The 106190-nt window shown below is 36.4% G+C and overlaps 6 protein-coding genes across 10 annotated transcripts; 2 read left to right on the forward strand and 4 right to left on the reverse strand.

The window, feature by feature from the left end:
- Window positions 1-9088: 9088 nt before the first annotated feature.
- Window positions 9089-10726, reverse strand: LOC127791016 (GRAS family protein RAD1-like). The gene is made up of 2 exons (XM_052320749.1): window positions 9833-10726; window positions 9089-9733 (listed from the first exon to the last, which is right to left on the reverse strand). Exons 1-2 carry the CDS (start codon window positions 10724-10726, stop codon window positions 9089-9091), a joined length of 1539 nt encoding a protein of 512 aa, XP_052176709.1.
- Window positions 10727-24957: 14231 nt separating this feature from the next.
- On the forward strand, window positions 24958-28164 carry LOC127791059 (nucleoside diphosphate kinase 2, chloroplastic). 2 transcript variants are annotated; one of them, XM_052320800.1, is made up of 8 exons: window positions 24958-25299; window positions 25385-25441; window positions 25549-25635; window positions 26298-26378; window positions 26486-26598; window positions 26743-26792; window positions 27751-27834; window positions 28050-28164. In XM_052320800.1, the coding sequence occupies exons 1-7, from the start codon at window positions 25024-25026 to the stop codon at window positions 27816-27818; spliced, it is 732 nt and encodes a 243-aa protein (XP_052176760.1). In that variant the 5' UTR covers window positions 24958-25023; the 3' UTR covers window positions 27819-27834; window positions 28050-28164. The 2 variants fall into 2 exon arrangements, with proteins under 2 accessions (XP_052176760.1, XP_052176759.1); XM_052320799.1 differs by having other exon boundaries at window positions 27751-28164.
- Window positions 28165-28269: 105 nt separating this feature from the next.
- LOC127791060 (uncharacterized) lies at window positions 28270-31121 on the reverse strand. Of its 2 annotated transcripts, none has more exons than XM_052320802.1 (2): window positions 30800-31121; window positions 28270-28880 (listed from the first exon to the last, which is right to left on the reverse strand). In XM_052320802.1, exons 1-2 carry the CDS (start codon window positions 30897-30899, stop codon window positions 28525-28527), a joined length of 456 nt encoding a protein of 151 aa, XP_052176762.1. In that variant the 5' UTR covers window positions 30900-31121; the 3' UTR covers window positions 28270-28524. The 2 variants fall into 2 exon arrangements, with proteins under 2 accessions (XP_052176762.1, XP_052176761.1); XM_052320801.1 differs by having other exon boundaries at window positions 28283-28937.
- Window positions 31122-34781: 3660 nt separating this feature from the next.
- On the reverse strand, window positions 34782-61303 carry LOC127790179 (protein ACTIVITY OF BC1 COMPLEX KINASE 8, chloroplastic-like). Of its 3 annotated transcripts, none has more exons than XM_052319478.1 (12): window positions 60775-61303; window positions 60554-60673; window positions 60127-60321; window positions 59120-59167; window positions 58919-59047; window positions 38271-38395; window positions 37784-37894; window positions 36913-37021; window positions 36544-36662; window positions 35987-36140; window positions 35529-35673; window positions 34782-35248 (listed from the first exon to the last, which is right to left on the reverse strand). In XM_052319478.1, the coding sequence occupies exons 1-12, from the start codon at window positions 60886-60888 to the stop codon at window positions 35175-35177; spliced, it is 1443 nt and encodes a 480-aa protein (XP_052175438.1). In that variant the 5' UTR covers window positions 60889-61303; the 3' UTR covers window positions 34782-35174. The 3 variants fall into 3 exon arrangements, with proteins under 3 accessions (XP_052175438.1, XP_052175437.1, XP_052175439.1); XM_052319477.1 differs by having other exon boundaries at window positions 60554-60682; window positions 60775-61302; XM_052319479.1 differs by having other exon boundaries at window positions 60554-60693; window positions 60775-61302.
- A 3488-nt stretch (window positions 61304-64791) lies between these two features.
- Window positions 64792-80294, reverse strand: LOC127790765 (26S proteasome non-ATPase regulatory subunit 6). The gene is made up of 8 exons (XM_052320428.1): window positions 80055-80294; window positions 79858-79972; window positions 67311-67401; window positions 67094-67239; window positions 66791-67010; window positions 66452-66560; window positions 65682-65850; window positions 64792-65555 (listed from the first exon to the last, which is right to left on the reverse strand). The coding sequence occupies exons 1-8, from the start codon at window positions 80188-80190 to the stop codon at window positions 65381-65383; spliced, it is 1161 nt and encodes a 386-aa protein (XP_052176388.1). The 5' UTR covers window positions 80191-80294; the 3' UTR covers window positions 64792-65380.
- Window positions 80295-81518: 1224 nt separating this feature from the next.
- On the forward strand, window positions 81519-84246 carry LOC127790364 (probable ubiquitin-like-specific protease 2B). Its single transcript, XM_052319840.1, has 7 exons — window positions 81519-81741; window positions 82750-82981; window positions 83080-83247; window positions 83338-83469; window positions 83578-83659; window positions 83749-83862; window positions 84003-84246. Exons 1-7 carry the CDS (start codon window positions 81678-81680, stop codon window positions 84078-84080), a joined length of 870 nt encoding a protein of 289 aa, XP_052175800.1. The 5' UTR covers window positions 81519-81677; the 3' UTR covers window positions 84081-84246.
- The last annotated feature ends 21944 nt before the right edge of the window (window positions 84247-106190 follow it).

Raw genomic sequence — 106190 nt, forward strand, 5'->3', positions numbered from 1 at the left:
CTTTATTTGGACGCATGTTTCGAGGTGAAGTAGCAATTTCAAAGTGAGGATATTTTTGTTTTTTAATGCCTTTAGTCATCCTGTACGTCAATTAATTCGGGCAAAATAGCATTTTTTTATAAGTTATGGGATTTTAGTTTTAATGTTCAGTTCATCGCTTTATTTTAAAAAGGAGTTAAATTAATTAAGTCACGATAATTTTAAAAGTTGAGGCTAAATTGACTGTTGTATTTTGAAAAGGCACAAATTGTAACTGTGCGAGTCATGTTTGCGATTATGTGAGGTTATTTTCATCGGGGATTGAGTTGATGCTATTAATAGAATTAAAATATCATTAGATGACCTTAAGAAGGCATTATGGTTAATTGTGTACAGTTATGTTGCACAGAAACACCTTATATGTGATGTTTCCTCGTTTTCGAAACGTTTCTTATTCCCGTTTCAGACTCTATTTATGCCTATTTTTTTAGAAAAATGTTCGTTTCCACGTTTCCGTTTCTTATCAAAAACGTTTCCCGTTTCCGTTTCCGTGCAACATAGGTGTACGACGCCTTATTTGACTCTCTTTAAAAGTGTAATGGCCAAATTGACCTAAGTCTAAAAATATAACAAATTATTAATTTAGGGTCAATATAGCAACCAAAAAAAAAAAAAAAAAAACTTAAACCTTTTTGTGAATTTGTAAATTTATCTAAACGTTTTAATTTTGGTAATTTTATCCTAATTGACTCAATTAAGTGTAATTTTATCCAAAACTTGAAATCACTTTGGGAGATATGTGTCATTGTTGATGTGGTACGTTACCTGTCATAAAAAAAATATATGAGTGGGATCCACATGTACACATGAAAAAAAAAAAATTATATATATGAGTCCTATTAATATATGTACATGTAAATCTTACTCTTATATATATATATATATATTTTTATCATAGGTGGCTTGCCACATTAATAATGACATGCATCTCTCAAATTGTTTTCAGGTGTCGGATAAAATTGAGTTAATTGAGATACAATTGTCAAAATTGAAACATTTGAATAAATTTATAAATTTGTGAAAAGGCTTGAATGTTTTTGCTATTTGTCCAATTATTTAACCATTTTTAAAGTATAGTAATCAAATTAGGTTTGAGACTAAAATACAATAGCTTATTTAACACTTTGCCCAAAAATAAAAAAATAGAGGTATTTAAATTAAATAATAATAAGATATAACTAAAGATAAGATAAATTTTATTTAATTCCCTAAAGTTATTATTATTTGCCACAACTTTATGTATGAAACTAATCATTATACAAGTTAATGTCAAGAGGGATTACTTACTGTTATATGCTAAATCACCAAATCGCCCTCCTTGACATAACATAGGATCCTTTTGAGATTCGACTAGTGCAATGCAATGAAGAGTGCCAAATAGTAATATTTCATAATTTATTAAATTTATTTATTTTTGATAAAAAAAATATTCTTCTAGGTTATTTTTTTTAATCTTTAAAACGATAGTTAATTATATAGACACAAATTGATGAAGGAATATCCTAATTAGTCTAGATAAAATTACATAAATATCCCTTATTGAAATTATTTAGAAACGACATTAGTTTCGGGATACTAAAATCTAGGTTAAGGCAAAGGAGTACTCAAGATTCTAAATTTAAATTCAGATTTAACTTGAGAGCAAACTGGAGTCGAGTAGAAGACTCGATCCAAATGATCGAATCTATATCCCAATTCAAATCTAGATCTCCATTATCTTTTATCAAAACTAGTTCATGAGTTAAGATCTGATCATCCGCGTAACATGATCATGATTTTCAAATATATATATATAATATATATAAGTAAATTGGATATGAAACTATGTTAATAAAGTCAATTTCTTAAATAACCCTTGCATATTCTACTTAAAAAATGAAAATTACACGAATAAGATTTGAATTTATAACTTTTAAATTAAGTTTCGATACCCAAACTCTTTTTAATATAAGTTTTGTTTAAAACACCTAAAGAATCGAACTTCAACTATCAAGTGCAATTATTTCACTAGCATGTGCATGAGATGGATTAGATCCCTTGAGTGTGTGTCACTTTGAAATGAAGGAAAGACATCTAAACCAGGGTTTAAGTTGAGGGGATGAATGAATAATGATCCCAGGAATAGAGAAAGGAGACAAAAGAGATGCAGTCCCAAAGCTCAAACAGCATGTGTTTGGGGTGCCCTACAAAACTGTGTAAGTTAGGTCAATGGAGCTATCCATCAACTTCAAGATTAATTCAATTAATAAGGGTCCTCTGACCACCAAAATGGCATGTTTCCAAACCGGCTAACACCCCCATTTTCTAAGACAATGGGCTCATGCCTGGCCATCCCTATTTCTTTTGTCTTCTTCAATCCCAACAATTCAACGGTGGCTATGCCATTTGGCCCCTTTCATGTTTTGTGGATAAGCTCCACAGCCTCCATCAGCCATCAAAGTCTCAAATTTTTTCATGCCAAAAGTTTTCTGGGCATCGGGTTTTATCGAAACTTTACCGACTATCAAAATTAACATCAAATACTTTGCTCTTTTTATCCTTTTTTTGAGGGTCAACTTTATTAGGGTTTTGTTTAAATGTCTAACTAAATGACAAAAAGTATATTTTTTGCATGCTTTGTTCCTTCTACCTAAGTTTATAGAATGTCGAATTTTTTTTTATTCAATTGTTAAAATAAACACTTGTTGACATTTAATCTCAGCTGACCGTGATTCGTTTGGGCCGCGGTGAGTGAATCCGAAATGCCAAGAAGAAGAAAACAAAGATCCCAGATATGAGTGAACACAAGCAATTTTCACGTGATTTGGTTAGAACGATGCCTACTCCACTACCGTACTCTGATTATTCTTCCAGAGTAGTGGTATCTGATTATTCCCTTTTCTTTTTTTCTTATGATATCTCTGACCCCTATTTATAATGAAAGACCTTTACAATTTGGATAAGATATAAAAATATAAAAATGATATAATGGGGGACAAACAGTCTTTATCATCTGTACAAAACTGGGAGTGAGATCCTCATTACGAGGAGTATGATCTATTTCAGATAAAGTAAATGGGCCCTGCTTTTGATTGTTCAGCAGGTTTGTTATTTATGCGAGTTGGAGGTTTTAGGCCAACAATCTAGACGGTTCAACGAATTGGGGGTTTTATTGGGGGCTCGTTAGTCAATTGTTGAAAGCTCGCTAGGAGCTTCGTCAGAAGCTCGCAAAGAGCTCGTTTTATGAGATTCGAATTTTGGGGGTGTATGAGTTTTCTTTGATGAGGTCGCCTAGACTTTCTGGGCTCCAGACGATTAGACCGGCCTACCAGACTGAGTTTAGCCCATAAAGAGTGATGCGAAAAATACATATAACAACACCAAAAAATATATTCTCGATATTTCTTGCCCTCTTGCCCTTTTTACCTAAGTTTAAAGAATATCTAGAAAATAATATTTTCTTAATATATAAGTCGAACCTATACATATATTGGTCACGTCAAAATTAGGTCTTATTGTTAATATATACCACATATTGTAGGCCGAGAAAGATTCTATGTGGAGCCTATATACTTAATCCATCACACCAAATTAATTAGGCCTTATTATTGGGGGGAAAATGACAAAAAGTTTGGCAATGAAACAACAGAGTAGGACCAATAATGGATGAAATGGTCTGCTAAGGAATAGGGATATATGGATCATTGGCACATGATCACATGGCTTTGCACATGAATTCTCTGCTCTTGCTCAATAAGGGCTTGTCCTAATGCTATATACTGTTGCCCCGGGGGGGGCCTTGTTTATAGACACACATTTTCTCTTCCTTGTTATACAAATCCAATCTCCCAATCATTGCCTTTGCCACATATATATATGCTGCAATATTGCAAGTACCATATATATCATTTGAAGCTATATACATACATATATATAATATATATATATATATATTCATGCTGTGGGTTCTTGACCTGTTGTATTACATATCATAGTTCTTAATTTGGAACAGCTAAGAATGCTAATGATTGGGCGTTCAAGGATTATTTGAGTTTGAAAGAACAAGACCATGGAATCCAGTCATGAAATTAGCTAGCTAGCTAGCCTCTTAACTTATTGATGATGGTTAGAGTTTATTCATCACTAGCTCTATTTAAAGTTGAGTAAGTTTCGATAACTGTCATTAATCCCGAACTCATTCAAAATTTACTTAATCTACCAAGGGCATGGCTAGCTCAACCCCCGTATATTCTCTTAAGATCAAGTTATGATAAAGTCAATCTCGATAATAGAAATAAAAAAAAGTAGTAGTATGTAATAAATGACGCACTTATATCTTAAAATTTGTATCTTTACATAGACATATTGTGAGTTAAAAGAAATATAATAATTGTACTGTGTGAATAATCAGATTTAGATCCATGAGTCAGTCTGGACAAGTAGGGATTTGGGCTAAATCAAAGCAAATTTAATTATTTGGATTAAATCTTTTATCGAAATTTAGCATGTTTGAGTGAGAACCTGTCTTAGATCTAAAATCCCGAATACCCATTTAGCTTAGTCCAAATCTGAGTATAACTATAAGAAAGGGTATTTACGTATCTTACAAAGCAAAAATATGATAACGTACAAAATAACAAAGTTGTAGACACTTTTTTTTCTTCTTCTTAAACGGTCATCATTAGTACTTAACTTTCCTAGTTTTGGTGTGAATTGGAGGTGGAGGGAGAAGTTTTCAAATGTTGGATCGGACCATCTGGTTAAAGTGCTTATCTTGTTATAATAAAAATATTATTTCAAACATTCATTTATGATATTTCATAGGACAAATGACTCTGAAAATAACATTTCAGAGACTCAAAATTTTGAATTGTGAGTGTTCCTTTAAGGCTAACTTTTGAGGGACACAGACACGATGGTGGAGTGTACAGTCGCTTGTGGTCACCCATTGGCCTAAAATCCATAAATTTTAGGGCACATGTGGGCCCCACCTTCCCAACAGTCAAATAATTGAAATGGGGCAATCATGCTGTTTCTCAAATAAGAATTTAACTTAAAACCGTTGCCCCCCTGATCTTGCTTACTATCATGTATAGATTTTTGTAAAATATAGAGTATATTATTATACATATATGTAATTAAAAACTTTTCCCTTTGAGCTAGCACCCACATGGCCTATAAATAAAGCTCCATATATGCATTATATTTTCCATGCACAATCTCTCTCTCTCTCTCTCTCTCTGTGTGTGTGTGTGTGTGTGTGCTGGTTCTGGTGTGTTGATTAGAAGATGGTGTCAAAGACAGGAGAAGGCATGAAGAAGAGGCAGCAGCAAGAACAGCAGCAACAACAGATGATGCAGAAGCAGATGACGACGATGATGCAGTGCAACAAAGGGAAAGCAAGCAAGTTCAAGAGGAGCATCTCCAATCTTGAAGATGGTGCTTCTTCTGCCATTCTTCTCCTTGCTTGCATCGCCTTTTCTAATTCCCATCTCTAGCTCTCTCTCTCTCTCTCTCTCTCTCTCTCTCTATCTAGAACCATAGCTAGCTACTTATAACATGTCAGTGAGTGATCTTCCTGGTCACCTCCTCCTCTTCTTCTTCTTCTTGTATTCATCAGCTTTCATACAGTCTATTAAGTAGTTATTTCTACATTCGTTTCTATCTATCTGTTGTCAATAATCAAGAAAGCATATGCTCACAAGCAAATGAACCCATAAAACTCGGCACATGCATCACCCCCCCCCCCCCCCCCCCCCCCCACAAGAGTTGTGTAATTTGTACCCAATATTCTCCTTAATTATTTTTTTTTTTGTTTGTTTTATAAAAGATAAACTATATCTATACAGACAAACATGTGGGAAGAAACAGTGTTATTAGAATTTGATGGTATGAGATTTATCAACTTGATGAAGTCGATCGGGTTTTTGGGCCAAACATATGTAAAAAGAGGCAAGGTTGAATTTTTCAATTTAGCCTTCGATACTTGAATTAGTCAACCAAAAAGATGGGTAGCTAAAATGCTTAATTAAATGAGTTAAATACCTTTTATTTGTGAGAGACTAAGGCTTTTATATAGGTTAGATTGAGGCTTGGTCTAGCAAGATATTTAGAATTAGTCACCTGAGTTCAGCCCCTTACAAATAAGGACAAATCTTCTTAAGTTAGTAGTGGATCCTCCAAAATCTAGATCTATCAATCTTCTTCGATACAAGTCAAATATGGGACACATGTCCTTTCTGTCCTAACTGTTAGCAATGACACATGTTGAGCAAAAAAAAAGTTAATCTCTTGGTCCAAAGATGTTTTCAATTAGTCCAAAACCACATCCAGAAGTGGGTTTTACATAAGAATTACGTACGTTTATGTTTAAAGTAAAAGATTGATATATAAGGTAACATTTTTTTTTATTTTAAATAAAATAATAATTAATAATTTAATATGATATAAAAATAAATAAACAAAAATAAAATGCCAACTTCAAATCTCATGGTTGCTAGTACCCATTTTGGAAAACTAATGAATTTGAATGGGTGGATTGCATCTAAATATTATACATACAGCTAGACAAGACAAAAGCATTAAATATTTCTAACCTGATGTCCATTTCAGAGGACACGTGAACGGCAAATGGGATCAAAACAAAGAAAGGTACATGGACCAAAGAAGCTGTCTGAGTCTGTTCATACATACCCTTTTGCCATTTGAACAAGAATTTGTTTGATTTTGTGTGTGGCATTTAATTTTGATAAGAATAATTTACAAGGATAATTTTGATAAGAATAATTTACATAAAATTTGATGTGTCACGGGTTGTGCCCCTCTAACAAGAAGGTTCGGGTCCAAAAAAAATAGTCAAAAGCCTAAGGAAGACGATAGTCAAAATATTTGAGGAGACTTTCTCGTCGGAAGATCAAGTTTGTTGGACATACTCTAGGCCTCTTCGTAAATAGGTAAACTTTTGTTCTAAAAAAGGTATATTTCATATATTAATCGAAATTCTACGTATCTAACTTAAATATTAAAGTATTTGCACATAAATATTTTGCACTCTCTAATTGTTCTTTTTCTTATAAATCTCGAGTGGTTTGATAATAAATATCTAGATAAATAAATTTATTTTTGTGTTCAACTACCAACAAAATTATTATTGGGTGTTACAAATATATAATAATTGTATTTAAATAATATTTTCAATATATATATATATATATATGGGGTGGGCTGGCCCTTAATTGCCTGCCTTGAATAGAACATGCTTTGGCCTGACACTTGGGTTTTTGCAATGGATGGTGACCAAACCAAAACGTCGCACTTATACCAAATGAAACGACTAGCGACAGTGATATTATTATTATTATTTATTTAACTTGACACATGATGTGTTCCTACTTTTCCAACGGCTATCCAATAAATGGTGCCTATAGGCTTGGTTTGAGGCAATATTCATGACATCAACCAACCAACTTTAACCCTCTTTTCTAAGTGTGATATATGCATGAACCTTTAAATATTTTTTTTTTTTAAATTTTATTTTTATTTTTATTTTTACACATGTCGCTTCAATTAATGGGTGTGACATGATACACTCTTTACCATATCCTTTGTACTCATCTACTTAATTTGAGAATCTCGAGATAGTGGTCGTTGGAGATCTCGCTCGACAATTATACTAGATAATTTCATCGAGAATTTTGCCCATTAGTTGAGGATCAAATTATGTATAGAGCTGGCTCAATGAAGTTAGAGATCTTAGGCAAGAAGATTTGTCAAGCCTTATATTAATTTTTTTTTTATAAAAAAAATAAATAATACACCTTTTTATACAATTATTTTATTATTTTATTAAATAAAAAATTAAAATTCAATAACTACAAAATATAATTTAACAACAATAAATTTTTAATTAAAATATAATATCTCAGAGATAAAAAAAAAAAGTCAAACAATTTGCTATAATAAGTAAAGAAAAATAAAACTATTTTTTCTTGAAATTTTAAGAAGGTTAGTGCGAGTAAAAAACTATATATTCTTAATTTTTTTATAAAAGAAAATAAAATGAAACATTAAAATGATAGTATTAAAAAGATAAAATTCATCAATAATGAGTAACTTTTTCATTTTATAAATATGTGTTGAACTTTCACCTTTATGTAAAATTAATTTTTCTTGTCTTTTGAGATGCAAAATTATTGATTAAATCTCCATAATCAAGTTTATCTAATAAATCATGTTCAATAAATAATGTTTTATTGGAAGAGGGAAAAATTAGAAAGAGAAAGTGAGTTTTATGGAATATTGGGATTATGGGATTTGAGAATAACAAGCAGCAACGGTAAAAAATTGAAAAATGGAGAAAGGAAATTAAAAAGATTTATAATATTTTGTATTTAATTTTTTTTAATAAAATATTTATTATTAAAAAATAATATATATATATATTACAATTTTTTAAAATTATGAACATATATGACTTCACTGTTGGACTGACCTAATTATGTAAGCAGTATAATTTTAAAAAGATAAACACTGAGTTTACTTATTATTCTGATGCTCACTCACTCAATACAAAATACTAAGTTAATTGTTAAAGTACACTCTAAAGAGACGAAAACCCTAGTTTGTAACTAAAAGAATGAATGAATTGAAGCCGAGTACTAGACCAAAGCAATTATATGCACACCGTCAATAATAGGCTAAATACATACTTTAGTTTAAATATTCGAATTTTTTGTTATTTCAATTACACATATAAATTATGCAATTAACTCGAAATTACATAATTCAAGAGTATAATTAAAATAAGAAAGAGATCGGAGTCTCTATTATTTTAATAATACATAATTTATTCATCCCTGGAAATCCAGAACAGCGGATGAACAAGCTGAACAGCAATTCAAGCAAAGCAAGCAAGCTCTCAAATTCTCTCTCCGGGATTTGACGAGCATTATTACTACATCACAGAGATGGAGGAAGTGATCGATCATGGAACGAACCGTCTTCCCCAGTTTGTCTTATTTGCATGGATCCAAGCGCAGAACATAAACCGAGCAGCCAGCTGAGCTAGGGCTCAGCATTTCCAGCAGGAAGCCGCGACGATGGGCTTCGATTTCCAGCCCAGAACCAGGCAGCCTTTCTCTTCAACAATGGTGAAGCCCTCGCAGGAGCTCATCATCATCATCTTCCCCAGCCACAGCTTGGCCTGGGCTGCCATCTTGATGGGCGCCGGCTGGAACCCCGCCCGGCTCATCCTCCTGCGCCACTGGTCCACCCGCTCGTGCCGCTCCACCCTCGCCGGCCCCTCGCAGCTCACGATGTTCTTGATCTCCTCCGCGAAGAAGAACTGCTCCATCTTCGCGCGCCTCGTGTCGAACCTGGGCAGCATCGCGTCCAGCGAGTCGAAGATGGCAGAGTAGTAATGCAGAGCTTCCATGAATCGGCCGAGGAAGAATGGCCCGTTGTGGCTGGAATCCTGCTCCACCAGAACCAAAACCCTGGGAGACAGCTCGTGGATGATCTGCAGCACGGAGTTCAAAGCTCCCCGGCTCTCCTTCACCACGCAGTGGAGCTCCAGAATGCTGTTCACCACCACCACTTCGTCTTCGAAAGTTTCAATTTCTTCTTTCTTCAGGCTGTCTAGGCTACTTTCCACCACTGAGAACTCCAGGTTTATCCCGACGCTCTCGGCATAGGCTTCCAGCTCATTGCCGATGAGCTGGGATAGAGAAGGAACACGAGACTCAAGAACAATATACAATATATAGAAAAAAAATATTAAATTTAGTTAGTCAATTCGGGTCTCGTCTTTAAGAACCTGGAATCTCTTGGCGTAGGAGCCGACGGCGGTAATTCTGAGGCGGCCCGGTGGCGACCCGGAACGGGCAGCCAGGCTCTGGATCAGGTTCCGCCATTGATGGCCGTGGGGCAGCCCCCGGGTCATCCCCAGGTCCACGACGTGGACGAAATTCTCTCCCTCAAAGGCTTCCAATATTGCGTTGTTGGCCACGAAGTGCCCGAACTGAATGTGCGGGCAGATGTCGTAAACGAGCCGAAGCGCCTCTTGCTGCTTCTCCCAGTCAATGTCCCTTTCGTTCATGGCCGGGGCAAGCGAGCCGACCGTTCCCAGCGGCTGCACCATCGCCAGCCGGTCGGCGAGGCCCTGCACGAAGCAAGACGCCACGCGCTGGAACGCCGAGCCGAAGACGAGCGCGCTGGCTCGCAGCTCCGAGAGCAAAGCAGAGGCGTGGGCCTTGTCGCGGCAAGCCACGGCCTCGGCGCACGAAATCAGGAGGAGTACCAGCCTCGTCCCGTCTCCGCCGGCGACGCCGTCTTCCTCAGCCTTTGCGTCCTCTTCGGCCGCCTCGGGCACGGAGAATCTTTGAATGCAAGTCAATACCTGGTTGCGGAACTGCACCGTCGTCAGGCTGGGGGCGCTGTTATTCCGTCTGAATCCGCTGCCGCCGCCAGAAACCCAGACAGAGTTGCCACTTCCGTTGGATTCAGGAACGCTCTCCGTCCTTCTCAGCCGCTTGCTATGGCCTCCTTCCTCGGCTGGCGGAGGCCCGGTGGGGATCCAAATGGCCGCCGCCGAACTCTGCAACAATGGCAGATCGTAGCAAGCCATTACAGATAGAGCATTAAGATTCAACCCACTATTATTACCATTATTCATCTGATCGCCGTCACAGCACAAGTAACTCGGAACCATATATACTTCTTCTTCTTCTTCTTCTTCAGGTTAGGCTCTGAAAGAACCATACGTCGAGCAAGGCCGGCTTATATAATCGCCATCGTTACAATCGAAGAAACTTCATAGATGACGATGATGATGACGATCGATTTGATTACAAGTTTATATATAGTTGTCTTGTCTCCTCCAAGCACCACAAAGAATTAACTATATAGCATAGTGAAATCGAAGCCGCACCCATATAGCCCGGAATTTATTATTAACATCCTCGGATTCTGGAGGATTGTTCTTCATTAATCTACATTATATTAGTACTTAACGTTGCTTTCTGATCAGCACTGAGGTCGACAAATACGATGTTTCTTGCACCCTTTTTTGCTCCTTGCTTTTCTTAATGCAAGTTTTGTCGACTTGCATTTGGACCAGTTTGGTTTCACCATGGGTAACCGGTGCAAATTTTATATTTCAATCCTAAAAGGGGTTATTATTAATTAATTAATTAATTGTGTTAAGTTTGAACAATCAAATATTGGTTACCCTATTTGGTAATCATTCAAGATTGAATGACTTTTATAATACCTATGGAAATACAAGTAGTACAATTTATAGAACGCGAAGCAAAATATGATGAGATAGAGCGAGGCAAGAAACTCGATTTGCAAGCCAAGAGGCAAGTGAGAGGTTGTTCTTCGGGGGAGAGATTGGTCCGTTGCCCCGGAGAAAACTCATGTCTCTATCTAGGGGAGAGATAAGTGGTTTTGGGTCTCTCGAATAAGTAGCTTTTGGACTTGAAGAAGCAATGTAAGGACTGAAGCGAGAGAGTGATGTGGTTGCCCGAGAGAGTCTTTCGTTGTCTAGTAGAGTAGCTCTGCAAGAGGGCACGACATAGTTAGAAAATATATATGTGAGAATTTTTCACACGCAATCCCTCCAATATTTAAGTCACATGTAGCATTCATAGTGCAACGAATAAATAGGTGAATGCTATGAAGAAGTAGGTCAATGTTGTCTAGGAAGGGTAGTAAGCCGTCCATCCGGATAAACGAGTAGGTGAACTACACGTGTATGAAAATGAGAGATCTAAGAGTACTAGATCGACTTTGTGAAAAGATCTCTAAAAATACAGGGTTGGGGGGTATTTATACCCCCCTCGATGTCAATGAGCGAGACATGTGTCACACATGCACGAGATTATGGGGTTAATTACTTAAAATGGCCTAAACATTAGATTATGGGGTTAATTAATTAATAAGTTATTAATAATTAATCATGTGAATCTCAAGGCCGCCTGATCGTCCATCAACTTATATTAATAAGGCAGTGGCCGGCCGGCAAACACGCCAACATTAAGATATTGCAGAGAAGAAATGGACGAGAATAGGAAGGGTGTTGATCTGTTCCAAGTCGGTCCTAGTCTAGATTGAATTAAAATTAGATTTTATAAAGATTAAAAGTTAAAAATTAAATCGAATTGATTTAGAGTTTATGATTTAGGGTTTAATCCGTCCAACTAATTGGTACTTTTTTCCCCCCTTTTTTAAGATAGGATTTTTAAAAATATCATATGTATTTTGTATTATTTTTTACTTTAAATGTTATTAATATTTAATGTTATAAATTGTAATTAAAATATATTATTATTAATATTTAATAATCATAATCGATTTTTAATCTTGGATCGAGTGCAAATTAAAATTAGTTATGATTAATATTAGGATTGAGATCACTAAGTTCTAGACTTGGGGATGAGCAAGAGTTCAAGTAAATCGAACTAATCGAATCGAATCGATAAGTTCGATTGGTTTGGTTCAATTTTTTACTAGTAGCAGTTCGGTTCGGTTGTTTTTTTCAAAATTTTCGATTATTTAATTCGATTAGTTTATTTCTTCCAAGAATTTTGATTATTTGATTAGTTTTTTTTGGTATTATTAACTGAAAAATCTACCAAAAAATTGAATCGAACCGACAACTCAATTCTCTTTTATTAGGTTTGATTTTTTTGGAAAGAATTGTGATTCGATTTTCGGTTTGGTTAAAACGGCTCAAAATTCAATTTGTTTGGTTTCGATTATTTTAATTAGTTTAGATGACTTAGTCAATTCGATTCGATTATATGTCTCGATTTGATTAATGATTTTCGGTCAATTCAATTCAGTTATAATCGATTGCACACCCTTCCCTAAACCAGACCAATCGATTCAAACTGAAATTTGATCACCCCTAAATAGCATATAATTAACTAGGAATACGGCTTGTGTTATGCATGTATAAGTTAAAAAATACATTTAACAGTTAAAATTTAATTTTCAATTATTTTGAAACACTTCTAAGTAGACCAAAAATTCATGGGAATTGAATAATCATATATTAGGTTAGTTATAGTGAGATTTAAACTCGAATTACGTAATAGATATTTATAAATTTTCTATCGACGAACTTGATATTTAGATTAAATGGTGATGGGATTAACTTAAATTTAAAATAAAATAAAATAATTCTATCATTTGTTTGATTTATGAAATCTTAAATGAGATATAATTAGATATTAATTATAAAATGACTATTTTATCCCTAATATTAGGTAAAACAGCACAAATGAGAGAAAGAGCGAGGGGCAATTTTGTCCTTTTGATTCAGAACTTTTGGTGATGTGGGCTGGGAAAATCAGATGGTGCTGATGGCAGTGATCCATTGGCCGGCAAGAGAGGGTGTAGCGGCCGTTGAAATGGTCCACTCCACACTGGATCAACCTCATCTGGGTGCCATCTTGAATTTAAGCTAACATAGTTATTGACACAATAATAATAATAATAATAATAATATGCTAACCACAAATGAATTATCACTAATATAGTTTACAAATTGAGCTAATTCTAACTAATGTATAGATTTTGATTTTGAACCAATTTTATTCGATACACATAATAAGTTTATACTTTTTATATTTTTACGAATTTAAGCTCATCAAAATTCACATATTAAGGAACGGGAACGAAATTTTTGCCTATTACCGTGAGTTATAAAGATGAGTGTCGACAAGGTCAAATTAAGAGGGTGAAATTGTGCCTTCACGAAATGCGTTTTGACTTACAACAATCGACAAAATTATCAGAACAATTCATAATCGAATGCGTTTAAGTTTTCTTTCTCTCTCTCTCTCTCTCTTGTTTGTTCCTTTCAAAAGCCCAACAAATATAATTGTTAAAAAGAACAACCATCTTTCTCATAAATATTATATTTATTAAATCCTTTCTTCGCGTATTTGGTGACGCATGATTTACAAAATATATATATATAAAAATACTATAAAAATCATATGACATTAACATTTTCAATTATAAATTACTACAATGTACTAGTTGCCATTATTAATGTTAGAATTACTATAAATAAAATAAATTGAGATTAGCTATGAAAGCAAATACATTTTGGAAGGTGTGGTTGACTCCTAATTAAAGACAAAGTAGACACAATGAGTTGATTCCTTTCTTTGGATCTTGGCATCCTCCCAACAATGCCATCAAGTAATAACAAATTTAATTTGGCCTTTGGCATAGCCAGGTATTTCTATTATTTTTCCCCCTTCCTTGTTGCTTATGTCAAAATATAAAAAACAAAAAATAATAATAGCAAAATAATATTTTAGAATAACTTCATACAGATTTATATGTAATTACTTTGTGTTTGTCAAGAGTGTTCATTCAATTTGGACTAGGATTAGGGTCAGAATAAGACTGGTTCAATCTGATTTGATCCTAAATATTTTTTATTTCAATATAAAACTTTAAAAAATGTATATTTAAATTTGTAAATATGTATATAATATATATTTAAATTTAATATGTTATATATTATAAGTATATTATTAATAAATAATATTATTATATTAAGTGCAACCGATTTTCAATTTTGGATCGATCTCAGAGTAGAAACTAGTTGAACCCTATAAGTGGACCGATGTCGAATTTGAACACCCCTAGTGTTTGTAGTTTTGAGTTATTATATGAGTTTGACAAATTTATGCCACAATCGGAGTAGGGCCCACTCATGACTAGTGTCTAACTCTTATATAATGAACCAAAGTCTCGTTAAGATCAAACAAGTCTATGTATATATCATATTATGACAATAATAATCATAGACAATATATAACTAATGCCACAATTATTTTGGAAGTACAAGAGTATGAATGAAAGACCTTTAGTATTTGGAGGTGAGAAGTACTTTGAAAGATCTTGATCTTTGGCAATGGTGCAAGGGTTTCTCGTAGAACTATTCTTTGACACTTGGTCGTAAGGTCTCAATTTTGAGCTTGTGAGCGTCTCCCATTGGACCTTGATCTTGTATGTGTGGTTTGAGGTCTTATGCAGAACCTTTTTAAGCCTAGGTCTTCCCTTAGATCCTGAACTTGTATGTTGGGGTGAGATTTTTTTGGGATCTTTTCAGGGGGTTTCTCGAAAAATCTTCGTCTTCAATTTTTGGGTTGAGGTCTCTTGTAAGACCTTTTTAGACTTAAGTCTTCTTGATCTTATGTGTTTGGTCTAAGCTCTCTCATAAGACCTTTCAACCTAGGTCTCTTGTAAGATCCTAATCTTACATATATGGGCCTAGGTCTCTAATAACACCACTTCGAGCTTAGGTCTCCCATTGAATCTTAACCTTGTACATTTGGATCAAGGTCTATCATATGACTTTTTTGGACTTGGGTCTCTTGTAGAATCTTGATCTTATGTGTTTGGATTGGGGTCTCTTGTAAGATGTCTTCAAACCTTAATTTTCTTGATCTTGTGTGTTTGGAATAAGGTATCCAATAGGACCTCTTTCTGCCTAGTTTTTCTTAGTGTGAGTTTCTTTGAGACTAGGTTTTCCTAGTCTTGTGTGTTTGGGCTGAGGTCACTCGTAGGACCTGTTCGAGCCTAGGTCTTCCTAATTTTGCATGTTTGGGTTGAGGTCTCTTGCAAGATCTCTTTGGGTACGAGTTTTCTTAATCTTGCATACTTGTGCCAAGGTCTCTCATCAAACCTATTTTGGCATGTGTTTTCTTGATCTTAGGTATTCAAGCCTAGATCTCCCTTAGGACCTCTTTGGGCTTGCACTATTTTTATCTTGTGTGTTTGGGCTAATGCCTCTTATAGGACTTCTTTAGCCTAAGGTCTTCTCAAGGTTGCATGTTTGGACTAATTTCACCAATTGGATCTCTTCACCCCTCAATTGATCTTGGATTTCTAAATCGAAGTCTCTCGCACAACACCTCCTCGAACGTGGTTCTTCATTATCTTGTGCATTTGACTAATTTCACCTATTGGATCTCTTCACCCCTCAATTGATCTTAGATTTCCAAATCGAAATCTCTCACACAACACCTCATCGAACGTGGTTCTTCATTATCTTGTGCATTTGCACTAAGGTTTCCCATAGAACCCCTAGCTCGCAGCTTGCAACTCTAACAACAAGGTTGAGGCACAAGATTGGTTGCAATGAGCCACAAGCCACAACCTTGGGACAAGATATGAGAGCGTACATAGACGATCATATTTTATCGTTGTCGCTATTGCCATCGCCTCCCAAAGGTTTTCTATCAAAGCACAAAAACTCAAAAACTATATCCAAACAAATTCTCTGCCCTCAAATTCTTTCCTTCCCTCTACCAAGAGATCTTCAGCAAGGCCAGGAAAGGGCCCTCTATTGAGCAAGGCATGCTTTATATAATCCCCTCCTCGATACAATCTACATTAAATGTTGCTTTCCCAAGCATATATACTAACTAAGGTTGTCAAATCCCAAGTCCTAAATTTGTCCTCTTTTCCACTTTCTTTTATTCAAATTTATGGACATGCATTTGAATCATTAGTTTGCTTTGCCCATGCTAAGTTATTTTTGTAAGTACTTTATTTAATTTATTATTTTTTAACAAGCCATTTAATTTATTGTTAGTATTTCGAATCCTCGTTATTAACATTTTGCAAGATAAACATATTTTTAACTTAACAAAATGGGGACCTAAAGGACAAAAAATAAATATAGAGCATTTGTAAAAGTATCTCAAATTACAAAAAAAAAAAAAAAAATCAAAGTATAAAGTTTACCCATAAAAATACCATCAAAATCATATGACGTGACAATTTTAATTATAGATCACTACTATGGGCATTTAAACTTAATTGTAGTTAATTATTATTGCTTATGTTTTTGTTTTTATTATAAAAAATAAATTAAAATTTGCCATGAAAGCAACTACCAATTGGTTCCCTGCGAGGATGATGATGATTCCTAGAGACAAAGTTGTCACCATGAGTTGATTCCTTTCCTTGGATCTTTCACACCCACAACAATGCCATCAAGTAACAAGAAATTTAGCCTTCTTGTTGCTTATGTCAAAATATTAAAAAAGAAAAAAGAAAACTAATATGAATAATAAAAAAATGACATATATATTAGACTGAACTACACATAAATTTTTGTATAATTATTTAATACGAGTAATTTTTAAGCTCTTACCTATGTTTAATGAGTTATATACTCTGTATATACTTGAAGCATAACTTTCAGGCTCTTCAAACCTATATATGTAGGAATGGGAAATTCAATTAGGTTACTATCTATAAATAGATAATTGTGTCGTATACTTAGCACACAAAGAGTTTTCAAGAGAGTAAGTTGGTGTTAGCGATCAAAATGGCTTCGAGTTTGAAAATACAATTATTTATTTGAGTCTTCTTAAATATAGTGGCTAAATTGGTTTTGACACAAAATATAATGTCTTATTTGACATTTTTTTAATTAAAAAACTATAATTCTGCTAATTAGGTAACGTTCGTTAAAATAAGTAAGATAAAGTTGTATTAAGATTGAAATATTTTTCAAATCAAAATATGGAATAATCAAAATAAGTTTGGGAAGTATTTCAAGATTTTTATCAAATTGTTTGTTAAATTTTTTGGAATGCACTGGAAGATACATGCGTCATTTTTTTCTTATTTGTAAGGATCAAGATAAATTTATCCAAAAGAAAGAGATAAATTTATTTGAAAAAATCCAAATAAGAAGTTACTTAACTTCTATTTCGAAGGTCACTAAATAAATTTAACAAATTTATATTTTTTTTCCCCTTAATTAGGTAGGTATAATTTTAGAATTTTTAAGTATTATTGGGTAAACCCAAGTACACACAATAGCCCTCAAATCATGTGCACTAGATAGGTTACTAAAAAATGGCTGAACTCATGATCTCAAAAACATTCAATCTGTTGTTGCCAAAATACAATAATTAAAATTTTGTGATGTGGAGTCCACTCGAGCTCGGTGTCGGGTGAAGTTGCTGTAAGAGATGTTGCTTCAAGGGAGGTTGCCGTTAGGATGCTCGCCACTAGCTTTCGCCACTAGCTCTTATCACTAGCTTTCGCCACGAGGTCTCGCCACTAGCTTCGCCACAAGGTTCGCCACAAGGCTTCGCCACAAACTTTGCCTCTAGCTTCGCCACGAGGTTTCGCCACAAGCTTCGTCGCTAGCTTCGCCACAAGCTTTGCCGCTAGCTTCGCCACGAGGTTCGCCACAAGTTTCGCCACGAGCTTTGCCACAAGCTTCGTCACAAGTTTCGCCACAAGGTCTTGCGGCTAGCTTTGCCACTAGCTTTGCCACAAGGTCTTGCCACTAGCTTTGCCACAAGGTCTTGCCGCTAGCTTTGCCACTAGCTTCGCCATAAGGTCTTGCCACTAGGTTTGCCACAAGGTCTTGCCACTAGCTTTGCCACTAACTTCGCCACAAGGTCTTGCCACTAGGCTTCGCCACAAGGCTTCGCCGCTAGCTTCGCCACAAGCTTTGCCGTAAGCTTCGCCGCTAGCTTCGCTACAAGCTTTGCCGCTAGCTTCGCCACAAGCTTTGCCGCAAGCTTCGCCGCTAGCTTCGCTACAAGCTTTGCCGCTAGCTTCGCCACAAGGTTCGACACAAGGTCTTGCCACTAGCTTTGCCACTAGGTCTTGCCACTAGCTTCGCCACAAGGTCTTGCCACTAGCTTTGCCACTAGGCTTCGCCACAAGGCTTTGCCGCTAGCTTCGCCACAAGGCTTCGCCGCTAGCTTCGCCACAAGCTTTGTCGCAAGCTTCGTCGCTAGGTTCGCCACAAGCTTTGCCGCTAGGTTCGCCACAAGGATTCGGCCCTGTTAATGCTGAGAAAATAGGTTAGAAGGCTCGCGGGAATCTTCCCCGCGAAGGCCCTCCAATGCCAAAGTCAGTCCCGAATCCCGATGAATATTCACGAAAAAATAGTTAAAGTATATTCAAAGTGATAAGATTTACCGAAGTTCGAGGTCCTCATTAATGTCCTGTAGTTGGGTATTTATAGGGCACGATTTTCAAGGGTGGTTGGTGTTGACACGTGGCGTTTGCTCAATGGGGACAACTTCAACGAAGAAGGGGGATCACCACGAATCCGCCGCGAGGCAACTTGCGGTAGGGTGCCGCGAGGTTGGCCCTCACAGCCAGCCAATCAAGTGGCCGCAAGGCTCAGCCTTGCGGCCAATGATTTTGGGGCCGCAAGGCTTTGAGCCTTGCGGCCAATCACTACGGGGGCCGTAGCCCTCGCGGCATGCAGCCGCGAGGCTGCCGCTCGTGAGCAGCCGCAAGGCTAGCCCATGCCGCAAGGCCCATCCTTACGGCAGGCTGCCGTAAGGCTGGCGGCAATTTGCCACCCGCTTTTTTCTTTTATTTTTCTTTTTATTTTTTCTATGGCACAACACGATCCCTAATAGCTAGTATAAGAAGCATATCCACCTAACTATCAAGTCAGGATTTAAAGACAAAATATGTTTTATAATAAGGAGCAAATATGTTTTATTTGCTTCAACATTAAAAAAAGATGTTATTTACTTGAATTTATATCTAAAACTTTTCACCAAACAATGTGATAATCCTATTCTTCTTTAACACAATGAATTTTCCAATTTTTAAGATACAAAAGTATTTTCTATATCCGAGACTCTTTATTTTATAAGAAAACGTCATATTTTCATTATTGAAAAAATATATATTTGCATAAAACAATTTTTTAATATTTTTCATAGACATTTTTTCGACATCTTGATTTGGACCTTGTGTTCTTAACTTAAATAATTTTTTTCTTCTGTAAATGAGAAATTTATTGAATAGAAAGAAGGAATACAAGCTACAGCTGAAACCGGGGCATACCTCGAGTAGAAAACACAAGAACAAGAAAAACTATTCCAACAAAAACAACAACAAAAGCCGACTCAAGATATACAAAACATACAAACCAAACTAAGACTATCGCTTATGACAAACAAGAGGAGAGGAGATGCCAAACTCGAACTAGAGCCAAATAAGTTTACCATTAAATTTAACAAAATATTTTGAGTTATATTTGTCCAAAATGGAGAGAAAGCAATATTTATTATAAAGGTAATACCATAATATTTTAGTGATATGAAAATATCACCAACTAATTGCACTATAACTTGTATCGAACACAATAATTTGACAAGCATAGTCATATATAGTTAATTTTTAATTAAATTATTATATTTATATAATATAATTCCAACCTTGTTAGGATTGTCTAAACAAAATATAATAATTACACATTATTTTAAAAAATCAGGCATTTCTTAAGAATTGCCATATAATGTTATTGTTATAAATTACAATGAAATATTTTTAGAACACGTCACATGCAATGAATATATTATTGAGGGATAATTTTGTCTTTTTAAGTACTTACCTACTCTTTGCAACAACAAGAAATTGGGGCTAATTTGGAGACATGATTGAAAACAACAATTAAAATTTGGGGTTTTCCAGATTCAACCATTTTAGACATTTTGAGCACAAATTGAAGTTCTTGAAGGTATAAAACAAGCATGGCTATGGTTAAGGCTACTAACGGGGAGAAGGTCAAAGGTTTTGTGTTGAATTTGATACCGACATAACAGGCTGAGAGGGTTTGAGTGTTGAAAGGCTACGTAAAGGGTCTTACGTTAGAGTTTACTTGAAAGCATTCTCACTCGTCACTTGTGATCTTGATTTCCCCCCCCGAGTTTATTAAATGGGTGATAGAGTGTCTCCACCCCATCCTATTTGATAATGTTAAATGGTAGCTTGCTTGGTTTTTTCAAAGGCAAGAAGGGGCTTCGTCAAGGTGATCCCCTATCTCATTTTCTCTTTGTTTTGTGCCTTGATTATTTGTCAAGGTCCCTCAAATCAGTTACTGTGGATTCGGAGTTTAATTTTCATCTCAAATGCGCCAAGTTCAAGATTTCTCACTTGGCATTCTGTGATGATCTACTCTTAATGGCCCGAGGCGATGTTATCTCCATTAGAATATTATTGGACTGTTTTACTAGCTTTGAAAAATGTTCTAGGCTAAGTGCAAATGCAAGAAAATCTAACATCTTTACAGCTGATATTTTTGGCTAAGAGCTGGATGATATCTTAAGGTTTATCTGGATTTTCCAAAGGCTCTATGCCTTTCAGGTATTATTTGGGTATTTCTCTTGCAGTGGAGAAGCTCAAGGTCATCCATTATGCTCCGTTTGTGGACAAAATTGTTGCGTATATCAACGCTTGGATTGCAACTTCTCTCTCTTATGCGGGTTGTGCAAAGCTTATTCGATCAATCATTCAAGGGGTCGAATGTTTTTGGTTGTCTATTCTGCCTATTCCTACTGCTGTCATTGAGAGTGTTTATCGGATTTGCAATATGTTTTTGTGGAACTCTAAGAGTTCTTTTGTTGCCTAGCATGATGTCTGCCTCCATAAGGAGGAGGGAGGGCTAGGTTTTAAAGACATTAAAATCTGGAATGATGCTTTATTATGAAAAACCCTATGGAATATCCATAGGAAAAAGGATTCAATGTGGGTCAAATAGGCCAGCCATGAATATCTTAAGGATACATCCATTTGGGAGATGAGGGTTAGAAAGGATGACTCTCCTCTATTCAAGAAAATCCTTCTTATAAGAGATCGTATTAATCAAGCAGTTGAGTCTGTCTCAGAAGCCATTCAGCTAATTTCATCTTGGGACAGTTTAGGAGGATTTTGTATCCAGGAGACATACAATTTCTTCAGAGTTAAAGGGGCCCAAGAGACAATGTGTTGTGGTTGTATGAAGCAGTTGTATCACACCAAAACATGTCTTCATTCTCTGGGTATGCGCTAAGTCCAAGCTTCAAACTAAGGACAAGCTACATTTTCTGGATATTGACAGCACGTGCCCTCTCTGTAGGGTGGGGGAGGAATCTGTTCAGCATTTGTTCTTTTAATGCACTTTTAGTGCTACGGTTTGAGGCCACATTAGAGTCTGGAGTCTGGTTAGGCATTTTTAGGGCCATGTCTACAATTGCTAGTGCTTTAAAGTGGATCAAGAAGGAAGGCTGAGAGATATCTTGGCGTAGTAAAATGTAGAGAATTGCTCTCACCTACTCTGTTTATCAGATCTAGAATGCGCGAAATATGAAGATTTTTTAGGACTCTAAGCCTCATGTGGATTGCTTTATTCGTCGGATTAAAACATATGTATACAGAATTATTTTTTCTTTGTATCCTCATGTTTTAGTCCAGCATGAACATCATGTTTCTGGACATTAGATTGACTTTTTTATTTTTTCTTGGGTATGCCTAGTATATCCTATACAGTTTTATCTTTATATATATATATATATGTATCTTTCGATAAAAAAAAACGAAGTAAAAGGATAATGAAATTGTCAAAAGAATTTAATTGATTTCTTAGACAACCTCTATAAGCATGTGAGTTAGTGTCAAAAGTGATTCATCCATCGTATTGAAGCTACCTCATATGCTTATCGACAAGATTCCTCAATGCCAGACTCACACAAAATAGTGACATGCTTTCTTTAGCTTATATGTTATTGTTGAAAGAGAAAACAAATATATTTCTATAATGAACTACCATAGGAATATACAAACAAATATATTCCTATAGTGAACCACCATAGGAATATACAAATAAATGTTTAGCATAGTCTACCTTGCCCCTTTGAACTTGCTTGGCTAGCTAGCATAAATATCATAGAAAGGAATGTACAAATAAATGTTTGTTAGGAATTTGATTTTTATCCTCTCAATTTAAATAGGTTTTAGTTCAATAAAAATAAGTTTTTTTTTAAAGATAATCTAGTAATTTGGAAAGCGTATCATACAAAATATTTAATTTAAATATAGTTTTCTTCCATCATAACATTTTTGTTTTCAATGTAAAAGTTTTTGAAAGTATTTTTGTTTTAGGATATGGTCATAGATAGAGATGTATGGATGTCTCAAGTTCATTTTGTCTACTTTACTTAATAAGATTAAAGTTTGGGATTATTGTTGTTATTATCACTATTTCTATAGCGTTTGTATGGCGTTTTTATTTTGAATAAAATAAAAAAGATTGTGTTTCTACAAAAAAAAATAATTTGAAAAAAATCTTAAAAGCCCATCGATAACAAATAAATTGATTGTAGGTCCTATTTCGCTAATAATAATAGTGAAATTTGAGAATAAAATTATTCAAATAAAAAATACTTGAACTAAATTTAACAAAAACTTGGAACACAATGACTTTAGGGTTTATGGTTTACGGATTTTATTATATTTTTTTTCTCAATTTATGTCGACGTCCAAATTTGGTTGACTGTGATTTGTTTTGCCCGTTCTGAAAAATGAATGCAAAAGGGGGAAAGAGAAGACACATCAGAGAGATTTGGAATGTTCGATTAGCGCTCCGGAGGCTGGCACCTGCAAGCACTCTGATGCCCCAATAAATAAGGGAATAAGCTATATATTAGCAAGTCAGAGAGTGAGCATGTACCTCGGCTCTGAAGAGAACTACTTAAATATAGAATGAGGGAATGCCCTTTCCACATGTATTATGCTTTTGCAAGTGATGAGACTGAATATTGGCGCTAGTGAGGTTTCCCAGGTGGCAGCATGACGTTGATTGGTTCCTCATTAATGTGGATAGGATCTGAGGCGGGCACACGAATGCCCAGTAGAGGTTGTAATGATATTGCTGCAAACTGGCATAGGGTCAGGATGGGACCGTCATGAGCTAAGAGATGAACCGAGAGAGAAACCAGATTGGGCTCGGACAATCCAACCAGAATTATGTCTAGCCCATCATTACTTCGCAGTCTTCTCGCTCATGCGAGCTAAATGATCAAGCGATCCGCAAGATGAATGATCCCGTGGTCTGCAAATTGAAAGCGTCGCTGGGAGCTTGCTTGGTCCGCGGTCTACAAGCTTAACGTGTTGATGGGAGCTCGCCTGGTCCGCGGCCTGAGCTCGGAATAGGTAAAGTGCGAGTTGGTTCTGACGACCTTGGCCTTAGGCCTATGTGGGCTTCAAAAGACTTGGGTCGGCCTGCAAGGTCGAGTTCAACCCACTTAGCTCTTTCCAAGAAATACCCATAACAATTTCAATGCAACAAAGACATTTAGTTAAGATTTTATTTTGGTTATATAACATTATCCCTAATATAAATAACCTAGTAATTTGGAATTTTTTTTTCTAACATCAACATAAAATAGTTTTCTACATGAATTTTCAAATAAAATTTTTTAGAAAAAAGATATACAAATTGCAATTAAACTATCATTCTATCTCACTTACCTTCTTAATTTACAAAATATTATGCTTACCTCTCTTAACTCTACATAAATGCCTTTTTGGTCCATTTGAATTCACAAATTTTTAAGATAAGTAATGAAAATGACCAAATTATCCTTCAAGATGCATCTAAATTTTCTTTAAAGTGTATATAATTTGTATTTTTTAATGAAAATTATGTCTTAAACTATGTTATAGCCTATGTTTCTTTTTTAATAGAATGATAATTAGAGGATAACTTAAGAAAATAAAAAAAAATGATTAGTGGATAAAATAGGTATTTTGATAAATATTGATATTATAAAATTTCATATATGAATGGATGAGTAACAAAATGGGTTTCAAAATTTGGAAATGTTATTTGAATATTCTATTTGATATTTTTAATGAAATTTATATATTAATGTATTATATATTTATATTGATGTGACAAAATATAATATATAAAAAATTACTGAAAATATCAGAACTAATTGTCCAAATACCATTTCCGATCAAAATTTTACCCAGAAGGGGTGATAAATGTTGATGGAGGTAAGTGTAATAATTCATAGCTAAAGGGATAAACTGAAGCAGAATGAAAATTTAAGGGGGGTTTATGTAATTACTCCTATTTTGCATCCGTCAGGCAGAGAGACAGCCTCCTTCACCATTGGCATCTCAATCTCTTTCAGTTGAGAGAGAGAGAGAGAGATGGAGGGTCTGGCAGTGTTAGCAGGATGCCCATGTCCATGTCCTTCTTCTTCGTCTTCCCTGTTCTGTAAAGCACCCAGAAGAAGCAGAAGCAACAACTTATCCTTGGCTGCAGCAGCTCCATCCAACTCCAAGACTAAGAAACTTGACAAACGGCAACACCTGGCCGCATTCCAGCCTCCTTCTCGTCTTTTCTCTTTTTCGCTTTTCCAATCTCATCTCCGCCATAACCATACCAAATCCCACATCTTCCTCCCCCACTTGATTGCCTCCATGGTCTCTCTCTCTCTCTCTCTCTCTCAAATTAGATAAATGGGTTCAAAACCAGTAGGCTCACTGTTTATTTCTTCTGATTTTTCAGGAACAAACGGAGGAGACTTATATTATGGTCAAGCCCGACGGTGTTCAGCGCGGTCTTGTGAGCTTAAATACGAGTGAAGTTTCAGGGTTTTTAGCTGAATCAGCATTGCATTTGGAGTTACTGGTGGGTTTGTGTTTTTCTTTTGTGGGTTTGGGTTTTTGCAGGTTGGAGAGGTAATTTCTAGGTTTGAGAAGAAGGGGTTTAAGTTGACTGCTTTGAAGCTCTTCCAGTGCCCTAAAGAATTGGCCGAGGTCTGCTGTCTGAACCCTAACTTCTATTCTTGTTTTTGTTGTCGATGATGAAGAAAACCCGTCTAAGAATTTTCCATCTTTAGGTTAAATGACGTCAATTCTGCTGTTTGTTAATGGTAATGTTCATCTGGAGTTGACAGGGAATGATGTGTTCTTTGGAAACTTGAACTATGTAGCTGTCTAATTGGTGATCTTATTTTTGTTCATGTCAGAAGTTTCCATCCTCGGGTTAAATTACATTGATTCTGTGCTGTGTGAATCCTAATGCTTATTTGTGTTGGATAGAAAATTATGTATTTTCTGGAAACTAGAACTATATAATCATCTAATTGGTGGTACTTCGGTAATTAGAGATAGAATTCAGACAACTGTTTTCTCGTTAAGTGGATATACCTCAATTGTTGGTCAAGTTGCTTACATAAATTATGATTATTCTCTCTGTTTAATCATCTTCATGCCATAAGGATTTCTGTTCATATTGCTGAGTGCAGTATAAAACTAGAAAATGTGAAGAAGGAAATAAAACTGGTTCCACCAATGCACTCCAAATATATGAAAAGGATTATCATGTTAATACACATAATTGGTAACTAAAAGAGTATGGTTATTTTATCCTCTCTGAGTTAATTAGCATTCTTTTGATTATCTTTTGATGGTTGTAGGAGCACTACAAGGATCTCAAGTCGAAGTCATTCTTCCCTAAGCTGATTGAGTATATCACCTCTGGGCCTGTTGTGTGTATGGTATGGTTCTCCCTGATGTTTTCATGCGAATAGCTTAAACCATAATACTTGAGTACATTTATAACTTTCCAAATAAGATAACCATATCTTAATTGTGTTTTTGCAAGGCTTGGGAGGGTGTTGGTGTTGTTGCATCGGCTCGTAAGCTCATAGGGGCAACAAATCCTCTTCAAGCTGAGCCGGGCACAATCAGGGGTGATCTTGCAGTTCAAACAGGAAGGTGGGACATCCAAAATATATTTTTAGATAGCGTTATAATTTTTTGTGTTTTCCCTACATTAACGTGAACCTTGAATTATCAAATTTGTTTTCTGGGGGCAAGAAAACTACATATACATGACATCTCATGAAGCTCATTTTGCAGGAATGTGGTTCATGGAAGTGACAGCCCTGAGAACGGCAAGCGCGAAATAGGTAAAGTCTTTGATGCTCCAAGAGAATGTAGGGGAAACATTTTGCTCTTAAAATAGTCGTGATGTTACCTCTTAGGTTTGATGTTAAATTTTATTTCAAGTGTTTGTATGTCCACACGGCTTTATGACGAATTCCTCCCTCCCTAACTTGTGGGTTTTATTCTTAGGAGAAGTGAAAGCATTTCCCTGTGCTTTTATACAGTGTGATAACAGGATTAGTGGTCCTACAACTCTGTTGCTCCTTGTCTTACAAGGTAAAAGAACAGAGGCGAAAGAAATCTCAGTAGAGCCATAACTTTTACATTCTTCTACCTTAGTCTCTCCCGTCAGGAGGGTGGAGCCAATCTCTTGATCCATGAATTGGCTGGCTATATAGACAGACGCATGTATGTTACTAACATGGGGGATTTATGAAGGGATAGTTGGTGCCATGGCCTGGAATCAATATGCGATGGCATAACAAAGTTCCAGTTCAAGTTTTAGGAATAACTATGTTAGAAACAGATATTGAGAATTAGAACAGTCACTTTGTTCAAATACTGCCAGAGATTAGGCGTTTTTTCATCTTCTCTCACACAATACCCTCAATTGAGAATGGCAACACCGGATAATGTCCAATTTGACCAAGTGGGGAAAATTAATTGTTCATTGAAACACCAAGTATATTCCCTTTTTCTTGAACTGCCTCGATCATTATTTCTTCGGTTCAATCTCTCCACATGTGTTCATTCATCGTTTTAATTTGATCTGGTTTGCTTCCTTCTATTATTTGGAATGCTATACTAGCCTTGTATTGTAACCAATCATCACTTGTACCATTTCCACAAACATTGCCACATTTTGTACCATGCCACTGATACTCCCAATGGAGCCCCAAAACTAAAACCTTTACAATGCCACCATTAAGATCATATTTTTGTATTGCATTGCTTAAATTAGTTTATTTTGCTTTACTGCAGCTCTCTGGTTCAAGGAAGGCGAGTTATGCGAATGGACACCGGCTCAAGTGCCATGGCTGAGGGAGTGATCAGTTACACCCTTTTGTAAGTTGATTCAGCTCTGGAGAGTACTCTGTTCCATAAGCGGAAAGATCAATTCATTCTTTGTGATTTCAAGCAATATGATGGAAGCCATGGTGATCATAAACCCCAGCTGAACTTCATTGGAGAAGTTGCAAACCTTCATTGTTTCAAATCTCTTTTTGTTTCAGTTGTATTTGGCTTTAGACCCATCTGATTTCAATCTGAAATTGTTGCAGAGATGGATGTTATTCGGTGAAGAGCATCATCCTTTAAGAATCTGTAATCCTTCTCAAACTCCACTTTGTTGTAAAAGGCTGAAACCTAATCAAAATAAAGCTTCTGAGCAACAAATGTGCCCTTCAAACTTTGTTTAAACATAACCCTGATATGCTCAATTTAAGTTCATTTGAGTGTGGCATCGATGATAACATGCAATTTTGAAACAGTAAATCCTGTTAAGCTTTCAACCCAGAGGATGAATGATCCATTAATCGGCTCAACTCAGCTTGTTTACAGCCCCACATGAGTACAAGTTCTTGTTACTCTAAAACAAGCAATAATCACACAGCAGAATAAATTGTACAATCCAAACAGTATCTCATTCTACAATCAGGGATGCAACACATTGATGCTCAAAATTCTGGCTGTGCCACTCATCAATATGCAATCCTAGAACCCAGGGAGGACTTACAATGACAATAACAACATATACTATGTGGGATTGGTTATATGCATTTTAACTTGCCAATTATTTTTATTTATAACCTTTTTTTTAACAAAACCCTTATGACTCGAGTAACTCGGAGAGCCACTTGCAGAAGTAAAACTATTCTGAGTTACCAGCGCCTCATCTGGTGAGCTTAGAACACTTTGAGAACTCATATATCTGGCAAATAGATAAGGAATCGTTCTTCTTTGCGGCTCTTCTGAGATGCTCGTAGCCTGACAATTACTTGCACTTGATGAGATGCCGGTGGAAGTACAGTCTAAGTCTACTGCCATTGTTGCTTCCTCGGACAGTGAATGACTTGCAGAACTGAAATTGGCATCTACCATAATCGCCTGCTCTGAGAATGAGGATAAACAATGGTGTGAACCTTGTCTAAGCTTCTCATGTGTAGCCTCTACATGAAAGCAAAAGAGAAACTTGCTATAATACTCCCAAAGAATCATCTGTTAGCACCCACTGTTGCATAATGTATAGTATCATCTATCCTCGTACACTTTGTGGAAAAGCAAATATCAGGATGTCATTGTAGAAAAACAAACACTATTACTCAAATTCCTTAAAGGGCTTCTTCTCACAATTGATCATACAAAACAACTTATCAAACTTTAATTCTACTAGGTGAGATTAGCTACATGAATTCTAGTTCTATAGTTATTTCTATCTAGTCATATCATATGTAAGGCTCTTTTAACTCATCATATCCAATAATTTCTTACCAAGGTATTCTTGATCTTTCTCTACCTCATTTACTAAAGATTTGTTTCATTTCATCCACTCTCCTCAAAAGTGTTATTGATCTTCTTTTCACATAACCTTGTTATCTTAATCGTGTTTCACACGTCTCATTTTCTATAGATATCACTTCAACCTTTTACTAAAAATCAAATATTATATAATTACATGAATGTAGTGGATTGCTACACTAGAACCACTGGGGGGCAGGGGGGAGAGAGAGACACGCATTACACATGAATAGTAGTAAGGATAAAATTCAGTTCAAACAAGAATTTTCACAACAAACATCCATAAGTGTATAGGAGCCAATATTAACATAGATAACATCCTATCTTCATTTTTCTCAACCAACAAAACATCGACAAATAACAAGGTATGTTTTAAAGGAGGGAAGCACAAGTAAAGAAGACAATGAGGAGATTGAAGCCAAATTGTTCATCCTTTTGGTTGAGTTAGAAGAAAAGGAGGAAATAGATAACTATTTGTTAAGAAAATTAATTATTTAGTTCCCTCATCCATTAAAAAAGGTATGCATACTGAAATTTAATTTCCATTTCTTTCAAAAACCCTTGCTTCAAAATAGCACTAAACCCTCCGTGACAGAGCACTTGTTTCCATTACAGAAAATGACAGCAAAAAGTTTAATTGAGTGACATGATAAAGTAGTTATACTAAATGTTAGGCAATCGTTTTGACATTATTTATTAGATAATTACACTGACACCACTGATGCAGAATCAACATGGAAATAGATTTTCTCATGGCCATATAGAATCATAATAGGAACCCACAAATTTAACATGATTTGGCAAGTTGTCTACGTTCACAGGCTATACGAATAACAGGTTACAAAAAAGATAAACTATCTCACACTCAACCCAATAACCCCAACAAACCCAAACTTACAATCTCATTGAGAACTTTCATTCTCTATGCTACATTCTAATTATTGTACCCTATTGCAATCTGATAATCAGACACGCAGCTTTGTTTATAGAGAGAACAAGATAGGTGAGAAATCTTAATTAAACTCATTGAGTTTTGGATTGATTATTATACAAATCATATCTTTATCATATTTTTAGGTTAGGTTATCTAAATATGAATTCAAGACAATCTCAACCCTAAAAATATTCAAGAACAACTAAAAACCAAACTTCGGCAGTGAAATGGATACATTTCATGTTCGTGGGTACAAAGACAGGATCCATATGCAGTCATTAGCCAAGGAAATATACTATACATATATACTACTACAGTACAATACAGCAAAATGGCCAAATGAAAGAGAATTCAGGCGGCCCAGTTGCAAACTCCACAAATCGAACTAAGCATAGCCCTAGAATCAAGAATTTCTTCATTTTCGCACGCCACTATCAGAAGGGAAGCTATTTGCAGAACTGACAGGGGAACAACAATCCAGCAAATCAATTTTCAATTTGCCAAACTAGTGAAGAAAGAAGAGAAAGATGATTAACCAATTCGAGAGAGAAGCAGGGAGAGACAAAAGGGGTTGTGTACCGTAGACTGAGAGAGAATCATGCTTGATGATCTTGGAAGGCGACCTTTCCAGTTCCAAAAATTCAAGCGAATTCGACGGAGGCCTCTGCCCTCCCAGCATCACCCTTTCTCTCTCTTCCCACAGATTTTTAGAACTGCTCTTTGATTTGACCACCAAAAATGAAGCGGGAAGCAAAGCGGCAATGTCTTCTTGAACACTTAAGAGAGACTGTGTTCTGAATAGTTAGGCCAACTGTTATATATTAATAGTATATGTGGGATCCACATCTACACATAAAAGGGCAAAAAAGAAGTGAACAGTAGACAACAACGATGGCGGAAGTAGGGGCCGTCGTCGGCTCCGGAGCCAAGTCCCAGCGCCGTGGATTCGTGAGCATGGCCCAAATCGAACGGCGATCTTTTGTATAATCTTCGTGTTCATGTGTTTGCTGGCTATTGTTTCAATCGCTTCGGTTGTTCTGCGTTCTAAACGGAGGCCTTCGCCGGCGGAGGAAGACCCGGCGGCGCTTTATCTCCGGCGCCAAGGGTCCGCCAACCTCCTGCCGCCGGTGCTCACCTATGAGGAGCTCGGTGGAAGCCATCCAAGAGGGCTTCTCTTGGTCTACGACTACGTCCCGAACTGAACCCAGCCGAGCACCTCCATGGAAGCAAGAATTTACAGAAAAGGGTCTTCGTCCCTCTGAGCTCGATACCCAGTTGCAGAAACTTGTCGAGGAATCCGAGAATATCGCCGTGGCATCCCTGTTCGAAACCAAACTTCAGCCCCGCCCCTGCAATCGATCCGCCATCGCCGACGATTCCTCCGTTTTCCGCTTCTTCTCCGGTCGTCTGCACCAGTCGACTTCCACCATCATCGCTTTCCACCCTCGCCATCGACTGCCATCTGGTTTTTCTGATTGTCGCATCCTGTCGTCCGATTGCCTCTTCGACTTCCGCCACCGCCGACTACGGCCCGTACTCCTTCCGCCATCGTCGCCGTCGACTGTTCACCTTCTTTAAAATATTACAGTTTATTATGTTATATTAAAATATAAATTTCAAAATATTTTTGGTACCCCCACTTATAATTATTTAGTATGAAGTATGTTAAAAATTAATTTGTCGACGTTCAGAATTAGTCGATCATAATTCGTAGGCTCACAATGAGAAGCTTAGCACAAATGCAAAGACGAATTGATAGAAACAAAGATAAATGGTATATAGAAAAATTTTACATGAGCTAGAACGATACCTATTTCACGACTGTTCTCTGAATATTCCGATAGAATAACATTATATTATTCTTGTTTTTTCTCTTTTTTTTATAATAGTATTTTTTATCCCTATTTATAATAAAGGAAATTTACAATTGCATAAAATCTAAAAATGGAAAAATGACCTCATGGGGACAAAATGTCATTTATCAACTCCATAAAATCGAGAATAAACTCCGTATTACTAGGGATTTAATTTACCTCAGATAAAGTATGTGAGTTCCTGTATTCGGTCATTTAGTAACAATGTTGTTATGCGAACTGAATGGTTAGACCAACGAGTTGGAATCATCATTGAGAGTTCGCTTAGTTGGCCCTGGGAGCTCGTTGGAGTTCACTTGGTTTTATAGTCTGAGCTCGAGTTTCAATGAGATATGATTTTGTTCTGACGAGCTTGGCCTTGGATCTATTGGACTTTAGGCGATTAGATCAGCCTATTGGGTCAAGCCCAGTCTATATGAAGTAGTGCGAAAAATACACTAATTACATTTTTAAATATTAATTAAGTTAAAAATCAATTATAAATAACACAATTCAATTATAACTTTTATAAAAAATAGTTTTTGGCCTCAACTGACCAAGTCTTTGGGTCATATTTTATACACTAATTACATTTTTAAATATTAATTAAGTTAAAAAATCAATTTAAACTAAAATTAATCATATATAAATTATTTTTTTTGATAAATAAGATATATTAACAAAAAAAAAAAAGCATAAAAACTACAAAACAAAAGTAAAGACATACCCCGCAAATAACAAAGATACAACCAACATCTAAGCCGACACTCAAAAGAACCAATTCCTCAAAACTTGAGGAAGAATACATCAACTCTGATATTACAAAGAATCTAAGATAACCCGCTACATTCGTCTTTTTCTTGACTTTCTGCATATCGAGTTTCTTCTTTCTCTCTTGTTTTTACTGGATCTTAAACTTCACCAAGACATACTCAGAACTTGAGCTCCTAGACTAATCACCAAATGAAGTCGCTTCCTTCTCTACCCGATCTCTCTTGCCCTTGATCATTGTCTCTATAGCCTCCTTCATTGTCACCTCCAAACTCCTTGTCTCTCCTAGGAGAATGAAATTTCCTGACTTGAGAATATTCTTATTTTCTCCTTTACCAAAGAACGAAAACAATTCGCCATCGACATTCCTACGTCAATTAGCAGAATAGAATAGGATTTAGAGGCTCGTTGTGCAGTTTGAACCAACCAAATAGATGTTTAAATTGAACAAACAAACAAACGAATTTTCTTTTAAAAAATTAAACCAATAAAAAAATTGAAAAAACAAAAAAAAATAATATCATTTTTTGATATTTCGATCAGTTTGATTATTTCAATTTTTTTTTAATATGGAGACCAAACTGAATTGAAATAATTAAAATTGTCAAACTTAGAAATCAAACCAAATTGACCTACAACTTAAACGGAATCAAACTGACAATTTTAACCAATTCAATTATTTCGATTTAACTAAATCGTTGTTCACCCATACCTTTCCATTCTAAATCATTTAAAATTAATTTCAATAATACTTAACTAATAACCCCAAATATTTTGTTATCATAACTTATCATATTTTTTTATTTATTTCATTTATTAACACATTAAAATTAGAAAAAATAAAAACAATCAAGTATAGTATTGATGAATAGAACAAGAAATAATATACGAACATTAATTCCATTATATGAGTTTAATTGTATTGATTTTTAATTTACCAATCATTTATATTAAATTGTACTTAATTTTTTTTATAATTTGAATCATTTGCACAGAAATTCTTGTAATTTAAAAATTATTATGAATATTTTTATGATTTAAATTTTTCATATTGGCACTTCTTTTGTCACAAATAGCATCAATTAAACATTAGTTAAATTAGATAAAACTAATTAAATATAAATTAAGCTAATTGAACTAAAATAAGCCAATGAACAAACAAACAAACAAACAAAAACAACAAGTGCTCCGAAAGGAACCATCGACTAAAAACAATCCATTAAAAGGAAGTCACTAAAAAAATTTATTGGTCTGTGGGTTCTTTTTAATTATGAAAACCCATCGATAATAGTTAATGAGTTTTTCAGATACAAATATTATCAGACAACCATTATCTTCAACCTTGTTATCTCGTCATTATATTACCATCGTTCTTAGGTCTAAAGTATATTATATTAGTGAGCTCATCAAGTCTTTGTTGTCTCTAAATCTAAATTTAGTCGTTTGCCCTCTTGACTTTTTTTTTTTCTATCCCCAATCTTCACTAGAACTCATTTGCCGTCAACTCCATTTTTTTTTATTTTAATTAAAATTAATTTAAATTATATATTAATTAATTTAATTAATATCTAATTAACACAATTGGTGACAAAAGGGATGTCCGTGCAAAAAAAATAAACTACATAAACCTTCAAAATCATTTTTGAACTACAAAAGATAACAAAAATCACCAATAAAAAAATAATAATAATTTACCCTTTATATCATAATTTTATTTTTAAAAACTTTGTAACTCATATCATATGTCTATTATTGTCAAAGTCTTTCCCATCTTTCACTATTTATTTTGCTAAAAACTTGTTTCATTCTATCGACTCTACTCACCTAATCACATAATCAAATCATCTAAATCAATAAATAAAATGGTATATATGAGCAAAATCAGTGTAACTTACCTAGAAATAACCCAAAAAGACATGTATGAATCAGCTGTCCCATAATAGAAAATGAAGCAGAAAATACTACTTCAATTCATTCATTCTATCATATACTAAAACAACAAAAATTCATGTTTGATCCAACAAATTGTATGCGTATACTGGCTGAATAGAAACCAGAAAGCTGCAAACTTGCATGTATGATGCTAAGTAAATACAAAATTCTGTTGAATACCAGTCCTAGAATCTTGCAGAAAGCTGGAAAGTTGGAGAAAGAATGAATAAGTAGGAATGGTTGTGCTGGTTCCAAATGGAGGAAGAAAATGGCTTGATTACTAGCAAATATTTCAGTTAAACAGACAGGAACAAGGCCAATAGCGATCGGTACTGACAGAGAACTACCCAATCCGAATGCTGGACTTGCAGGTCGATTCGAGCCACAACCGTCATTCTTCAAAAGCCCGATGCTCGTCCAAATATCCTTCTGACGAGACCTCGTCTGCGTCTTTCAGTCTTGACATCTTTGCCTGAAACAGTGCAGAGTTTTTCGAAACAATATGAACATGTCGAAAGATGAAAGATTTAAAGAAGATGGGGGCAATTGAATCTCCGATAGAGATGAAGTTGATTTCTTTCTTCTTTCTTCTTTCTTCTTTTTAGGGTAAAATTTGAAGGTACTGATGCTCCAGAAACAACAGCAAATTGGACGAATTTTGTTCATTGCAGCAGAAATACAATTAAGTTCATTCATTTTCACACAACAAATTGGGATCTCATGATTCAAAAGCAGAAGCTAAGAAGTGGCACCTTTTAGTCTGCCAGCAAAATGCAGCGCCTCTTCGGCAATTGGTCTCCACTGTTCTGCACACGAGTAGTTGATTCCAAGACCGACGCTGAGTCCCCTTAAAAGGTGCACCGTGCGAAGAACAGAAAATAGTTCCTCTGGAAAAGCCTACCATTGCCCAACAAGGACATTTAGTGTCATTAGATGAGGAGCATGGAGGGAATTTAGGGTGACATTAGCAAACCACCATAAAGACAAAAAGGAAAAAACTTTCTGTTTCCTTTAAAACACATATTCATGTATTGTTCGAGTAATTTGAAAAAAATAATGGGTTCCCTTAGTGTTTTCGATTTAGGGGCTAGCAATGTTGGTTCATATTGTTTACTGGCAAAATATGATAGAAGAATTATGATACTTTATGTGCTTCTAGTGGGCAGTCCAAGTAGAGGCGTGTTGGTGAATCCAAGAAATTAATGCATACCCGAACAGCAATTTTTTTTATTGAAGATTCTTCGGAGAAAGGTTGTAGCATTGTTACACCAGGTGGTAGCTTTGTGTCGAACATAGTCTCTGCCAACTTAAACAATTCGGTCTGCTCATCATCACACATGCTTAAGGTATCAATGCCCAATTCCCTAATAAATCAAATATGAGATAAATCCGATCATGACTAATGAAGCCAACAGACATGTAAATGAATTAAAAAAAAGAAATAACCCAATCTATTTGAGTTAACTGAAAAGCTACATCACAACCATACATACAATAGTTTAGGCATGTGTGCAATCACATGAAACTCACAATTAATACCAACTCGCTTCCCACTTCTTCCCATGTTTTTTCTTTCTTTCTGATTTTGTTTCTTAGTTCTATAAGCATGCTACCTAAGAGTCATAGTAGTAGCTTTATCATCATATGATTTCTCTGGCTTTAGATTTCATTTTCTAGCAAATAGTAACAATCTTTTTGGTACATGAACAAGGATAGTAACAATCTTTTTGGTACATGAACAAGGAAATTGTGGATGAATTTTAGTACCTGTAACTCCATGATGCCCTTGTGGGATCATTGTCAGCAATAGCAAGAACCAGACTGGCATAACCAAGCCTTAAATTCTCTGGAAGGTCTTTCACTTGTCCATAGTCAAGCAAGGCAACCTGATCGGGGGGAAGACAGAAGTTAAGAAAACCGCAATATGAAAATGCCAATAAAATAATATTGGACTGAAGCAACATATATCCAATCCACTTCCCCAGTTAAATCTTCTAAACCTTGGTAACATTGCTAAGTTGGAGCAAAACTGATACATTACTTATTTGTTTGAGAGATCAGAGAACTAAATGTAGAGGAAAGAAGGTTGGAATATGGTGGCAATATTTAAGGGGTAAAGTTTGGTTTCCTACTTGCCTCAGAACCTTTACAGATTAAAATATTTCCGGGATGAGGATCTGCATGGAAGAAACCACTCTTCAGTATCATTTGTCCATATGCAAGTGTCAAACTTTTAAGGATGTTCCTGCATTTTTGACATATTTTAGTATGATTGTAATGCATTTGACATATTTGGCATTCTCAAAGGAAGTCATTAAAGAACAAGAAGAAGCCATGAGATGCCCCTGTGAGAGGAAAGACTGAAGGAACATTAAATTCCACACTCAACAAGAAAAACTTTCCCTTGGTCTAGGATTTTTTTTTTCTTTTTTCTTATAATTTGGTTCACAATTTTAATTGTACCATTAAATTTGCCTAGCAGTTGGAAAAGACGAAAGATAAAAGCTAACACATCTACTCACAAAAATGAAGTTTTACAATGACAACCAAGTTCACAAAAGAAATCCTGAATGATGAGGCCTTTCACCTGTTTGAAAACCCATTGCAATTCTAGCCATTACATATTAGAGTGATTCATATTAATGAAAATAATCCCACATTTTTGGCTTAACTACCATTGAATGTGATTTGGTTTTGATGGTTGGTCGAAGGAAAATGTAAACAAGCCATTAGAAATCATCCCTAACGGCCTCAGTAAGTTTCTTTGCTGACTTTTACAAGGCTATTATAGGATGGTCAGTACATGGTATACCAAGGAAATAGAGGGGGAAAATTAAGACATAAGTTCAATGATGAAGTTATGGGATTTAGAGAAGATATGAACCTTTTGCATTAAAAGAAGACCAACTAGAATGCCAAGAGGTTGAACAACAGAGAATATGGCTCTACAAGAAAAAAAATGGGCAGAAAAGAAATTCATACTCTCTGAGGTAATCAAGGGGCTTACTGCTTTGCCGCTGCTGCAAGCTTACCACCAGGATTTATGCCTCTTTTAGCCATTTCATCTCCAAGCTTTAGAATTGGAATTCCATCAATATATTCCATTACCAAAACCCTCCTAAATAGGACAATAAACAATTAATTAATTACTGAAAGGTGAAGTAAGAAAACTTACAACATCAACAATAAGGCAGTATAGAATTGCGAAGACACATCAACTAATCAGTCGATCAGCATCAGTAACTAAATTAACTGAAGTAAATTCACCCTAGGAATACATAAAACTGTATCATAGTTAAAGGAGTAAAAAACACAGAACACTAAATAAAATCATCAAAAAAGTAAGTAAACACGAACACTAAGAAACATTACCTACAGGTACTGGACTTCTATTTGACAATTGCCAATTGAGTTTTTCTTGCTAGAAGTATCAAAAACTGTTTAAACCGTAATAATATAAACTTAAGAGGCAGATTAATTGCATCATAACATACCTGGTGACCTTATCAGGAATCACCCTTGGCACCAAAACAGGAGGTCTTTTATTGTTCTCACACAGAAAACGTTTGATTCTTTCCATAGCATCAGCTTCCCTCTTGAAGTCAAATTCATATCCAATCTTGAGCAATGGAAACAAAAACCAGATTATCTTCAGAAAAAAAAAAAAAACATGACGCAAGATAGTTTCACAATTAGTGAAAATATATAGCAATTATACTGGAAAACAACTTGGTTAATGAAATGGAATCCTACTAACAATTGGGTGTGGATATTAGCTGATTTAGGATTGCAACAACTTTGAGTTGGATGTATGAAGTGAAAGACACTTAAAAGAATGATGGAAATCAATAAACCGTTACTTTCATTTTCTGTCAGTGATAAATAAAAAGAGAGGAGAGTTAAATGCCCAATCCTTACAACCATACACACCCTTAAACCCAAATAAACAGTCTCAAGGTTTGTGTGGGTCCATTCTTACCAATTGGCACAAATCCTCAAACAATTAGGTGACAACTTGTAAGTGGTGATTTAGCTGAGTCTCCACATTCTAGTGAGTCTATTCATAGTGCAATTAACACCCTGAAATAAACATTGCTTGCCATGGTATTGGTCCATCCCACACTTGACAACTCAACTTAGGCAACCATGTGCACAAGACAAACCTTATTCTAGTGACCTTTACCCATATTTGTTGGGGCAGATAGATCAGCACCTAGACCTAGGTATGATCATAGGTGCTCCACCATTAATGAACCTGTATATGTCAACCCTAGATTGGCTGTAAACCATGTCAAAATAGACTACAAGCATTCATCTGTCTACTGAGTATAGGTGTGGAGACTATAGATGTCAGGACCCAAAATCCAGATTTCAGATCTGGGGACTTATATGCAAATACTGACATAAATTTCTGTTTTATTATCTATCACATACATATTTTTTTATTTACCTAATTCTTTTTCAAGAAAAATAAACAATGCTTTAAAGGGAACAAATAAATAAATAAAATAAAGCAAAGAAAATTAAACTTGCAGGTATAATACATATATAAACATCTATGTAGATCCGAACTTAATTAAAGTGATAACAAATAAAAAAACATATCGAACCAGCCATCCAATTAGTTTCTCTCCCAACGAAAAAAAAAAAAAGTTCCTCAATTCTAGCACCTGTAGCAGTTTTCCCTTTTAAATTTTTCTGTATAAGGAAATTTAATTATCACCCAGTCCAAACAACAAGATAAAGGAAAGTTTGAACTGTAAAATTTGGATTCAACCAGGCAATCACGAGAAGAGAGACTTTTGGCTTAATTTGTGGGTCCCATTTTCTCATCTAATAAGATTTTATGAATCTTGATAGGGACAAATCCATAACTATTGCACTTGTAACAGGACAAATTTTATCAACCTTATTTGAAGAAGGCTGTCTCAAAGATTGTCTCACAGTGTCGCACTTGCCAACCCTAAGAAGAGTAAGGCTAGCATGTACACTCTATTCCCTATTCCACACACCCTGGAGAGATGTGAGTATCAACTTTGTCCTTGGGTTGCCCAAGAGTGTTTATGACTCTATTTCTGTTTTCATGAATAGGTTCTCTATGATGGCACATTTTATTCTTTGTAGTGAAATAATATATGCTTCATATGTTTTTAGGCTAATCTTTAGAGATGATCTTAAATTGTATGATTTACCTCCTTCCCTTTGAAAACTATTTGACACTTGGCTTAAATTTATTTCTTTTTCCAACCCACAATCTGATGGATAGATCGAGGTTGTTAATTTGAGTTTGGGTGATTTAACTTAAACATCTTTTAAAGGAAAAGCCTGGTACTTATGATTTGATTTTTCCAATTTCTAAATTTGCCTATAACAATCTAAATTATCTAATAACCTTTGAGATTATTATGGTTATTCTCCTCCTCTCAACCCATTGGCCTAGTGTTATTACCCAATTTTCCAAACCTTTCAGGCCTGCTGACAACTTTGCCTAGCACATCCATGATTCATATACTGATTGTGTAAAATCAAAATGAGCAATGTTGTTTATAAACTTGTTGATAGGTGTGACGCCCCGGCCCCACTACCGGGTGCCACCATAACTCACATTACAACTCTGGCCTGCTACAAAGGACGGTTATGTCCTTACCAATATAAAGCATTAAAATAATGTGGGCGCCTTGGGTGGGGTCCAGGCTTCGCCGCCTTCGACCGGCCAAGAACTCAGGAGTAAAATGCGTAGGCAGCGAAAACTCACTCGATTCCCGTACCTGATTAGGCCCTTGGAGTATAATTCCAATTTCAAATAACAAATATCAACATACACAATAAATTATCCCAACCACCAAAAATATTTAAACATATCTCAGATTCCGGCCGTAGCCAACCGGTACAAGTTCCCTACACCTACTGGATTTACTCATAGTGGGAACCTTAACTTGATTCCAATTTACTTCTGGTTAAACCATAACCGTCACTCATAATTAACACACAGTAGATATATTATATTATTAATATTTGGGGTTAACCCACACCCTCACTATTAACGGTCACTGCCAACTGACGGCTCATCTATCAACACCGTCTTTCCCTTCTTGGATCTCGCGCCACCTGCTGGGTTAGTGGGAAAAATATAGGGGTGAGTCTGAGGACTCAGTAAGGGCAATATAAGTTGCAGTAAATTAAAATGCATGACAATTATAGAATAATGTGAAGTGTATCATGCATGCCGGCCTGTCCACCTCACCCTGATTCGGATTTTGGTGGCCCCACTGATTTCATTTAAGACCCCATCTCGAGACTCACACGGCCCAAATCTACAGCCCCATGTCTAGACACTTCTCCCACAGTCTAATACAAGCCATGCTAAAATAAATTTACTCGCAAGTCATAATAAACCTTATCGCGCGTTAATCACTTGATTCGCGTCGGTTTCACGTCCCAATTTCCTATACAATTGTAAAATAAAAATAATTTAATTAAACATGCAGTTAATTTTAATTATCGCCGTTACATTGCTAATTAATTTAGTTAAACATGTCATTAATTTATAATTAGCACTATTAAATAAATTTAAAAATATTTTATACCTCGCGTATACACACGAGCAGAATTTCTGTACTTCCCAAAATTCACCGCGTTACAGCAATGAAATCACTGCTATTTATAGGCGAGAGAGGGAGGAGAAATCGGCTGAGAGGGTGAAGAAATTGGGTTGCATGGCCCCCCCAAATGCTGCCACGTGGCAGCAAGAGAGTGGGCAAGGGTGGCTGGCCAAGAGAAGGCCACGATCGCGCCACGTGGCGCGGCCTAAGTGCACCTGGGGTGCGCTTGGCTGCGCGGCACGGCCACGCGCCCGCGTGCATGGGAGCCAGCTGGTGCCTCCAAACGGTGCCGTTTGGCGGCCCAACTGGTTGGAAAATTCCAACCAGTTGCTCTCCCCTCCTGTGCACTCCCTCTCACACTCGATCCCTGGCCACCCAGCTGGTCCTTCATGCGCGCGACCAGCTGGGCTGGCTTCCCCCTTTAACAATTAACACGCCCAAATTAAATTTAAGCTGATCTTGGGCCATTTTTGATAATCTCACCATAACCTCCCAATCTTCAAAAATTCCACACACCCCCCCCCCCCCCAAATTATTAATTTCACCTATACTCGAATTTACCAAAAACTCATTAACTTAATTTATTCAATTTTTCCATTATTTCCATAAATATCTCCATAGCCACAATTCTTTAATAAATCACAAATAACTCACCCCAACCTCACAATTAGCCGATAATCATACACAAATCGTCACAAACTTAATGATTAATTATTTTTTTTTAAAGTCTAGGGTGTTACAGTCTCCCCACCTTATGAAATTTCATCCTCGAAATTCAGGTTGCACCTCAAATGTCATATCAGGTTAAAGTTCAACATCCTCAGCGAGCACTTCCATGTCCGGATTATATATATGCTTCTGTAACTGGAAAACATGAAATACATCATGCAGTCCGGTTAATGCCTCTGACAACTCCAAACGGTAGGCAAGTGGTCCAACTCGACCTTTGATTCTATATGGTCCCAAATACCGAGGTCCCAATTTTCCTTTTCGTTGATGTCTAAATGCTGGGCATATTGGGATAGCTCGAAGGTACACCAGATCTCCTTCCGCAAACTCCAAAGGTCGGGTCCGGTGATCTGCGTACTTTTTCTGTCGGTCTTGGGCCACTTTCATGTTCTTACAAACTATCTCTATCTGCTGTGTTGCTTTCTCCACAAGATCGGTCCGGGTAAGTTGTTTCTCCCCTACTTCAAGTCAGCACACCGGTGATCGACACTGTCGTCCATACAATGCTTCATATGGGGCCATCCCTATGTTTGCTTGATAGCTGTTATTATAAGCAAATTCTGCCAAACTTAGATATTCGTCCCAATTGCCTCCAAAATCTTGCACACAAGCCTGAAGCATGTCTTCCAAAATTTGATTGACCCGTTCAGTTTGATCGTCTGTTTGAGGATGATAGGCAGTGTAACGCCCCATTTTTCCAAATACGCAATAACTTAAAATATAATTAAGACATCACCTACGGGCGTTATGGAAACCCTTACCAACGGAAGTATTGGATCAAACCTACAAGCTTAACCAAAGCTAAATAAAGGGATTTCCACTAGATTTCCTTTGCAAGCTCAATAAATGCATATGACCTTCAATACTCCATAAAACACAACACATCACAGCAAGTACAACTGTAGGACACTTACACAACTCTTACAATCTTGAGTACCTTAACTGCTATTCACAATATATTACTTAGGTTACAAGGGTACATAATGAAACCAAAATCCCAAAGGCTAGCGAAGCTCCACCTCCTTGCCCAAGCTTTAATCTGGAACCTGAAACACTTGATACTTCTGACAAAGCTGGGACGATGAATGTCCCAGGGGTATGAAACACCCGAGTTAGATTATTACATCTAAGTGAGTGGTACAAGGAAAGAAACTATGCATGCAAGAGCAATATGCAGCTTTTCCAGGAGACATGCAGAAACAAGAACAAAATCTTCCAAGATCACAGTTCACCGCAAGAACACAGATCCCCTGAGATGTCCCAACAACAAGCCACAAATACAAATATCGAGATGCATATAAAATAGGCAAAGTTTGCTCAAAAGCAATAAAACATGAGATGTAACCTCTCGGCCCTCTTACACAGACACGAGATATCGTCCTTACTTGCCATGTATGAACCCCTCGGCCCCCTTACACAAGCTCGAGATAGCCCCCTTACACAGGCCCCCGTAGTAGTTCACACATGATAAGTCACCAACTAGCCACAACCTCCAAATGACAAGATGTATGACAAAGCAGATGGAATATGATCACAAGCCACACACGAAAGCTATCATGGTCAAACTCGATGCAACAAAGCAGAAAGGACATGCTCGAAACAAAGGGAACATAAGATGTAAGCAACAAACCATCCACAAGTGAAACAAAGAGTGATCAAGAGGAAGCAAGAAGCATGCACAACAACCACTCACAAATGAAACCAAGAATGATCAAGAGGAAGCATGCACAAGAACCACTCACCTTGATCGTTTTCCCTTCGATAGCACTGTTTACAGCCCGGTTTCGAGCACTAAGGGTTGTTCTGCAGAAATCACACATTTCGGTGAACCAAACCTTAAATATTTCTACATGGGGATTGTAGATAATTAAATTAGGAGAATAATGGTGAAAATTTCAGGCCAAACAAAGGCCGGACGCACCCTCACGTGCCCCCGGAAGAGTGGCCACGCGCCTCCTCCTTCCTTGTTACAGATTTTACAATCTAAGATTAAAAATGCTATAACTTGCTCATTTTTGCTCCGATTCACTCTCCGTTTGAACCTACGGACTCCTCTTTTCATGCTCTACGACCCTATGAAAAGAAAATTGGCTTACCTTTTCGGTTTCCTTTCTGTTTTTGCAGTTTTCCGATCAGCTCTCTCTATCCTTTCTTCTTTGCTTTTTCTTTGATTTTTCTTGCACTTGCTTGCTTTCTTTCTTCTTAGCTTCACGTGGCCTTACCTCCTTCCCTTTATATAGCTTTCAAATTCCCAAACCCTCAAGATTTCACTTGGCCTCCAAGTTACTCATTTTCCACCCTAGTAATCATCACAACTTTGAAATTTTTCCAATCTTCTCAAGCAAGCTTCCACTTCTTCTAATCCTAGGCTTCCAACTACACTTCCAACATAAGTTTTATCATCTTCTTCCCTTGCAAGCAAATCCTAGTCAATCCTAATCTTTCAAGTTTAGACTTTTAGGATAAAAATCAATCATTACAATCATAACACTTTAAGACTTTAGGGAAAATTCTCAAACCAATCATATCTTTCCAACACATGGCTTCTAGGATAAGGATTCATTATTGCATTCATTCCTTTTGTTGGAAACAAGCTATCCCTTTTACAAGTTGTGATATTTGCACTCGGGTTCGGTTTAATGCCCTAAAACCGTTCATGTTTACACTTTAATTCTAAATTTTCATTTGAAACACTTTATTGCAACATCCAACCTTTACATTAAATTCTGAGGTATTACACCCCAAAAATTGTGAGCAATTGGCTCTGATTTGTTTATCTTGAACTCTACCCTTGTTGATGTGGATATTGATGCGGTAGTGAGCATGCTATGGCAGTGTTATGTGAAAAGCTTGAGGTCTTCATGATTGCTTGAGAGGTCTGTTCTTTCAGAGGGATTCGAATGCAGGGTAACGACGGTGGATAGAGTTTTTAAAGGGTTGTGGTTGTGTGATCCAGTACCATCTCGGGAAGATGAACGTGGTGGCTAACGAGCCTGTTCTAGGTGAACGTGGTGGCTAATGCGGGAATAAGCCTGTTCTATTGACCCGAGAGTGGGGACTGGTGGAGGCTTTTTAGCCTGTGGCATTGGATGTGATTCCTGATGGAACATCTACTTACGTTCCTAACCTGGCGATTCACTCTCATCTGATGAACAGACCTGGCAAGCTATTCTAGAAGACTTGAAGGTATGGTCATGAGTTGACAATTGGGAAAGAGTCGAAAACCTTGATACCGATTTTTGGACGAAACATTTTGATTTCTAAGTTAAAAATATGTGCCTTAGACCAAGAGTTAAGGCAAACCATATTAATCGAGGTAGCCAAGTCAAATAAATCATTGACCTCGAAGTGGGTTTTGAGGAGTAAAATAATATTTCTTAGAGAGGGTACTCTGGAGACACCATGATTTTGAGGAATTTGTTTGGGAAAATAGATTCTGAGTAAGCTATGAAGAGAAATTTTAAAGAAGAAATTCTTTTAAGGAGGGGAGGATGTAATACCCCAGAATTTAATGTAAAGGTTGGATGTTGCAATAAAGTGTTTCAAATGGAAGTTTAGAATTAAAGTGTAAACATTGAACGGTTTTAGGGCATTAAACCGAACCCGAGTGCAAATATCACAACTTGTAAAAGGGATAGCTTGTTTCTAACAAAAGGAATGAATGCAATAATGAATCCTTATCCTAGAAGCCATGTGTTGGAAAGATAGGATTGGTTTGAGAATTTTCCCTAAAGTCTTAAAGTGTTATGATTGTAATGATTGATTTTTATCCTAAAAGTCTAAACCTGGAAGATTAGGATTGGCTAGGATTTGCTTGCAAGGGAAGAAGATGATAATGCTTATCTTGGAAATGTAGTTGAAAGCCTAGGATTGGAAGAAGTGGAAGCTTGCTTGAGAAGATTGGAAAAATTTCAAAGTTGTGATGATTACTAGGGTGGAAAATGAGTAACTTGGAGGTCAAGTGAAATATTGAGGGTTTGGGAATTTGAAAGCTATATAAAGGGAAGGAAGCAAGGCCACGTGAAGCTAAGAAGAAACAAAGCAAGCAAGTGCAAGAAAAAGCAAAGAAGAAAGGATAGGGAGAGCTGATCGAAAAACTGCAAAAACAGAAAGAAAACCGAAAAGGTAAGCCAATTTTCTTTCCATAGGATCGTAGAGCATGAAAAGAGGAGTCTATAGGTTCAAACGGAGAGCGAATCGGAGCAAAAATATGCAAGTTATAGCATTTTTAATCTTAGATTGCAAAATCCGTAACAAGGAAGGAGGAGGCGCGTGGCCACTCTTCCGGGGGCGCGTGAGGGCGCGTCCGCCTCCGTTTGGCATGAAAATTTCACCATGGCAAGTAAGGACAATATCTCGTGCCTATGTAAGGGGGCCGAGAGGTTACATCTCATGTTTTATTACTTTTGAGCAAATCTTGCCTATTTTATATGCATCTCGGTATTTGTATTTGTGGCTAGTTGTTGGGACATCTCAGGGGATCTGTGCTCTTGCGGTGAGCCTAGACCTCGTGCTCTTGCGGTGAGCCGTGATCTTCGGAGATTTCGTTCTTGTTTTTGCATGTCTCCTGAAAAAGTTGCATATTGCTCTTGCATGCATAGTTTCTTTCCTTGTACCATTCACTTAGATGTAATAATCTAACTCGGGTGTTTCATACCCCTGAGACATTCATCGTTCCAGCTTTGTTAGAAGTATCAAGTGTTTCAAGTTCCAAATCAAAGCGTGGGCAAGGAGGTGGAGCTTCGCTAGCCTTTGGGATTTTGGTTTCATTATGTACCCTTGTAACCTAAGTAATATATTGTGAATAATAGCTAAGGTACTCAAGGTTATAAGAAGTGTGTGTGTAAGTGTCCTACAATTGTACTTGCTGTGATATGTTGTGTTTTATGGAGTATTAAAGGTCGTATGCATTTATTGAACTTGCAAAGGAAATCTTGTGGAAACCCCTTTATTTAGCTTTGGTTAAGCTTGCAGGTACGATCCAATGTTTTTGTTGGTAAGGGTTTCCATAACGCCTGTAGGTGATGTCTTAATTATATTTCAAGTTATTGGGTATTAGGAAAAATGGGGCGTTACAAGCAGTGCTAAAATTCAACTGGGTCCCAAGTTCTTCTTACACAACTTTCCAAAAGCTCGACATGAATCGACTATCTCTATCTGATACAATGCTCACAAGAACTTCGTGCAAGCGAACAATTTCCTGGATATAAAGTTGGGCAAGTTGCTCAGCACCCATAGTGCTTCTTATAGATAAGAAATGTGCTGACTTTGTTAGTCGGTCCACAACAACCCATATAGCATCAGCCTTTCTCAGGGTCTGGGGTAAACCCATGATGAAATCAGTTGTTACATGTTCCCATTTCCATTCTGGGATTTCTAAAGGTTGCAAACTCCCCGATGGTTTTTGATGTTCGGCTTTTACCCGTTGACAGGTGTCGCATTTTCTTACGAACTCTGCCACATCTCTCTTCATTCCTGGCTATCAGTACACTTCCCGAAGATCACGATACATCTTAGTAGCTCCAGGGTGTACTGTATAGGGTGTTCGATGTACCTCATTTAGAATCTCCTGTTGTAGCTTCCCCAAAGCTGGCACGTACACCCGCCCATTCATTCGGAGTATTCTATTACGATACTCAAATTCTGGTTGCTTAAGTAGCCCATTCTCATCTATCCACTGTTCCAAATTCTCCTCCTGAGCTGTAGCCAGCTTAATCTCATCCCACAAATTAACTTGTAACCGCATCTGCACTACAATTGCTGTGTTGCCTTGTGGTTCTGCCTTGAGGGTTAAGTTTGCAAATTCTTCCGTTAGAGCGTGTAAATGGACAGCCAGATACACCCTCGACACAACGCCTTTTCGGCTCAATGCATCTGCTACCACATTTGCTCGTCCCGGACGATACTGGATGGTACAGTCATAATCTTTTAGGAGCTCCATCCACCAACGTTGTCGGAGATTCAAATCTCGTTGAGTGAAGATATACTTTAGACTCTGATGATCCACATATATAACGAACTTTTCTCCGTACAAGTAATGTCGCCACAATTTTAAGGCATGTACCACAGCTGCCAATTCCATATCATGTACCGGGTAATTCTTCTCATGGGGGCGCAGTTGTCTAGATCCATATGCAATCACCTTACCATGCTGCATCAACACGCACCCCAGCCCTATTCCCGAGGCATCGATGTACACCTCATATCCTTCAGACCCTTCAAGTATAGCCAATATTGGTGCTTCGGTCAACCTACACTTGAGCTCTTGGAAAGCTTTTTCACAAGATTCGTCCCAGACAAACTTGGTTCCTTTCCAGGTCAATTAAGTTAACAGGGCAGCAATACTCGAAAACTTCTCGACAAATTTACGGTAATACCCTGCTAGACCAAGAAAACTTCTAATTTCAGAGACAGTGGTAGGTTGTGGCCATTCCTTTACCGCTTCCACCTTGGCAGGGTCCACAGATATGCCCTGTCCCGATATTACGTGTCCCAAGAAAGCAACTTCATTCAACCAGAAATCACATTTGCTAAATTTAGCGTAGAGCTTATGCTCCCTCAGTGTTGACAAAGTAATTTTCAAATGTTCCCGGTGAGCCTCCTCATCGGACGATTATACCAATATATCATCAATAAATACAATAATAAATTTATCCAAATAAGGTTGAAACGTCCGATTCGTAAGATCCATAAAAGTTGCCGGAGCATTAGTTAAACCGAAAGGCATTACCAAATATTCGTAATGACTATACCGCGATCGAAACGTTGTTTTGAGAATATCCTCATCTTTTATCCTCAATTGATAATACCCTGATTGTAAATCAATTTTAGAGAAAATTCGAGACCCCTGTAACTGATCAAATAGGTCATCAATCCGAGGCTGTAACTGATCAAATAGGTCATCAATCCGAGGCAAGGGGTACTTATTCTTTATTGTGACTTTGTTTAGAGCACGATAGTCAATGCACATTCTCAGACTACCGTCTTTCTTCCGTACAAACAATACAGGTGCACCCCAGGGCGATATACTGGGGCGAATGAAACCCTTGTCCAATAAATCTTACAATTGAACCTTAAGCTCTCGCAACTCTGCTGGGGCCAATCTATATGGAGGGATAGATATCGATCGAGATCGAGCTTCAGGAGATAAGTCAATAGCGAACTCAATTTCTCTGTTAAGTGGTAAACTCGACAAATCCTCTGGGAATACATCCAGATACTCCCTTACAATTTCAACATCCTCACATTTTCTCTGTGCTTTTCCATTAGTCACCACCTGCACCGTGTACCCCAGGGCCCCTTTTTCTAGACATTTTTGAACTTTTAATGCAAATACAATTTTCAAGGGTTTCCCTACTTGGGTACCGACAAATCTTACGATCTGTTTATCAGGTCCAATTAGTCTGACTACTCATTTCCCGCAGTCCAGCTGGGCTTGGTTTTGGGATAGAAAATCCATCCCTAGTATAATATCGAAATCTTGGATCTCCAACAAGTTTAGGTCCACTAGAAATATGGTTTCTCCTATCGTAATTGGACACTCCGGCACCATCCGTTGCGAACAAAACCAAGTTCCCATTGGAGTTTGCACACTCATAGGTACAGTGGACTCTTTAGTGCTTAGTTCTGCACATTCTACTGCGGCATATGATATGAATGAGTGGGTCGCTCCTGAATCTATCAATGCATGCATACATATATCTTAAACAAGGAGCGTACCTTCAATCACCTGTGGGTTTGTTGCCGCGTCCACTTTGGTTAGATTGAACACCCTCCCAGTTGCCGCTCGTGCTCCTTCCCCGGTTGATCTCGTCAGTCCAGTCTTTCCACGTTGGGAACACCAGAAGCTATGTGCCCTGGTGTATTGCAATTAAAACATACTATCGGTTTCCTCTGGACCCCTGCAGCTGGCGGGTCTGTCTTAACAATGTTCATCTCCAACCATTTCGGACAATTTTTGACTATATGCCCCATCTTTCCATAGTTATAGCACTCCTTGGCGCCTCTAGGAATTCCACAGGGAAGATTCCACCGATGAGGTTTATGATATTTGGGACATGCTTTTAACTCCTCCTTAGATTTACCTGCCCCCGGGCGAGTAAACTGATATCCCTGCTTTGGCACAACCTTCTTTAGCCCCTCATTGGACGGTTGCTTTGCTCAAGTGATCTCCCCATAATTCATTAGTCTCTTTTCAATATTCATGGCCTTAGCCACAGCTTCACGAAAAGTATGAGCCTCAACATAGCTCATCCCTCGACGTACCTCCGGGCGTAACCCTTGGATAAACCGCTCCATCTTATCAACCTCTGACAACATATAAGTTGGGATATATTTCAACAACTTCACAAATTCATCTTCATACTGTGACACCGTTAGGTGAGACTGTTGCTTGAGTTCCATGAAATCTTATTTCTTCTGAATCTGCAAATCGTGTGGATAATACTTCTCGTTAAATGCTTCCCTAAACTATTCCCAACTTATCAGTTGTACTTGCTCCTCGGTCGTCACCAACTAAGCATTCTGCTCTCTTAGCGTCTCAACTGTCGATCGCCACCACACCCTGGCCTGTTCGGTGAATACAAAAGTGGCGCATCTCACCCATTGGTCCTTAGGATAATCCATGTATTCTAACAATTGATAAACATCTTCTACCCAATACTTCGCTATGCTCGGATCAGCCTCCAGCTGTCCTTTGAATGTTGGAGGGTGCAAATCCACAAATGCTTTCAGCCAGTTAGCCGCTTCGGTATCCACTTGGCGACCACCAGTTGGTCCTTGCCCCATTAAATGACTTTGGACCTCTTCAGAACACTCAGGCCCCCTCCCTATGGCCTCTTAGCCAGCATTTCCTGACTGGGAATTACGGACAGTTGCTCGTGTCACTGGTGCCATCTACACACCACAACTATTTCCCATTAAACACATGTCATCAAAACATAACAACAAATGTTTATTAACCATAAAGAAATTACAGTCCATTTCTTACAAGCAGACTTATTTACAATTTATTAACACACTCTTAACTCGACCGACACGTTACCAACCAAACTAACTGTCCGTATTTTACATTAACACACCATCTACATTTCTAGTATCACACACAAAGTTAGTAGTTCCCCAACCATCCAACCCGCAACACTGGTTTGACGTTCCCGGCTATGTAGCACTCGCGGTGTCTCTCACAGCTCGGGAGGTCGTTTCGTCAGCCAGCTGTGATAGATCTCCATTGCTCGATACGTTGGAAAGAGGATTCAGAGGCAACGCCTCCACGGTCTCCGTGGCTCCCCACATCTCAGCCTCTATCGGGAGTGCGGTGGGAAATACCCCGATTGCCGCCGGATCGTCAGGCTCTACGTACAGTTCTCATCCATAGCTTGGCGCTCGATCGCACGAATGAAATTACCATAATTGAATCGTAAAGTCATATCCCACATCAAGGCATCCGTACGCTTTCTCCAAATGTCGTTCATATGTTTTCTTGCGAATAACACCTGCTTCTCTGGCAGACCCCACAACTCCGCACATATGGTGTTTCGGAACACCTGGTTTACCCTGCACATGAAGCTTAAAATTCCCTCATTGAAATGTTGACTACCTCCCATCAAAATAGACAATTCCTGCTCCCACTGCCACCATAACAGATCCACAAGTGGAAGGTTCGGGTCTGGACCCAGCACGTTAGGGCCTGCCTCACCAAAATTCATGATATCTATTATTTGCACATAAAATCGAGGGTCATGGGAACTTGTACCGGTCGGCTACGGCCGAAATCTGAGATATGTTTAAATATGTTTAGTGGTTGGGATAATTTATTGTGTATGTTGATATTTGTTATTTGAAATTAGAATTATACTCCAAGGGCCTAATCAGGTACGGGACTCGTGTGAGTTTTCGCTACCTACGCATTACTCCTGAGTTCTCGGCTGGTCGAAGGCGGCGAAGCCTGGACCCCACCCAGGGCGCCCACATTATTTTAATGCTTTATATTGGTAGGGGCATAACCGCCCTTCATAGCAGGCCAGGGTTGTAATGTGAGTTATGGTGGCACCCGGTAGTGGGGTCAGGGCGTCACAAGGTGGTATCAGAGCGGGGTTTGTGATCGGCATGATGTGTTGATTAGGGCCAAATATATAAAAAAAAAAAACTGGAGAGACAAAAATGTGGATGATGGGATTGGGAATGCATAGTTGGGACGGGGTAGGTCGTAACTGGAATTGAAATACTCTCTTGGGTAGGCATGGTTTGTATTGTGGGCTTGCTTAGGAATTGTGTTTCCCAGGATAGCGAGCAGAGGGATGTGTGAATCCCTGAATCTAGGCCTCATGGGGGGGAAGAAATTTATGCTGGTTATCGATTTGACCCTCGATTTTATGTGCAGATAATAGAATACCATCATGAATTTTGGTGAGGCAGGCCCTAGCGTGCCGAGTCCAGACCCGAACCTTCCACTTGTGGATCTGTTATGGTGGCAGTGGGAGCAGGAATTGTCTGTTCTGATGGGAGGTAGTCAACATTTCAATGAGGGAATTTTAAGCTTCCTGTGCAGGGTAAACTAGGTGTTCCAAAACACCATATGTGCGGAGTTGTGGGGTCTGCCAGAGAAGCAGGTGTTATTCGCAAGAAAACATATGAACGACATCTGGAGAGAGCGTACGGATGCCTTGATGTGGGATATGACTTTACGATTCAATTATGGTAATTTCATTCGTGCAATCGAGCGCCAAGCTATGGATGGAAACTGTGCGTGGAGCCTGACGATTCGGTGGGAATTGGGGTATTTCCCACTGCACTCCCGATAGAGGCTGAGATGTGGGGAGCCATGGAGACCGTGGAAGCGTTGCCTCTGAATCCCAGCGTATCGAGCAATGGAGATCTATCACAGCTAGCTGACGAAGCGACCTCCCGAGCTGTGGGAGACACCGCGAGTGCTACATAGCCAGGAACGTCAAACCAGTGTTGCGGGTTGGATAGTTGGGGAACTACTAACTTTGTGTGTGATACTAGAAATGTAGATGGTGTTAATGTAAAATACGGGCAGTTAGTTTGGTTGGTAACGTGTTGATCGAGTTAAAAGTGTGTTAATAAATTGTAAATTAGTCTGCTTGTAAGAAATGGACTGTAATTTCTTTATGGTTAATAAACATTCGTTGTTATATTTTGATGACATGTGTTTAATGGGAAATGGTTGTGGTGTGCAGATGGCACCAGTGACACGAGCAATTGTCCGTGATTCCCAATCAGGAAATGCTGACTAAGAGGCCATAGGGAGGGGGCCTGAGTGTTCTGAAGAGGTCCAAAGTCATTTAATGGGGCAAGGACCAGCTGGTGGTCGCCAAGTGGATATCAAAGTGGCCAACTGGCTGAAAGCATTTGTGGATTTGCACCCTCCAACATTCAAAGGACAGCTGGAGGCTGATCCGAGCATAGCGGAGTATTGGGTAGAAGATGTTTATCAGTTGTTAGAATACATGGATTGTCCTAAGGACCAATGGGTGAGATGCGCCACTTTTGTATTCACCGAACAGGCCAGGGTGTGGTGGCGATCGACAGTTGAGATGCTAAGAGAGCAGAATGCTCAGTTGGAGACGACCGAGGAGCAAGTACAACCGATAAGTTGGGAATAGTTTAGGGAAGCGTTTAACGAGAAGTATTATCCACACGATTGGCAGATTAGGAAGAAACAGGATTTCATAGAACTCAAGCAACCGTCTCACCTAACGGTGTCACAGTATGAAGATGAATTTGTGAAGTTGTTGAAATATATCCCAACTTATATGTTGTCAGAGATTGATAAGATGGAGCGGTTTATCCAAGGGTTACGCCCGGAGGTACGTCGAGGGATGAGCTATGTTGAGGCTCATACTTTTCGTAAAGCTGTGGCTAAGGCCGTGAATATTGAAAAGAGACTAATGAATTATGGGGAGATCACTCGAGCAAAGGAACCGTCCAGTGAGGGGCTAAAGAAGGTTGTGCCAAAGCAGGGATATCAGTTTACTCGCCCGGACCCCACTACCCCGTGCCACCATAACTCACATTACAACCCTGGCCTGCTACGAAGGACGGTTATGCCCCTACCAATATAAAGCATTAAAATAATGTGGGCGCCCTGGGTGGGGTCCAGGCTTCGCCGCCTTCGACCGACTGAGAACTCGGGAGTAAAATGCGTAGGCAACGAAAACTCACTCGAGTCCCGTACCTGATTAGGCCCTTGGAGTATAATTCCAATTTCAAATAACAAATATCAACATACACAATAAATTATCCCAACCACCAAATATATTTAAACATATCTCAGATTCCGACCGTAGCCAACCGATACAAATTCCCTACACCTACTAGGTTTACTCATAGTGGGAACCTTAACTTGATTCCAATTTACTTCTGGTTAAACCAAAACCGTCACTCATAATTAACACACAGTAGATATATTACATTATTAACATTTGGGTTAACCCACACCCTCACTATTAACGGTCACTGCCAACTGGCGGCTCATCTATCAACACCGCCTTTCCCTTCTCGAATCCCGAGCCACCTACTGGGTTAGTGGGAAAAATATAAGGGTGAGTCTGAGGACTCAGTAAAGGCAATATAAGTTGCAGTAAATTAAAATGCATGACAATTATAGAATAATGTGAAGTGCATCATGCATGCCGGCCTGTCCACCTCACCCTGATTCGGATTTTGGTGGCCCCACTGATTTCATTTAAGACCCCATCTCAAGACTCACACGGCCCAAATCTACAGCCCCATGCCTAGACACTTCTCCCACAATCTAATACAAGCCATGCTAAAATAAATTTACTCACAAGTCATAATAAATCTTACCGCACGTTAATCACTTGCTTCGCGTCGGTTTCACGTCCCAATTTCCTATACAATTGTAAAATAAAAATAATTTAATTAAACACGCAGTTAATTTTAATTATCGCCGTTACATTGCTAATTAATTTAGCTAAACGTGTCATTAATTTATAATTAGCACTATTAAATAAATTTAAAAATATTTTATACCTCGCGTATACACACAGGCAGAGTTTCTGTACTTCCCAAAATTCACCGCGTTACAGCAGCGAAATCACTGCTATTTATAGGCGAGAGAGGGAGGAGAAATCGGCCGAGAGGGTGAAGAAATTGGGTTGCATGGCTTCCCCAAATGCTGCCACGTGGCAACAAGAGAGTGGGCAAGGGTGGCTGGCCGAGAGAAGGCCACAGCGGCGCGGCCTAAGCGCACCTGGGGTGCGCTTGGCCGCGCGCCCGCGTGCATGGGTGCTAGCTGGTGCCTCCAAACGGTGCCGTTTGGCGCCCCAGCTGGTTGGAAAAATTCCAACCAGCTGCTCTCCCCTCCCGTGTGCTCCCTCTCACACTCGATCCCTAGCCACCCAGCTGGTCCTTCATGCGCGCGACCAGCTGGGCTGGCTTCCCCCTTTGACAATTAACACGCCCAAATTAAATTTAAGCTGATCTTGGGCCATTTCTGATAATCTCACCATAACCTCCCAATCTTCCAAAATTCCACACACCCCCCAGATTATTAATTTCACCTATACCCAAATTTACCAAAAACTCATTAACTTAATTTATTCAATTTTTCCATTATTTCCATAAATATCTCCATTGCCACAATTCTTTAATAAATCACAAATAACTCACCCCAACCTCACAATTAGCCGATAACCATACACAAATCGTCACAAACTCAATGATTAATTTTTTTTTTAAAGTCTAGGGTGTTACAATAGGTATCCAATGTTTTCAAAAGCACTAAGTGCACTTGAGCACAAAAGGCCTATGTGTTGAGCGAAGTTGCTCCAATCAACCTATTGTGTATTTTAATGTTTAACAAAACATAATTTTAGTAAAACTATTTTTAGTATGTTTAAAACCCCTAATGGATTTTTGATACTTGTTAAGTATTATAGTATTTTGTGTATCAAAACGAACCAAGAAATGCTATTTGATTCTAAGTAGAATATTAGCACACTATAAGGGAACATATAAAAAAATGTTTTCCTTTTGAAAAACTAACTCCCGGTATTTTCATAGCTAGTATTCATTATTGTGAAAATGATTTTTAGTGAATTTTTCAAGTAATGGAAAGTATGTATTTTGGAAGTGCTAAAATCGTCAAAACCGGATTTTGTTCTAAAACCCAAAATCTACTTTCTTATCTATTTGGATTTTGATTTTTTAGATATTTTTATTGAATCCAAATAGGGGGTACTTTGTTATTTACATTTATGTATTAAAGTAAATGGAAGGTAAAATATAAATAAAAGAAAATGTGGACATTTACTTATTTTTAAAAGATATGAATGTAAATATCTTCTAATGAATTTATGTTATGTATTGTATTATCAAAACAAATCTTATTTTTTCTGAAATCTGGACTGAGAGCCGACTCCCGGTGTGGGACAGTCGACTGTAAGTCAATGGCAGTCGACTGTGGATGTGCATCAGTCGATATAGCCGAGCCTTGTTTATGCAGAGTCGAGGTAGCCAAGAGTGGGTTTTGGCCAATCGACTGTAGGCCAATGAGAGTCGACTGTCTGTGAGAAAGTCGATTGTGGGTTGAGCGAGAGTCGACTGTCGGCAGCGAGAGTCGACTGTGGGTGTCGAAGAGTCGACTGTCAGTTTGAGCAGTCGACTGCCAAACTCCAACGGTCGGATTTTTGGAGCCGTTGCAGGTCGTTTTGGGAGCCCCATTATAAATATCAAGAAGAGAAATCTGGAGGAGGCTAATGCTCTACCACTTCCTATCTTCCTAAAGCACACCCAAGCTCTCAAGCACTCAATCAAAGCAATCCAAGGCCCAAGGAACTTCAAAGATCTATCCATTGGAGCCTCAAGGCAAAGAAGAAGTTTTCTTCTTATTGGTAACTTGTATAATTTCATTTTGCCTTGTATATTGTTCTTGTATTGATATCCATTGTAGTCCAAGTGTGTTGAACATAGGATTGATTTATTTGTATTAGATTGTGGATTGTGAGTGGCATCCTAGAGCCCAAGTAATCTAGGTGTATTATTGTATTGTATTAGTTTCCGGGGTGAGCTAAGGGGAAACCTCGGGGTGTACAAGTTTGCTAGGTGTTCTTGTGTGGAAACCTAGTGGTGAGTTTCCGGGGTGAGCTAAGGGGAAACCTCGGGGTGTACAAGTTTGCTAGGTGTTCTTGTGTGGAAACCTAGTGGTGGTTTAGTGGAACCTCAAGTGTCGGTTTAACCTTGAGAGAGTGGAGTAGGTGTTGGATACACCGAACTACTATATATCTTATGTTTATATTGTGGTTGTTTGTGTATTTATATTGCTATCATTTCCAAACAACATATATATTTATAAGAAGTGTATTTTGTGTATAAGAAAATCTCAAGAGTTTTAAAAAGGAAAGAATCTATTCAATAAGTTTTTAATCACTCAATTCACCCCCCCCCCCCCCCCCCCCCTCGAGTGGCCATTGTGTGTGTCAAGGGACCAACACTATGGAGCTTAAGTGCAAAGCACAAGCACAAGCATAAGTAAATGAAGCGCACATAAATAAAGGGTATAACCTTTTATAAGCATAAAAAATATAAACTGCTAAAAAGGAAACTAAATAAGAATGAGAGCATTTCTGGGAATTTGGAGCCAGTTTAAGCTGCACTCTTCATTGGAAAGATGAAAGGCCTAAACTCTTCATCTACCATCAGAAGTCTGGGCATTTCTAGGAATTTGGAGTGCTGAACTCTTCATTGAATGTGAGAACATTTCTATGTCCATTGAACATGCAGAACTCTTCATTAATGCTGAAATCTTCATTGAAAAGAGTCTGAACTCTTCATCTTCAACCAGAAGTTTGGGCAACACTTATGGGAATCTGGAGTCTTCTTTTTAATATATATATATATATATAACTGATTTTATTTAGATATTATTAAGATCTGATGACAGCTATTTTCGGGTAAGGATTCCATAGAAGCAGCCATACCATAACTTCAACTTTAAACAAATACAACAGTCCACTGTCCATATTAAAAGCACGCCTCATAGCTCAGATAAAAGTGCAATCGAAGTGTGCTTTGACCATGGTCAATTGAAGTCACTGAGCTTCGTCCACAAAAAGCTCTAAAGGAGTTGTGCTTTGTGCTTAAAGCACGCTTTTAAAGGAATGTGTATCACACGGTTGGAGAATTTAACAAGGGTAATTGCCATGTTCTATATTCATCCTAAATGATACCCCCAACATTCTATTAAGAAGTTGCATGCTTGAGCTAATGGTCCATCCCTAATCATTCAAAAACTTTGAACAGATGCAAATTTACTTGAGTTACTTGATAGCATGAATATATTCATGTTGTCAATGTACAGGATTTGTCGCCTTGTAGAGGCATATTTGAGCCTCCTACTTTCCTTGTCAAGTTCCTAGAATTGTGGAAGATCCAAGTCTAAAGGTTTAGCCTATTAGCAACTTTATTTTGTTTTTTAATTAGTCTTTTTAAGTATTTTTTGTTAATTTATTAATAATTATTTTCTGCTTCTGAAAAGAGTTTGTTCCACGTCAGGAAGAAAGTGTAGTTATAAAAATATAAAAAGATTATGACAAAAGAAGAATTAACATGTGATCGTGTATATGATACTTGTTGAGGACTGAAGAATGCTGTGATGATATGCCTTCATGAGGTAACACTTATCTGAATTTATTTTTTCCTAGATAAAAATTCAGGTTTCATGGGTTTTATATGGAAGAAATGAAAAGCTGTTGTACACAAAGTCATTTAGAAAATAAAGGTATCTTATATGTGCTAGAAATCCCAACAGAGAGATTACTGCTCACCTGTTTCTCCATTTCCTTAGTTATAGAGTAGAGATCAAATTTGATATCTGTCTTTTGCATGTATAATGCAAAAGCTTGCAGGTTATGGAGATCTGTCATCATCAAATTCTGAACGCCTGGATGTTGCACCTACATTACCAATGCAATCAGAAAAAGTAAAAAATATTACGGGATACAAGGTTACAGTTGAAGTATCTTCACCTTGATAACTACATCACTTTTGTCACCTTTTAACCTCGCTCGGTGCACCTAAATTGAACATCAAAAATTGCCTTAAATCCATTCACCATGGAAAGGAACCCTAAAGGAAACATAAAGGTCAAGTGCAACAAGATAGCATTGAAGATATTCCAGTGGGCATTTATCAAAAAAGAATGTACCCATGGGAAATACCACAGTTGGGGCCAGATGACGTGAGCTAAATAGACAATTATGCTAATGTTTTCCTGTCACATGCCCATGAGGGAAAAAAAAAATCTAATAATGTCTCTTTCCAAAACACAGATTCTACAATTTAGCAAGGGATGAAAAACTAGAAAAACAAAGAAGAAGAAAAATAAAATTTTGCTAGGTCAAGTTCAGTCAAATCATAGGTTGGGTATGAATCAAGCTGTATCCAGTTTTACAAGCTTTCTAGCCAACTGCAGTAAGGAGACCAAAAGCTTACCACAAGATGAACCTTTTCAAACAAAAAGGAGAATTTATACGTGGGACTGGAACATTTGATTTGAACTCAAAGCCGTGGATCAATTTGTGTTGGTTACAGTAGCAGAGTCATTCCATAATCAAATCTAAGTTTTGGTTCGATTGACATAATGGATCAGGTAATATTTTAACTTACAGCCAGAGTTCAGAACGCTGTTTCCTAAACATGTCACAATAAGTTATTTGTCATCAATCATGAACTGGTATACTATTAAGTCCTAATTGCCATAGTGTAACATTTACATAGAAATAAATGCGTCCTTGATTTTGACAGAAAAAGTTTGTGTCTCTTTAACCGTCATTTGTTCTTAACATTTATCATTAAGCAAGACTATGAAAATCTAATATTACTTTGATCGCATTACCTTAATAGCAACTTAAATGTGGTCATAATAATGGCTTGTTTAGTTATCCTCCAGCAGTAAATTTCTGAAAATGCTAAAATCACATAATAGAACCAGGCATCATGTTATAGATCTTGGGCAAGCATAGACCTCAATTACCTGTGCAATAGAAGCCGAACCCAGAGGAACCACTTCAAATCTTTCAAACAATTGATCAATACTCTGACCCAACTCCTTCTCTATTACCCCCCGGACGACATCATATGGGGTTGCTGGGGCTTGATCACACAGGGTAACAAGCCTCCTGACCCATGCAGCCGGTGCCAAGTCGGGCTTTCCAATGATCTGGGCAACCTAATCCAAACCCCAACCCAATAATTAAATCAATCTCCAACACAAATATAATCAATTTTAAGCACCCAAATCAATTGAATTGCAAAACAAAGGAACCTAAACTAAATCATAAAACCCAAATGGAGAATTCAGAAAAAGTTCACAGAATCCAAAACACTTACTAAACATTTACAGCATTCAGAAACCAGAAAAAAACAGAACCGATTTGAGCAAAACAATCCGTTGGCCTAACCTTGAGAAAAAACCCACCAAGGTCGGCGCACATGCTGTATATCTTCTCAGCAGCAAACTCATGCTGCCTTTCCCACATTGCCTCTTGCTTCTGGACATCCTTCTCAAAACTCACCCGCAGCTGAAACACCTACTAGCGCGCTACAAGATAAATTAATAACCCCATAAAAACAACACAAACAAGTCACTGGAATTGCGAGTCAGAAAGAGAGAGAAGCGCGCCTTATAGCCGGTGTAGATATCAGCAGCACGGACCCAGAACTGGAAGGAGCGTTGCCAAGGGCGGAAATGGTGGGCTACCTTCTCTTGAAATTCTTTCAAATCAAGAGCCGGCATTTCCACTGCTTGCGATATTTATACCATAGAAAAGTTTCTGAGAGTGGTAGTGCGTGTGACTTCTTTGCTTGGTTAATCTCAAAATCCCTCTCCCTCCCCTCCCTCTCTCTTCAGAATTAGTGGTTAAAAATGGAGTCACAAAGGGTGTTGTGGGGCTACATCTCTATCTCCATATCTGCTACTTCGAAGCAGGTGTGGCTGAAAAGGGTAGCATAAACAACACCAACTGGGTGGATTAACCAAGGCCTGGCCTTCCCCAAGCCAAGCTCTCTACAGAACTATAAAAAGAGAACCAAATAACCGGTCTCCCTCCTCCCTCCGGAGGTCGGTAACTTTCTCTCTTTGTGGATGGGAATTTAGGGAAAGGGAATACCAAAAATAGTAAACCCCATCCTCGTCTTTTAGATTGGGTTTGGAGGTATCCAACGAAAGTTCATGCTTCCTATAGAAGTTTTTCCTTCCCGGACACATTGCTTATGTCACACTCAATGTATTGATAAGTATGTATTAATATAGTATATTATATGTCAGGTAAATGAAAAATATTATCGATATATCATTGTGTATATTTTGGACTATACAATGGTGCTAAAATATCTAAAATGCTCCTCATCCAAAACGGTAAGACAGCGTGAGACGATGAAACGCATAAATAAAATATCCTTCACTCAAGGCAAAGAGACGCAGTAAGATGAGGCGATGAGACGTGAGGGGTATTTTTGTTATTTGTGATACATTATGTAACTCAAGATGTACACAATAATGTACCTATAGCTAGTCCTTAATCATAATTTTCGAATCAATTTAACTCTTATAATTTATCATTTTTCTTACATGGTAACTTAAATTTTTCGTTATTTCAATTACATCCATAAATCTATATTTTTTAGTCAATTTATAAAAAATAAGTAAAGTGAAATAACATAATATAGGTCACATTTCATTTATATTAAAGTATAAGAGTTAAATTGATTCGAAAATGTAGGTTTAGGAGTATAATCAAAATAATATAATATTTAGGATATCGTATGAAAAAAAATAAAGTTAAAGTATAAAGTTAAATTGACTAAAAAATACAAGTTCAAGAGTGTAAGTGAAACAACGAAAAGTCTAAGTGATCACATAAGAAAATATAAAAATATGAAAATAAAAAATATAAGTTTAACATATAAATAAATATAAATGTGTGATACATGAATGTATAGTATCAACTCAAATATCAAAATTAAATGCACAGTAGTTGGGTCGTGTGTATTACTTGTTAGATTTTTGTATTAAAATATTTTATTTAAAAGGTTGAAATTTATCTTAATATTCAAATTTAAACATTTATATATTTTTTTAAAATATTTATATTATTGTAAATTTAAATATTTAAATATATTCAGTATTTGATATATATTTGAAATTCAAAAATTTCAAATGTTGCTCCCTAAAATTTCAATATGAAAAATAAAATTTAAATTTAATTGAGGTGAAGGAAAGATTCATTTGATTGAGTCCCTTAGTTGGTGGAGAAAATTAAGTGAGACTAACAGTTCGATTTATTGGAACTAATAGAATTGAATTAATTGAATTTGTCAATTCAATTTAATTTTTTTCTTGTTTTGATTCAGTTCAATTAATTTTTTTCAAAAATTCAATTTTTAGATTTTTGATTAAAAAATCTAATTAACTGAACTGATTAAACTTTAAAATGATGTTGTGTTAATGTTTATAAAATAACATTATTTTTTTTTTGATTTTATGTGTTTTTTAGTAGTTATTTCAATTTTTTCATTTTTTGTTTTGCGTTTCTTTGATTTAATTGCTTCAGTTCGATTTATATGATTTAAGTTCAATTTTGTCGATTATCGATTAGTTTGATTTTTCGAGTTAATCAATTAGTTCAGCTCGATTTTACTCCTCAATACGATTTAATTGGTTAGTGAATGAATTTTAGTCGATTCGATAACAAGTAACTAACTATTAGCCAATTTAGTGGTTGTCTGATTTGATTAAATAAAATTTAATTTACACGTAATGCTTATTTTAAAATATCGGGTTTATAAAATTTTTAAAATGTTTATAAAAATAAAAAATTAAATTTAAAAGATTACATTTTGAACTCCCAAACCCTCCCTTGAACAAAGTGTTTGACATCCCTAAGCTTAAATACCAACTTGGAAAGAAATTATTTTGTGCCTTTTAAGGCGCCACAATACTAAATAAAATTGAATAATGTTAAGAGTCATGATTGATGACAATATCATTAATTATGTTACGATTTTTCATTGAATGAAATTAAAGAGATCATGTATCATTATCTATTCTACCTAATACTTCTTTCAATAAAGATACAACACATAACTAATGACGTTATCATCAATCACGACTGAGTTCTTCTACAGGACCAGACAGATTGACAGACAGACTTATAAAATAAGGATTAAAAGACTAAAATGCCCTCATCCATATTATATTGAAAAAAATACAATATAATGTGGGGAGGGCATTTTAGTATTTTAGCTCTTATTCTATATGGCTGTCTGTCAACCTATCTGGCTATCAAAAATTTTTAATCATGACTACTAATATTACTCAATAAAAGTAATATCTAATCAATCACATCCCACATATGTTACAATTACACTCAAAAACACCTTATAAGTTAAAGACTTTTTTAACACACACAAACTCAATACAATTTAAAAATATATCTACGAGTGGCTGTAATTTGCTTTCCTCCCTGAGTTAGTTGTCAATTTAAAAATGTTTATAGGTGAGGCGGGTCCAAAAAAAAGTAAGTGAGATGAACCTTTAGAGATATTTTTAAACATAAAGACTTAAAAATGTTTTTGGATGTGGTATTAGAAGAAAAGAAATAAATTACGAAAATCTCTATAAATATTTTTAAATCTTTTGAGAGCCATTTAGAATCTAGATATAATGATGATTTATTATGATAGTATTTGTTAATCAAAATATAAATTAAAAAAATAAAATATTAAAATATTTATCATTTTTAATATATTTTTTAAACTCATCTAACCACTTTTAAAAAAAAATTTATAACTTCTTATTTAATATTTTTCAGATATATTTACTTCGCTCTACCCTCAAGATAAATATATCTTAAACTTTACAGATAAAAATAAATTATATATATATTCTCTAATATATTTTAAGAAATTTAACATAATTTGATAAAAATTTTCAAATAACTTCTCAATTAATTATTCTATATTTTAATTCAAAAAATATTACAACCTTAATTACTTATTTTAAAAATGCTACCTATATAAACACAACATTATTGACAACTTTAAGAAAGTATGGTACGACAAGAAGTAAATGATTTAGAATACTAAATTTTCGTACAAAACAACTTAATGTTTGGGGGGGTCCAATTGAAGCATGGATGGTGAATGGTGGTCGGTCCAACTTCTCCGCGTGCTAGTCACAAATCAAAGCCTAGCTTTCAGCCCCTCCTTTAGTATTATTATTACATGATCCATTCCATTCAATCAATCATTCTGCTTTGCTTCCCCTATACTACACTCCATCCCACAGGCTGAAATTACAAGATTGCCCTTTCGTCCAAAAACTATTCTTCCGATAAAATACAAAAATATATATATATATATATAGTTTTCAATGAAAACTCACTCCTTCAAAAGACATTAAAAAAATATATATATTTTTTGAGTGATAACAAGAGCTAAAGTAAGATTATTTTTGAATTTTTCAAAGTTTTTTATAAACAAAGAAAAGTAAAACAGCTTAATTAACCCCTCGTAACCCTAATAAGTTTGATGGGAAATAGGGACCAAGTTTGAGAAACCTAATAAGTTTCTAACCCTAGTAAGCTGGTAAATCGTTAGTCTTTTGTTGGTTAGTTTTATCATTCAACATTTAACCCAATTAAAATTTGACACCTCACCAACGCGGCAAGTACATATAATAGTCCGTGTACAGGAAGAAGAGGAACCAACACAAGAAAGATAACAAATCAAAGTTGAGTGAATTGTCCAACAAAGGTACCATCTACGAAAGCAACCAAACCAAGTTTCCTTTGGTTTCTTCCCATATGAAGTTTCCTTTTGGTTTCTTTCTCTCTTTCTTCCTCTGTCTGTCTCGTGGCTCAGTCACAATCATTGATCTCCTCCAAGGATACTGCTAAGTCTAGGCAGATCAATTCGTCACCACTTGATAGCAGCATGTTGGTGCATCTAGAGAGGTTTCTCTTCTAGTTCTAGATACCCCACCCACTGCTACACAGCAAGCCAAGCGAAGGCAAGGCAAGGCCTCAAATATACTCACTCAAATAAACTAATCAAATAACTTAACAACAACTCATTTTGCCATTTAATCAGAGCAATCTTCAATATTTTATCGGTAAGATACCAGAAAGGAATTCAAGAACACAGGGAACCAAAAGTATGTCTGCTCGCTGCTCGACTTTGGGCTGGGCATCATCATGTCCCGAAAGAAAAAATATTCTGACCTACCTTTAAAGATCAATGACACGAGAAAGCTTCTGAATCCGGTTCAACAGGAAGTCGCCTTGCTTGATGGTTGCTTGATAAAGAGCATTCTTTGCATCTGGGCGGTTAGTTTCCAAGACACCCGCAACTTTATCAATCTTGCAATGAAGCTTACCTGCCGCAATAAAACGTGACAGCTCCCTGGAGCCGCAGCACCAAGGAAAAACTTGATTAAACAAACAATAAAACCAACTGCCACTGATAATTACAGCAAACAATAAGAGCTACCACTTGGGAAGACAATCGAGCACAAATTAAACCACATACAAATCAATGAACTCCACTGTCACTCCAAATGCCCTTGCCATAGCCTCCATTGTGACACTCTTGTAGGATTCCAAGAACTGAGAATAAACCACGGTCCTGACCTCCCTCATGTAATATCGAAAGTGCGGATGCAAATAACGGTCCAGTTTTATCTGTTCTGTCAGGCCAGCTGAAAGCAAATAGGACAAAATTTAAGATCTGAACAAACTATAAAATAATATTTCAAAGCTATAGTACGATTAGCACAACCAATACACATAGGGATCAGCTACTAATCATCCTGCATCACGGAGCATCCATACGTGTGACTTGACATGTTAACATTAGGGAGGCCTGATCCTCCTTAGATGTAGCAAGACTATGACTATTTCAACCATCCAATTTCAAGTTTATTCAATGGCCAAAGTGTTAGGTACAAATATTTCAAAGACCAAATTCAAGCAGCGCATTGCTACTCAATCAAGCAATAAGCCAAGCTACAAGAGAAAAGCGACAGTCCTTCCAATCAAGCAAATGACCAACCAATTCCAACAATTGTGGCAACCAACAAAGCAAAAAAAAAGTAAAGGCTTGCAGGATATGAATGGCTTAGCAGAATTTGTCCAGTCTTGCAGCCACTAAGCTAACAGGCAGCTTTCAAAAATGCTCACACATATGGCCTTGCTAAAATTTGGTGCAGAACTGAAGCCGAAGAAAGCTTAATGCAAGCAACATACAAATACAGGGGGAGATTCAACTAAAAAATAGTTTGGAGGCGGCAACATACTTACCAAATGCTGAGAAAAATGACTTGTATTGACAATCATATAAAGAGTTTAAAAACCCTGACAGATGAGGGATTTTGCCAATAACCGTCAATATCTCAGGAGCATCAACTACCTGCAACATGCAGGAACACAAGCGTAGAAATATTATTATAAGAGAGCCACTTAAACACCAATCTATCATCAGTTAAAATAAAAAAAGGAAAAGGCAAAGGAAAAACGATCAGAGAACATTGAACCAAGGTAAAGCTGGACGAGCCGTTCTGTAAGAAACTCAACCCACTAAAAAGACATTAAAGGGGAAGGAGTGCCATGCCAAGACCCTGAATTGCAAAATGCATATACCTTTTGTTTCAAGGAAACTCTATCCAATGATATGATACTGGTGAGGACTGTGTAAAATATGAAGGTGTCGTATGGGAAAAGTTCATAAGTTGTGAAAGTCGAGATGGAATCAAGAAATAGATTGGCAGCTTTCTTGAAGTTGCGTGTAGACATGCAGTATAAGCCTTCATAAACTTTCAGGCGATTCTTCCTTTCCCAGTCACCTCCCTCCTCAAATAAGCTGTCATCGGTGTGTTGTACGTTAGGAGAACAGGACCAAAACATAGGTAACTAAAATAAACAGTAAAATTTATAGATTTTTACTTCTTAGCTTTATCAATGCTCTTGGAAATAAGGTCAAAATCCATGTAGAAAAAAGCAATCTGCAGTGTATGGAAAACCAGGTCCATCTTTTGCCCAACAGCAACAGTCTTGCTTTCTGTTAACTTGAGCTGTTCCAGAGCCTTCTCCTGGATTCATATCGGGATAAGTTAGAAATGAAAAAGCCCACTACAGATTGAAAGATGTAGCAATTATTTACCTTGTCACCAAGTCGTATGAAAAACAATGACTTGGCTAAATGAGCTTCTCTAACTTCACTTTCACCTAAGTTTTCTTCTGCATCAGCAATCCTAATAGAAAAGTGCAGCCAGTTAGACAAGTTAAGTATCAAAGAGAACAACCAATGGTACACCTTAGACACAGAAGAAAAATTCCCAAGGAACTGATGCTTAAAGTTGGGATTAAGAGCAACCAACTGATTCAGAAGAGCATCATTATTAATGTATAGAGCTCTATCATTAGCTCAACAAAGCAGTAACCAACCCACACTTGTCAATCGCATAACTCCACAACCAACAACTTGGATCCTCTATATTTTTTAGAAAGTTGATAATAAAGTATCCATTCATAGGTTGTTGTATTGCAATGAGGTTCAGGAGACTTGTATTTAAAAAAAAAAAAAAAAACACCAGTATGGTACCTCCCATCACATTATCAATTGGCAAGGACATTCCAAAAAGTTGTGCAATTTGATACCACAACAGTTAAGTGATCACAATATCTTTTTGTACGAATTCTTTTACGTTGTTTATTTAGAAGGAAATAATCAAATATAACAAACATAAAAGCTATGACAGACTCTTCCAAAATTGTGATGTAAGCAAATTTAGTACATGACACCTGGGATAAGATAGATAATGTGATTGAGATGATTAGTTAGAGATGTACTTTATAAACAAAAATAAAACAGAATTTTTTTTTTCTTTTTTCTAATTATGCATAAAACTCTTGTCCTATGCATTAAAAACTATTAGTTTGTATACACCATTGTACCATATCATAGTTACCAATTTCGTACCATACTGACTGGTAGGTAGCATACTGGGAAAAAAAAAAAGTATACTATAATGTAAACACCGTTCTGTTCATAATTGCAAACCAACACCAGTCAATACTGACTAGTATTGGCTAAAATCAATGGTACCGGTGGTACCATCTAAGGCTAATGTCATTATAGAGACCGGTGAGAGAGAGAGAGAGAAGAGGGGGGGCTTGTTCTTCTTCTAGCAGCTGGGAAGAATGGTCTGTCACTGTGTTGGTGGAGGTTCAAAAGCTCCTTCTTCTTCCACATCTGCTGCAGCATTTGAGTCCATAGCCTTCTTTAATCTCTATTGACTCTTTTTCAAAGACAGGAATTGATCGAAGAGATAGGAAGGGGAATCGATTCTTGAAATTATCAATAAAATGAGTATTTGGGTATAAATTACTCTCTCCATTCATCTCTCTGGAATATGACTCAGGGGTAAAGCCACTCTTTGTTTGGCTTGGGTATATTTTGTCACATTCGAAGGGTAGCCATTGTAATTTGTCTTTTCTTTTCTATTAGGGATATTTGTCCATTAGCTATACAGGCGTTTATGTTTCTGTTTGTACTGCACATGGGTGCATGTGGGTGGCTGTGAGGCTATATAATGTGCCACAGCTTGAGGATGGGCATTCATGAATGGAATGACTTGAATCTTTTCCCTCTGAATTTCTCTCTATTTCTCTTTTTCTTACTGTTCTCTTTCCTTCTCTTTCTCTCCCATCAATTTCTGTTGATGTCTAGAAATTCACCCAAATACCCTCTGTCAGATCTGGTGATCTGACAAGTGGTATCAGAGCCCAACAATTCCTGGCCATTTAGTTCGAATACCATTAGTGAGAAGCAGATTCTAGGCGATCAGAATTCAGTTCAATCACGGTCAGAATTATCCACTAATTAGGATTGATGAGTTGGAAGCCAACTGAGCGAAGACAACCAGTTAACTCCATCGATCGTCCCCTGCAAGTTGGGTAGTAGGTGAACCCTATGATGGCAGAAAGAACACGGATGAAACAATTGGAGACGCAATTGGATGCAATGGAGATGGGCATTTGACAAAATTAGGAGCAGATAGAGGAGAGGTTGGAGATGATGGAACTCGGCCTCTGTCAAACTCAAGAGGAAGTGAGTCAAGGCCGAGCTAAGACAATGGCTGTGGAAGGGAACCTGAGGGAAGATTTTTCTAATCTCCAGGAGGAATTTTCTAGATTCAAACAGCAACTCAGCATCGTCTTGACCCTGTTCTCCAGAATTCCTAATACGAGCCTATGGGCAGTTTTCCTGCTGAGGACCAATCTGGCTTCGATACTTGTCGGGGGCCAAGCTAGGCAACGCACTTTGGATTGTGTGAAAATAGAGGAGCAGTCGAAATTGGTGCTAGAACCAGTGATGAGAGGCGTTGATACTAATCCTAACCTGATTCCAATGCCAAGATTAGACATCCTAGTATTCAAAGGGGACAAGCCGAGATAGTGGGTACGAAGGTGCAAACGTTTTTTTTACCGATATCAAGTGGCAGAAGAGTAAAAGGTGAACTTAGCAATTGCCTATCTCAATGACACCGCAAATGTGTGGTCCCAAGGATGGAGTAGGAGGAGGACAGTACTAAGCTGGTCAAAGTTTGTAAAAGACTTGTGTATGTGGTTTGGGGAAAGAAATATGGCGGATGTTATTGAAGAATTTAACAAAATGAAGCAAGAGGGAATGGTGGATGAGTATTTACTTAAATTCGAGGAGCTCAAGTCGTTGATAGATGTTCGCCCATCCCATCTTGGATGAAGCCTATTTTGTGTCCAACTTCATAAGTGGGTTAAACGAGGAGCTAAGACCAATAGTCAAGATGATGCAACCCACCACCATTAAACAAAATGCAAAGAAGGCCAGACTGCAGGAATTAGCCCTAGAGGGACTTTCAGGAAGCATCGGGTAGTGTCAAGGGGCCTAAACACAAGCAGCCCGTTGGTAGGGAGTGGAGAGTTCAAAGCTGCCAATTCGGTTCCACAAAAAGGAAATATGCTAACCAAGACTACCCCAAATCCAGCTCCAGTGAAGTCCCCATCCATGGAGCAGAAAAGGCAACTTGGGTTATGTTTCCATTGTGGGGAAAAGTATGGCCCAGGTCACCAATGCTGGAGACAATTGCGACACATGGAAGGGCTAGAAGAAGAAGAAGGGGAAGTAGAAGTTGCTGGGGAGATGGAGGCTACCGGAGAGGAGGCTGGTGAGATTTCCTTGCATACACTACAAGGGAGTCCATCGGGAAAGATAATCAAGGCAAAGGGATCAGTGGGGAGGAAGAGACTGATGATTCTCATTGATAGCGGAAGTACGCACAGCTTCCTAGATGAGGCTACAGCTGAGGACTTACAATGTCCAACACAAGAAACAGTTCCTTTGTCAATTACAGTAGCAAATGGCAGCAAGATGATGAGTAAACTGAGGTGTCAAGGGCTTAAGTGGCTGATGCAAGGTGAGGAGTTCATAGCGGATTTGTGAATTCTGAAGTTGGGAGGCTGAGTATTGTCCTTGGGGTTGACTGGATGAGGACGGGAAGCCCTCTAATCTTTGACTTTAATAAGTTAGAGGTTACTTTTGAAATGGAAGGGAAGAGGCTGACATTAACAGGAAGCTGGGAGGCTGGAGAATGCAAACTATTGGCAGGTCAGAAGATGCAGAAGTTAATCCAACAAGGGGAAGCTTCAATAGCCCAATTTTACTCTATTTATTTATGCAGTTGAGGTGGAGGGAAAAGGTGATGAAAGCAGGAAGGCAGCAACAGACTTGGAGGACCCCCCATGGCCTACATTGACTTCCACTCTGCATTCACTCACTGAGGTACACTCTTGTGATCTCTTACACTCACTGTTGAAGGAATTTGAGGGTTTATTTGCAGAGCCCTCAACAGTCAACCCTTCCCCCAACCCGCTTCCTTGATCATGCCATACACTTGAAACCAATGCGGAACCTGTCAACATTCGATCCCATAGATACCACCCAAACAGAAAGCTGAGACAGAAAAATAGGTGAAAGAAATGTTGTTTAAGTCTATCATTCAGTCAAACCAAAGCCCATTTGCCTCCCCTATTCTATTAGTCAAAAATAAGGATGGTACTTGGCGGTTTTTTGTCGACTACCACCAGCTGAGTTCCATCACTGTAAAAAATAAATTTCCTATCCCAATCATCGAAGATCTACTTGATGAACTAGCCAGGAGCGTTGACTACAGCCAGCTTAATTCCATCACTGTAAAAAATAAATTTCCTATCCATGAACAGCTAGCTGGAGCCACCATTTTTTCAAAGCTTGACCTAAGATCCAAATACCATCAAATCCGAATGAGTCCTACAGATGTTCACAATGAACAGCCTTTAGAACCCATCAAGGGCTCTATGAATTTCTAGTTATGCTCTTCAGCCTAACTAATACCCCTGCTACATTCCAAGTCTTGATGAACCACATCTTTAGTCCTTACCTGAGGAAATTCATCCATGTGTTTTTTGATGATATCCTCATACACAGCTCATCTTTGGACCAGCACTTAATCCACTTGAGGGCAACTTTTGAAATTCTCAGACCCAATCAACTGTTTGTGAAGGGGTCCAAATGCACCTTTGCTGAAGAAAAAGTGGAATATCTAGGCCATATAATCACTGGAGAAGGGGTAAGTACAGACCCTAAAAAGATTACAGCCATGTTGGAGTGGCCAAAACCACAATCTGTCAAAGAATTAAGGGGTTCTTAGGCCTGACCGGGTATTACAGAAGGTTCATCCGGAACTATGGGATTATCAGTAGGTCATTGACTGATTTACTTAAGAAGAATAATTTTTGCTGGAACAGTGATGCGGAGGAAGCATTTCAGACTTTGAAAAAGGCTATAACCCAGGTTTCAATATTGGCCTTGCCTGACTTTTCAAAGCCCTTCATCTTGGAGACACATGCCTGTGATTCAGGAGCTGTTTTGGTGCAAAAGGGTAAGCCTCTGGCTTTATTAAGTCAAGGTTTAGCCCCAAAACACTTGGGCCTAAGCATATATTACAACGAATTGCTAGCAGTCCTAATAGCAGTAGAAAAATGGAGGTATTATTTGGAGGGCAATCAATTCATAATCAGAACTGATCATGAAAACCTCAAATTTCTGATACAACAGAGGCTACATACACAGCTGCAAAAGAAGGGGGTGACTTAAGTTGCTAGGGGTTAGACTATACAATACAATATGGGAGGGGTAAGGAAAATACAGTGGCAGATGCACTGTCCAGGAGGGAAGGAGCAGTTTGCCAAGCAATATCAGCAGTGATTCCTGACTGGGTTAAGGAAATTACAGCAAGTTATGAGCAGTCCACTTGGGCAAAAGATATCATCTCTTGATTAGCAGTTCACCCTTCAGATCAGTCTGGTTATGCCTTGACAGCAGGGTTACTAAGATATAAAGAGAGGTTGATGATTGGGGATTGTTGTGTTTGCCTCGACTTTGTCCAATAGAAGATCAGTAAATATTGGAGATGCGTCGGCTGGAAGATTAGATCATTAGGCTTAAAATACCAAGTGTAATATACTTAGTATTTTGGGGTCTAATTGTAATATCCCAATGATAGTTAGTTACATTGGGGTGTCTGCCCTTTCTATAAATAAGAGGGCATGGGAGGCAGTCGAGAGGCATTCCAAGGAAAGAGTTTTTATTTCATCGATGATGAGTATTGATTTCATTCTTAAGAAAAAAAGACTGAGTGATTAGAATTTAGTCTTGTGCATTCTTGAGAGAAGAAAGGTTTTGTACTTGGGGATATAAATGAGGGTTAGAAGCTGATGTACTGATCGGTTTAATTTGAATAAAGATTGCTCTGTGTGAGTGTTGGACTGTTGGATGCAGGTTTGCTTAAGGGCACTCCGAACCAGGATAAATCTCGTCTCTTGCTAGATTCAAGTGGGAGTTCTCTTCAGTTTGGTCCTAGTTTGAAAGTCCTAATATAAACGGGGATGACAGTCAACTTAAGGAGAAGATCCTTCAATTCCTGCACAATTCACCTATAGGGGGACATTCGGCCTTGAATGTTACATACAACAGGGTGGGACAGTTGTTCTATTAGCTGGGGCTCAAGCGAGATGTGACCACTTATGTCTTTGGATGCCCTATTTGCCAGTGCTGCAAGCATGAGTAGGTTCCTTACCTGGGTCTGCTGCAGCCACTGAATGTATAAGATATTCACTAGTAACTTTTGGCAAGAATTATTCAAAAGTTTGGGGGTGAAACTGCATATGTCCACAACATATCACCCGGAAACGGATGGACAGATGAAGAGAGTAAATCAGTGCTTGGAATCTTACCTAAGGTGTATTTGTTTTGCTAAACCTAAGAGTTGGAACAAATGGCTACCCTTAGCCCAATGGTAGTATAACACTAGCTTCCACTGTTCATTGAAGAGGACCCCGTTTGAAGCTCTATTTGGTTATAAACCCCCTATACTACCTGCCGTTATGTGGTACTTGAATGTGGAGATGGCAGTGGATCAGTACTTACAGCAAAGGCAAGAAGCTTTGCAGGTGATAAAAAAGGGAATTAACCATAGCACAAAACATGATGAAACAAATGGCAAACAAGAGGAGTGAGAGATCATTTGAGTTGGGGGATATGGTGGACTTAAAGGTCAAAAGGTTCCAGCAGCATCTTTTCTCTACCAATCCTACATCAAAGCTAAACCCCAAGTACTATGGTCCTTTCCCATAGTAGCAAAAGTGGGGGAGGTGGCCTACAGATTACAATAGCCAGATGGAGTGTTAATCCGCCTTGTTTTTCATGTCTCTCTGCCAAAGAAATCCATTGGACCTACAGACAACACCAGTGTGGATATTCCCTTTTCGTCGGAGGACATAGTAGTTAATAGGGAGCCCTTAACAGTGTTGGAAAAGAGGGTGATCTACCGAAACTCCCTGCCTTTGACTCAAGTTTTGGTGCAATGAACTCACCTACATCCCGATCATACAACATGAGAGTATCTATCAGACCACCTCAAGCAGTTTCCTAAAGTGGCACAGATGTTATGATTTCTTAGGGGGACAAGAACTGTTTCATTGGGGGGGGGGGGGCATTTGTCACATTCTAAGGGTAGCCATTGTAATTTGTCTTTTATTTGCTGTTATGGATATTTGTCCATTAACTACAAAGGCAGTTATGTTTCTGTTTGTACTGCACATGGGTGCATGTGGGTGATTGTGAGGATATAATGAGCCACATCTTGAGGATCGGCATTCATGAATGGAATGACTTGAATCTTTTCCCTCTGAATTTCTCTCCCGAATCTTCTCTTTCTCTTATTGTTCTCTCTTTCTCTTTTAATTTCTCTCCCATCAATTTCCGTTGATTTTTGGAAATTCACCCAAATACCCTTTGTCAGATCCGATGATCTGGCATATTTCTGTTAGTGTTTTTTTTTAGCTATGTTCGTTTTAGGTTTGTACTTACCTTTCCAGGCTATAGCCTAAAAGGGTTGGGTAATGAGTAATATTGTCAGCTAGAGAAAAGCTCTACGTGACAAGACTAATTTTATTTATATATTTTAATTAAAATAACATTATTTTATCATCAAAATAATTAATATTAACATTGTTAGAACCAGACCAAACTAGCCGGTCTGACCGATTGGACAGGCAACCAACTGGCAATCCAGTCAGGTCAACATATAAAACCCAGCAGGCCTTAGAATTGGGTAAGTTTGGTTGAATCAGGTGATTCAGCCATGCATTGGCTGAATGCCATCCCTGCTGCAGCTCCTTTTTGTGAGAATCTCACATCACCTCAGCAAGGGAGACATGGGCTATATACAAGGAGGAGGATCCCTCCACCTGTTAAGTTGTCTTTTCAGGTTAGAGTTCTACCTCTGACTTCTCACATGGTATCAGAGCCAACCTTTGGCTGGAGGACTACTCTCAATCGTGGTCATGGACTAGTACCCTGCCTGATCACCTGGGCATGTATCAGTTACTGGAGAAACTTCGACGTGAGGGGGAGTGTGAAAATCCCACATCGCCTCAGCAAGGGAGATCTGGGCTATATATAAGGAGGAGGATCCGTCCACCTGTTAAGTTGGCTTTTCAAGTTGGAGTTCTACCTCTGACTTCTCACACTTTTGATTAATCTCCATGTTTTAGATCTTTTAGTTTTCTCTTTCCCACTAACCCTCCTCCCCTCTTATCTATTTTTCTCCCTTTGGATCTCTCTTTTGCACTTTTTGATAGCATGAAGAAAGGTTTTCGTGTGAGGGAGGAGACAATTGAACTGGACTAGTTGATTTGGCGACAAGTTCTTAGGCCTGCTGGGTTTTATATCTCTGCACGAAGACATATAATAATATGAATTATTATAGAATTGGCTTTGAGGTTGGATGAGCTTACTTGATAAACAATCCCGGCCAAAACTAATCTTGATTAGTGCTCAAGTTCAATCATTCAACCAACAATCAATATATGAACAGAAGAAACCTTTTCTTGCTTGGCAAAACCTAGGCAAAATTAAATGTAAAGCACCAAAAAGTACTAACCAATCAAAGTCAAGCATGTACTTTAGGATTACTACTTGCAGCCAAATATTATAGTTAACCATTATCTCAAACAGCTGCTTGTCACTGACTGAATTACAAAGGTTAAGATCCAAGTGGGCACCATGCAAGCATGACATGGACACAGTTGGGAGAGTTGCATGGCATACTACATGGAAGGAATGTTTCAGATGTCTCTAGACTATTCAAGTATGTTCTAGATTGATCCTATCTAGGACATGATAAGCTATACAGCCCTTATCTGCCTCATTTGTAACCATCCTCTCAATCATCCAAGTCCTCTCTAATAGAGGTACCTTCAGAATCTTGTCAAGCCCTTGAATTAGGGCTTGCAATTCGGCAATATGAGAACGCGAGAATTGATAGAAAGAAAGAAAAGGGAAGAGAGAATCAATAGAGAGAGACTTTGATTATTCATTTCCAAGATATCCCTCAAAGTGTCGTAGGTCTATCTTTTATAGGACCTCTAGCTACATCAACTACCTTCTAACTATCCAACGGCTTCAATAACCCGCTTACAACATTTCTACTACTTTATTTCCTCATTTAGACCCTAACATTTTACAATATTACACACTACTCCCTAGGGTCGTGACAATCCCCACCTTTTCAAACAATTCTTGTCCCCAAGAATTGACAACGAAGGCTATGGTTCAACCAATCCCTACTTTCAATACTTGTTGCCTCCATCTCTTCTCCTTACTGTTTTGTTTTTCCCCTTTGAGTAGTAGAGTGTAGCAACGTCCATTGCTGCTTCAACCTGTCCTTCAAACACTTCAGCTTGTATAGAATGCTGTTGTGATTCCTCTCTGATGATCACCCTGCACTCCCCTATTTCCGCCTGGGAAATATCTTTTTTTTTCTTTGCCTTTTCCCTATCATAAACTTCCATATTCATCAGCTGTCTTTTGCACTGATGACCAAGACTATATTTGTCTCCACACTTGAAACATACCCCCAATTGCCTTCTCTATTCCATCCAACCTCCTTTACTGCCAATATTATTTGCTCCTGTCTTTCCTGCTGGTTGATCAGGCCTTGTAAGCAAGGCCCCCAAACTCCCTCCCCCATATTGTCTAGCCAACAGACTTGGCTCGTAGGGCACATTATGCTTCTTAAAAATGGCCTCTAAGGTCATTTCTTACAGCCTCACTTTTTCAACAACTTGCCTTACCGTCGTGGGAGTCATCATCATGACCATGGGCCATAACTCCTCCTTCAACCTGCTAACAAAACTTGATACTAGGTATTGTTCAGTGAGCCTTGGTTGTATGGTACATACCATGGATCTTAGCTCCTTGAATCTGGGTTGGTACTCCATTATAGTACCTTCTTGCTTCAACTTGCTGAATTCTTCAATAACACCTGTCATTTTCTTCCCCCTGAAATGCTCACGGAGCCCTTCCGAAAAAACTCTCCAACCCCCTTGCAACCCTTCATTTTGGACGCACCCTTGGTACCAAGAATCTATCACTTCATTCAGATAGGCCGCTACTAGAGTCACATTTTGATCCTCGGAAATCCAGTAGAATTGAAAGAACCTTTTGCACCTCCTTAGCCACGACCTTGGGTTCTTTCCCTCGAACATGGGTATCTCCAGTTTTGGCATGGGTGTATGGCCGTGCGCCAACTGTTGCAAGTTTCTTCTCGGATTTTCTTAAACTATATGTTGTTCCACTTCTTCCAAAACTCCGACCGTTCCCGATTGATTGCCCTGATGCGGCAAGATCAGCTTCGACACCTGCCTTGGCAGAAATTCCAACGACAACCGTAATTGGGGCAAAGAGGCCAACATATTTAACATACTGTTGATCCTTTGCCCTTGTTCCTCTACCATTTCTTAACACCTTCGAACCAATTCTTGGCATCTTCTGACTGCTTCTTGTTGCTTTTCTGATGTCGCTTGCATGGCTTCCTTCCACTCGACTAGTTCTGCCCGCATTTGGCGCATGGCATCTTGGGTATGGGTCATACCGAATTCCAGGGCTTCCAAACCTAACCTCTAGTTGCTTCAATCTTGTACCTTCTACCATCTGCCTAGACTTCAATTCACTGCTTTACGCCACATCAAGATTTGACCCACGCCATGCCTTCACTCTCACCTACCCCAACTGTGGCCCACTTGATGCGTTGGTGCATAGAACGCAGGAATCTCCGCCAAGAATTGCACCACTTCAAGATTTAATCGAGAACTGTTGTCCGTGCTCGCCTACCCAAGCCCAAGCTCCTCGCTTCCGAATTTCAGTCCAAACAGCTTGCGTCCGTAAACCCAATATGTCTTGCTTTCGTCCTTCAGTTCTGTCTCGTTTGGGTCGTCTTCGCATCCGTCAGTTCTGCCTCCTCTTGGGTTGCATCTTGCCGAGGGTTGTGAGTCTGACTACCCCTTTGATCGCTTGCGACTACCACTTCACCTTCAACTACTGTGAATGCGTTGGAGTTGCTACTGCTAGCAAATTTCGATGTCGACCCTCACCTTGATGGCTTCTGCCGATTACCCCGCAGCTAGTTCGTTAGGTTCTAATACCACTTTGTCAAGCCCTTGAATTAGGGCTTGCAATTTGACAATATGAGAACGCGAGAATTGATAGAAAGAAAGAGAATAAAAAGAAATAAGAGGGAAGAGAGAATCAATAGAGAGAGACTTTGATTATTCATTTCCAAGATATCCCTCAAAGTGTCGTAGGTCTATCTTTTATAGGACCTCTAGCTACATCAACTACCTTCTAACTACCCAACGACTTCAATTAGCCACTTACAACATTTCTACTACTTTATTTCCTCATTTAGACCCTAACATTTTACAATATTACACACTACTCCCCAGGGTTGTGACAAATCTCTATCTCTAGAGCCTACCTTGCTTTTCAAGGCCAATCTAAAGGCACACAAGTGTTGGTTGTTCTTGTAGGTGCACATGCGATTCAAAGGTAAAAGCTTGACTTAGCACAAGGATAAGGCCCTGGTTCAAGCTAGGTACCATGCAACCTACTTAGGGAATTGGTCTTATCATAACGTTGGGTAACAAAAAGGATCAAGGTTATGACACGTTGCTCTCATTTTTTTTAATCCCACTATTTTAGCAATTACAATTCCAAATAAATGAAATGGACCACAAAAAGGTAGTGAGGGAGATTCAAACATGCATGTTGAGTAAATTTTTGCTCCAATTGAAACTACCAAAGCACTAAAGAGATAGGAATTTCACTTGCTATCATTTTGAACATGAAAACTCTAATCCTTTGCTGAATCATTTCATCAGTGTCAACAAAGAGACACAAACTGGTGGCACCTAAGCACACGCAAATGTGCAGATATAGAACAGTAAATCTAAACAATTATTGAGATCATAAAACTATTTTAGTTAATTCCTGTACTGACTAAGAACGTACTCGCACTGACTACAGAGAGCCAACTAGAATTCCTGCACTGGAAACATATTCTAAGTCTGCACCTGTCAAGTTATAAGCCTTTTTGAAACACTCTTCTGATCAGTATTTGGAATCAAAAGCTTCATCTTAAACTTCATTGGTCAACTATCTCCTAAAGAGATATTGCATTCAATATCTCAGTCATATGCACTCTTAAACAAGAACACTTGAGGTCTTAAAACCAAATGCCTTATTGGACCTCTTGAACAAGAGAAGAAAGTAACGCAAAATTTCCACCAAGCAGCATATGTAAAACTTCCTACATTCATAGGATCTTATCAAAGCTGTAGATTATTAACACAAAACTAAATTTTCATTCTGACAATAATGATATGGCAATTGTAACGCAAAATATCATCTACCTTTCTCAAAGACTCGGTAAGCCAGTCAAAGTTGCCAAAAGATAAAGCCCCCTCCCTCACATTTCCATTTCAAGTTATATTTCACTTATATACAGATTTTCCATCGAGTTTAAGAACTAAAACAGTAAGAAAAAAAAAAACGATTTCTCCATACCTAAAAAAGAACAAGGATATTCAACTGAACTTAGCAAACACTTTCCCCAACCACAGAATCAAATTCCATTCTCAGACATGACCACAATATCGTCATCCACTCACCATGTTTAAAGAACTCCTTCCCAAATGATACAAACTCAAAGTTAATTCGAAGGACTTAGTCCAGCGTTTATAGGCACACACATACACGAACGCTAGAGAAAGAGAAAACGCGAGCTCACTTTTCATCCAGCTTCTTAAGCTGTTCGTCGATATTGGCACGCATCGAGGCAAGGACAGATTGGTCCAGATCGAGCACCGAGTTAGAGGCTAGGGTTTCGTACAGCGCGGCCATATCTGCGACAAATGCAACCATAAAACCTAAATCAACTAGCGAAACAAGCAAAATTATCAGAGAGAGAATTGAGGCGGTGGCTACCGTCCGCCACGACGGACTCGAGGACCTCCGGGCGGAGGCGCACTTTCTCGATGTCGGGAACGTCGGAATGGGTGAGTAGGAAGAGCTTGTGAGCCAGCACCAGCTGAGGCTGCTGCGAACCTTCTTGACCTTCCATGGCGTCTCTCTCTCTCTCTCTCTCTGATTCAGATTTCGGAGGCGATTCGCAGTTTGCTTGCAGAAGGAGAAACCGAGAGCTTAAGCTTTGTGTTCGTTTGTAACTTTGTAGAGAGAATTATGTTTTTGGTTAATTTCAATAACGGCTCAAACTATAATATAATATCCTTTTAACCCCTTGATTTAAATGTTATATCACGTATCCTCACTTGAGATTGCCAAAATAACACTATTGTCCATATCTTCCAATTTCCATCAATTAAATGCCAACCATATTAATCTAACGTCATAAGAATATAGGATATGGTCAAACCATATATAATTCCATTAAATAAATAAATAATTTATAATAAAAAATTAATTAAACGTACGTTATATGGTTTATGCTATCATTTTTTTAAATTTAAAATTTTAAAATATTACCATTCTAAAATTTGATTTGTACTACTAAGCTCAATTTTTTATCGTATCAAAAATAATACTCGAATTAAGTAATGGTCTAAAATAAATGTACATTTTGAATTCTATAACCATATATAAAGAATTGTCGCCTTGAGAAAATTTATACATTAATTAAGACAAAATTATAATAATTTCAAAACTTAAATAAATAGCTTACCAATAAGTAATAATAAAAATTATTCAAAACTAATTGACTGTAATTAATTATAACATAAGTAATAGATTTTAAATAATAGTTGGTTATGGGCTCGTGTGTCTCTTAACACAATTTATTTTAACGAGATCATAAGTCAAATATTTTATATTAATGGACATCTCCCCCTTTATTTATTAAATTTAGATTCAAATTGTGAATCAATTTATTTACTTGCTAATTGATAATCTAATTGAATCATAAGATTCAATATTTACCCACACATATATATATTTTATAAACTAATTAATATAAAATTTAATTTATCTTGGTTCGTTTTAAAGAGAATGGTATTCTGATCCGATTTTTTGTAAAGTTAGCTCGAGAAAATTTCTTGAACTTTCTAGAATCATTTATTGGAGTCGATTTTTTTTTATACGTGACCCAAGTATGATTGGTTAATGGGCCTTGACCTAGTGATTCACCGAGTCAGAACTTGACACATCAATAGCAATAATATGATATATAATATTTTAAAATATATATATAAAAAATTAAAAAAAATATTTTATGAATATCCAGAGAGTTTAAGAGTAGTTAATATTAATTTTGCATCATCAGACATTAAGAAAATTAAAATATTAATTTAAGAATAAGGAAATTTTGTAATCACAAGAACAGCCGGCGTGATCGAACGGCGGGTCCGAAAGGGTTTAGCATAAACCGTAGCGCACCAGATCAGATCCCCAGCAATTGCTTTGGAACATGTTCTGGTTAGCAACGTCACAGTTTTCCCCCTCCCGCTGCTGCATTCTCAAAACGCGAAACGGCTTCTCAGCAATCGCTTTCGCCTCGCCCAGAGAAAAAGAGTGAAAGATATTGATCGAACGACAATGGCCAAGAGGAAGCTTGAACGCAATTCATCCGTAGTATGTCTCTCTTCGATTCCGATCGCAGGTTAAATCTCTCTCCCCCTCGATCAGATGTTATCTGTGTATATGTTGCAGAAAAGGTGGAAAGAGTGTAAAAGACGAGTGTCAGGAGAGCTAAATGAGTGAATTATAGCAGTAGATGGCTGTAGGATGAGGTTTTTGTGAAGATTTGAACTTGTCTTTGAGTAGGCTCAAACTAGACAGCGGAGGTGGAAGGAGAATGAAATTCCGAGACGTGTTGTTGGAATTTGTTTGTGTATCTGCGGATTGTACTCCTTTTTGGGGTTTCCAGGACTTATGGGGTTAATGATTTGATTGATTTTGCAATTGGGGCTGAAATTGTGGAAGATTTATTGTAGTTGATAGAGAGGAATTAGGTTTGATTTTGGCTGAAATTAGGTAGTAGTGCACCATTTGTCCGCGTATGTGCTGTGTGTGCACGGTATTTGCTCTGATCACTCGTAGTGTTTGCCCATATAACTCCTTCAAAGGAACAAGAAGAAATGAAATGAGAGATATTGATAAATGTCACTTGGAAGGAAGATACACGCTTTGCAAGATGGTAATGTACACAAGGGGATAGGTAAAATTTTGAAGCATTCCTGAATTTATCTACTTATTATGTGCACTCCTGCACATCTCATATTGAGGTGCAAATTGTGACCACAGCACGGCTATTATTAAAGTATTCATGATACATCAAACATGAGTATCTAGCCATGGAAACATGGAAACTATCGGACTCATTAGCTTGGTTCCTCTATAATTTCCAATGAGCCATATTACAAAACTCTGGGAGGGACTAGGGAGTGATTGAACAAAGATTAACGAAGTAAACCGGGGCATCTAAAAAGCTATTTGGTTTCATGTATGGATTATCTGATGCTTTTTGTTAGCTCCCACCCTGCCAATAAAAGAGAAACATCATATTTGACTATTTATCTTTTATTTCTTTGATGCTTCTCTTTTTGATCAATTATATTGAATTCATATTGCCAATTAACATTCTTGATGGTTTTTTGAATTCTGGTAGAGGGTTATGGAGATGACATTACAAAACATCGCTCCTGTTGGCTGCATATTGCAGCAAGCCTGCATGCATGTGGAAAGAGAGTGACTAGACAAGAATTTGAAGATGTAAAAAGATTTGAAAGAACCTCCCCATGTTTCTTAAGCAACATCTCTTGTCGTAAAAGGTCAATAAGGAGAGTTAACTGCAAGAAAACTGAGAAGTTAAACAGTCACACGTTTGAGTGCTACCTAGAGTAAGTTGCATCACCACCAATCTAGCCTACATGAGGAGCTTCATTGGTTTTCTGATGTTATTTTTTCCTATTCTGAATTTTGTTTCTTAAATATGCAGCCATATTTGGAGGAAAGTCTCAAAAGATAGAGCTGCTTCCTTTATGCACATTGAATCTTTATGGTTTTCTTTGTACTTGAAACAATCTTTTAAAGCGAAGGTATTGACATGGATTAAGAAGCAGAAAATTTTCTCAACGAAATATGTATTCATTCCTATTGTCATTTGGTACGTATCTCCACTACCTTAACTACTGAATTGATCTCCCATAATTTGTTGGTCCATTGAATTTCATATTTCAAAATATTTACTCTTTAGGCACCACTGGAGCCTCTTGATCCTTTGTCACTTTGATGAGGGTTTGCAATCAGAAACTAGAACTCCATGTATGTTGTTGTTAGATTCACTGCAAAGCGTAGGTCCATTGCGGCTTGAGCCCAGTATAAGAAAGTAAGTTAGTTTTCCTTTTACCAGGAAAAGGAAATTCAGGACCTGAATAATCCACTTTGTTTCCTTATAATCTTTTGATTGACCATTCTTTTTCTTCTTTCTGGTTAGGTTAGTTCTGGACATTTTTAGAGCGGAGGACCGGCCAGAAAGTAAAAAGTTGATTTCTCGAATTCCTCTTTTGGTGCCTAAGGTGACTGGTCTGAATGTTAATAGCTTTCTCTATCCATCTGTCTGGATTTAACTTTGTTTGACATAAAATAAATAAACAAATCGTTTCAGGTGCCACAACAGACAGATGACAAGGAGTGTGGCTATTTTGTTCTATACTTCATAAATCTATTTCTGAAGGAAGCTCCTGAAAATTTCAGCACCCGTGAAGGCTATCCTTATTTTGTAGGTCATTCTTAATCCTCATTATGCATTCCTACTTATATATGTGTACACACACACACACACACACATATAAATCATTAGCTATTCTTATTTGTATATGTTTTGGTGACAATAGATTGTTTTTCTTTTATACACTGCAGATGAAGCCAGACTGGTTTACTCATGAAAGCCTGGATCGATTCTGCAGGCAATTTCATTCTAGAATACTGAATCCATAAGTTTGACATAAATAGCTTATTTTTCTTCTTCTTCTTCTCCTTCCTCCATCAGTTTGAGATGTTCTTGATAGAATTAATATGCATCTCTGTGAATATTGTACCCTCTAATGTGGATTGCTAGCACCTTCTGCAGTTTGGAATATGTGATTTTGTTTCATTGGCATCATTTTCTGATTTGCTACGTGGGTAGAATAATATGCATCTTTTTCATGTTACCCACAAGTCTAATGCTGGTTCTGCACTTGGCCCTTCCCTTAAATTCCAAGAAAGGTGTATGGCATGTAGGCTGAAGCATCCTTTTTAAATGGTATTGGTCGGTCACAGTGGAATGTTGCCACTTATTATTTTTTGATTAACCTGGGTATCCTTGAGTTTCACTTGATTAGTCCCCAAAAGAGGTGGGCTTTACCCCAACTCACACTCCAAGTAAATCATGGTATAATTTTCATGTAGTGCCTCTAAGGAGATTTCGAAGTTAAGATCTCTGTCATGTCCATCCTCTATTCTTAGCACTAAAGCCACTCATGGGGGTGTGCCACCTTTTATTTTTGACCATATGGAATGTCACTGGCACTGCACAAAGCTTCATGTCTTTGTTTGTAGCCTTATCATTACTTTATAAAAAAGTTATTTAGCAACTTATAACCTTCCTATTACAATGCTTAGATGAGTATAAAACGGTCAAAATCAATCAAAATTTGTCTTAGTTTTACTAGGTCATTTGATTTAACAAATTAAAAAAGAAAAAAAATAGATAAACAATCCAACTGAATCCTTAATTTTTTCAATCCCTAATCTTTGCTAAGCACAAATTCTTTAATTCTAATCCCTAAATCTTTTTTTTATTAGGGTAAATGATACCGATGAACTCAGAAATGATGGTCAAATTTATATTTTTATTCTTGTACTTTTATGTTTTTTTTGTGATTATTCAAAATTTTTATTATTTCAATTACACATATGTTCTTGCATTTTCAAATCAATTTAATTCTTATATTTTGACATTTCAAATCAATTTGATTTTTATATTTTGATATTTTTTTATGTAGTAACTTAAACCTTTCGTTGTTTTTATTACACATTTATATTTGTATTTTCAAATCAATTTAATTCTTATATTTTGATGTGTAAAAACAAAAAAATGGATTAAATTGATTCATCTTATTTTACCTTTATTTTTGATACATTACACAAAAAAGTTAAATTAATTCAAAAATACAAATACAAAGGTATAACGAAAAATTTAAATTGTCACATAATAAAAAATCAAAATAAAATAATTAAATTGACTTAAATGATTTATAGCCAAAAACAAATTGACTTGAAATGTAGATTTATGAGTGTAAATGAAATAATAAAAAGTTTGAATAATCATATGAGAAAAATACAAAAATATAGGGATAAAAAATATTAACATACAAAGAGTTTTAAAAGGACAAAAATACCCCTAAACATTGTAATCCTCCTCTGCACTGGCCCCCACCGGCGACGGGGGGTCTTCAACTCCTCACGGCACCCAGAGCCGGCCCAACCAGTTTGGGGGCTCTAGGCAAAAAAAAAAATTGAGGCTTTTTTAAAAGTATTATTTTTTTATAAAAAAATAAATAATACATATTTTTTTTAAAAAAAACTCATCAATTCATTAAATTAAAAAAAAGAAGTTAAAGTTCAATCCACTACAAAATTTGTTAATTTTTTATTTCAATCAATTACACAATTGATGTCATTTTTTATTTTTATTTATTAATTTTTTTAAAAAAATTGCAAACATTGCTTAATTTTACTAAATTTGTATTCAACATCAAATTCATACTATGCGTAAAAAAATATTATTATTAGACTTACATTAATTTAATTATTACAATTATTAATTATAAATTAGATGACGAGGGAAGAGAATGAGAAGTGAAAAGTGAGTTTAATGGGTGAGTTTAAGAATTGAGAATTGTGAATACACTATAAAATTAGATAGACAACAGTACAAAATTGAACAGAGAGTACGGGAAAGAAATATAAAATTAATATTTTATATTTAATTTTTTAATAAAATATTTATTATTAAAAAATATAAAATTTTAAAAATGGCCTTTCACAATTTGGGGCCTTAGGTAGCTTGCCTACTTGGCCTTACACTAGGGCCGGCACTGACGGCACCACCACCATGTCGGCCACCACAGCCCCACCATCCTTTGATTTGCTGATATTTGCCATTGCCACCGTCCATCTCTCTCCCTAGTTCTCATCTACCTTTAATTTAATTAAAAAATATTTTTATTAAAAATTTTATTTAATTAAATTTTAATGTATAACATAAACATTGAATCGATGTGATTGGTTTGATTTATTTAGTAGATTGATCCGGCAATGAGTCAAATTTTAATAGAAATTAGTTTTGAGTTCATTCCTTTGAATTTATCATGGACCTGATTCAAGCCGATTGATATATAGAAATAAATTAAAAATATATAACATAAATATTTAATATTATTTGGCATATTCTTTGTGGATTTATTAGTTGATTGTTGTGAGTTACTTTGTAGTTGTCACTGTTTAAAGCAAATTATTAAACTATTTTGTAGTCTATTTATGTGCAAATTGTTTGTTTAGCATTGAAATTATTATTTTTTTTCTAAAGTTTATATAACACAAATTTGAAATCAATAGATTATTAGTAGTAATTTCTATCTAGATCTGAACCAAACTAACCCGATTTTATTGGGCTGGGTCAGTTTGGTTTGGTTTGATTCTTAATAAGGATTGATTTTGTTATGTTATAGACAAAAATTTATTAAAAGATTAAAAAAAATTCAAAATATCAAAATAACTTTTTCAGTAAAAAGATATTTTTTTTTTTCAGACGTGAAGGATCCCACGCAATATGCAAACTAGATAATTTTAACATTTAAAAATTTCTTCGAGAAAATAAACTTTATCTATAAGAGATAGACATTATCCGAAAGAATCATAATTCTAATAGGGTTAAGAAGAGTCAAAATAGACGTAATTTATACAAATTCTAGCCCTAGCAGGATTAGAAAAAAGTTAAGATAGATATTATCTACAAGAATTGTAATCCTAACAAAGTTATGAAAAGTTAAAATAGACGTTATCTGTAAAAATCATAATCTTAAACTACCTAAATGATTATTTCATACTTCTCTATAAATAAGTAGACATTCACTCTTGAAAAGGTACATCCCTAATATTAATTTCAATACAGGTTTCATTATCTTTAGTGTCTGATTTAAGTATCAAAGTGTTTGTGCGGGAATCTCCCTGCGCCTTTTGATTATTTTTTTTCTTGCAGGCTCAAATGACTTGACGACGATACTAATTGATGTTTTGTATTTGATATGGTTTTGCTGATGAAAAATAATTTTATTTTAATGATGAAATTATTTTGTTAATAATTATTATCTTGACACTCTAAATTACTTTTCTATGTTCTATTAAGCACTAAAATGAAAATCAATTTCATCATACAATTCAATACCAAAAAACTTGTAATAAAATTTTATGGCATTTGGAATATTATATTTTATTTGATTAAAATGTACAAAAATTTATTTAAAAGATTTTTTACCATCGCTATAGTAAATAGTGAATAGTGAACAGTACCTGTGAATAGTAAATTTGACCGTTGTGAACAATGAATTCAACCATTATGAATAATGAATTCAACCATTATGAACAATACGCTACAATATTTTTTGAATGCCCATAAATAGTTCCAAACTCATTTTTGAAGATTGTTGAATTTTGGATCCAAAGCATCACAAGTTCTTAAATACTCTCAAGTTAATTATCAAATATTCTAAACTCTTGAAGCTTCATCATGTAAAGATTTAGAAAATAATAATAATAATAATAATAGCATTAAAATTTAATTCTAAAAAAGAAAATAATAATAATAAATAAAATAAAATTAATATATATAATAATAAAAAAGGAAAATATTTAAAGAAAAGGGGAAGGCGCTCAGGCAGCCCCCCCGAAATAATCTCTCTCTCTCTCGTGCGCGTTTTCTCTCGGATTTTGCTAGTTTTTGTGATCCAACCGTTCGATCGCCCATCTGATCTCATTTTCACTGTTAAAGCACCTCTGATCTACAAAAAGGTAAGCGTTTTGGTTTTATCTTGTTGGTTTTTCTTTGCTGTTTTGAGCGGGGTGTATGTTGAGGCGCGATGTGGGTTTTGACCGGTTGTTTAAGGTCAGATCTACGAAAATTCGACCGTTGGATTTTGATGGTTTTGGGATATGTTCATCGAATTGCTTGAGGGAGTTTGATGGCGGTCTCGGATCGCCGGCCACAGTGGCTGGCGATGTTGGCAGCGGTTTTGTTTTCTTTTTGGCCAAGAGTTCGACCCTAGATCTACGAAAATCTAACCGTCTGATCTTTGTTTTTTCGGGTATGGTGGTTGCCTAGGTGTTGTGCACCTCGTGGTAGCCTACGATCGTTGAAAAAAAAAGGCTAGTGACCGGCGAACGGCAATGGCTAGAACTCGTCCCTATTTGGCCGAAAATTAATTTTTAAATCTGTTAAGATCTAGCCGTCTAATGGGTCTAATTTTGAGATATGTTGTTGTTAGTGGCAAGGGCTTTGAATCGGTATGCTGGTCAACCATTTTTCGTCGGCCGGCGGTGGTCGCCGGCAGCGACAGTATGTCGGGAAGAAAGAATAGAAAAGAAAGAAAAGAAAAAAAAAAGAAGAAAAGAAAATAAAATAAAAATAAATAGAATATAAAGAAAAATGAAATGAGGGCTTTTGGAGTTGGGCAGGTCGGGTTAAGTTTCAGCCTAGGATGGCGAGGCCCGATTAGGTTATAGGATGGCCCAATGTGTTGGGCATGGCTTGACCTAGTTGCGGCAACCCTTGGGCTGGCCCACTCGGCTTGTTTTCCCTTCTTGCTGCTTGTTCGTGAACCTAGGATGACTTGGTTAGGTTAGTCCTACTCAGGATATCAACGTCAGTTTAATTTGGGTTCTCCTTAGGTCTCTTGGAATTGGCGATGTGACTGGTGAGTCATTTTGTTGATTGGAGTCTTAAGGATGAAGCCCTATTAGACGACTCGAGGCCGAGTAAGACTGACCTTGAGTGCGTTATAGACTAGCCATGATGATGACGTGGGTTTATCCCGAATCTTGATTTCTGATTGATTCATTTTATTCTGAGACTAGAATATTGTAATTTATTTCTTTTAAGCTATTTATTAAATTATTAATTAATTAATTATTATGTTTTTAAAAATTTATCAATTGAGTTATAAATATATTTATAATTATATGATTTTTTTTTGAAAAATAGAAACTTTAAAAAATATTATCTATATTAAAAGAAATCTAATTTATGGGTGAATATAGAAATATATATATATATATTCATTTATTGCAGCTTATAAGTAGGTGTGTAGTTCCACTATACACTTACGCGTAGCATGCAAGGCGAGGCATGATGACATAGTCGATGGCTAAGCTCGACGAATTCTATGACGCCAAATTAGAATATTGCGCGAGCCAAGGTATAAAATAACTGATTCAAGGTGTTAGGCAATAGTTAGGATTTTCGATAATTTTATTACGTCGTTATTTTTATTTCCCAAATGTGACCATCCCATTCTATTTATTGTAGGCTTGGATTCTCAAGATTTTGTTCGATCTTCTCCCCAGACTCGGACTTGAGTTATCATTTCCCAGACGAGTAGACAAGATATGTTATGTTTACTGTATTTTTATGCACGTATATAAATTGTTCTATACATAACTTGTAAATGATTTTTATATGCGAATCACAGAAAAATATTTTTTTTTCTTTTAAATGTTCCTGAATTACATGAAATATTTTCATCCTATTGGGAGAGACATAAACAGAAAGTTATCCTAACTGATTCTTTGTCTTGAGCATGTGAAATATTGAATGATATGATGTATTTTAGGCACCGCATGAAATGACAAATGGTTATGACTTGTGTAAGGGCCCACTCTCGAATATTCTCGCTAGCATAAGATATTCGAAAGGATGTCATCACAGAGATGATATAGAACAAATCATAATAAAACAACTCAATTCATTACTAGTAGCGGAAACTAAATTAAGGTTCAGTTACACTTCCAATATCTCATAAATTTGGGGCTCGAAGGCCATACAAAATAATTAAGAGGCTCTAATGTTAACTAACAAAATAAAAATCATTTCATCAAGCCTAACCAAAATTCTAAATAGGATCTTCAAGTTAGAGCGCGTCTCCGTACACCACTATTCTTGGGCTTTAGTCCCGCTGGACTCGCCCCAAAAAATGGCCTTCCCTTTACCTAGAATGGCAAGGAAGATCAAGTGAGCCACAAGGCTCAGCAAGTTCAAGAAGCAATGAATAGCGAACAAGAATCAAGAATAGGGTGACACCAAAAAGAGTAATCAAGAACTCGACAGTTTCATACAAGATTCATAAGTTATGACCTTATTAGTTTCAATTTAAATATGTCATGTCACCATATATTATTATGCAAATGTACATATAACATTAATTATCAGAATCCAATCTCGTAGGCTTGCATGCCATTAAACAACATATGCCAAAGTGCATCAAGAGAATAAAAAGTCACATTCAATATGGAGCCAACCTGCCGGGCTATGGCCACCTCGTCCCGTGCCAGGTGCTCCAGGGTACCCTTCCTTCCGCGCAAAATAATAGGTGCGCAAAATTTAATAACAATGGTATATATATATATATATATATCATATTTTGACATGCCATTTATGAAATCACGCAAGATTACAGACTTTGGTGCCATGCTCTCAAATGCATAAATAAGTATCCACATGGTTTAATATCACGTATTGATGACAAATATACCTCCACAAAAAGTCTCAAATTTTATGATTAGAGTTCCCATGCAACTAAAAGAACCACACCAAGTACATTAGCTCTATTAATCTTTACACATAGTGGCATTTAATTTATTGGCCATATTCTAATGACTATTAAAAATGCAAGGAAAATTTTGGTATGAATCCTCATAAATTTGGGCATATTCAAAAATCATTTAATAGCTAATTAAATAATGCTCATGGCAACATACAATGGGTGCGTGGGTGTTAAATATGTGTATACATATACATATATACATATTTTATTTAAGTGCTCTTAAACCTACAGAGAGCAGCAAACCTACATATACATATATACATATTTTATATTTTAAGTGCCTTACGCTGGTTTTTAGACTTACAAAGAATAACAAACAAACATATACATATATATATATATTTTATTTAATTGCCTTATGTTTACTATAACTTACAGGGACTATTAAGCATATATAATATATATATGTATTATTAAGTGTCTTATGATTACAGTGAGTGCAGGGGAAGGATTTAAATAAAACAGAGAGAGAGAGGCTGCACTGCGCGCACATGTGAACATATGTATGAGTGCATAAAGGATGGGTTGGCTGGAACGGAAACAGGGCAATCCAAGATAGCTAATCAGTTATGTATAAGTGTATAGATGTATATGTGGGTCACTCGGCTGGGATAACAGTGGAGCTGATTGGTATGTATATGTATACAAATATATATGTGGGTCACTCGGTTGGGATAACAGTGGAGCTGATTGGTATGTATATGTATACAAATATATATGTGGGTCACTCGGCTAGGCCATCGATGGAGGCTGTTTGTATATGTATATATATATATATAGATACCAGTGGGTCACTCGGGTGGGCAACAATGGCTGTTCATATATATGTATATAGGTGGATTTTGTTTGGAACAGAACAAGATGGAGTCAGGCCATGCTCATATCTACTGTATATATATATATATATATATATACTAGTTTTGCTTGGAACAGGGTATCCATGGCCGAACGTGTGTATGTATATATATATATATATATATGTAAGATTCAAAAAGGCATGGGGGAATATATAAATGGAGCAGGTTGGGTTTATACCCGGATGGTTTCAGCGAGCTTATGGTTATTGTGTCGGATGACCAGCTTATATAGATACGAAAATGAGCAAATCTTTGCATCTTCATCTACCCAAAAAAAATCGCCATTCACAGAAGGAAAACTCAGGGTGAAATGAGACCCCATTGGAGACCACAACGAGATCCAAAACCAACTGAAAGGTCATAGCACAATGATTCAGAATGTATAATCCATAAGCTAACATTTACTGCATACAACGCAATATATGTATTTATATATGGACAAGCATAGGTGAAGAGGAACTCACTAGGATAGAGAATGTTCTATGTATACTTATATATATATATTTACATAGGGACATTTCTGGTTGAATAAGAACTCCATAATGAATAAACATGTTGATACGTGTATATATATATATATATAGCGAGTTTGGAACAAAGGTTAACAATGGAGATTAACAACTTGGAGAAATAGCGTAAGAAAACTTGCTGAAGTTTAAAAAGGCTGCGAACAGAGAAACTTTCCTGATGGAATGCGCAAACTCAACCAGCAGCAGGAACACACAGCAAGCAATGAAGAAGAAAGGCAATGCAACAGTAGGGGCACATGGGTATATAGGCGCTGAAAAAATGGGGTTATGGTTTGAGCATAAAGTAAAAAGGCACAGCAAGAGAAGGCTGCTACTGTCTCCCCTCCCCCCCCCCCCCCCAAATACGGATTTGCCCCTTCTTTTTTTGGTAACAAATAAGTTTTTTAGGACGTTTTTGACATTTGGCAATTATTTTTATTTTAATTTCTTTTTCTTCCTTTTTTTTTTATTCAAATAATAAAATTTGAATCTCCTTTACCATTGGGCCCAAACCCAACCCAACAATTTATTTAACCCATATAATCAACCCATGAACTCTCATTTAACTATTTAAATGAAGTCCAAATTATTAATTTTCCAAATTCTTAAAAATTAGATTCATACACTTAAATTCATGATCACAAGAACCATAAAATAAAATTGTATAATCTAAAACTATTTCTACGCCCTCAAAGAAATTTATCATTAAATATTAAAATACTTAGACTCACATTTAAAATACCATTAAACTAATGTTAAGTGTTAAAACATCTAGACCCACTTTAGAGCCATTACAACTTGTGCTTTAAATATGGTATCACTTGCATTATTATTAGATGACTATCTAGTAAATTCCCTGGTGACTCACAGTAGGAAAAGATCATGGTACTGTGAGACTCAGCATGCCAAGGCCATGAGAGACACAGATAGTATGTTTCAACACTGTTATCATGTGGACCATTATGATATTATAGTGATGATGACGTATGTGCCAATATATATACTTGAGTGCATGTGTGTATAGGCGTTAGGCCAGTTTCTACTAGCGTGTCCTCAGAATCAATGCATGCATCTCATATAAAAGTATAGGGGACTTAGGTGGTTAGAGAACAAGTTATGGGGGTTGTCTTTAAGCACCTATTTTTCCTACACTATGTTTTTATTTTGAATCTCAAATTATGTAACTTATAATACATTTACTCGTTGTTCATCTTACTATTATATTATTGTATCCATGATACTATCTTAGCATTTTTATTGCATACTCTCCTAGTGGACATGACATACCTTATACTCGCTAGTCCACAAGACTCATTCCTTTTTATTAAAATATTTTCAGGGAATTCTCTTTTTTGAATATTGTTCCAACAGATTTTCTGATATGATATCAGATCCCCTTTTGACTCTTGATGTGATATAGGATGCTCTGTAGAGACATGCACGTACTGTTGAGTCTGATCTTTTGTCTTTTATTTTTATGGCACATAATTGTGCCAAAAGCTCGAGATACGGGATTAGATACGTATTTATGACAACAGTGTGAGGGATATTCTTATTTTTGTACAGCTGTTATATATGGAATATTGAAATGTTATTATAGAAGGTGAAATGGTATTTTACTCCATGTTTTTTATATTTTGTCAGTAATATTAATGCTTTTAGCAAATCGAGCTAGAGAATAAGCTTACTAGTTCGTTGTGAGGCCGTTGGGCTAGGGATTAGTGCTGGTCATGACTATTTAGAAATTGGGTTGTGACACATCGTTAATCCATCAAAGAGGCACAAGACAAAAAGAGAAAGACATTTCAAATCTAATCCAAAATTTCTTCATCAAATGTCACAAATTTATATATTTATATTTTATTACCTTGAATATTTATATTTAATTGTTCTATTTATTTATTTCTTACAAAGGCTTTACATTAATATTGTATTAAATTGTTATCAAGTCTTGTGTTTATTATTGAGAGATCTTGTAATTAAGAGATTTATCTCTTAGATTCTTTTTTTTATATATTTCTTTTATTTCCTATCTTGTGAGCTAGAAGACCTATCGGGTGTTGGTAAGGGGTCGTAATTCCTAACGGTTTAAGTCAGAGGGCTTACTTGTTTATAAGTAGGAGATTTATATTTCCTAGCGATTTATGCTAGAGGACCTACCATGTTTGGTAGGAAGTTTAGTTGATTGATTTGAAAATCGTTAGTGAGGAACTAAGGTAGTGGATTACGCTTAGTTTAACCGAATCACTATATATCGCGTGTGTCCCTCTTACATTTTTATTTTGGTTGTACTTTATTGTTTTCTTGTTTAGTATTTTAAAGCTTCATATAAAGTTTTTAAATTTTTCAAACACCCAATTTACCCCTCTTTTGGGTTGTAGTGCCATTGTTATACAATTTCTAAGTTAAACCCCAGGACCTAAGCATTTACCACTCTAGCTAAAAGTTATAGTTAGTTGAAAGCAGCGAGCCCTACCCCACTTCACAATAATCACTCAAAGTCCATCACTAGCATCTCAATTTGCAATCCTCATTCCCAAAATTCTAACCTGAGACCTACTTCTCTCCTGAGCCTTGTCCTTCATGGTTGTGCCATTTCAACTAACAAGCTATAACTATTAGTCAAGGCAACCACTTAATCCTATAAGTGCAACGGGCGACGCCATCACCAATGCACAAGCCTCGCGGACCAAGTCTGAGTCAATTTTCAGGTGGCCACAACCCTGCCAGGCATTTATCCAGGAACTGCTAATATTAAACCAAACAAATATTTTCAGTCAAATAAATTTATTATTATATTTTGAGAACAATAAATTTAATTTTAGGTCTAATTTTATAAATTCAATGGAGATTAATTTAATAATGAATTAATGTCAAATCTAAACTAATTCAACCCATGAATTTTGAGTTAGTGTAAAACCTAAATTAACTCGACCCATTGTGACAAATAACTCAACAAGTGAACCAATGAATTAATATCCAACTAAATCAATCATTAGTCGAATTTTAATAAATATGTTTATATAGACCTAAATGTGGGGTTGTGTGTAAGTAAACAAAATATTTGACAATCGAAGTGTTGGAAAAAAAATAAGATGGAAAATAAAAGCTTCAATCACACTCAAATACAAGAGATTTTTATGTGAAAAATCCTAAAAGGGATAAACCATGGTCGTCAAGACAACATAGAAAAATATCACTATATAGTAAAGTTTATTGATACAAAACTTAATATTCTCTCTTTAAACTCAAACTTCAATTACACTCAATTCATAGCTCTCACTAGTCTCTCTCAAGTAATTTGCATATCTTGAATAACAAACAAAGTATCATATTTATAGATTTTTTTTTTTTTTGTTCACCAAAACTAAGGTTTCATTACCTAACAAGAAATAGGAACTGACTAGAAAATAGAATTACAAACTAAATAAGAAACTAACTAGAAATAAGAAAGAAACTTATTATAAAATCTTTAGGACTAATTAGGATTTATTGTTGAAAATTCCAACATGAAGTTTAGATTTTTATTTTTTTAAACAAAATCTTAAAGAAAGTGAGTTTGATTGTGGTGTTAAAATTGATCTCAAATAAATATTATGATAAATAATAAAAATTTGGGCAAATAGTGAAAAAAAAAACTCTAATCTTTTTGTAAATTTACAAATTTATCTAAACGTTTCAATTTTAGCAATTGTATTCCAATTGACTCAATTGGGTGCAATTTTATTCTACACATGAAATCAAGTTAGGAGGCATGTGTCATTACTGACGTAGCGAGCCACCTATCATAAAAAATATATATGAGTGGGATCCAGGTGTGTACATATTTGCATGACTTACGTGTATAAATTTATTATACCTTTTTAATATGCACATGTGGGTCACATTAATATATTTTTTTATGACTCGCGACGTGACTCATCAATAATGACACATGCATCTCATAAATTGATTTCAGGTGTTAGATAAAATTATAGATAAAATTATACCCAATTAAATCAATTGAGATATAATTGACAAAATTGAAATATTTGGATAAATTTATAAATTTGCGAAAATCTTTGAATGTTTTTACTATTTGTCCTAAAAATGTTGAGTTGAAATCATGTAAACTGACAGAGCCACGAAATCATGTTCTTTTAATTTTGTTATTAAAATATAAATTGTAAGGTTTAAATAATTCATTATTAAAAGTAATTTTTTGTGTTTAAATAAATTCACTATATTTTGTAAAATTTTATGCATGTAAATAAATTTATCATTCAAATGAATAACTAATTGTTTAAATAGATAAAATGCAATTTATATATTTATATATATATGTAATTAATATGTTATAAATGCTCTTCGAGTTAAGCTTTACATTGATAGATAGATGGATAGATGCAAGCAGTTAAATTTTTGCTTGTACAAGCAAAGGTTGGAAATAAAAAATTCATGCTATGATTACATTTATTGGACTAATAACTCGATTTATTCTCAATTTTGGATAATTTTTTAATTTTATCTCATTTTAAGAATTACTTTAATTTAGTTCTAATATTTTAAGATTAATGTCAATTTTATCCTAAATCGACCTAGCATGTGGCATGGTAATTTATCCAATAATTGACATATCAGTAAAACAACATTGTTATGCATTGCTCTTGTTACAAGCCATAAGGCAAAATGATGTTGTTTAGCCTTATTCATATTTCCCTCATTTGTGGACTTAGGGTTTCAAATGAGGAGAAGGAAGAAGCCGACAACGACAAATGTGAGGGTTTCAAGCTTCATTGAGTTATTGCTAAGTGATGCACAGTGACAAATCGACGACAAAAGGCGAAGGAAGGTGAGAAAACAAAGTGACGTTACTCGATGATAACAATGGGTGTCGACGAAGCGTTTTGACATTACACGACCACTACGACAAAAAGCGACGCACGCAATGGCTATGGAAGCGACGTACAACGATGATGGTGAAATCAACGACTCACCTTAACAGTTGTACGATGACAGAAGTGACCCACCCCGATAATGACAAAAGCGACGACTAACTCCATATCTTGCTACATAACAATGGCGACAAAGAGGGTATGAATGGCATAACCTAGATTTATAAATAATGTTTTTTATAAATTTAATTTTAAAAATAGAAGGTATGAACGGTGCTCCCTATCAATTTACTTGATTCACGAGTAACTTTGGCCTAAAGTAATATGTTCTATAAGTTTTAGAGGTTTTCATAGTTCAAGTTTAAATGTTCTTACAGTATGATTCGATATTTTTCTTTTGTTAAGTTTAAGGTAGGATGATAAGATTTTGATGATAATAAAAATATTTTTATTAAAAAATATATTTAAAGATTTTTTGTAAAAAAAATATTTTTTTCATAGCCTAGTATCTTAAGTTGACTGATGGTTTAGTTTAAGACGACTAATGTAAGGTAATAAGTTGGTATCTAATCTTGCATAAGTTTAGTCGATCGAAGTTAGCTAGAATCTCGGCCCCTGATCTTAGGTTGACCATGTTTTCGACTGAAGTTGGGCAAATTGTTGCTAGATAACTTCGATCGACCGAAGTGGTACCTTTGGTCGACTGAAGTTCAACGGTCATCTCTAATTCCTTTTTGCTTTCTCATCTTTTTGTTGCTCATTCAAAAATAAATTTATAGAGATATTTTTCTTTTACTGTACTTTAAAATTATATCTTGATAAATATATATTTTTCTCATGCATAAAGTAGAATCTCTTTTTGAAGAAAAAGTGGTTTGACTTCGCTTTTGTAGATTGTGATTTTTTTTATCTCTAACTCTTATGAAATTTTTGTCTCAAAAAGCTTATGGCTAATTTTGATACCAAGTTATCTCCTCAACTTTCTCTGATTAAATTTTTGTACAAAGCATTTTTTTTTCTAATGTATTTGTAAGCGAAAATGTAACACCCTACTTTCTCGGGTATATTATAATTTGGGATAATATATTTTTTTTCTCTCAAATCTAATGCTAATCATATAATTGCTCATATTCATCCCAAAATTTTCATACATCTATTTCGAAAGAAAATTATCATAAACATCAAATGCAAAAGTTAAGAATCGAACCTAATATTACAATCACCATAATTCAGATAATACATCAATGTCTTTCAAAATGTTCAGAATGTTAAGTAACAGAAACTTAAATACAACAATTTCATTCTCATAATCATAGATCATCGTGCACTTGTTAAGTGCCCTCACATACATCTTTCATATCTACTTCTGCTACAAAAGCATTTGGAAGGTTTGAATATTTCAATGGCAAATCTCAAGTTAGATGATTAACCATCTAAGTAAGGGTACAAAATCATATTAATTTCATATATGTATGCAAAATACAAAATGAAAAATGTCATCATTCTTTTTAGTTTGAGTCAACCGCACCCAACTGTTACTCTCCATTTTTACGGTTTACTTACTAGACTAAGGTATATGGGTGCACCATTGATAGAGCAGCGATACAAGTCCATAATCCCAAACCTTGCGCAATGTATGACCAATAATACCACCGTGTACATATTCACATTTCATCATAGCATGTATATGCAATCTACATGACATATTTACATCAAAACATGACGACATGATAAATCTTTTACATAGAATCAGATTTTGGGCTGAACCATTTACCTTAATCGCACTTTTTGAAATTTCTTGAAATACGTGTCGTCCTAAAAAATGTGCAAATTTCTAAATCCTATAGCCAAAGATTCTTCTGATCAATAAATATTCTACCAAATTGACATTTCTGATTTCTCTTATATTTATCACTAATTTTCCTAATTTCCTTCATTTTCCTCCTAAATAATTCAAAATTAAATATCTCTACAACATTTTCTTCGATTTTCCTTTGCAAAAATTAATAAAATCATATTCCTTATTATATGAGATTTTTCTCAAATTCCTCATATTTTTCCTATTTTCCCCAAACCTCATTTCTCTTAAAATAATAACTCCTCAATGCTTTTCTCCAATTTTTCTTCACAATAACCCACAAAATAATTTTCTCAGAAAAATAAAAAAATTAAAAAAAAACTAACCTGGCATGCGCCTTCACGCGCTGGCCCGTGACTGCTACGCGACGGTCGTCTTCCTCAATTTTTTGATCGCCAGCGATCACCTAAGCCCAGTTTTCTTTGCACCACTCGATAGCCCCTTTTTGGTCAATCCCTTTGGCATCGTTCTTGGCCCGAAAAAACCATTGGAGCTATCTCAAAAAAAAAAAAAAAAAAAAAAGACTGAAACCGGTCATCGCCTCGCGTCTCCGGCCTCATTCGAAACATCCTTAAATCAACTCGAAATTGCACTAAACTCTCCAGAAATGGACCTTATGCACTCGAGATTAAAAGCCCTTTATCCAAAGCTTCAAAATCGCTCTCAAACTCGCATGATTGGAGGTTTAATTGTTTGATGCATTCGACCTTCTCAACCTTGCTATTTATACCTGATTTCGACGCCTAATCACGCCATACCCAGTCAAATCCAAGCCATAAATGCTCGATGAGACCTTACCTTGCCTTAGATCGTGCCAACTCATCACAATAATCCATTCCCCGATTTTTTGGAAGCTGAGGCCATACCCGTCGTACACTGCTCTATCTTGGCCAATCTTCGACCCACGTGATGCCCAATCAATTCCCCAGGTTGTGGGGCCCATGCTCGTACCCTCAAGCGACTTTAATCGGCACCGACTGGAGGCTGCCAAAGTTGGCAGTGACCATCGGCGGCCACGGCTACCTCCTTCTTTCTTCAACTTTCTTGTTTTACACTTTAACCCCTTGATTTTCTAACCCTATTTTAGGCCTTTTCATGAAGCCCGTTGAGTTCCCAAAAATTCCTCGACGATCCTTAGAACTTCCTCTTTCACGATATGCTCTTCGAATTTCATTTCGCCATTTTTTGGCCAAAATTCAAAAATTATACTTAAGCTCGAAACTTACGTGAAATTGCATTTGTTCGCGGATTCCTTTGTTTTACCCCAAACATTCTCCCAGGTCATTTTTATGAAAAGCTTAACTATCTTTGGGGCCCCATTGACTTTTCTGAGACTCCCTCACGATGATTCGATTTTCTAAGCTGCTCCGAATCTATATTGAAAACGGTTCTTGATTTGATTTCTTTCGACGCTAAAAATCTTATTTCAATATGATTGCTATGAATATCTCTTTCTTTTTGGACACGCATGTCCTGAGGTATGCCCTCTTATCAATTCGGTTATTTGGAATCTTTAAACTGTCTCCTAGATTCTTTTATCGATACCAAATATGCAATATTTTACCAAATAACATCATATTTATTTATTTAAAATTGGAATATTACAGAAGATACCTAGAAATGCTGTTGAAGTGTGAAAAAGCCTGAAAATATTTTGAATTTCAAAATTACCTTTTGCCTTTCTTTGTAATAAATAGGTTTTTGGAAGATTAATATTTATAGGATAAGTTTGAAGGCTCATCAGATAGAACAAACAAATTGGAAGAGCATTCAAACAAAAGTGAAAAAAATTCAAAAGTGCTGGAAGTGTGTTGGTTGATAGAATTCTCAACATTAGTGACTTGTTTGAATTTGTCTCTGGTTGTACGTTTGTTGTTTTATTCCCTTGTTGTGTAAAGAGTTTGTATTTACTAACAGTGTACTAGTAGTTCTTGTTTAGGTAATTGATTGTATGTTAATTTTAACTCCAATTAAAAACTACTGCTATATTTCCCTAGTTGAATCTCAAGCACAATCGAGAGAGAGAGAGAGAGAAGATTAGGCTCTTTAGAGCCGAACTTCTATAAAAATTCGCATGTTCCTTGTGGTTGTTTGATTTAAATATTTTTATTCCTGCAACAATCACTTTTTATTAAGATTATAATTTAAGAGTTTTCAACAAGAGGTAAAGTCATAAATTTTTGAAAAAACCTAGTTCACCCCTCTATTGAATATTTTTCTAGGCAACAACTTTCGTCATGTCTTCTTATTTAGCATGTTCTTGTGGATGTTGCTCTCATATTTTTGAACCCTTGGAAATTCCTGAGAATCTGTTGCCTTACTTTACTTTATGAGGCAATGGGTTTAAACCATCTTGCATAAGCTAGCACATTGCTCACTGAGTATTTCCTAAGATGTTTATTCATACTTCTCATTAGCTATAACTAACAACATGTGGTTTAAACCTTAATAACTGGTTCTGCTACTTTAGTTCCTGAGAAAATATCATCCTTTGAGTTTGATGTTGTAATGTAATGGCTTTAGTGTTGTCCTAATTGGAAGCTGCTAAGTCTTGAAACATAAAGTGCATTAAACTGAGTTTGTTACATCTTTTAGTAGCCGTATCAATTGGAGAAAAAAAGATTTGACAATGCTGAAACCTTTCTTCTACAATCATTTTATTGTACCATAACAAAAGCCACACAGTTGGTAACTAATAATTTTTTATTCAAAATATTTTCACTATGTTCTGTCACTTACTATTTCTAACACTTTTTCTTAAATATTGAGATGTATACATTATATTGCTTTATAATAATAGAAAACAATCTTCGAGTGTGTGGATAAAAACACTTGCTCCCTCGTATCATTTGACTCGGCTTCTCCCACGATTGGTTTCCAAAATCCCATCCTAATATGCTATACATCTTCAACCTATCATTTCACTATACTAACATTAACCCTTTTTCTCTAATAATGACTCACTACAAGTGTTGTGTTGATGCAATGACTCTAACCCTTTTTCTTTCCTTTTATTAAGGGTGTTCAAACAAAATCAGCAAGCAGAAACCAACTGCACTGCACCACACTGCTTAATTTTTTGGGGGAAGTGGTTCGGCATGATTTGAGAAATTCTCAAACCGTGCAATTTGCGATTTGAGGATTTCCCGGTTCGATTAAAAATTAAATGGCCTGAATAGTGTATTGTTGAGCCAACTTACTCATATTAATTAAGTTTTGATGATAAATAAAAATATTTTTATGATATAAATGTATTTCTTTCTCATATAAAAAATAAATTTATTTTGAGTCAAAAGTGGGTACAAAGAGTAAATTTATTTTGAATTAAATGTGGATTGTCTTTAGACATGTTTCATTCTTTTGATCATTTATGTCTCAAAAATTTATGTTTGAATTTTCATTTATTGATAAATGCTTTTATTACTTATGCAAATGGTATATTTATTTTGAATTAAAAGAGAATTATTTTTAGATATGTTTTATTTTTCTCATACAAAAAGTAAATTTATTTTGAATTAAAGAGAATTGATTTTACACATGTTTTCTCTTACTCATGTAACAAATAAATTTATTTTAAATTAAAGGAGATTACTTTTAGACATGTTTTATTGTTTTAATAATTTATGTCTCAAAATCTTATATTAAATTTTCAAATCTTAATTTCTTACGCAAAAAGTAAATTTATTTTGAATTAAATGTGAAACATGTTTTCTTATTGTTTGAGAAAATTTAAACATTTTTTTAATTTCAAACTTCATATTAACCATTTCTTTAGTGGCTAAAATGCTTATAAGCACCCCCCCAAACTCATTTTTTGAGTGTCCAAGTACTTTCATTGCATATCCAAAGCACTCGAAAGCTCTCAAACGCTTTTAAGCAAAACATCTAAGAAATCCAATGCTCTCGAAGCATTATTGCATATCCATCAAAAAGCCACAAGGTAAAAGGAGAAAAGTTCTTCAAGTTTTCTACGACAAATCTGAACTTCTCCATTTGAGGTTGCAAATTTATTTATTTATTTAAATATTATTGTCTTGTATAATTTGTTCTTAATTGCTTATTTGTATCCAAGTGTGGATAAATTATTTATAACATTTAAATTACTATTGTGGATTGTATTGGTTTCCTAGAACCATTAAAATCTAGGTGAATCTAATTTTCAAGATAAGTTAGGGAAAACACCTTGGTGTTGGTGGTTTTCCTAAAACCCATTGTAATCTAGGAGTATATCTAGTTTCCAATGTAAGCTAGTGTAAAAATCTTGGTGAGATTAGTGGAACCCCAATGATGGTTGAGACCTTGGGAGAGTGGAGTAGGTGTGTGTGGAGATATCAAATCACTATAAATTGTCTTGTGCCTTATTTATTTATTTTTACTATATCTTGTGGTTTGCAATTTATTAATCTCAAACTTACATATATATAGTTATAAAATCTTAATTTGTTTAAAATAAATAACAAGAATTTAATTAAAAGAAATTAATTTATATATATTCTTAGAAAAAATAATTAATCAATAATATTTATTAAAAGGGGAAAAAAAATTTAAACACTCAATTCACCTCCTCTTGAGTGGCCATACCTTAAGGGACCAACATGTATTAATAAAAAATTAAGAAAATAAATTATAAAAAGTTCACAAGAATTCAAAAATGGCTACTGGTCCTAGAACAAGGAATTCAAAACTAGGGCGCCGAAGAAGAAAGACAAAGCGTGAGCGAAAAATGCTCAGATGCACGCCGCCCTCTCCGTCACTAGACTAGCAGCGGTGTTAGCTTTTGTAACTATGGCAGAGAACTCAAAAGGCTCAGGCTCAAAATTGGGGGAGGCTATGGCGCCGACAACGAAGCTCCTCGCATCACATTGCATCGAGAAGGCTGAATCGACAGGGGTTGATCATAATCATGTGGCTGTTGTAGTGAGATCAACGATTCATATTCGAAGCCCTAGTGAGATAATGACTTTCACGGCAATGGCTGCAATAGGTATTCTTCTTATTTGATTTGTTCATTTCCATCTTCATCTTCCTGCATTTGATTTTAATATGAGGAAACACTAGACCGCGCAAATCGCACCAGACTACACCGCAATTTTGCGATGCGATTTTTGCGCACCGAACTAAACTGCGCAGTTTGGTTTAGCACCAAATCGCACATGCAATTTGGCGTATTGAAAATCACCTAAAGTGCACCGTGAACACCCCTACCTTTCATATAATTTGTTTTCAATTAAAATGACATCTAATTTGAAAATGGGTGAAATTTCAATCAACTCATCTACCTTGGATCAAAGAATCATGTGTGAGCTTGGTGTATTTGTTTGGTGCACATCATGGACTAAGGTTAGTCCTGAAAGGAAATTATTGAGGTGTCAATTCTGTAAAGTAATTTGTTACTTTATAAATGAATTTTTTTTAATATGAATGGAATTGATCGTTGGATAGTTTGGTGGATAAGATGATTGCAGATGGTTTGACTGTATTGATGATGAACACAGCTTATGAGAAAGCATTATGTGAAGTTTTGTTGGATAAATTGAATGGAATTAAACGTAACATGGTAGAAATTGTTGAAAATGAGAGAATACTACAAGAACAAGCGAGGATTATTGAAGAAAAAAACTTAAGGAGAAAAGAAAAGCTACTGAAGTTTGAGAAATACCATAGGTGTATTATGGAAAAAAAATTAAAAATGAAACTCCAAGAGTATAGGACAAAAGAAATTAAGTTTGTTAGGGGTCTGATAGTGTTAGGATTGGATTGTTTTCTATTAATTTTATAGGTAATGAAGAATAAAGGAAGTAGGTGAAGGCATTTGGATTTAGTGTAATTAATATATAAACAATTATAAGAGATGAAGTATAATGGGAAAGTGCTAGGGTTGGGTTGCTTCTTTGTTATTGTATTTCCATCTAATTGATATAAGTACATTTATTGTTTTTTAATTATGTATTTGCATCTAATTGTTATCTTAGTTATTAGTAAACTTATTTGTTAATTAATTATCTTGATGCTTGTATCTTAGTCATTGCTAAAACTTGAACACAATTTTTTCATTTTAGCAATGACTTTTTCGACTTTTTCGTAACACCAACAATCACATCTTAAAAAAGCTTGTTTCAAAACACACACACACACACAAAAATGCATGTTTTCTAACAAAAGCATTCATATCCTGAAAACACCATCTTGTTTCAAAACACCAACAAAAATGCTTGTTTTATAACAAAAGTATTCATATCCTAAGAACACCAACAAAAATGCATGTTTCTAAACTAGTCTCTGAAAATGTTCGAAACAACAAGAGAAATTCTAAAAATAACAATAACTTCTTCAATCAATAATAATTTCATCAATGCTCTTGTTACAACTATTCTTGATTTGACTTGCAATACTAGATGACTTCCTCAATGGTAGTTTTGGTCTTGGTGGTTGGGAACGAGGCCAACGAGTGGTAGTATTTGGTTGGACAGATTGAGACTGAAGTGGAATGTCTTGTTGAGAAGGAAAAAAAGTGCTTGGTTGGACATAATTACTTTGAGACTTGAATGAAGTAGAAAAGTGGACATTAGGGACTCCCTTTGTAGTAGGCCACATCCTTCTGTCATTTAAAGGCTCCAATGCATACTTATAAGCCGAGTAGTAAGCATTCTCTTTATAACAGTCATCCACAAAATCAATAACATCTTACTTCATGTAATGAATGCAAGAAATAACATGACAACAAGAAATACCATTGAGACTCCATACTTTGCGTGAACAGGTGCATGCATTTAAATTTACAACAAACTGATCTTCCTATACTCTAACTTAGAACTTATTGTTTAGGGGGTTTAGAAGTGCACCATCTTGAATCTAGCTTAAGCTTTTCAATCTTCTTTCTAATTCTAGGACACAACATATCATCACATTTTAGCATCATGTTCATTTTGTCGTGTGTCCTTTTCATAAGTGATGTCCTAATCTCTTTTAGCATCTAAATACTAGACATTGTTCTTACCTTATAGATATAACCATTGAAAGTTTCAGCAATGTTGTTATCCACATTATCACTTTTAGGAATTGTGCTTATAAAAGCCTTACAGAAGTGGT

The sequence above is a fragment of the Diospyros lotus genome, chromosome 14 (genome assembly GCF_014633365.1).
Source record: "Diospyros lotus cultivar Yz01 chromosome 14, ASM1463336v1, whole genome shotgun sequence".
NCBI lineage: Eukaryota > Viridiplantae > Streptophyta > Magnoliopsida > Ericales > Ebenaceae > Diospyros > Diospyros lotus.

Excerpts from the sequence above, each read along its gene's own strand:
- LOC127791016 (XM_052320749.1), bottom strand. The coding sequence starts at position 10,726 with ATGGTTCCGAGTTACTTGTGCTGTGACGGCGATCAGATGAATAATGGT. Across the intron at positions 9,734-9,832 it reads CCTACGCCAAGAGATTCCAG|CTCATCGGCAATGAGCTGGA; the intron begins GTTCTTAAAGAC and ends TCTCTATCCCAG.
- LOC127791059 (XM_052320799.1), top strand. The coding sequence starts at position 25,024 with ATGGAGGGTCTGGCAGTGTTAGCAGGATGCCCATGTCCATGTCCTTCT. Across the intron at positions 25,300-25,384 it reads CCCACTTGATTGCCTCCATG|GAACAAACGGAGGAGACTTA; the intron begins GTCTCTCTCTCT and ends CTGATTTTTCAG. Across the intron at positions 25,442-25,548 it reads ACGGTGTTCAGCGCGGTCTT|GTTGGAGAGGTAATTTCTAG; the intron begins GTGAGCTTAAAT and ends GGGTTTTTGCAG.
- LOC127791060 (XM_052320801.1), bottom strand. The coding sequence starts at position 30,899 with ATGCTGGGAGGGCAGAGGCCTCCGTCGAATTCGCTTGAATTTTTGGAA. Across the intron at positions 28,938-30,799 it reads TGATTCTCTCTCAGTCTACG|AGGCTACACATGAGAAGCTT; the intron begins GTACACAACCCC and ends GCTTTCATGTAG.
- LOC127790179 (XM_052319477.1), bottom strand. The coding sequence starts at position 60,888 with ATGCCGGCTCTTGATTTGAAAGAATTTCAAGAGAAGGTAGCCCACCAT. Across the intron at positions 59,168-60,126 it reads GTTCGGCTTCTATTGCACAG|GTGCACCGAGCGAGGTTAAA; the intron begins GTAATTGAGGTC and ends TGTTCAATTTAG. Across the intron at positions 37,895-38,270 it reads ATTCCTGATAAGGTCACCAG|GAGGGTTTTGGTAATGGAAT; the intron begins GTATGTTATGAT and ends TGTCCTATTTAG.
- LOC127790765 (XM_052320428.1), bottom strand. The coding sequence starts at position 80,190 with ATGGAAGGTCAAGAAGGTTCGCAGCAGCCTCAGCTGGTGCTGGCTCAC. Across the intron at positions 79,973-80,054 it reads CGAGTCCGTCGTGGCGGACG|ATATGGCCGCGCTGTACGAA; the intron begins GTAGCCACCGCC and ends CATTTGTCGCAG. Across the intron at positions 66,561-66,790 it reads GAGTTTCCTTGAAACAAAAG|GTAGTTGATGCTCCTGAGAT; the intron begins GTATATGCATTT and ends TGCATGTTGCAG.
- LOC127790364 (XM_052319840.1), top strand. The coding sequence starts at position 81,678 with ATGGCCAAGAGGAAGCTTGAACGCAATTCATCCGTAGTATGTCTCTCT. Across the intron at positions 81,742-82,749 it reads CTCTTCGATTCCGATCGCAG|AGGGTTATGGAGATGACATT; the intron begins GTTAAATCTCTC and ends GAATTCTGGTAG. Across the intron at positions 83,863-84,002 it reads GTGAAGGCTATCCTTATTTT|ATGAAGCCAGACTGGTTTAC; the intron begins GTAGGTCATTCT and ends TATACACTGCAG.